The sequence below is a fragment of the Apteryx mantelli genome, chromosome 4 (assembly GCF_036417845.1).
Source record: "Apteryx mantelli isolate bAptMan1 chromosome 4, bAptMan1.hap1, whole genome shotgun sequence".
In the NCBI taxonomy this organism is placed as follows: Eukaryota; Metazoa; Chordata; class Aves; order Apterygiformes; family Apterygidae; genus Apteryx; species Apteryx mantelli.
In genome coordinates, this window is record NC_089981.1 from 80,907,471 (window position 1) to 81,048,493 (window position 141,023).

The 141,023-nt window shown below is 42.3% G+C and overlaps 1 protein-coding gene across 1 annotated transcript; it reads right to left on the bottom strand.

Moving 5' to 3' along the window:
- Nucleotides 1–19,166: 19,166 nt before the first annotated feature.
- JAG2 (jagged canonical Notch ligand 2) lies at nucleotides 19,167–91,295 on the bottom strand. The gene is made up of 26 exons (XM_067295690.1): nucleotides 91,242–91,295; nucleotides 90,512–90,835; nucleotides 64,071–64,125; nucleotides 57,506–57,760; nucleotides 56,301–56,361; nucleotides 45,450–45,580; nucleotides 44,942–45,061; nucleotides 42,692–42,805; nucleotides 41,715–41,828; nucleotides 41,014–41,127; nucleotides 40,473–40,519; nucleotides 40,011–40,184; nucleotides 37,497–37,647; nucleotides 37,020–37,184; nucleotides 36,307–36,420; nucleotides 34,749–34,862; nucleotides 34,210–34,323; nucleotides 33,074–33,190; nucleotides 31,980–32,007; nucleotides 30,827–30,912; nucleotides 28,554–28,667; nucleotides 28,264–28,379; nucleotides 26,259–26,504; nucleotides 25,661–25,792; nucleotides 24,468–24,624; nucleotides 19,167–21,494 (listed from the first exon to the last, which is right to left on the bottom strand). Exons 1-26 carry the CDS (start codon nucleotides 91,293–91,295, stop codon nucleotides 21,022–21,024), a joined length of 3,690 nt encoding a protein of 1,229 aa, XP_067151791.1. The 3' UTR covers nucleotides 19,167–21,021.
- Between the last annotated feature and the right edge of the window lie 49,728 nt (nucleotides 91,296–141,023).

The window sequence follows — 141,023 nt, forward strand, 5'->3', positions numbered from 1 at the left end:
ATCTTGGGAAGGTGGCTACTTTCCCGCATCGATTTTTCAAAATGTTAAAAAAATAAGCAGCTGGGATGCTCTTACTCACCACAGAGGGCAAACTGCAGGGGAAAGAAAGGGATACGCTCATCTGCTGTCTCTTCACCGAGGCTCTTTTGCATAAAAGATAGCAGTAGCAGATGCAATGCAGGATTGAGGCATCTCAGTGGGGATGTAGGGGCGTAAGATTTGCCGGGGCCTTCAATGCCCCCTGCAGAGCTGCGAGCCCTGGAGCGGTCATGTGGGTGAGAGCAGGCATCCAAGACACCCAGGCTGCCAAAAACAGGGCCCACAGCAAGGCTGGTGCACGGTTCTCACGCCTGAGACCTGGCTCCTCCGCTCCCACCACAGCCATGAAGCGAAACCGCAGGGCGAAATTCCCCAGCCCGAGCAGTACCCAGCAGCAGCCTGCAGATGAGGAAGGGCTCTCTAGCTTTGAGGAACACGCCTGAAAAACAGTAGGGGAAAAATGGGTGATATCAAGTATGTTCATTTCAGTGACCAAAATACTTTTGCTCATTCTTCACTGTCACCAGAAGACATTTTTGACATAGCTTATTTAGACAGCTGCTTGCGAATATTCGGGTTGAATCCTTTCCTGGCAGAAAAAAAAAAAGCGCCGTTTCTTCAAAAAATGGAAACTTTCTGTGGGAACAGAGAGCTTTCAACACAAAGTCACTTTGCAAGAGGTTCCACTGGCACTTTCCTGCCAAGGTCAAGATATTCTCTTGACCTTTTCCAAAACCCTCTTTCCTTTTCTATTTTTTTGTTTCAAAACAACTTTTCATTAATTTTTAATGCATATTCTATTACAGACAACAGTGCAGTTTAGAGAAGCCTGAAACTGGAATGCAAAGCATGATCAATGATGAATTTTTTTCTGACATCTGAAGTATTAATTTTTCCTTTGGAAGTGTATTTTAAACATTTTTGATTTCAGCTCTGTTTGAAACTCATATTTCAAATTCAGTTAAGTTTCAAAATCACATAATCCCCCCCCCCCGAAGAAATTCTCTTCCTATGTAGCTTTACTCATTTCCCTCACAGACCTAAGAAATGTCTCATCATCAGTGATTCTGATAGGTAAAGGCGAGAGGGAACTGCATAGCTGACAGAAATATGTTTAAGGGCTGTGGAAAATGAGTCTGCAGGAAAAGTCGTCAAACACCTCAAAATATGGACTTCTTAAATCAAAATGTGGCTGGTATCCAAATACGGAACACAGGGATCCTCTTCCTAGTGCAAATATAGCAATATCTCCACTTAGCCACAAAACAGTTGTGGAGATTTACCAGAACACATCTGTCAGGAGCATGCAAGGAAGGAGGTTGCAGCAACCCAGTTAACTCCATCCCATGAGGAAGGGCTGCTCCAGAGAACACGGCAAGGGTCTTCTGCGTCTGCCCAAATACTGCCCAATACCAGTTATGACCTGGGCTCTTATTCAGGAGGGCTGAGTTGCAGATTTGTGGCTCTGTTAACCATACCTCTTCCTGGCCTTGAAAGGCGAGAACATAGAGCGACCATGATGTGGGCTGGCCGGCCGGCCAGGCTGCAGTCCCTAAGGGTGTGCAGGGAAATGTAAACCCAAAACACTGAAATAGGAGAGGGATGGAGACAGAGCCCAGGAGATATTCAGCTTCTTGACACACTGTGGTGGGAAAAACAATGCTGAAAAGGAGAATATTCAGAATTGCTTCTCTTCAGCTGCTCTTGGGCTGACTCCACTCCCACAGATGTCAAAGGGAGAGAGAGGCCAGAGCTAAACATGTCCGGAAATGCCATTGCAGACTGCCCAGCACACACACACATGTAGTGACACAGTTGCAAGGAAAGAGACTCTGCAGAGGGGTTAGCAGTCAGAGGACCAGTGGAGGCATGCAGTGAAGATCAGATTAGAGGGGACCTAAATTCCTGTGCCTTGGAGCACTTGTCAAACAGGTTCTCGCACCTGCACCACCAAAATCTAAGGGCCAGCTACCAGCTGCTGAGATGTCACTTGCCCAGAGTGATGTCTCTCCAGGGACCTCATTACTGTTTTGACCCGCTGGTCCTGGCTTCTGTGGATGTGGTGACGGCACAGATTCATGGACACCACAATGCTTCTGGAAAATGATGCTGCTTTCTAAAGGAAATCCTAAAAATAATCCTAATGTCTCACTTTCACTACGGGTTATCAGCCAACCCACAAGCACAGCTGATGGCTCAGCATGGCTCAGCACGGCTCATCTACTGCTTGAGTCCAGTGCCAGGGCCAGTCCCACACCAGCAGCCCTGAGCTGGGCAGCTGGGCATGCTCTGGTATCAAAGGCAGGCTGGGTGTCCATCACCCAGGGCTGGCTCCCAGCCCAAACTGGAGCTCACACCCAAGGAGTCAGCTTGAGAGCATCCCTGTGTATGAAGGACAACCAAGCAGGTGCAGCCAGAAGGTCTCACTGACTTTCTAGCAAGTAATTTAGCTTCTGGATACACAGGAGAAAAAGCCAGAAGGAGGAAGTTGCACTAAAGCATGGCCTCATGTAACATTTTTTTTGTAAATTTTCCTCTCCTATAAAATGCTCCTTCTCACGTGAGATCCTGCACAAAGAGCCCTTACTCTGTGGTGGCTTACTCTATTGTGGATTCACAGATGGGTAGTGGTTCATTCCTATTGCAGATGTGTGGGCTCCAAACACTCCGCATTTGACACCCCATTTTGGAAACCACCTTGAGGTCACTTGGGAAATTTGGCACCTCAGGGTTTCAAATTTGCGGTTGACTCAGAGGTGTGCAGAAGCTGCTGTCATTGCATTCCTTTCCCTTGCAGACAGTAACAAACTTGGCTTGTAAGACAACCGCACAAATCATCTCAGACACAAGAGCTGATTAATTTCACCTAGGCCGTTGCTGGAGCATTTGCTGAATCACTGCACTCCCCTGGCTTCTTTTATTATTTATTCATCGTAAGGAGGGCAAGTTTCTCATGTCTGCAAGCCATGAACTGCTCTGTGGTATTCAATTAGCTTTGCAGGAGAAGACTGCATCACATGGTCTCCTGTCCAGGTTAAGAGCCACAAATATTAAATATTCGTTCTTCTGAGGATTGAATGATTTATGGCAGGTTAGTAGAAAGTGTGAGTAGTCCAGGCGAGTGCAAAGGCTTTATGTTTTTAAAGGAAGAATGAGTTGATGACCAAACAGACCCCTTTTTGTGACCCCTCTAAGTGACATTCCCACTGCTGTGTAGATAGGTGGATGAAATGGTAGATTGCTCATCTCTGCAGTCAGCCAGCTGTGGGCAAATGATTCTTAAATTGTCATGTGAGATGCAACACTGCACAGAGGGCAAGGAAACACTTACTTCCAACTGAGCTAGTAATTCACTTGGGTGAATGGCCTATGAATTCCTTGAAATTATTGACCAAGGTTTAGGGGGTTTTTTTGGTTTGTTGCAGTTCTTTTTTCTTTCTTTTTTCCTTTTTTTTTTTTTTGCTTATTGTCAGGATTTCAGGTGAATTTTGATAGGAAATGTCAGCTGTGGCGTATGTTTCTGTCCCCTGATGAACTGAATAAAACTCTGGAAAGGCTCTGCATTTGGACAGGACTTTCTGTAGAAGGAAGGACAATTCAGTGGGGCTCAATAACTGGGTCTAGGCGGTAGAAAAAATTTTATTCTTTCTGGCTGAACCGAGCTGCTTGGGGACCCATGTGAAAGAATAAAAAAACCAGTAATTTCTCAGATAATCCCGTGTGTTTATATGAAGTCACTCTGTCAAGTGCCAAAAGCGACAAGCTGTGAGTTTGATCTGCCTCATGGTCCTCTGGTAAAATAAACATTACCATGGCTCAAGTCAGGATTTGGTCCTTACTTCTGGCTCCAGGACATTAACAAGTCATTGCTCCAGGATACTAACATGTCATTTTTCCAACTCACAACCACTCAGGACTCCGAGGGAACACAATGCTGTGCCGTTAGCTTGTTTGGAGGTTAAGGAAAAAAGCAGACTAAAAAAGCATAACAGGCTCTTGTTTGAATGCCATGAAGTGAGCAAAGCCCAGCAGGCTAAAGTCAAGTGAGTCTTAACAGGATAGGCAGACTGCGGGGTATGTTTCTGTCCCGTGATGAACTAAACGTGACTCTGGGAAGGAGCTGTGGAGGGACAGTGGTTTCTGTAGAAGAAAAGACAGTTCCAGAAGTGTGGCTCACAGTACAGATCCACTGTGATATTTTCCTGGTTTCTTATATCCAAAACCTGAGGCGAGACCTACTTTGTATGTTTGGTCAAGACTTGAGCTCCGACTGGGGCTGAAGTCCCTTTCAACTTCTTGATTTTTCTGTCCTAACTGGTACCTGGCCTGGCACTACCTAGCCAGGGGGCTAGTGGGCTTTTCTGCCTTGCCCCGGTGTAAACCACAGGTGCTCCTGGCTCTTCTCCAACCCAGGGCAAAGTCAAGGGCCAGCACGGTGGGATTAAGGCAGCTCTTGGGCTTTGACCTGGGAAGAGGGCTGGCCATCCACACTGCACATCATGGGCCGCACAGAGAGAGAGGGGTGCATGGGAGACTTTCTTTGGTCTTTGAGCTCCCTCCAGCTAAAAAATGCACTGTTGAAAGGAGACCTCTTTCTCCAGTGAGCAGCTCTGGCAGGCAAGGTCCTACCTCCCTGAGCTTCCTCACTCTGGACCTTGGCCTTTGGGGGCAACTCCAGTGTACATTGTTTTGCTGTGATTTGGGCCTGGGTTCGGTGGTTTGACCCTAGCCAGCAAAGCACTGTAAAGCTCATTTTCAGCTTTAGCTCTCCCACATGCTCACAGCTTGGCATGGGCTTATGGGCACTGTGGACTAAGGATGGACTGAGCACTTCTCTAAATGCTTTGGGGCCCTGCGGTCTAAAAGAATTGCTAAAACCTGGCATGAATAATCCAGATTTTGCACAGTGCCTCATTTTCCTCCGGCATTCGGGTGCTATTGGTGGGTTTTTCCTTTTCTTTCCAAGGACATTAGAACTGCTCGTATTCTAATCAGTTGAATCTGCTCTTCTTTCAGCTGTTGAGTTGATACCTCTCCGTCAAAATACCAGTGACCACCTCCTTGGAGTATTCCTCCCAGCATTATCATCAGACATGTCCCATCTAGCCTGGCTGGCCGGGGATCCCAGCTGGAATGCTGACCGGCGTGTCCAGTGCTGTACTGGGCCCTGAGCTGCCTCTCTGCCCTCATATTGTGTTTTCATCACCTTTATCATGCTGTGCCATCTCTAAACAGCATTTGGATTTTTTGTCAGGCTTCACATTGATAGGAGGTTGTTATTCTTTCTTTTAAAATCTGTTGTTTATCCTTTATTCACTTCCTTTTGCTGATTTAATCTTCTGCAGGAACAGGCTTTTGAACAGGACCATGGATCTAAGCTTCTTAAACAGCCATGCGCTTGTGCAAGCTCCAGCCCTGGATCTTTCCACTTGTCCCCTGGAAACAATCGACCGCTTGTTCTGCGGCAGCTGCCGTCAGTGGAGGTGATTTCCCAGTACCTGTTGGCGAGAGGATCTCAGCCACAGAGGGGTCTTTAATTAAACTCATCCCACAGCACCTGGTTTTGTCACAAGGCCAAAGAAAAATGAAACATCCTCAACTTTGGAAACTGTTTGTGGAAGACCAGATTTTCCATGCTGAATGACAGGGATATAAATTATCTGTGATGGGTGTAAGAGGCGCAGGAGCAATACAAGGATGGAGAGGAGGGCATACATTATGGGCAGTCTCTTTAGAAGCTCGGTTTCTCCTTAGTTTTAGAAAAGAGGACTGAGAGACAACTTTATTATACTATATACATGCTTTCAGGGCATGAAAATATTCAGTACTAATGGGATCTTTAACATTACCAAAGATATAAGTAGCAGTGGTGTTAGAGAGTTAGGTTCAAACATATTTAAACAGAAGGAAAGCACACAACTGAACAATGATAGTGATAAATTACTAGGAGAAACTCCTAAGAGAAATAGGTAGTCCATTTCTTGGTGTCTTCAGAGCAATGTAGACTTTAGCGAAACAAGCTACTGAGTTTGAGTTATTGAGCTCAGTGATCCGGTATCTGGGTTAATCCAGATTTAGAAATTCCTTCTGGTCATAAAAGCTACGGACCTTCTGGTTCTCACAGCTTACCAGTGGGAAAGGGCTGAATTTGGTAAACTCAGACAAAAATGTAACGTGCTATATTTATTCAAATCAATGGAGCTTTCTCCTTGTACGGGAGCAGCTCTGTCCCCGTGTGTGGCAGCAGTCACTCATCAAAGGGTAGCAGCACATCCCCGGGGACCGGCGGCTGCCTCCGGGAGCGCTGGGAGAGCCGTCCATGGCTGTGTCCCACAGCAAAGGCAACGTTAGCTCCCTTGGTCTCCCTACAGACCGAGGGGTAGGCCCTGCTCCTCTTCCCGCACTGCAGCTGGCGCAGGGGCCTGGCCTCCTGTGATAACCATCGAGCATCTCCAAGGTGTAGAAACCGCCTGGGGGAGACTTTGCTGCCGAGAGTGGGAGAGAGACCCCCCAACTTCTGAAAGGTCTACTGAGGACACCTGAGGAACAGCAGTGCAGGAGAGACTGCCACGTCCCAGACCGGCCTCTCTCCTCTCAGAGAAACTCGGAGGCGGGGAGGAAGGATTTTGTGCGCTCGCAGAGGCATCGCCGAGCCCTGAGAGGCAACACGTCAGCAGGCAGCTTGTGGGGCCCAGGCAGGAGCCTAACGCTGAGGAGGCATGTTGTTTCTGAACGTGTCAAATAAACAACGTCCACGTTGCTGTGACTGGATCTGATGAAGGTCTGCTTCATCCCACGCTCATGTAAATGCAATTCTGTGTAAGCTCAGACACCTGTAAACTGTACCAGCCAACCACACTAGCCACAACCCTCTGATCACCATGATACCAAAAAAAACCCAGGTTAAAACACTACAAGCAATAGGAGCTTTGTAACTCATGGAACCCAGTTCAGTTCCAGGATTTTGTTACTGCAAGACAGAACAATTTCTATCTTTGGCATCGTTTGAATGGAAGACAACTTCATCTCCCGTGCAGAAAGTCCCTGGCACCAGCCCTCCATTTCCTCCCGCACAACACACAGATGTAACCAGGACTGCTAACCCAGGCCCAAAGCTAAGCCTGCCTGCTAGTTTTTTGCAGGACTCATGGTCTAAACCAGGCCTCCTTTGAAAGGATATCAAGGAAAGTTACCTAGCCTGCATGGCCTGTAACATGGGGAGCAGCGTAAAACCCATCGGGGAGAGTAACCAGAGCAGCAGCAGCACTATGGCAATGGCGATAAGGTGCAGCCCTCACATCAGAGCTGATGAGTGAAATGTTTTCTAGTCCTTTCAATGCCTTGAAGTGTTTTCCTTCTAGACTCAAATTAGAAGTAGCACAACTTAAAAACAATTAATGTCCCCTTGGAAAAAAAAAAGCAATTTTTCCTTCTATTTTTAAGTCTCACTTCATCACAATAGCATCAATATTTCACTCTTTACTCAAAGGCAAACTCAGAGCGAGCAGGATATGCTGTAGGGTATCTCTCTTGCCACACTATTCGTGTTATTTTTCAGTTCCTCTCTCCCGGGTTGATCTTGGCAGCAGATCATAGAGCCTGTAAAGCACAATGTAAACTGGAGCCATTGTTACTCCATCTCACACTCCTCATCTCTGGAACAACATTTCCCCCAACGCCTCAGAGTGAATTGTTACTGCGTCCCGTCCCGTTTCCCCCCCCCTCAAAATCCATTAGGCTATTGCAGTTCAGCTATTCATCCAGCCCCCTTGGAGGCACCAAAATAAAATGGTTTCCCTTTGTCGGCTGACATTACACAGGGCTTTGACAAATGGTCTAAGTGACAGCAGTAAGTGACCATGCTGCAGGGCTGTTGAATGTTTAATGTCATATGGTCCAAGCAAGCAGAAAAGGATGGTATGAAAACAGGCAGCTATTGGAACAGCCTTAAATTGCTTTGTCTCCTTCTGTCACCTGGCGAACCCATAGATGCAGATCAGGTTATAGTCCCACAGAGGTGAACAGTTAGTTTGGACTTGGACTGTTGTGTCGTCTGAGGAACATGCCGGAGCCTGGACAAAGTCAGGTGTGTTTTTTGCTGTCAGTGCTATTGTTTTTTGTAGATGGAGACAGAATTGGGGATCAGTTTTGATATTAACAGAGCTAATGGCCTCAGTCTTCATTAATGGGTACAAGTAAACAGCAGCAGATGCTGTCCAGTGGGTTTTTTGCAACCTTACAAACTGGGGGCTAATTTGGCCCTGACATACATAAATATATATATGTACATATATGGACTCACTTCAACTACACGGAGACAAAAAGACTCTGCATAATATTAGCACGATGCTGAACCTCAGCTAATCCACCTTGCTTCTCATCGGTACTTATCTACCTGGCCTGAACAACACGCAGCTGCAGTATAAGGACTTCCAGCTTGGCACTGACATGCGCCCACCTGGTTTGGGGTGCAAGCTGAGCATGTCTTGCCTCCTGACAGAAACAGCCATGGCCGTGCTCTGCCCAGGCTCTGTCAGGCTGGGTTTTTGGCACTGTGGTGGTGGAAGGTCCCCCAGATGGGTTGGGAGAAATGATAAGGCAAAGTGATGTCCGTGGGAGTTTACCACTGACTTCAGTGAAACAGGATTAAGCCTTTTGTCACTTGGCAACCCACTTTATCAACGTGAACTCCTATCTTTTTCTGGTGCTGTTTTTCCAAGGGCTATTCATGGTTCAAAGCTGTAGACAATGCCGTTCCTTTCTTCACTCACTGCCACCTAGTTATCTCTGGCAGAGTGTGACTCTGGAGAGAAGCAATATGAGAGAAAGGAAATACACTGGAGATGGAAATAGTATGGAAGATACAACAAGGACTCAACTTTATTGTTTTTGTCTTACTAAAGATTATGTTTCCTGACTGCATCCCCAAAGTCATTAGAGTTGTTCTAAAAATTACAAAGGAACAAAAAAATTTCTTATGGACACTGTAGAAAATCCAGAATGATTCTGCTGACTTCCACAGGATAGCAGTAAGTAGTGGAGGACAGCATTTGAGTCTTGGCTGTGACATAAAGTATAGGGGACATCCATGGGCATGGAAGAAAGAAATGCCATGATCCAGTCAAACATCTACAGGGGAAGATTTCTATCAGGATCCCAGTTTTTAGCTCAGTGGAATATCCATCTTGGTCTATGCAAACATTCAGTGTCATAAAAATTCAGTAGATGAACAGAAAAATATTAAAAGGGAAAAGGTCACAAACAAGACTGTGGCAGAATGAGTTTAGTTAGAAGAACTGACTGACAAAATTCAAAGCCTAGTTGTCAGACCTGAGTGTTTTGTTCATACAGCCAGACTTTCAGCTGACAGAGCGCCATGTAGCAGAACTGACCAGCAATAGCGTGACCACCAACACAGCATGCTGGCTGTGCTCCTCCTCTCTGGAGTCTGTTAGATCAATTCACTTTTACAGCAAGTCAGCTTGTCTTGTCATCCTGGGCTTACTCGGAGTTTCCTAAGTTTAAACTGGAAATTGGCTAAGAAGGTCTCACAAGGCTCATGCACAGGAAGGCTAAACAAAATAAATACACACAAACACATGATGATTTTTATGGCAAGCGCTTTGGAATCTCCTCAATATCTTTTTTAAAAGACTAAAATAATCCTCCTATGGGTACATCTGATCTTCTGAGTGAGCTGATCTTCTAAGAAATATACACACTGACATCAAGTGATTAGTTTGTAACAAATTAGCAAAAAAGCATAATGAAGGAAAAACAGAATGGAAAGAACATGACAGGAAAGTTGTAAAAACCCTAACTTGAGAAACTAGCAAAAAAACTCAATTCAGGTTTTTTTCCTAACTTAGCTGACCTGCAACAATTGAGACTAAAAGGCTACCTAAACCACGGATCGCCTGCAGCACGGGCATTTTGCTGTGCCGCGGCTGAGGACAGGGGAGCACAGCTCAATGCGGCGCATGTGGACTTTTTGCCCTCCGTGCACACAGCAACGTATGCAATACTCCCCCAGCTCCTGGGAGAAATGTCCAACAAGCAGAATTGCACCAAACTGACAAATTCTGACAAAACGAGAGGTGGAGGCAGAGAGGGCACGCGTCTGGCTGTACGTCTGCCAGAAGGGAGCTGCGACCTAGCTCTGCCCCTGCTGACACCAGCCTGCACAGCCACACCGGGACGCGAGCTTCTCCCTCCTGCGGGTCTGGGGCATGGTGTGCTGCATGCTGGAAAGTCACATTAGGAGAGGAGCGCTGAAGGGAGTGGAGACCCCAGGCTGCCGAAATACCAGAACTGAAAGTTTCGAACTATTTTTGTCAAACCCAGCTTGACCACAAAGCATTTTCCCGGGTGATCCCCAATGGATTTGCAGACAGGGAAATTCATGAGAAATAAACAGCTACAGTTTAAATAAACACTTACAGGCCTCTGGCCATCCTGGCAAAACAAGACAAAAAAAAACTTGACTGCAAATATTAGTAACAGATTTTTAGCAGGTGGAGGAGTTATCATATATATCTGGGAAAGAAACAAAACAGGCACTCCTAAATCACCAGCTCTAATTTAAACACGAGCTTTTAAATATAGTGTGTGAGCAGCAAATGAGTTCTAATTGATGAAAGCTTGTAAACAAACAATATCTTTCATCTGCAACATCACGCAGAACATACAGCTTGCACTGGGGGCTGGACCACGCTGTTGAAGCACCAGCCTGGGAATGGAGACGGGTACGGGCTCTAACCTCTTTAATGAATTTCAAGGCAGAAGCATCCTGGAGCAATGAGGAACCACAAACTTGAACCACACTTCTTAATGGCTGGATTAGAAAAACTAGAACCAGCATCAGATCAGCCAACCAAGCATGCAAGGACACTCGGTCTAACCCGGTCTTTGCTCTATCTCACCCAGGTGCTGAAGCAAAACAGAGGAATATCTTCTGGAGGCAGCTTTGAAGCAAGCAACCAGTGAGAGTCACTTGTTAAAACCACCTTTGAGATGTCATTGGCCTTGAAGCAAGAGATTTTAGGACCCTTTCCAGCTCTTGTTTTTGCGTGGGCATTCAATCCTTGCCACATTCAATGTGCATCTCCTGCTCTGGGTGAAGACCTGTCTCAATATCCAGTGTCTATCAAGCACCACGAGAAAGTATCTGAGGAGCAATCTGGGTAAGTGGGAGTAGCAGAAAGGAGGGAACATGGCTGGAAACAAGCCTCTGAAAGATAATCAAGGCCATGGTCAGGAAAGAAAGGTCTGTTGCAGTAAAGCATGCAAAGTTAATGCTCATGCTGTGATGCAAGAGCAGGGGAGACAGAGCATGTCAGGAAATGTCTAAGTAGTGCAGATACAATCAGGCTGAAAACACACAGACCATGCCAAGGAAGTAACCTTGAATGTCTGCTGGTATTTTTCTCTGAAAAGCAACAACAGGATATGACAAAGGGACAGAAATATGGACAGGGTTGCCAGTGCTCACCTACATACATAAATTACCTGCACCGGAAAGGAGCATGAAAGGCAGAACTGTTTATGCCCTGTTCCAGACTGGGATTCCTTAAAAAGCAAGTGCTGTCTCTGCTGGTAGCTGTACCCCACGGAGGTGTCACCATCAGCTGCATTTTCTGACAGTGGGATGGTTGCATTCAGATTTAGAGCTCAGCACTTTCACTGCTCCCCCAGTGTGTCTCGGGTCCGCAGGGGACAGACTGTGAATAACATTCCCACTGCAAGAGAGATTGGCCTAAGTGGTGGAGCTGCGCATGCATCAAGCACCTGCTGCTGGGAAAAAGTAGTCCGTCTTCTTTCAGTTTTTATTTCCAGAAGTTTTAATCATTCGCTGCTCTAATAAATAATTAATAATGGCCACAGATAAGCCTGAATGAGAACTGGCTGATCAAAGCAGCCCATGTTTTGAAAACACTTTGCCCACAAACCCCAGTTTAGCACTATACCCCACAGGAGAAACACAAACCCAAGCAGAATATAGCACCCGCAGCTCCCAACCCAAGTACCCAAATTTAGGCATGTAGATAGAGCAGCTTAACTCTGAGAATTGCTGGGACCCATATAGACCACCAGAGCCAATGGAAGCAGCAGGTGCTTGGAAACACTGCAAATCAAAGCACTCATTTAGGGAACTAAATATAGAGCAAAATTTAAACACGCAGGCTGGAAAATGTTGGCCATGTAGTCGCTCCGCTGCATTTCACTACGGGACCCATCCACTCAAGCTGTGCAGCCTGCTCCAGCTTGATGCCCGTAGAAGGTGTTGGGCCTCTGATCCCACCACCGCCAGCACTGCTGCTCATTGACAGGTTTTTATCCATGGTGACACAGTGCAAAGTAGGTTCTCCTCCTCACTTTTTTGGAGGATATTGCTGCACTTGAGATAACCTCGCCGGTTTATCTGTATTGAAAGCAATGTCAGCGGGCTGTCAGAACACCTCCGCGCAGATCAGGCACGTTGGTGGCGTCTTGTGGGCTGTGTGCGAGGAATGCCTGGATGTGCGAGGGTCGTCCCTGCGCAGCTGCGCCGGGGGCCCCGACAGGGCTGAGCTTTGCTTCCAGATGCCCCGCAGGAGCCCACTGGAGTCCGAGGAGGACCGGGCAGTGCTGCTGTGCTTCACAACGCATGCTCTAGGCAGCATCAAGAGAGCTGAGCTGTTTGCTGCAGCTACAGCTGTTCTTTTTGGCTGTTATTTCCTTAAAAAAGGGGGAGGGGGGAGAGAGGAACAGAGAAAGGAGAGACTGCTGATCTGCAGTCACCGTTTAACTTGCCCAAACGTTCAGTCCCAGCAGTGCTTTATTTTGGCTCCTGTCAAAAAAGCTGTTGCCCTTACCCTTTTCATTCACTTTTTGGAATGGGAGATAGAAAATGCTGTAGCATTTGAACTCTTCAGCGCCCTGAAGCGGTGCCAGCCCTGGCCGGGGAGAACGCGGTGGGAGTTTCATCCCTGAAGCCCTGGGGGAGAAGGCGGGCCAGGCCAGGCACGCGAACCTTGGCCAGAGCAAGGGGAGGCTTGGAAGTCTCCTTCGCAACCTGACTTGGGTTCAGCTCCATAAAGCCCTTTCTCATGCCCATTAACACCTCTTCGTAAGTAATGCATGGAAGACTAGAGTATAGCTCAGCCACAGAGACATACATCACCAAAGTGAGCCCCAAAGAAGAAAACTAGTTAAACCACGTGGCAAAAAGAGAAACAGGTACAAACTGACCCTGAATTTGCTAATCTGTAGTTAGGCCAGGTTCTGGGGAGGACTGCATCTAACAAGGGAAGAAAAGGGGAAACACTCACCCTCTACCCCATAACAGCTATAACATTTATAAACTATATAATGTTCATAATATTATATAAAACAACCACTAAATATATGAAATTATAATTTTGAGCTTGAGCCATTTCTGAACAGAGTTGTGAATGTTGCTGCCTTTGACAGCACTGGCAGGTACTAGGACCTAGGAGAGCCCTGTTGGAGTATATCCTTTGTTCCTAAAATAACGAGCTGTCTGTAGCAGTTCTTAGAAGCAGGCAAACTTTTAATAACAGACAGCACAGTCATTAACAGGAGCCACTGCACTCTGCCTGAAAATGGGGTAGAGAAATTGCTCAGAATCTTCTCTTCCCTCTTCGAACAACCTTATTTTTGCTGGGGCGGGCACACAGGCAACCCTTCTTTTTTCTCACTGAAATCATGCATATCCTCTCCTCCTCCAATGGCAAGCCATGAATGCTGGTGGTGCAGCGCGTCTCCACACAAACATGTTTTTTTATGCTTGAAGGCACCTGTGCTGAACTTGGAGAGCATGGGGACTGTGGACACAACATCTTTGAAGGAGACTGTCAGCTGTGACTTCTTGCACAGCACTTGGGCAGCAGAGCTGGAGGAGGCTCTGAGGAGCTGGGAGAGGGCTGTGAAGGGCTGGAGAACAGGGACACCAGGTCAGGGGTGCAGCATGCCAAAGTGAGCTTTGCCTTTCCAACATGGAGATTTTCCTCTACCTCTGCTGTCTCATTTCCCCACGGATCCTGCAAGTACAAAGGGTTATAGTGAACGACCTCCTGCCCCAGCTATTTTCTGGTCCCTGAAATAGCCTTTTCTGAAGCTCTTAGGGTTGCTGAGGCCTTGCACTAGTACCTTGTCTTTGTTCTGCTGCTGGGGATGTTCTACTCCTTCTCACCCCAACACTTGCACAGAGGTTGAGGAAACTTGGCCAGATGTAGTATGCAGATAGGAGACAAACAAAGGCAGATTGGTTAGTACCACCCAAGAAACAGATCTGGGAGTCAGTGAGGAGCAGAGCTCTGTAAAAATCATCTGAAAGGCCACAGAGGGTCACAAGGTAAACATCCTACCAGGGATTATTAAGAAAAAGTCCAAATAAAGTGGAGAACAGTGCTGGTCTGTGTGGGGTGCCCACATATCGGATACTGCTCAATTCTGGGCATCTTGTCTCTAAAGAGGTAGAGCAGAGTTTGAAAAGGCATGGGGCGTTTACAAGAAAAATGGCTGGAGGTAGAGAGCAGCATCTCTACAAACGGAGACTGAACAGACTGGGACTCTGAACCCTGCGAAAGACCTGGGGAGGGAGGGCTGACTGTGCTGTAAATCCCAAATGTTGTGGAGAAGGTGGGCAGAGAACAACTGCTCGCTATATTCACAACACATTATCAGGGAACAGGTTCATAATAAATTGAAGGAAGTATTTTTTCCACACCACTCATTTTTCAATTGTGGAACTCATTGCCACAGGATGTTGTGGAGGCCTAAAACATAAAAGAGATGAGATGACGCCATGGAGAAGATGTGGCTATTAAGCACAACCTCTGGCTTAGGAAGCCCCTAAACCACCGATTGCCAGAAGCTGGAAGGGGATGAGAAGGGCTCAGGCTGAATTTGCTGTGTTCTTGTTCTTTCCCTAAGCATCTTCTACTGGCCGCTGCGGGAGACAGGATACTAAACTAGATGGACCTTTGATCTGAGCCAGTACAGTTGTTCTTATAACTAATTTCAACCAACAGGTAGGGCTCTGTTAACTAGTAGGTGGGGTTATGCCCAGAGCTATGCCTGCAGACGCATGGCTTGGCCTTCAAAGGGCCTTACGCATGCCGCTGCCACAGCAGTTTCCAAACCTGCTCCACAGCTCCCAGCTTCTTTAATACGCAGCCTATCGACATAGCAAATCTGCCACATGGAGAAGTCCCCTTCAACCCAAGCCTCCTTCAGATGGGTGGGAGAAGAGATAGGATAGCAGCTGAGAAAGATCAGCAAGTTAACAAGTCTTTCCCTACCCAACAGGGCAGAAGGATTTGCATTTTTTTTTTTTTTTTTATAGAACATTTGAAAGAGACAGTCTCTCTTGGGAACCCAAGGTAAGAAAACTGAGCATGGCTCCCTAGTCATGGCCTTGCATGTTTACAGGATTGTCATATTTACACCTGTGAAGCAATGGTTCTGCCTTGCCCAGCACTGGAAAGCTTAGTTTGGTTTTCAGAAAAGCAAATGTCATTTTTCATGTCTCTCTGTGGTTACAAAGAGTAATATGGAGAGGATATAAGGCCTCCTAAACTCAGCCTACTTAAGGTTTCCATGATTTTTTTCCTCACCAAGAAAACTTTGAAGCAATTATTTTAAGATCACTCTAGAGAAAAAAAGCTGAAAAGTTTGCCACTTGATCTCATAAAAGACCAGATCATTTTTCACTCAAGACAGCTGACTTACATACTTCTTTCATAAAGGTATTGCAAAGTACCTTTTGAGAAGGATGTGCTCCACTCTTCACAGTTGTAGGAACCGGTTGTCAGTACGAACTGTGGGACTTGTTATTGGCTTCAGGAGGCATCAGAGAGCATTGTTCAATCATTTGGGAAACCGCATGCCTTGTGCAAATTCTGCCGAGTTTCCTCAAATATCCTGGGTTGTTCCTTTGAGGCCTCCTCCCCTCACCCCTCCACCATATTGCAAGCAACAGGAGAACTGGACCACTGTTCAGTCTGACTAAAATTATTTGTAAAACAGACTCGGTGCTATGAATACATCCAGATTGTACTAAACTCGTTCTTCACCAGGCAGAAACTGACCTATTGGGCCATGAAACTTAATGACACTTGCAGAAAAAGACATCCTATTCAAGATAATTACCTATGACGCTTTCATTTATAAACTTATGATTGTAATCAAAACAAGTGAATTTGAAGGGCAAGAGAGGGAAACAACAGATTTTTGTGCTTTAAGTCCCTGTTATATTGAAAGAAATCACTTGTAAAAAGCAAAAAAAAAATACATTCTTTATAACACCCATTCTTATCCACACAGTATTTCTATAAAAGGGATGAACGTGGAAGGATTAAGTCACTTCTCATTCCCAAGGTGACCCTTTGTTCCTTTGCTGTTTTACAAGCCCTTTCTGTATTTCTAGATCTGTGATAAAATAAGGACGAGGCTAGTTAGAACAGGACTAGGTTGCAGCACTACACAAAGCAAGTCTGAGATTCCTACCAAGAATGAATGATTCACTCCCATTGCACTGCTGCTGAGAAGGGAGAAAAGGAAAAAGCAAAGCAAACCACTACCCTCCTCCCCCCCAAATAAGTCTAATAGAAAGGTCATAACTAGCTTCCCTTCCAGTAGGAGGCCTAGCTCCCTAAAAAGATTCACAGGCTACTGTCAGATCACCATGCCTGAAAGCTCTTCAGGCTCATCTGTTCTCTGGTAGCACACCAAGGACCATTATAATCCACCAGCAATCCAGAGCAATGACTGTGCATACACGTTTGGGGAACCAAACTAGAACAATCCAAATTCCTGTGCAAGTTAACGCCATGCTACCCATAATCTCTCGTTGTCCAAACAGCCTCACAACCAGTGTTACAATGTCCTCTGCAGCTTTCAAGGCAGTTTATTGAAATGCCTTTCAACTTCCAGGTTGAGTTATTTTGCTGTATGAACTTTCCATCCAAGCACATCTTGATCTCAAGAGGACTAATTACCTGGTCTACTGGAGAACAAAACAGACAACGGCAAATGGCCAAAAGAATCAAGCTCACCACGTGTTTCAGGTTAGCACAGAACCTTAAAAAGTGCACTGGAGCAGAAAAATGAACTCAGAACTATTTACTTACGTTTCTCAGAAAATCCCAAAGAAGAGCCCCACTTATTAAGATCTCCTTCCAAGAACCCTTAGGAAAGTAAGTTAAGCTTGGCAATACAAGATTTCCTCATGACAGTTCTTTTAACAGCTACACTTCAGAAAGTAATGTTATGCTTAGCACATATGCAAATATCTGCACCAGCAAGAACTTGGATGTGTATGAATTCAACATTTTATGTAAAAGTCAGAAGAAAATAAAACTACAGAATAAGGCGCAGAGAAAGGGGGATAGATGCAAGTGTAAAAGCAGCATAGAAATAAGATCTGTATAAAAGAGATCATAGATAACTGTGTAAGTCAAAGAAAAATTTATTTTCTGTTCATCCTGCTCTTCTCCCTTCTGATCATCTTATTACACATCTTGGTTTACGTAACTTGGCCTGGTCACCACATGAAGGTAGGATGGAATAATTCTTTTGTTTTTGGTGGGTGAACAGCACTATCAAGTGCAACACTTACTCAGGCTGGTTAGCCAGAGGAATTCTGTCATCAGTCCGCACAGGAACAGGTCTTTGACAGGGCTGATTATGCTCTGCTCGAAGTATTTGGCCACACAGTTTTGTGAGGGCCGTATCAGCCATCTGAGAACACCACATGGAGTAACATGCTGAGCCTTTTTGTTTAGAACATTGGGTGACGAGCTAACTACAGGTATTAACATCAAATTATTACCCACTGACTTTGCATATTATTTCAGTTATTTGAAGCAGAACTAATGTCTTCAAGCCTAGTGAGCCAGTCTCATAAACAAACAAACAAAAACCAAAAAACACACCTTTTTCATACAGCAGTAACACCCACTACATTATTTGTATTTATGCAAAACCTCCACCAAGAGGCATCCTCTCCCAGATATTTTGAAGTATGTAGCAAGTATCAGAAATTCCTTTCTGCAGCAGGTACTCACAAACACTCCAGGCTGGGAGACCAATCTTATAGAAAGTATATATATTTTTATCCTACTCTTGCTGAGGAGCTAATAACAGCCAGTAGGTTTTTCCAAGGCACCATGGAGTTAATTTTGGGAAGTTATCTTTTTAAAAGTGCTGGTTCCTTGTCTTAGCTTTGGATTTTCCCACCCCCATCAGCCTTTCTTCAAGGGCAGAAGCAGACAGATATTTGAAATACAAATCAAAGACAGCAATAGAATTTGATTTTGGGAACTGACTTAGAAAAAGCTCTTACTTATCAAGATAAAGACAAGCTAATACCCCAAGGAAAATGATAATGCACTAACTGTATGAGGACTAGAATAAAAATTCTGGCTGACAGGCTCTAGGATTCAGCTTTAGTAGTTGGCAGCTACCAGAAAAATTAAACTCTCACATTCTGCATTAAATTATAGAAGAGCTCACCTTTTACTACAGAAAACATTCCATAAAAGTCATATAAATCACCATAAGAGAAAGGTATAGACACACCAAACTGAAATTGGAGCATGTCAAGTGACAAGTATAAGGCCCAAATAGCTGCAGAAAGGAGGAGAGATTATTTTAAAAAAGCAAAATCCAACTCTATTTAGCAAGAGTACTTACAGTCCCTTTATGCTTGACACCACCCTCTTACCACCCAAGAAGCAAAATGACACTGCTAGACAAGTCACTGCTCAACAGCTGGGATGAATGTGATTTCAAAAACAGCACATACTACACACAGTCAATAACCGCCAGCTAAAAACAGCCCTTGTACTTCACAAGAGAGGTGGGGCAGAGAGCCTCCCAGTTTAAGTACTAAAGGTGCCAATGCCTCTAGACTATGTGGGATGCTGCCTTCCCTCAGTCACTAGTGCAGTAAGTGGGCAAAGGACAATGCTGCTAAGTTGGCTCAAGAAGTATTGACACTTAGATGAAGGCCATGGGCTATGGTTACAGGAAGCACTGGGTATTTAAATCAGGACTTTCACTCCTTGTTCATCTTGTCTCATCAGATCTTCAGGTACTTAGAAAACAGACACAATCTGAAGTATCTTACACACAATGAGGGAATCATTTTATTAGATTATGGAAGACAGCAGCATTACAGTACAAAAAGTTACAAGAGTAGCAGAAAAAAAGTGTTTTTGGTTTAAATACTTAGGATTATACTGGGGAACATGAGAAGGATAGTACCCTTTTCTAAACTAACTCCTAACCAGGTTATCAAAATAAGTTTTGAATATTTAGCACAAGTAAAAAAGTTACAAACAAACATCATTATAAAATGCTTTAATAAATAGTTTTTTCTGAAAGTTTTTTTTAAGAACATGTCAAACAAAAATGTACTAAAACAGAAGATCCTGCAAAGCAATTCCTGTGTTCATGTATAAAATAACTGGTTTCAAAACATTCATGTTTACATTGTTCATGGGCCAGAGTTTATGCTCTCAAACATCCTCTCTTCTCACTGGTAGGGTTAACTAGGTGTATGTAGTGTTATGCTTCTTCAGTAATTAAAATAAACTTAGTTTGCCCAGTTAATAGCAGTAATAAAGCCTTAAAAAAAAAAAAATCCCCAAAACACAAAAACCCTTAAGTCTTCCATCTTCCATTACAAATAATCATTTCTAATGAGGTACTCCCATCTTCTCAGCTTGCCAGCCCTTTTTTTTTTTTTTTTCCTCCTTTAGAATGAAAGATGAATAAAGCACAACAGAAACGAGATTGAGGAAAATATTGTTCCCTTCATTAGGCCTGTATTTAAACGCAAAAAAGTAATACCACATGTAATTAACATATTCACAAAAGAAAAAACAATGCCTCGCTATGTTGGTACTGTACAGTAGATGCACCCATTAGTGTTCTTGAGATGGGCTGAACATTGGGGATAAACAAACATTTCTGATCTATTTACATGTAAGTGGTTATGTTCCTATGTAAATACAAGTGACCAACAGATTCCTAACATTGATTGTATTAACATCATTTTCTAATCTGGACATAATACCAAAAAAAGTCTTATAAACTGCCATAAAACCTCCTTTTCTGCAACATAAATTAAAAGGAATGACATGTAAAAAAAAAAGACCAAAATATTTAAGTTATTAAATCAAATATACAGAGTGATTCATTTAATATGTACATATTTACAGAAAAGCACTTTCACTATTAGAAAATAAACTGTGTCAGTTGGGGAACCTAGAGTTCTCACAATTTAACTATATTGATATGGCAGTCTTTGACAGTTGCTATAGAAAAAGTTTAATCTCAAGGCACTTGTCACATGCTTCAATACTGCAATTCTAAAGTAATTAAAACAGAAATAAAAAGGCCACTTTTAAACCACAGTTGAAAGATCTCTATAATTTTTTTGTTCCTATTACAAAGTGTGTAAGGCAAATTTGGAAAAAAATCTTACAGAAGCTACTAACGTAACAAGTGCAGTGAGCTGCCATTAATAGATTTAAAGTCAAGAAAACAGCTTAAAGTTCACACAATTTCCTCAACCAGGAGGTTTTAAAGCCACCATTAAATTAGAGCAAGTAATAAAAAGAAATACATTCTGTAAACAGTGTACAGTCTTTTGTAATAAACTTTACACATATTGAAAATACAACCTCTCCTCTGCCACACAGCGAGTGTATAAGTAAACTTTACAAAAATAGCAACTATCAAAGATTACTCATTTTTTTCATCTGACAGTCATTGAATAATTTATACAAGGCTAAAGAAACAAAATAAATTTTATTTATTATTATTTTTATTTAATTTTTTTTTACGCAAAATAAAGAAACTATGAACATTTGACTCCAGATATTTTTAGTCCTTGATGCAAAGTGGAGATGTCAATTTTTCCCCTCCCCAGTAACGGTAGGCGCAGTGTGCCTACATTCCAAATATGGATTAGTCTCTACTGCCTTCAAAGTTTGATGCATTCACATTTTTTACAGATCTGTTGTCCATTTTGCCTGTTTGATGGGATTTCTTTACTGGACTGCTCTCTGATGTGTCAGATGCCTTTGTTGGCAAAGGCTTTGTGAGTTTGTGAGAGAGGAATTTGTCCATTTCCTCATCTCTTTCCTCATCTTCATCCTCCTCTTCCTCATACTCTACATACTCCTCTACTGCATCACAAGTTCTTTTTTGAGGAGATATGAAGTTTTTGCATTCATAACGAATGTCTTTGTTACTATAAGATCTGTCTATAGGATTTCTTATGGGATTTAAAGGTGCCCACTGGTTATTGGCACCCTCTTCTCTAGGAGGACGACTTCTTTCTCTCTCTTTTCTTCTCTTCCGAGTCCACCACACACAGATGATTATACAAGTCAGCCACACAATGCTGAACACTGCACAAAGAATTGGAACCAAATAATCTAGAGGGCAAATGAAAAAAACAATTCTTGTGTTAATGGAACTAGATATATAGACTGGACAGCTGCGAGAAAAGTATCCATGTGTAAGTCTAGGTTAACCCTGAAAGGATTTTTAGAAGAAAAGAAAATAAAGCATCATTGCTACACTGTTATCACAGTGCACTAATCTGTCTAGAAATGCTTTTTACTATTTTAAGCTAAGTTAGCATTTTTCCCCCTATCATTAAGCAGGGAAAACACTACATCTGCAATGATTTCTTTTTTTCCCCCCCAATGGAGAAAATGATTAAATAAACAGCATCTCCTTTTGAAGCATTTAAGCCAAGCTGATCCACAAAACCTCAGTAATGACTCTTCAAAACACAAACACACTTGTCCTTTTAGGAGGCAGGCTAGAAGGACTACTGTCCCTCTGGAATAAGTACTGGTATCTGCACCAGAAACACATGCTGCATTTACTATCACACAGAAAAATCCTCTTCTGTCAAGTCCGGACATGTATGCATCACCTACCTCTTACCTTAATTGTTTTTAGTATCAATATTGTGACACTTAACCGAATCCAACAGGCACTCCTTAGGGCTTTCCAGTTTTACTTCAGAGTAAAATTGTTAGTTTAATGTCTTGCGCTAAATTATTTGGTAAAACAAAATTCTGTCACTATATACACTACTCTTCACTGCTAAATGAAAAAACAAATGGAGTTGAGGCAATTGCTTTTCTCCATGTTTCTCTATCACACAAGCCCCACTAGTGCTTTCTCAGCCACACCAGCCTAGATTTCTAACCAATAATTCCTGGGAAGTTATGCACACTGGACATTTGCTTCTACTTCTTTTGCAATGGCTCTACTGCTAGGACAGAAAAACAGCCTGTTTTCCCACTCTTTGAAGTTGCACATGGTAAGAGGAAATAAAACACAAGATGCTTTGCTTTTTTGCAGGGTCAAAAGGATTGCTCTAAGTTCCACAGACAAATGCTGTCAACCTAGCATTCTAGCCTCTAATCCAAATGTAAATTCCCTCTGTAGTTTTAAGTCAACTGCTTGCAGAATAACCTGCTGTACAAAAATGACTGTAACTGCTTCAGTACCTTGGTGATTCATTCCAACTTTAAAGTGCCTCTGAACATATTCTTGTGTGAGTTTTGTGTACGCAGTATCTAACATTCTCAAACACTTCCTTCTGAGTAAAGAAGGGTGAATCAACTGGGAACATGGTTGGTCTTAAGGGATCTAAAATTGTATTTTAGCAGATTGAGGAAGGACAGTATTCCTAGAAATAACTGCTAGCCTCTCCTCATTTTTCAGGAACAGTTTGATATTAAACTATGAATTTGGGGGAAAAAAAATGCTTTAAGGAAAGAGCAGCTTTTCATAGCAGCCTCTCCAAGATTAGGATGCACAACTTGCATTCTCATGGCAACCATACCCACTATTTAATCAAATGACTGTGGATCCAAATTTGCAAGATTCTTCTACAAGGAGTTGGTTCTACAAGGAGCTGGCCATGTAGACACTTCTTTAGTTTGGGACCTATACGAAGTGATCTCTCTAGGGACTTGACCATCCCAGAAAAATCAGATTCAGATTCTCATCACAGACACAGGGGTTGCACCAACATTGTGTTATATTTGAGAGCTAATTAAAGGCTAAAAATAAAAGAAACCAATCAAAGACCATGAAAATCCAGATCATAGTTTACTTCTTCATAATGACTCCAGTTAAAAAAACAGGAGCATCTGCTCAATACTGGTCATCCCTATTGAAAGGAGTCTTGAAACCTAACATTTTCTGGCATTAGCTATGAGATTAATAAGTCTTTTCACTTCCTTAGAGTGTCTTTTGGAGTCTTACTGAGGTGGGAAGCAAAGTAATCTCATTCCTCTTCTCCCAGGATTTAATGCAGAGCCAGAAAAAAGAGAGGTTGAAGTATATCAAAACATTGGCTCAATTCTATCATCTGTGCAATTTTTGTTCAATACAAGAACAAAGCTGGTGCATTCCTTTCTCAGGGGGGCTGAGGAAACAGTATATTTGCCAAGGCTGTAGCAGATTAAAGGCATTCCCTAGAAGTGAAAGGCAAGGGAAGTAGAACCAGGCAATCTGCTCATTGTTTGGACTATGGGTGAAAGACCTTCCAAAAGGTTATGTTGGGAAGGTCCAGGAAAAAAAAAATTGGAAAGTCTCCTACCATTGTAAGGCTTCCACTGTAGGGCTTCTTATTTGAGCAGGAGCCTACCAGGGGTCATCCACAAGACCTTCTCCTGCCTCCCCCAGGCAAGACAATGAGCAAGGAATACAAGTATGCAAAATCTTCAACTGTTCATTCTGGCATATGTCTTAGAGAGACAGTATTTAGAGATAAAAGTCTCCCCAATCACACCATACCCTCATTAAGGGGAATACACATTATAGTTAAGCCAGCTGTGCACTAGTGAGAAACTCATGGTAAGAGGAGAGAAAAGTGATTTCACCCTGGCCAAATATTAGAAGATACCAGACACCTTTAACTCTTATTAAGGTAGATAATACATGAGCACTTTTAAAGAGACTAGGTGTCACGCTATGTGCCTGCCTCCTCCCCTATCATATTTTCAGCAGCATCAAGGACTGGGGCTTGCATAAAGTTAATTTGGGAGAATCAGAAAGGATGTGAGCAATGCATTAATGATAGGAACTCCTTAACCTGTTAAAGGTATGCTTAGACTAGAGAATGTGGTTGGAAATCAGAGTCAAAATAGTGTAGGAGGGTAGGTAGGGATGTTATGATGTTTAAATTCAGACTAGCACACAAGTACAGGTTCTTGCTTTTAAGCCACTTTCTGTTCAGTTAGAGATAGCAATTAAAGAGTTAAAATTAACAACCTGATCTACCACTTACCCAGCAAGACATATTAAGACAGACAAGAAACTGACAGTAGGAGCACAGTACATGCTTAAAAAACAGAGAATGAATGTATTGGGAATCTTACCTGATGATGAATTCCCAACAACTATGGTCTCTACTTTGACTTCAGTTACTGCCAACATAACAGTGCTGTTTTGCCGCTTGGTGATCGCATTTACTATTGTATTAGCAGCATTCTGTATGAGACTATTATCTTGCTCATCTTGATGTGGGACAAAAGACTAAAGGGAGTGGAGGGAAGGGGAAAAAAAGAATTATTGCCATCACCTCACTGTGGAATTCTACTTTTTAAATCCAGTTACATCTTAACTGAGCTCTGTAGGTTGAGTTTACCTGACAGTTAGTTACAAATAGTACCCTAAAAGTTTACTGTAGTAATAGCATACTGGTTCAATCTGCACTGCACATAGTGTCAGACTTAGTGGGCAACACGCCTACTTGCTAATGTAGCATACCTCAAATAAAAGGCAGCTGACTTCCATGTTACTTACACTACTGAGCTAAACTTAGTCATAGTTTGAAGCACTTCAAGACATGCAGATTATCTAGATACAAGCTTGGACTATTAACAGTCTGCTATATTTAAATCATACACTCTGCTCCTTGCATCATGGCTCAGCATGTTCTTTATGGTACTGGTAAGCAAAGACAGTCCAGCTTCTGCCTAGATAGACATTTTACCATGCAAATTAACTCCTTGCTTGAAAATTAAGCAATTCACAAGCATTGACTGACTGGGCTATAAATGCCTCTAAAGCAAGTCTTTAGCTTTGTAGGGCAATGGTTACTGCCATCTGACTTGCATCCTCTTCAACTTCCCACTTAGGCTTTTGTGTGTTTACTGAATGTCCTAAAGCAGCCGTAGTGGATGCACAGCAGCCAAACTTCTTTATGCTGACAAGATTCGATCCGACCACCCGCAGCCTTATCTCTATACAGAGAAGGCCAATAGCCCAAGATTTCTGACAGAACAGATAGGCACCTGTTCACTAATTTGGATGGAATTAGTTTCTGAAGTGATTTATCAGTAAGATGATGGTAGCCTTCAGTCATCAGTAAAACTCATAGTTCACAAAGCTATCTAGCAACTTAGGAAATTCCATGAGATCAAAAAAAAAAAAAAATCACTTCACAGTCAGAATGAAGGACAGATTACAGTATCTACATTAAAGTGAAACAGTTTTAAACAACCTCTTCCCATGCTCAAAGTAATGGGAAACATTTTCCTGTATATATTAGTACAAATTTCATACTTACAATAGCAACTTCCACTGCATTCTCTGTGGAGTATGATAGATCACATAATATTATCAAAGTTCTGTCCCTAGAAACAATTCTAGTAGCTGGTAAATAGCGAATTTCAGAGCAAATATTTTCAGTTGTAGTGCCCTGTTAGAAGCAAGGGAAATTGCATGACTTTAATTTAAGTCAAAAATAGTATCTAAAAGCACACAGCTTTAGAATTTTTGCAGCTACTGAGACCTGATGAAGAGCGCAAAGAGGGCAGGAAGAGGGCAAAAAAAATGAGAAACAAGGTTTTGGAATCAAGTGGGAGGGAGTGGGTTTGAACAACTATACTAGCACAGTTCAAGAGCATCTTGACCTGATCTTGAACAGTTAGAAATAATTCAGTTAATAAATACAAGATTTGAAAAAAACATAATATTCAACACAAATCTTAATTTTGCCTTGCCTTTTAGACATAGGGCAACTTATAGCAGCAGAAATTTAATTACTGGACTTTCAAGTTGCTGACACAACAAAGTCACTGTTAGAAGTATTAATCTTCCATGCCCTGACATGGAATATAGCCCTACATATATTGCCATACTTCATTATTAATTTCTGTTCTCACCTGGGGAACTTTGTCTCCATTAAAAATTAAAGTAATTCTAGCACAATCATTGTCCAAGTATCCAGAATTAGGCAGACACTTGATATTGGCAGGCAGAGGTTCAGAGGCACTGCATTCTCCCCAGTCAGTGCATGGTGGCTGAAAACATTTCATATACTTCTCCTGGCATTCTTGACCCATGGGACACCGGTTATTTGCATTATCCCAGTGTTTTTGTAACAGACAAGGTTTCTTCCCACACCACACCTAGAAATTAAAGAACAGAATATTGTTACAGTTAATTGTTTTTATGCATCAAATCAAAACAAGCAATTCACATAAGAGATTCATGATCAACTTACTGCAAAAAAACACACATTTCTGCAGTGCTGTCACTTTAGTAGCAGGAGTTGCTCTTTTACAAAATGAGGACATTTGCGTTGACAGAAAAGTAAACTGAGCACAGATTACTCGAGACACTGGTGACAGGAGATACCGCCTGAAGGGCTTACAGATTTCATCCCACCTAACTTTGAGCTATAAAGTTCAAACATCTATTTTAAGATAGTCATTTAGGCTTCTTTTATAAGCTAAAAAGAGAAACACCTCCACAATGATTCACATCGCTTAGATATTTATACTGAGATGTGCTAAAGCTCCTTGCCACAGAGTGCCAAGGATGTTAAGAGCGACACATAGGTGATAAGCACTGTCACCTCAACCACACTTGCTTCCAAAAGAAAACAGTATACCAATACCCCCAGGTTACTGAGGTACCGCAGGCTTCCAAACACAGCTCCATTTTATGATGCACCTCTGTAGATTCTATATACAGACATTAAAGTTTAGGAAAATATGGATTTCTTAAAGCACCATTGCCAGTAAGAAACCATATTTTTTCTGTTATGTACCAAGCCAAACACCATACACTCTAATAAGCTATATTTACAGCACCGCTTCTGATGACCTCAGAGCTGCATGTTGCCCTCCTGCACACATCCCTAGTCCCCCCCCCTTTACAATCAAAAGTTCTAAATTTCTGAGAATCTAGCTACCATCACGTTCTGTTTGAAAAAAACATGAAGGCATCTCAAACTTCAAATTCATGACACTATAAAGAACCTAAAAATAGCGTATCTAAGTGCAAGATTTAGTTCTTTCTTTGCCTACAGGACACACCTAGGTAAACAAAGTGCCACGAAGGTTGGCTGGACAGTGAGATCCAGAGGTTTTTAAATTCGTGCTTCCAATGAGGCATGTAGCAGACTACAGGGTGGGACAATGTTGTAAGTTATTAGTGCTCATCTGGAACCACTCACACCCCTACAACTTGTGAGCAGAAGTGATTTTGTCTCTTTCCAGCTGTGACATTAAGCTGCACAGGTGCCACAAATACACTAAGAAATGCTACATACAAAAGCCTCATCACAGCAGGGACTGAAAGGCTTCAAATACAATACACTAGCTTATTCAAGTTGCACTTACACTAGTCTTATGTTTTATAAATCACAACCACCAGTACATATTCCATATTGCACATACAGAGGTTGTAATTTGTCAATTCATAAACCTACTGAAAGACAATACAAAAAGGCATGTATTATCAACTGAATAAAAAGTATTTTCTTCCTACATGTCCTTTTCCTTGGAATTAGTGTTCCACAGAATTAGAAGCCCTAAAACTGTTCGTAAAATTGTTAGAATGATTTATTTATCCTTTCAAGAATTATTCCTCCATTCCAATTCATATTTACTTTTCTGCCAAAAGTGCCTCTCTGCCTCTAGACAGCTTGTTCTAGAAGGTAGAGAGAGGAACATTAGCTTACAATTATAAAGACAATTCTGCAAGCATTTTTGCAGGAAGTCACTGGATTTTTTTTTTTTTTTTTTTTTAATCAAACAAAGGCAGTTCAGGGGTGACCTATGCAAAAACAGAGAAGGAGCAGAAACAAAGAAACTTGTGCATGAAGAACCGCTAGTACATTTCAGATAGAAGCATTTAAGAAAAATTGGTCAAAATGCCTACCCTGGTGCAGTCAATACGGCCATCCAAACAGTGGCAGTTGTTGCATTCTTGATCCCACCTGCTGCCATGAGGAAAGGTTATTCCCTTAAGCCAGCAAGGCTTTCCAATTCCAATCACTAAGGAAAAAAAACACATGCAGACACTTCACCTTCTGGAGTTACTGAAGCTACACAAACTTAGAAGACTACAGCTTACTGCTCCTTACACAGACTACTGTATATCAGCTCTATACTGGCTACACCGTACCCAATTGTTTTTTGGGTAAAGGTTGATAGGAAATACAGAAATACCTTCTTGGCACCTAGGACCAGCTCTTCCAGGGGGACAAGTGCAGCGGTATCCATTTATTTCATCTATACAAGTGGCACCATATCCACAAGGGGAAGACTGGCATTCATCAATATCTAGACAGGAAATAGGTTAAACTCAATGGCAAAGATATAGAACATTGTTTGTACTTAGACATTTACTGAGATGTAATCTGGCAATACTTGCTTTCCTGACATGCAAGAGTTTGGCTTCAGTATTAATCTCCATATTAGATGGTACTACCACTGCAGGAGTAACCTCTAACAGATTTCTCATAATTGCACCCCTAACTGAAGTTCTGTTGATCAAAGAAGCAGTTATGTTGACTCACAGAGCAGAGGTATTGAATAGCTTAAGGTGCTAATGTCTTCTCCACATTCAGCCAGTGCTAAAACAGGATGTGGGACTTCAGTCCTAATCTCAGCTGTTTAGGCTTCCCAGAAAAGCATATTCCTTAGGGAAGTTATCATGGTGCAAGTACTGAGCAATGAATTGACTTAGCATTACTCAAAAAAAGATTTCTACTGCAATAAAAGCCACCATAAGGAACAGGAAGAGTATGGTTTAATCTCTGTTACAAATATTTGATGCAACTTCTCTTAATGAGTTTCAAATAGTGAGTAGATTTCATTTAGTACATACGGACTTAGCACAAAAGCCTCTTAAAAATCAACCTTAAGAAAAAGTTCAGAAGCTTAGCCAGAGAAATTCACCAAAAAAGGCAAGAAAGCAATGTGCATTGAGATTACAGAATGGCTGAGGTTGGAAGGGACCTCTGGAGATCATCTAGTCTATGATGATCATCTAGTCCAGATGCATAGTGAAGCATTACTTGTTATCTTGGGGAAGTGGTCAACGCTAATATATGTAACAGTCTACCAATACATGCAACAGAAACCAGCCTGCCAAGCTGTGAGCCACAGGCACTGTTTCCTTTTCAACCATAACTGTCCTCTCCCAAAACATCTTTTAAAAGGTTCCCCTGCACTGAAAACCAACACCCACCTCAGGCCTTCAGAAAGGCCTTTAAATGCAGATTCTTGGCTGATACACAAAATCAGCTCATCTTCTGTGTTGCACAGTTGTTTTTTTTTGTTTGTTTTTTTGAAAATAAACATGCAAGTAGTAATAGTGTGATCATTATCTGAGTAGCCAATGGAAACCAAATGGTTGTGGAAGAGCTTTTGGTTCTGTTCTATCGTCCTTCAAAATCACTTTCAGATGAAGTTTTAAGCAAACAGAGAAGTATCTAAGCTACTACAGGGTTTAATCACTCCTTCCTCCTCTCTTCAAGCTATGTTGGTTTAACATACATTATTATCTGCAATCCCTGGTTCAACACCCAGAGATGACTAAACCAAAGCTACTGCTGTAAGTACTATGGACAACATCTGACTAGATGTGTCAGCTCATTTACTGTCTGTCAGAATGAGCATGGAATCTCAACCTAAAAGCACTACACTATTGCTGGAGTTGAAGGCCCAGGCCCAACAGCCTTGAGGCCACAAAATCTCAGTCTGATCTACCAAAGAAGTAGACAAGCTGTGTAAAAATGGAGTACATCATATTCAAACATATAGGGTAATGTTCCATTGTAAACAGGGGGAGGGAGGGGGAATCCCCTCCAAACAGAACAAAACCCCAAACCCACCACCCAATATAAACCACCCAAACTTCTCCACAACATTCAAATGCAATCTTATGGTCCTTTTCCTTCTTTTCAGTTTCTCTGTCTTTCAAGCTACTTGAAGTGTAAATAGGTTGGTTTTATAGCTTTGAAAGACTTGCAAAACGTGGTGAGCCACTAAATAACATGCCAGCACTACACTCCTCATGTTCGTTTTCATTAATGTCTCAGTGGATTTCTATTTCTAATGTTACGAAAAAAGTCTAACAAAACAAGTCATCTTTAACACACAAAAAGTTGCTTACCGAGAAAATACCTAAAACATAATGAGCTGTTATGAAGCTAGTAGCCCAGAACCTTCAGAAGTGTCTGACAAAATCCAGCAACTGAGACTTTGAGTACAATTTAAGCCAAATCATTCTGGTTGCATTTAATGAAATGAAGAAAGGAACAAACAAAGGTCCCATTATTTACAAGGTGAGAATCAGCGCCTGAATATTCAGTTGGATTCTGCTTCATTATTTGGAATTCAGCTGACCTAATGCATAAAGGGTCAAAGGGTGTTCTTTGTGATTTTTGCGTCAGAATGGTACAGCCTTTTAGTTCTTTACCCATACAGGTACTTACTAATTCTGCAGTCAGGACCAGCAAACCCAGGCGCACATTCACATCGAAACCAATTCACACCATCAACACAGATGCCTCCATTGTAACTGTAAAAATAATAAACCTATCATTACAACAAGCTTTCTCAGGGTAGATTCACAAGTCTAAAGATGAGCAAAAACCATAGGTCTCTCACACAGCCTGTTCAAATGCAAATTTCTATTGTCCCTATTCAGGGTACTTTCTCACTATTCAACAATACAGAATTAAAAAGTCCCTGATAATTCATAATACAAGTCTACTTAATAAGCCATCTGCATTGTTTCATTGATCTCCCTAATTAAAGCTTTGTTAATTAAACCTTCTGCTGCTGTTTAGAGGGATGATCTATTCCTACCAACAGGGAAAGCATACTGTTAGATAAATAATATTGCTTAGTAAATCACCTGTTAAAACAGCAACATCCTACAAAAATGCGTGTGTGTGGGGAGGGTGGGAAGTATGTTAACAGAACTCGGGGAAATAAAGCAGCACTGTGCAGCATATACAAAGAAAAGATGAGGTTTTGCAAATTTTTTTGAAATCATGAGGTACAGGTTATTGCATCAGAAGTCAGCAACAGGGAAAGATAAGGCAGATGTTTACTTAATCCATATATCAGTATTTTTCCTCTTCAGTCATAAATATAAACTTTTATTTAACATAGTATTTATTGCATCTTTCAAAAAATTTATTTTAAAACATATTTACTTAGAGTATTTGATCTGAGTGTTTTCATATTCATCTAAATTTATCTATTGTAAAGTAAGTTTTCAATTATTTCTCACATTTTTCATTCTAAAACTCAGTTGTAGGTATTTGAAATGTTATCCTGAGTTTAATTGCATACTATAATAATTCAGCAGACAGTTCTGGCATTACAACTACACTCTAAAATAATACTTTATCTGTACATGTATTCATCAACTCAGGACTGTGTTTTGTGATCTTCTTCGCTGTCAAAGAACAAATAAGGCATACCTAAAAACTAAAACAACTGTTTAAAGTTATTTTTACAAAGGCTGGCTTCAGTTGCTTCCAGGGTAGAATCAGTTCTAATTTGTAATGGAAATTGCTTTTACTATGCTCATTTTTGTTTTCACAATAGTTAGAGAACTGAGGTTCTCATACTTACCACGGATGAGGATTGCAGTCATTGGTATCTGTAAAAAGAGGAAGAATACAAACTACTGCAACTTGTTTGGCATATTTGTTTTCTACTGTATATCATGTCAAACCCATCTCTCACATTATAAATGAAAGCAAAGAACATTAATACAAAATAGACTGTTCTTTTGCCCCCACATACACTTGCAGCAAAAATTCAGTTAGACTTAACAGACCACAGAGATACCTTAAATGTTATGAACAAAGTGACAAACGCAGAATTTTATTTTAACAGCTTCTGTATGTTTTGAGATATCAACAAGACAGACTGAAATGTGGCATGATGGCAACACAACAGAGAAATAAAACAAGATATCAGCGGCATTGCTGGTGGCCAATTCAACCAGGCTCTAAAAGCTTTTTAAAGGATCACCATCTCTTTGGTATTTCACATGTATGTGAACGGCTACACAGCCAGATTTCTTAAGCAAATCTTTCCCATTATAAAAACATCTGAATTATTTGTTAGCATTTACACTAGTATAGTCAGTTTTAAAAGGCTTTAAAAGCTAGTTACGGCATACAACAATACAAGAGTAATTTCAGAGTAGATTTAAAGTAAAAATGGAGCTAAGATGTAGATTTTCTACATGTTATTCCTTGGAAAAAAAAACACAAATGCAGGCTTTACTCCACCTAATCAATTCATTGCGATGGTATGTCAAAGTAGTTAACTGCTATCCTCAGAGAAAACAGCTGTAAGTGACAGAATACAAACTACTGCCTTCCTTTCCACATACTTTTCATTACCAAAATTAATATGCCGAGCAAAACAATCCTCACAAAAATGCGTTCCCAAAGATTGTTTTTCTATAGGAAGCTGAAGGCTTATTTTGGCAGTGACTGGGCAAAAAAAAAAGAAAAGAAAAGAAAAAAGAGAGACAGACACACAATTTCTTCATTCATTAGACAAGCGTCATCTTCTTTACCTACCTCCCACCCTGATTCAGATATTTTTGGCACGTGAACTCTATAAACTTGCTTTGTTTCAGTTAACTGCTCTGAGCCAGACACTCCTAATATCCCAGGGGAATGCAGGGGAAGAAAGGAGAAAAGGCTTACTCTGTGTGCATGTGCGTCCTTCCCATCCTTCTTTGCAGATACAAGAAAAGGAATCTCCACTGCCAACACATGTTCCACCATTCATGCAAGGGTTTGGAATACAGCTGCTGTTTTTAGCTTTGTTTTAAAACAAAGAAAACAAAAAGATTTCCAGTTTCATCTGGATAGGCCAATATTGCTATCCTGAACAGTTTTATTCAGCACCTTATGATTTACAGGAAAGTTGAAAGATTCTAAAAGAATCTTATGTACGATAATCTCTTTCCTATTCCTACCTTCACTATCATCTTCTCCCCCACACTTTTTTTAAATAAGCCTTCATGGTTCAATCATTACCCATTTTCCCCCCATCTGTATAAACATCCTTCAAGTATTTCTCATTTCCTACTCTGGTAGCAAGTCACACAGGTCATGAGGCACATCGCACAATAAGATGCTGGCATTTAAAAACGCAGATTTTAATTAAAAGCTGTAATTATATCTAACAAGTAGAAAACCTATACTGAGTTACCTTCATCCAACTTCTTGGTCCTAATGTAAGTTTAATATTCATAAAAAATGTATCACGGAGATTGAAGTCTTCAATTCATTCAATCTCCAGAATATCAAGAGTAGTTCCCTACAGTAGCATGCAATCACTTAGAAAGAACAACTTCTTCCTCTTCATTTCATTTTTCCTGGGTATGTCTGCACATATTGCTCCCTTGGTCACAAAATTACTCATATTATGACCTTTAAAGCAAAGCTGAGGACTAACTTCCCTGAAAACCTTCATACAGGGTGTCTACAGACTAGTACACAAGTCAGTGCAGGAGCGTAAGCATTCCAAACCAGCCTTCAGAGGAGCTATAGAAAAGACTATGTAAGCAGCCTAAGGAGAACAGCTTTCTAAGAATCACTGTCTAGTCTTAGGTGACAAACCACCCGCCCAGGATATGAATGCTGTTGGTGGCTGATTACTCAGACATTTTTCTAGACAGTGGAAGAACATACTCAAAACTTCAGTCACCAGCCAACGGGAATGGCTTTGAACTAGCCAGAGGAGACAGGCTTGCCCATCAACCAAATGGTTAAGTATTATCTTAACTCTTCTCTGCTTGGTCCTGTTTTTTTCTGTGGGCAACTCAGAAGCTTACCAATGTTGCAAGTACTTCCTATCCATTCTGGAAGACACGAACAGCGGAATGTATCTCCATCATCATAGCAAGTTCCACCATTGCTGCAAGTATTTGCATCACACTGGTATTCACCTACACATCACAATACAGTAATAATTAAAATACAGCAAGTCTGGACCAATAGAAATAAAAGAATAAAATAAAAAGTAAGAATAAAGAATAAAAATACTTTGTCACAAAATTACTTTTAACTGAAAGAAGACTTTATACTTAAATGCAACAGCACTAGAAACACAGTTCCATGTGCTCTGTTACTGTAAACAAACCAAAACAGCTGAAGTTAAGAGCATCTCTTAAGACATTATCCCACTCTAATTTGTCCAAGAATATTTATTTTAAAATGTTTAATTTTGTTGCTGGGAAACTCAGAGGTAATGAAAGTATGCCTATTTTTTCACTGCAATTGTTTAATTTTAAATTTCAGGAACTCCAGTCTCATGAGGAGAAAGAAAACAAATCCTTGGGTAAACTAAAGATCAAAGTAAAAGAACACTTACGTGAATGGCAAGTTTTGCCTTTCCAGTCATTCTTACACTCACAATAGAAGTCATTCACCAAATCAATGCATCGGCCACCATTGTGACATGGGTTAGGAGAACAGTCATTGAAATCTAGAAAAAGGATTATTTGATTAAATGATCTAGCCTTGCCAAGACCATGAAAGAGTATAAAATATTTCTTTATACTAAAGAGGAAAGAAAAATTGCATTGTGTTTAGAAAGAGTGAGTTCCAAATTGTTAAGAGGTTACTACCTTCATACAAGCAATGAAAAAGAAAAACTGATTTTTGAACAGGGGGAATTATGAAAGCTTTTCTAATAGCTTAAGAGAAAAATATCATTCAGAAATTAGCAGTATAAGTACTTAAGTGAGCCAAAGTAGTTTAATCTTTCCTAATAAAGAACTACATTAGGAACTTCAGAGAAAGCTTTTTAGTATTTGCTTTGAAGTAGGACCCACAATGTCCTTGAAAGGAGCCTCAATCTAGGATATCCGCATGAGATAGTTAAGGTTCCCTTTCCTGCTTTATGTCTCAAAATACAAAGAATTAACGCCTTTAGATAGCTTTACCTATGTATACACATGAATTTTAGAACAGAGGCAGAAAATTCTTTTCACTTATGACAGAAGTTTTAATAGACAGAACGTAAGTATTTCAGACTAAACTTCATCCAGACCACACAGAAACCTCTTTTGACAGTGAAGCCTACCAAAGGTTTCTTAGCCTTTATTTCACATCTCATTTGGTATAAATCCTGTAATAAATCTCAGTAAGACCTTGCCCTCATGGTTTAGAAGCAGCTTCATTCAGAGTAGAAAGTCACATTTAGTAAAGCATTAACTACAGTTCCCTTTGAGGTAACCTGACTGTAAACTGGCCTAGCACACTACTTTGTCTTAACCAAGGCCTAAAAAGTCTCAAGCCAGGGTAGCAAGAGTAAAAGCCTGCTCCCACTGAACCCAGAATACAAGCTGCTCTAAGTCCCCATGATATTTATTAAATAAAACTTCAAACTTGCAGTTTTTTACCATTGAATTAGACATTAGATTTATAATTTCTTTGATAAGGTGGAAGCACATTATAGCTTGAACTAGTTTTAAGAAAAAAAAAAGAAGAAAGAAAAAGAAAAAACAACCCACCACACACACTGGCAAAAAAAAAAGCAGCTACTGGTATTGGTATTACTGGACCAGGCAAAGAACAAGCTTTTATGTACATTAAGTGCTAAAAGGTACCTACGCTTATAGTGATAAAAGGAGTATAACGAATCTTTCTAACAGAATCTGTCACTTTCACCTCTCCTCAGGAGAAAGTTTTCTTCCCCCGAGAAATATCCTGTACTATTGCAAACAATCAGGTTTTCCTCCTTTTAAAGTAATTGAACCCTTTGGAGCTGCTGTCCAAAACCCTTGAAAATACTTGGCACACAACACTGGATAAAAGGTTCCTATGGAACAGAGAAACTCTACGCCATTATTAACCTTGTATCAACCATCGTCAACTGCTGCTGCAAAGCTGTAACATTCAGCATGGAAATGCTTAGCAGTACTCACTTGTATCACACAACTCTCCTTCCCAGCCACTTGAGCAGAAACACCTAAATGAATCAACCTCATCAATGCATGTTCCACCATTCTTGCAAGGCTTCCCAAGACAATCATTGATATCTACAACAATAAAAAAGTCAATACAATTGCTCGAGGCTGTCTTCATCCATGCATATGAGTGTTTTAGATTTAAGTCTCTAGGACCAACACCATAAAGCTATACTCCACTTGCACATACATAAGAACAGCTCATAACATCTGTTTTCAACATTGGTAAGGGTTCTAGATGTATTCTCTCACATATCAAAACAAACCAGAACATTAAGTTTGTCTGAGAAAAATAGCCAATGTTCAAAAAACACCTGAAGCAGCAATGCATATGCTCCTAAGTTGTGCTGTCAACATGTCTGTCCCTTGTTTACCATTCTCATGTTGGAGGAATCCATGGCTTCTTGTGAGAAGACTGCCCACAGAGGTGGTGGGTATAAGACACATTTCCACTTAAGTTTGGACTGAAGTCTTTCACAGAGAAAAGCGAACTACTACAAAGACACAACTGTTACCAGAAGAAACTGGACTTGAACCATTAAGCTGCAAACAGTGCTCTATGCACCTTCATTAAAATCCTAATGTCATATTTTATGTTTTAACATTTCAAAACAAAGTTTCTTAAGGAAGGCTTAGATTAGCAAAATCATTTGAAAGAAATTCCCACTTACTTTCATGACAGTATATTCCAGTAAAACCTCTTTCACAGGCACAGGTAAAATTCCCTCCTGGTTGACTAATACACTGTCCATGAGGCCCACAAACGTTAGATGAAATGAAACGGATTCCTCCTTGGGTAGCATTAGTGAAGACTTCTATTGTACAGCTGTCTATTACTAAGAATGAGAAGTATACCATCAATTGTACTAACGATCTGCATCACCAATCAGTTTACAGTTTTAAAAGAAGTTACACAAAGATTAAGACTGCTTACAACCTGAAAGTTTTTATATTAACTATAATTCACCGTCTCCCCCTTTATAAATAAGGAGTATTACAAGCATATTTTCCCACTGCCCCACGCTACTTCACAAGGTTTAAGCAAATAAAGTGTTTCTACATTATGCTATTACCAAATATACTATTGTGCTCTCATTTTTAAGGTACCGCCAATACATTAAGACAACTTTGTGGACAAGAGCAGGTACCTTTACAAGAATTGTTCTTGCAGTGGTCCTTGAGATGCGAACAATTCTTTCCATCATAGTCATCAGGGCAGGCACAGTAATAATCTCCTCCCAGATCATAGCATTTAGCCCCATTCTGGCAAGGGTTAGGTTCACAGAAATCAATATCCATCTGTAAGAAAGACCACAGTTAGCAGCAGCTGCTTGATTTCCCAGGAGTAATCAGCTTTATCTATGTTGCCATAGACAAAGATGAAACTAATTTACAAGGAAACCCAAGTTTAAAGTACTTTTATGAATTGTCTGTATTGCATTCCATTTTGCAATGCAGATATAAACATCAAGCTACTTTAGTCAATCCTAATACAAAGCATTTCTGATACCATTATAGAGATATCCCTTTTTTGCAGAAGGCTGAATAAGCACATTTGCAATAACTTTTCAAAAAACATGAGAAGATACTGTACTGTGACTATTTGGGATCATTCCTCTTTCCTTCACACCTACATACAAAGTGCTATGAGGTGAGTTAGTTACTGGTGCACTTGCCAATGTCACACCTGCAAGATTCTGACATACATACAACCTTAAAAAGCTATTCTCTAGGGCAATTTATTTCTCCTCCCATCCTAACAAACACACAGGATTTATCACAGAACCACACAATTTGGAAGGGACCTCCAGAAGTCAGCTAGTCCCACTTCCTGCTCAAAGCAGGTCTGGTTAGACCAAATAGGTCAGGGCCTTAACCCTTACCAGTACCACTGGTATGCCAGTTTACACTTATGCACACACGCACACATCCCCACCCCCCAATACAGATGTCATTTGAACACTTCTTGCCCTCCAATTCAAAAGCAAAACTTAAACCTAGTTTTCATAATACAACCTTTAATACAGACACATCCTTGCAAGAAAGCAATGCAGCTTCTTCTATGTCTTAAACTGACATAGAAATCTAAGCCATAGAAGATCACTGACTGGTGATGCCCTAAATCAGCTTCAAAATCCTCAAAGCAGCCTCAAAAGTTATATTTATTACATCACAGTACCTTTTCTACAAATTATTATTCTTAAGGACTGTTTCCCTCCCAGCCTGCTAAGTGAATCTTTTCCACTATCCTCCTTGTGAGGAAGGAGGACCTTCTCAACCTTACAGAGTATTATAAAATAAAGTCCAACAGTGAATTTGATGAGGATGTTTAATAGCTCTATAGATAAAAAGGATAAAAAAATTAAAAACTAACCAAAACAGAAGGCACACAAATAAACTTTTGTCTGAATTCAGTGCAGCAAGTACAATTCCACCTGCAGAGAGATTTTCTGCAAACTATATTGCTCTGTCATACGGAACATTTAAAGTAGATTACAAAAAATAATTAAAGTCTGAAAAAGATTCTCAGATCTCCTCTATCAGATGTCTCCATTTGTTTCCTTCCATTAGTGTAAATTTTCCCTTCCCAGTGCAAGTCCAGTAGCTGGTATTTTAGCATCTGGAATCAATGGTAGATATTTCCTGCAATACAAAAGGCAAGCAGCCAACTCCTCCTTCCCCCCTCCTCCTCTTTCAAACAGATTAGCTAAAACTTTAATTATACAGTATGGTAGGTTCCAGACAGGAGTAAAGCTTTCAAGCTATGATCCTTATGTAGAAATGGCATATGATCTATGAGCTACTGTACCAGCTTATTAACTGGTCATTATCTGCAAACTTTTTTAGTTTTAAATAAAAGTAGATCATTGTTTCTTTAACAATACAGATGCTTTACAACTGAATTACGCCATGAAAAATTCTGGAGGAAATCCAACACAAAATTCTAATTCAATGTTCCCAGATGATGTTGTCTTGCTAGTTATAACACTTAGGTGAATTTGGCTGTCACAAAAATAAAAGCTGCAAACTGCGTATTTAAGGCAATATCATCTTACACTGAATAGAAAAGTCTAATGTCCTCCTTAGATAGGGGCAGATCTTCATTACCTTGAAGTATTTTAAATACAAATTATCACCAGCACTTCAGTATTTCAGATCCGAATTCTTAGTTAAGTAACAACACTACACGCTTCTGCGGTGATCTCAAATTGAAAGTTCTGAGAGTCAATACTTACACATCCACCTGTCTTTAATTATGTGGATGTTCCTACCAAGAGCAGTGCTATTACTTGAAAGTTAATTCAATTATATACTTCAGAGTTAGTAGGATGAAGGCCTAACACATTTTGGTGTAACAAAAGGACACAGGTCCTAAAAATTTCAAAGGAAAATGTTTCAAGCTTAAGAGATACTTGCAGCTTTAAAACATTTAGGAGATCCAACACCTATGCACAATAATTTACAGTACATTAGGCTGCAGCTTTAAATGTTACAGGTGCTATGACACCACTGTATAACAAATTTGCTTATTCAGAGTGTCAAGTAACAGCTATGGTAGCCAGCTTTAGCTTTGGGTTACTCTAATTTAAACCAGAGACATGTTTCTTTCCAGAACTCCATCCACGAAAGCTATTGTAGTAATGTCACACCACTGCCCTCACCTCACAGAAGACTCCTGAGAAGCCCTGTGAACAGAGGCAAGTGAATCCATTCACCAGGTCTTTGCAACGTCCTCCATTTTGGCATGGATTGCTTTCACACTCATTTGTTTCCCTCTCACAGTTTTTTCCTGTGAAACCACGAGGGCATAAGCAATGGTAACCATTCACTTCATCCTGCACAGGAGGGAAAGAAAAAGCAAAAGTGGGAAGACATGTTTATTATATAAAACATGTACACAAGAATTTGAAGTATTTCCATGTTCTGCATTTATGAATGAACAGCAGTAGCACTACATAAAGTTATTTTTAAGAAAGGTAGCAAGAGCCTAGAAGTGCAGCACTAGACTTAACATATTTTACTTTGTTCTGACTAGTTATGAATTCTATAATTTGCAATTACAGGTTGGTTAAATGAGGTTGCAAAGTTTAACTTCCACACAAAATATAATTGAAAAGAGTTACCTTACAAGTCCCTCCATGCTGACATTGTCCATGACAGTCATTAATATCTATGGATAAAATACAGAAGGCATTAGAATTTATAGCAAAAGATTAATGCCTGCAGAATAAAAGGCAGAACAAATGATTTTCAGAAAGGATTTTTATAGAAAGTTCAGTGGAAAACAAGGAAATTTGATTTCTTAAGCAATTCTCATTTTAAAGAATTTGGAACTCAGTGGAATAGAAGTTACATCAAATAGTATCAGCTACTTTCACATCTAATGTTTTAGGTAAAAAGATAGAGTCTGGGATGAGTAGTTCTGCTCCAGGGAAAGAATTACAAGTGTTACCAGAGTAAGTCCATTTTAACACCAATTGCACCTCTAAATAAATCTTCACACAGTATTTTATATTTACTTTGCTGAAAGTTAAGAAAATCCTGACAGTAAGTATTTTTTCCTTGTGCAAGAATCTATATTATCATTCATCATACTTGGGTTTTTTTTTTTAAAAGAAAAAAAACATATCCTATGATTAGCATACATACTAAAGAAATACTAACTGATATGACAATTTACTCCTGTCCATCCTGGAATGCAGTCACAGTAATATCCACCAATGAGATTTTTGCAAGAGTAAGCATTAACACAGGGTTTCCCCTCACACTCATTAGCATCTGTGAAAGAAGATAAAAGAAAGAAGAGAATAAAGAACAAACCCAGAAACAGATTACCCCAGCACCACGCAAAGTTTCCATGCAATCCAAGCATCAGAAGCTCATATTATGTTTTGGTAGGCCACTAAAACCCTTACATACCATTGGTTTTCAATGCACAGTTGTCTATTAGCTGCACATGCATGTTATCTTACTTTTCCCCTTTGCCAAAACCCAAAAGGTAATGTTAGTCAGGACAAATCCCTCCCTTGCTTCCATAAGCTGATGGTTATTCCAAGTATAAAGTCAGTTACTGTACTGCCACCATTAAGTAGGAGCTACCATCACCAATGCTGTATGTTGGAATAGAAAAAGTTATCAAGCACTCTAGAAGAACTATTATAAATAAGTTTAAGTTGGCACTTTTATGGTTACAGATACACTTCAGTTTTTAAGCTCTATTAAAGATGACGTAAGACACCAATAGCAACACACACCTTAGATGTTTACTTCAATAACTGTCATGACCGAGATACACTAAGTAGAATTATTCATTACTTTGGAATAAGTCTCCAATGGTTTTCAAACTACAGAAAGCAATTACTTACCAAGCTGACACGTTGCTCCAATCCACTGCTGTGGACATATACACTCAAATGCATTAATACCGTCAATACAGGTCCCTCCTCGAGCACAAGGGTTAGATGCGCATTCATCAATATCTGTGAAGTCAGAATGTGCCTTCCATAACATGGTCCAAAATTTGGCTTAAGTCATTTTGAGATGGAGGGGGAGGTTCTAATAAGCTTATTAACAGAATAAAATTTCTGACCTAATTTTTAGACTCTTCTCACATCTTTAAAATATAATTAGGGAGAAAGAAAAATTTTGCAATTTTCTATTTGCAAATAAGCAAGAAGATTCAATAAATCTTCCAACAATTAACACATTCATTGAAAGCCATGTTCCTAGATGATAATGCAAATAACTTTAAGCAATAATTTTCTGGAGATAGTTGCTGTGGAAAAAAGAATAAGAGTCCTCTGTTCTAAATCACAGACAAGATGCAAACCCAACCCAGGTACCTACTAGCAGTTGAAATATTATATCCATCCATACAGATGTTTGGACTGTTCTCCTGTCTTCCTAACCAGAGACTTTAAACATATAACTGAAAAATACTCTTCAACTACTTTGAGAAGCAGAGAACCTTTCATGTTTACATTTCTTAAAATGAATCCACAATGTACTTTGCTTTAGTCCAGCTAAGTAGTTAAAAATTGTACTATAAGCTTTGGCAACATAGGGAATATTTCTTTATATAGGTCTAACAAAAGCTTGAAGTAGGTAACATGATCTAATTAGGCTTTTGCTAACCTTTAGATCTAAACCGCATCAAATAGATGCTGCTTTTAATACCACAGGCCGCACAGTACCATTAATCTTTTCAGTCTCCCAACACAACTGTTAAAATCCAGATAGTGCAGAAGATTACCAATTCCATAACCACAGAGCATGATTAAAAGCAAGCTGTATCAGCCCTCCCAACCCAAGTGGTCAGAGTCATCAGTCAATGCATACCCACCAATTGCACATGTTGGTCCACTCCACCCTGGTGGGCAATGACACTTGAAGCCTGATGAAATTTCATGACAAATTCCACCATTAGCACAGGGATTAGATACACAAGCGTGCTCCGCTGGAGAAAGAAAAGAGGGAAAGAAATTCTTGGTAAATATTCTTCCAACATCAAATAAGGGGAACTTACATGGTAAGGAAATGAGTTCTGATAAAAAGTGACCACAAGCATGAGGAGTGAAGAGGTGCCTGCACAGAAGTTCGGATGCCAGCACTTTTTCCCCCCTGCCTCTCTCTTCTTCCCCTCCTCCTCCTCTCTTCAGCCAGAGGAAAGAGATTTGCCGTACGAAAGGTCTTGAATAGCAGTAGCAATTTAAGTAACAAAGGTCTGTTTAGCTGAATTCTAATACTGTTCCTTGGAAACAGCAAATAGAGTTGCTTGCATTTTATAAGCTATACTGCCCAGGGACACTCCATGTAGGGCTGTAAGACCTGCAGAAGTTCGAGGCTTTAAGTTTTACTATGTAAAACTTCAATTGTTGCTAGAATTTTTATTTTGGAACCTTTCTTTCAGGGATGTTATCTAGCCTGTAAATTGAATTTACATTGTCTTGAATGTTAGATAATAGTGATGAAAACTGATCATAAAGCAATCTTTGGCTAACATTCATAATAGAACTTGTCAAATGTGTGGCTCACTTTATCCCCGCCTCCTCATCTAGAGAGACAAGTTGTTTCATCACAACTTTATGGGCAAGCTAGGACAATGTTTCATCCATTTTAGCCAGAAGTTTGCAGCATATTATACCAACTGAAGCAGAATTCAAACTTTGATAGTATCATCAATATCATACAGCACTTTATAGAAGTTCAAATAAGATCTACACCCTGACAAACGTGAAATGCTCTACAGATAATGCAGTTTAGTGAACTTAGAGCCCAAACAGATAAGTAGAAGAAAAAAAAAAGGGGGTCTTCCATCCACACTTATGATTATTAAGTAAAATTCAGAGTAAGACTAGAAATACTACATTTAAAAAAAAAAGTAACAAGGAGCAAGATTGCAGAATACCCAACTGAATACTATGGGTGGGGAAAAAAAAAAAAACTGAAAGATATCCTAAGGTGAACAAGGACATTCAAAGTTTCCATTCCCCTCCAAACATCACATCCTTTTCTAAAGGAAATGGAAAAGATGGATTATTATACACTTGCCCCTTTATCTCTAATTAGGGGCAGAAGGGTCAAGAAAAGTCTTCAAATACAAAAAAAATCTCAATTACATAAAGACTTGGATCTTATATATAACACAACTACATAGGTATACATTAAAAAAGCCATACACTATTTTTATAATGGTGAGACAGGAAGCAGTTCTCCCATGCTGCTGTGTTGGATAGACACGCATCTGTTAGACTGTAGTCAGGAAGGCATACTTCAACAGAAGTATAGTTTAAATGCTTTCCTCCATTTTGGCAACACAAGCAGAGAGGCCACATTTTCAGTTGACTGTTTAAACTATGCTCAAGGTGACTCTATAAGAGAGCTTGAGCACATTTCCATGACTGTTAACATTTGCATCATTAATTCAAATGTATCACAAGTCCCATATTAAAAGCTGACTTTAAAATGAAGTTTGTAAATCAAAAAGGAAAAGTTAACACATATGCAGCTAAAAATTAGGCGAAAATGCCTGTAGGGTCTATTACAATTACCTTCCTTAGTCTTCAGCTAATATAAGAGGATGCTACAAGTGCACGTTTACATGCAAGTCAGCAGAAGATAAGGAAACAGGTAGCAGTCAGAAAGGTATCACAGAAAGGTGCAGCTGTGTCCCATTTCCAGGAGACTATCTCAATTGCACATTTGGGTTAGAGAACTGAAGAAACTGAAGGAAAAACATTCCTGGCCCAATTTAAATACAAGGGAGACAGTGGTAGCATTTCTGTTGTCATCAGCGGCTTTTTGACTAGACAACTTAAGATAGCAAACAGGAGAAGCAGGAAACAGAGCTGGCATAGCTCCACTCACACACAAAAATAAAGATCAATTTGTGAAGAGAATGGATACATTGCATGCCATCATTTTTGACATCTCAATTCTCAGAAGCCAAGAGAGCTTTAGGAAAGAAGAAAACAATCCTCTCCACTCCACAAAAGTGCAACAACAAGCATATAAAAAAAGCCACCAGTCTAGAGCAAAGCCCAGCCTGAAATAGTTTCCCATTTCACAAGATACATGCAACATCCAGAAGTACCAATTTCACAGTTCTTTCCAGAATAGCCATCAGGGCAAGCACAGCGATATTCATCTGGTTCAGTATTCATACAGGTTCCTCCATTTAGGCAGGGATGGTGATTCCCACAGTAATTCAGATCTGGGCAGAGAAAAGAAATGTCAATTGACAGGGAAAAAAATCTCAGTGTTATCACTTCAATTCTTAGTCAGACATACAAATGCTCTTCTGCCTTTAACATCATTCACCCATAACATCCCCATATTCCGTTAGCTAGCTTGCCCTCTTGTTATCGTCCACAGAACAGGCAAGAATGAACAAGAGACAACTGCTTGAGTTAGAAGGGTCAGGATCATTCCAAGCCTCGTCTTAAACTTCTTATACTTACGATGTTTAAGCACCAGCTGCCATAAGAGAATTAGGGACAGAGATACTCAAGTAATTGCACACTAGCAGGAAAAAATGGTTAATGAATTATCAGTTAATCATGCGACTTTATTCATTTTTCCTGTAAATTAATGTTAAGTACCTTTGTTACAGAGCAGGCCACCCCAGTTGGTTTCGCAATTACACTGCCATGGTTCATTACAGCTCCCATGAGCACAGCCTGGGTAGCGGACACACTCATCACAGAACTGTCCTTGCCAACCATAATGACACCTAAGATGTAAGTTCACATGTTAAAAGTTAGCAACATGATGCTTAATTATCAGCATTACAGGTATTTAGAATGCTATACTTACCATTCTTAAGAACAAGGTCAACCGTTCAATGTGCAACAGATACCAAACTCTTATTTTATTTCTCCCATTTAGAAGGGACATACTAGTCCTGTTGAATATTCTTACTGGAACTCATCTTGCTTAACTGTGTTACACACCATGGCAACAAAACCACACCAAGCACTACATGTTACAAGAACTCTACATATATAAGTCATCCTTTCACAAAAGTTCAATCCTCACATAAACAATCACCTCGCACTAGGACAAGAAAGGTGATTGGCATTAAACACACACACAAAAAAAACAACCCTACTTTTCAAAAGGAAATTAGAGACTTACTGAATCAAGCACCTTAGCTTTTTTCTATGAGCTTTCAAGAGATTAGCCAATTTGTTCTAGAGTACTAGAATTCTTGGAAGACCAGGATAGCCAAAGATGCAGCTGTCTTGTCAATTTTCTCAAGAGTAGTTTTAAGAATCCTTTTTAGAGATTGTCTATTATATTCTCAGTGTTCTTTAGTGACATTTGTGGGGGGGGGGAAAAAGTTCTTTGGATGAAAGGAGGAGAGAACAGAAACAAAAGCCATTAATAATTCACTTGTTTTAAACAGAGTTGATATTGTGTCACAAGATTTCTTCAGAGACCAGTATCTTTAGATTACATTATCTGCAACAGCCCCCAGAATCTGCTGACAAAAGCATCTGTGTATGCTACAGGAAAAGCATTAAAGTCTGTGAAGTTAACAGAAAAATAAAAGGACTATATGTTTCATACACACATTTTAACCAAAAATAGTAAACGAGCTTGCTTTGTTAGGCTACCATCAGATCAAAGAAAAAAAAAGAGGTTCTGTTTGTTCTTTTAAGAGCATCTCTTATTAAGAATTTAAGAGTGATACTAGCAGAGATGCATGAAAATGCATTGAATAGGGGCTGGACGCACGCATGCTAAGGAGATATGAGCCCAAATGCCTTGAAAAGAAGCATTAGAAAGGAAACTGTACTTGTTAAAAGAATGTTGATATTATATAACTAGCATACCTTGAATACAGTTAAAAAGACAAGACACTAAATTCTGAAGTCTGTGGGGAGAGAAGAAAGGAAAAAACAGAATATAAACTAGGAATCCTGATTCCTTGTGAATTAATCCATTTCCACTCTTTTGGTAAGCAGCATCAATTCCCAGAAAAGAAGAGCTTATGCTGACAGCACAATATCAAAATTGAAAAATCCCTTATTTAAATTTCTGCTCTTCACTTAGGCAGAAGGAATCTAGACACAGGGCTTGCAACAAGATTTTCTACATAAGCTACTCTGAATTCTTAGTCCCCCTATCTCCCCCTTATTCAAAATCTCAGAGCTGGGATCCAGATAGCACAGCCTCAACTGTGTACATAGTTCAGGGGCCTATGACTGCTTATATAAGTGACGTTGTCAGGAGCCTGCAGAACATGTCTACTCTAGCAGCAGCCTTCTCTTGCTCTATTTAGCAGTAAGGGGAAACAAATACTGCTCCTGCTAAATGTGATCTCTTCCTTCCTTCTCAGGGACAGAGAATCTTTTCAGGGGCTGGTATTAAACATTAAAAAGCACTGTAACTCACTGTTACTGGCCCCAGCCCAAATCTCCATCCATGCCAAGCTTCACACTAATGCCAGTGATTCACCATGACTATTCTAGCCAAAGCTAATTCCCCACCCACATATAACAAGCATTTTCAAGGGCTGAAAAGCTTGCATCACAAAGCAGTTAATCACAATAACTCGATTTGTTTTCCATATCAAATGGTAACAAGTTTCTTTAAAACTGCATTGTTGATTAAGAGTGTAAAGAAAGCAATGCAGATATCTGCTCAAAACTTAAAGGCATTTTAGCACCTACTTGAATGCTTGAACATGTGTTAAAATTAGTTTAGCAGGAAGGGGTTACTGTGTTTTCATGATATTCAATGGAAACAAAGTTTACACTTAAAGTAAAGTTACCAATAGCCCTAGGGAAATCATTTCTAGAGACTAAAAGCAGTCCAACCAGAGGAACACAGTGTTTACAAGTCAAAAGGTTACTATGTGGTAAGCTGATCAGCCTTCAGTTTACAAGGAAGAGTAAATTAGGATTTCCTCCTGAACAGGAAGTCTGGTCGCATCCTACATTAGCAGGTGCTAGAACAGCTTTAATTCCACTTCCTTCTTGAAAGATAATGTTTACATGGATCTCAGCTCACTCCTAAGAGTAAGATGTGATCAAAGTGAAACCAATTTAGAAATATGCATTTTATAGCTTATAAGAAAAATCACGTCAAAATGCAAGAGGAAAAAAGGGTTAATGATCCAATATGAGAAGCTCAGAAGGTGCAGGCACAAAGGGAACATTTAGAAAAAACAGAATGCCTTTTCAAGTAATGACTGCTTGCATAAAAGCCAAAAGGAAACTGCTATTGCAGCTAATGGTGAACTACAGTTACTTCCCCCTCCCCCTCGCTGGGAATAATTTGTTGGAAGTTTCTACAATCCCAGATTTTTCAGATCTGAAAAATAAGAAAGCCAAATTTAGAGCATTCATATGAAGGATTCCCATTGTTCACGAACAAAGAAAATTCTTATAGGAATCAAGATTCTACTTCCTTTGTCCTTCCCCTCTACCGACTTCATTGCCTCTAACTCATCTTTAGAACCACAAATGCAAAACAAAATCAGAGATGGCTTAATCTTAGCCTTTACTGGGTTATTAGCAGTACAAAAGAAGCTACCATAAATAGGTTATTACAGTTAGTAACTTCCTGACAAAGTCAAAGTTTAGGCAGGCATCTGCTCTCAGACCAAAGTGTCCCTTCAGGTCAGGATTAAAATAAAGGGAGTGCAGTAGGAATAGAGGAACAATTACTAGTCATTTTCAGCTGAAGAACTTGAAGAAAAGATCCTAATAATTCTACAGACATGCTTCATAGCTTTCCATTCTCTTTGAAGGAGAGAATCTGATGGCAATAAAAACCTAGAATTTCAATACAAGGCTGGGTGCAGAGGAGATGGCATAGAATTAACATTAGCAAAGCTTCTAGATAACATTTCAGTTTTGAGATTACAGAAACTGAAACTGTGCAGGAAGAGACCACTGTTTACATCAACAATTAGATAAACTGCAATAATTCATAGTGTGTACTTGGTTGCAATAAGCAAGTGTAGCTTGAAACAGCTAAATGCCAAGAGAAGGAAGAAGCTTCTATAGCTATGGAAGTGAACATCAATGTGTTTATAAAGAAGTAAATCCAATATCAAGAAATCCTACAGAAGCCCCTGTCATTATGGACAGTCCAATAATACATAGGTATTCAGAGGCAGGAGTGTCAGGGAGCAAAAAGGGAAGAAAAAATATCAGAAGGCTTCTTTTTCTTGCTTTTCCTAGGGCATTGATAGTTGAATACTATTAAAGTGGAACTGGTATAGTTCTACATGAACAAAATTATTTTAAAGGACTTCGCATTCTCTATGCTCTTCTAGAACAGGTATAAATTAAGGAAAGACAACATTGATTCTTGCTTTCCTAAAAGGATGTTTGTGTTAAGTTATATAGTGAAAGCTAGGCTTAAATTTGGCTTTTAAAATCAGATAGCCAAAGAATTCAAAGGTTCCTACGCTGCTGTGCATAAACTGGTACGTTATTAGTGTATATAAGCATAAGGCCCCAAGCAATCTGGTCTAACTAGACCTACTTTGGGTAGGAGGTGGGACTAAATGACCTCTGTAGGTCCTTTTCAATCTCCATGATTGTATGATAAATCCTACAATGACAGTTATGGAAGTGATCTGGAAAGGAGAAGAAGTGTACTCAGTTCCTGATGGTGTGAAAATTAGGGTCCCTCAACACTTTTCATGATTAACTCCTTATTATCCAAAAGGAAGACACCAGTTACATACCAAGAAATTATAGTGCTCTTAATGGACAACTTTTATTAATTCAGCTGTTTTACACAGCCTTCACACATGGTGTATTCTTCCAGTTCAATCACTTCCTGTTATTTTGGAATACTGAACTTTCTGTGCAGAAAGTTCATCTGAGGCACTATGTATCATAGGTCTCTTCTAACCACTCATCTAATCAGGCTAACCTTAACAAAATGCTCATAGTATGCAAAAGTGCTAGAGGATACCTAAATAAATTCTGTTCTAGATACAAAGTTTTGCTGGCAATTAATGCACAAGTAGACACCTAAACCACCAAAAGTCTGAAGGAAATCAAAACTACTCCTGAAGTCTGAGTCAAAACATTAAGCCTAAGAATAATAAAAAAAAAATCCTAGGAAGGAAATAGGCAAGGTGGTACTGGTCTTTAACTACCACAGCCTATGCCTTACTGCAGATCTTGTACATCCTAAGGCAGAAGTAAATATCATTGTGCTATGCTATTTACCCATCTAATTTTTAAGCAGGCTTTCTTGGAGGGAGCTTCTTCTGCTTAGACTTCAATTACAAGCTGTAGCCAAAACACTCAACACAGGAAAATGAAGCAATACAGTGACATTAAGAACAGAAGCAAAATGCATCATTCAGGGGTGGGGGAGAAATAGCTGTCTTAAATGGAAAACCACTAAATTTTCTGATGACGTGCACAGGATGGTGTTGCATAGGCCAGAACAATAGCTTTATATTAACCATTTACTTAAAATAGCTATAAGAAAGTCTGTTTAATCTTTTAAGAGTTTAATTGTTGCATAGCAGGCAGCAAGAGGGTCCAACTGTTAGAAGGCGATCCAAGGATTCCAAGCATCCAAATTCAATATTATAGCTATATAAGGTCACAGAAACGCTTTCTCCACTTTCCTACCTTTGAAATAGCCATTTGGTGAATAGGAAGAAAAAAAGATGCTCATTAATGAACTCAAATCATTCAATTACCTGAAAGCTTGTCTGCTTTCTCCCACTGCCCAAAATTCTTGCTAGACACAAACCTCTCCCTACAAACTTGTTTCTGCTCTAATAAAGGAAGCCACTGAAAGCTACAATTCTTGCTCCAGTACTCACCCTATTTTGAGTTTTGTGGAGGAGATGATTTGGAGGGATGGTTCAACATTGTTTACCTAGAACATGTGGGTAAAGGTTGCTTGTTAACTTGCAGCTCTAGGGTGTGTCTACATTGCGTTAGTTCAGAACAGGAGCATGCTTTTGAAGTAAACTGCCTGATTATTCCTGTTTATGGTGCACTGGTTGACTTCACAGAGCTGTTCTGGAGCACAGGAACTGGATTCCTTTTAGGTTAAGCTAAGCTAACCTAAGATGATGCAATGCCAAGAGCACACCTAATGTCTTCCAGCTACAAACAGGCATTCATTCCACTGGATCAGACTAGAGCTAGTCTAAAACTAAAAAATCCTGAAGTGTTTTTAGTGTGGACATCAGGTTGTCAACACCAACCGTTTTTGATCTACAGTTCTTATCTGTCTGCACTACTCTCTTGTATAAACACAGGTTAAGATACTACTTGTTTTTATTTTCTATGCAGCAATTCACATTCTCCTGAAAGAAGCGTCTGTTAGGATACGTTCTCTGCCTTTTTGCCCACTACTCATCCACATTCTGTGCCTCAGTTCCTTGACCAATAAGGAAATAAAATGTTGGATTCATTTTTGTTCAACTTGTCTACTAGCAAAATATTTGTCAATAATCTCAGGTGGCTTTCCACCAAGACAAGAGAGGGATAAGATGATCATACTGGGCATGATAATAGGCAATAGACAGTTTATATGCTGAGGCACACAACAAATACAGTTGTTTTGCAAACTCTTTGAAACTGGAAGCTGTGATAAGATTATTTTGTGCAAAAGAGGACATGGGAGAAGATGTGCAGATACTGGTATCAAGTATACTCCTGAAGGGCCAAACAATAGCCCTAAGCTCTTTAAGGATCACAGCTAGTCCAAGATAGCAAGAATTGAAATGACCAGATGTGACAGGAGATAGTATACTGCTCAGACAAAAGCCTCTTCCCGTTCACTGTTCAGATCAGCTTATGCAGCTTCTCACCAATGACTATCCATTCTGGAGCAACTGTGAAAGGAAGCCATGTCATTTTAGATCTGCTCTTGACAAGTCCTGGTTAGTCAGTAATTCATCTGTGAGCATCTTCTAGATGTTTAGAAATGGAATATTTGTTTCAAAATTCTTCTGGGATTTGATTCTGAACTAGCTAGTATGGTAGTTCCCTGTTTTTTTACCTTATCCCCTACTCTATTTTTAGAAGCAAGCATTACATTTCCTCCTTTTTTCAGTTCTCTAAAATCTTTTGTTAGTCCCATACAGTCTTCCAAAGGCAATACACCTACTTACACTTTGAGAGCCCTCACCAGATCTCCCTCTACACCTAAATGAGTTTACAAGAATCCTCTTTCCTCTCTCTCCCTTTTTTTTGAACTTTAAACAGAGTTCCCTGATACTGGTGTTAACAGTGTTATCCACCCAACTGTCATGAAGACAGAAGCACAAGGTATACTGGTTGATCTCCTACTCAAAGGGAAAACTATGAAAGTTTTCTCTTTAACAGTAGAAGAATATGAAAAATTTCTGGAACACTATTACTCCTAACCAACCCAGATAGTTGTAAGCGCATTTTGCGACAGACTTTTGTCCTTGCAACTCTGTTAGAAAGTACTGAAAAATAGTTGAGCCTGTTCCTGCCCTTAGATTGACAGATAAGTGTAAGAACATCTGGGATGAGGCCTACAGCACTTGCAGACACTACCAGATAAAAGAATTCAGCCTTGCAAGCAGGGTTGAACTGGAATACAAGAACTACACAAGAAATACTGAATAGGGAGTTTAAGAAGCCTGGTTCAGAGCAGGAGGAAAAAAACTATTTTTAAGGTTTAAGCATTAGCCTAAGATAAGCAATAAAATGAAAGTTACAAAATTGTCAACACTGTAAAACCAAAATTTTGTCCCCAGTAGTTCAAAAGTGATTCTAGAGTAAGGTGGTTCAAAACAGAACAGAGATTAAATAATCGATTTATTTCAGAAGTCTAAAAACTGCATGATGGCTTTGTTTAGTTTGCACAAATTCACATTAGAAGACTGTTAACAATCCTATTTCTAACCCACTTCAGTTAGTCTACACATTCTCGAGAAATTGCATCACACTTGTGTGAAACAAATCTTGCATTTCCCAGGAGGTAACCTAGATCTTACCATAGGTCCATAGAGATGTAGATGAACAAGTTGAGCAGCGTTAGGAATTTGGCCCCTTTATTTCATTTTGGGAGAAATTCAAGCAAAGACAAAATGAAAAGTAGACAGACTTTTCAAAACACCACCATCCTGGAAAGAATGCAACAGTGTACCACAGATACAAGGCATATGTGCACTTCTGCCATACCCATCCCACTGTGGATCATACCGAAGCAAAAGATCAAGTGATTAAGCCTACTGACAACTTAAGAGTGGTACCAAACATACCCAGTCCGCAGTTTTAATCAAGGAAGGAGATGGTCACTTGTGGCCTTCTCTATGCTCACTGTGATAATTTCATAAGATGACTGAGCCTAAGCCATTTATATAAGACATCAGATCAACCTTCATCCTGCTCTTTATAGCCCAATGGAGTTTAATGAAGTAGCTCAAAAGACGCCAAAACATACCAAAAAGCACCACTCAGTACAGCTTAGTAGCGCTTCTTTGACTATCTTTCTGGGCTGAAGTTAATCAACAAGACCACTGCGTGTGCCACTTCTGGCTAAAAAGACTACAGGGATTCAAGCCTGGATTTGGATATAGGGTTTTTTTTTTAAATTAAAAAAAATATTTTAAGCACCACACAGACATCAATTTCCCATCTTTGCAAGATTCATCCAGGCTGCTTCTTCCCTCTCAGGATGTAATTTTGTTTATTATTAGAATTTTATTATTCCTTCTTCTGACCTTCTTCCACCATAATAAAAAAATTCTATCACCTAGATGCAGCAATACCACAAAAATAATTTCCTAAATCAGGTTGTCTTGAAATCCCCTATTTATTTTTCATTTCTACCATAAAAACTCAACAACAAAAAAAAAAAACAGCACAAGTTTCACACTACCATAGCTTCCTCAAAACAAGAGGCACATGAGTTTGCCCAACAGATGAGGTTCCAGTTACAGCTAATGGCATATCAGTTATTAGCAGTCTGCAGTCATTTAGTTAAGGTTACGCTCTGCTTCTGGTAGAGCATTTAATCCCAAAACAGCTCTAAATTAGTCTGAAACGTCAGTGCATAGAGGGTAGATCCTGGCTACCAGAGTCAGGCTGCAGCCTCAGAACCACTGCTTATCTGCATGTTCATACAAGTTAAAGATGGAAACAGTTTTCCAACTTTTCTATGTATAAATGCAATTGCAGAGTTGGGCAATCGAGTAGGCTACTGGCACCAGTAGATTTCCATACATCTCACACCCATATTTTTCCTCATATTTTCATTTTCCTTCTGAATTAAAAAGGGGGCATTGCTTCCACTTGTCAAATGACAGCAGCAACTGTCCAAAAACCAGGGTGAAGGGATCTGGATTATAATTCAGTAGCACCAAACAGCAGTTATTCTAAATAAAAGCTTCCCTCATACTGCTGAGAATAAAGGTCATGCCTGTAAGCCTTGCTTAATTTTAGTTCCGCATCATTTTTCTTCAGAAAATATTGGCCATTTGGGCTAAAAGCTCCATTTCTAATATAACCTAATATCTGTTACAGGATGCAACCTAAAGATATCTGTACCATCACCATCCAAGCTCAAGCTAACAAGCCACATTTAAAGAGATAGCTGAGAGCCTTTGGAATAGTGGAATCCAGAATATCTCATACAAAAAGACCAGTCTTTTCCTTAGACTTGCTGACTGCTGAACTATGACTTCAGGACTCAGCTGTTCAAGAGATAAGGCATGCAGCATAAAATCCATCTGGAACATTAAGCCACTTATTCTTTCCTCCAATTCAAAACCTCCTTGAATTCCAAAAGCACACATCCATGGGCATCTAGGACAATCCTTTGATATCAACAGGACTCCAGAAACCCCTACATGAACCAAAATTTAGCAGAGTAGATTCTCAAGGGGAAAAATGTATTACTGGAAGACTCAAAGAAAGGAATACTTGTCCAGCTCTCAATCACAATCTCTACTTGCAACCTAAAAATCACTGTCAGCAATACGTGCATACAGTACTTAAAACCATAAGCAAGTATTTAATGATCTGAAAAGTTCCCCAAAAAAATCATTAAAAAAATTTCTATCTCTTAGAAAAGGGAAGTCAAGGTTTAGATAAGAATCTCCCTTTAAAAGATTTTAAGGGAGGTTTTACAGCTCTTTAGACATGAAACTGCACATGCTTTACCAGTTATTCATATACTGAAATTAACAGAAGAGTTTTCAGTCAGATTTGAGCGCTACAAAATACTACATCTTCTACAGGTTAGCAACATCTGAAGTTTCAGGGCCATTAAAAAAAACCAAAACACTCTGATGTAATGATTTAAGATTTCCTTTCCATTATTTGCCATTGGAAACTTCTGACTCTCCAGCAGAACAGGACTTGTTTGCATCCCAGCCGCCACAGCTCACAAATCAGTGTTTCAAACGAAACTGAGCTTCTTCAGCTGGGCTCTGAGCTAAGTGACCTGCATACCACTTCTGCCATTCCTGTGATGGCAGTAGTAGTATCCAGTAAAAAGATGATGTAGAACTGCTTTAAACTGTCACAACTTGACTTGTCAAAGGATATTTGTCAACTCTTAGGGGTTCTGACAGCCAGACAAGTTTCACAAGGAGAGTAGATTCAATACAACTTATTAAGAAACCACTGTACAAATCCACTCTTATGTTGATGCTTAAAATTAACAAAAAAACCCACACAAACAAAAAAGGACTTCCACAAGGGTCAAACTTGCACATATTTGCAAGTAGACCTGTCCCATTTCTTCAAGAGCCAGCACAGAAATAACATCATTTCCCCTAGACCTGATGTGTTAGAAACCAGAACTTCTACAAGGAAGTCTCTGCTACCACAGAGACTACTTCAACTTCAGAGTTAAAGGAACATTTCATTCTGTCTCTCATACTTAGGGACTGGAAGAAAGTCCCCAAAACATTCACTTGGAGGAACGTTTAGGCTGGGGTTACTACTGTTACCTCCATTGCTATTGGGAAGGCTACTCCATGAAAACATTTTCAAGTTTACTTTATTATATTTTGATATTATGCATATTGGATGCCCTATAACAGTAAGTATTTCCTATTCACAACAGCCCACTCCTGAAATAAAAAAAAGTTCCCTTTTTTAAGGTAGACAAATAGAATATAGAGAAAACATAAGCAAGATTTTAAAAAACACTATTCTCAGCACTTCAGGATTTTGAAAAAAGGTGATTGTTCTCATTTGGTAAAGGCTTAATTTTGGATTACATGAAGCAAATCTGTTCCATTATATAAAGCAAGAAAGTAGAAGAGGATTATGAAACAGTATGAAGTATACGCAATTGTCTCACATGTGAAATATACTTTATATCTACTTCCATACATGTTTTATGTAGATTACTTTCTTCCATTTTAAAGGAGACCTTTTAAAAGTAGCAACACATATGGAAAACACTAGAAAGATCAGCACTCATTTAAAAAGAAAGTAAAAAAAAATTAAAGCATGCAGACTTACTTGCATTCCCCAGGTGTACTGCAACCCCCATGGAGCAAATTACATCCTTGTTTACATACAGCTGTAAATAGAAACAGGATTAGACTTCAGTTGGTTTAGGCAGCTAGGTATCCGTTAGTACAGCAAACATCTGAAACTCTTCAAAACTAGGACTTTTGTGGAGTAATCTATACATTGCTTGTGCATAGCTAACTGTCTTTCAGCATGCTCTAATAGTCATAGCTTCTTACTTGCTATTTTGCAAACCCCCCCCATTACGCTGCTTATAAAAATAACTTAAGGTAACTTCTCATTGAAAAGAGGTGCTACCAAGTAAGTTACTGCAGCAAGACTGTCAATGAAGTATTTCTCAGGTGTAGTTTTTTAACTGATTAGACTGATATTAAGACAGAAATCTCAAGCTTCAAAAGATACAAAAGCTTGACTAAGCCCTAAAATGTTTTCCCTTGTCATTAACAGGCTTTTTATTGAAGAGGAAAAGAAACGAAACAAAAACAAGAAACCCTCAATACAGAGAAGAGTATATCAAGTAATTTTAGCGTTAATTACTCACAGGGAGACTGAAGACAAAATATAAAGAGATTTGATTGGAGATTACTGGTACATTAAAAGAACACTGCACTTGAACTTCTGTTTGCATTAATAGTTATCAAAAAGCTTTCAGCGTTGCATACATTAAACAACTTTTCATTTTTAAGTAGTGTTACAAGGGCATTTCTACAGGATTAAAAAAATATCTAGGGAATTACTGATATTGTAATTGCTCAATAAAATCTTACACCAGTAGCCACAATACATCATTTTGATTTGAAGCAACAACAGCCTTGAATAAAGTTAATTAGTAGAAGGACGTTTCACTATTTCAGTTCCCAAATTTGTTGCTTATTACCAATTGTGTTCATCAGGAAGAATATTGTGTTCTGCCCTGGGTTTCACTCTTAACAGAGGATGAATTTGTTCTGTGTTGGTGGAACATTTAGCTGTTTAAACATCACTTTCCAGACTTACTATAAGATGACGTAACAATATAAAAAAGGTTCAGCTATAACTATGCTTTGACAAAGTCTTGTGTTTAAAGCAAGATATCTGTATGTGTTAAAATTAAATTTGGTGCCACAGCACCAACACTACAGAAATACTGACAGCAGTGCTATACCTATTATATTAATACCAGAGCTAATCTAAAATGAAGCAAACAATACTACCTTGTTTACATTCTTCTCCCATCCATCCTTCCATGCAGGCTTTGTTTCCATTTTGGTCACACGTATAGTGACCAACAAAATCATCTCGAGGGCCACAAAATTTATTGCACAGAGAACTGTAGTAATTTTCATCACATTTCACTCTTATTTGTACTTCAAAATGGGCAACAGGGCCATTAAACTGTAGTGTCTTCCATCGATCTTCTGGATTGATCATGCCAGCATATGCCACTCGTTCAATTAACAAGTCTTCACCTTTAAAAAAAGAAAAAGAAAAAAGTAATTTCAACAGGTTTTGATACTAAGTTTGACACCATGCAAGAACATGTCAATTCAAATCAAAAGCACTCAACTGGTTAAGAGGAAAACATAGTAAAGAAAATGTTAAGATGATAAAGATCTACTGTATAACTGAATTTTCCTCTGCCTTGCAAAGTTCATTACAGGAAGGCCAATTTAAAAGTGTCCCAAAGGAAATATGAAAAAAACCCTGGAACATAATCCATAGGAAATAGTTTATTTTTCAAGGCAGCCAAATGTACCACACCCATATGCTGACAACCAACAGATTTATCTTGATCTGAGGCTCTTTTTGCCTCCTTTTTGTTCCCATAAAATTGCAAAATCTGCAAAATCTAGTAGTTAAAATATTAGTATAGGAGTTCTCTGGTGCAAGTATGCTTTAGAAAAAGCAAAAAGCACATAGTTAAACTCAATTAATTTGTTGCAAAATTACTATGCAATAGTAAATGCTTAAATAGGCTTAATTATGTACATAAACCATCTTATTCACCATTTTCTTACTGTCTCCAAAGTTAAAGGCAAGACATCTTCAGACAAAGTAGTTGATCAAAGGCTTGTTATTTAGTATATTTCTTCTCAGACAAAATACCAAATACAAGTGAGCACAGGATTGTCCAGGGCTCATTCCCAGCTCTGTATTCTGCTTATCCTTACCCCCAGTGGAACTACTGCTAACTACAATCACTGTTGCAGTATACTCTAAGGACCTTCCTGCCTTGCCCTCACAGAAGGCAGCAGCACAGCTACTGGCAGACTCAGTTGAAACCCAATGTACACAGAGCATTTACTTAGCAGTCACAAGAGACTAAAGGATTCCAGGATACAAGATTACAGAAGTGACAACATAAAACACTGCCGTTTTTGTGACTATCCAATTGTGTTCATATGTATTTTATTCTTGATATAGAAGGTTCAGTACTAGGAGATCAGAGACAATTATAGTCATCACAATGGGATTATACAAGTACTTGAATAAGCGTTAAGAATAAGCAAAGCACAGTAAATGTAAGGGTAGACAGTGAGTGATCTCAGTGATGAGAATTCTCAAACAAGAATTCTCAAGCCACTATTCAAACATTGTAACATCCTACCAAAAGTGCTCTTCCAGGTGACTCTGCAGCTGGAACTCCAAGTGCTATTTAGGGCAACAAAAGGGTACAGAAACTCCAACTGCATGCATTGATCTCATACCCATTTAAGAAATAGCTATCATATTGCCAGCTAACAGCTTCAGCATCCATTTTCTTTAGATACTAACCACTCTTAAAAATGCCTGTTGAAAGAAACAAAGCACCAAAGACTTGCACACAGCAAGGGGCTGCAATGGCAGTGAGATAAAGTCTCAACTTCAGATTATTAATGATATAACATAGGCCAAACTGGTAGGAAGTGATACTAGATTATCATAACAGATTTCAGCAAGTACATTGTATGTGTTTACTTTCTAGATCTCATTAACCTAACAGTTTTGGAAGATAAAACTGAAAACTGACTGTTTCATATCTAGAAAAGTTAGAGACAGCACAGAGGTATCCTGTGCATCTGCTACCAAAGCTGCATCTCCTTCAGTACATAAGAGTATTCAAGTGTCCATTTTCAGTTATTCCAACAAAGGAAAGTGAGAGCTACAGAAATATTGTGGGCTCTACAATGCATTTCATTTCTTAACATCATATTTCAAGCTTGCTGCTACTGTGTTTTCCTCTCAAAATTAAAGAATATTGAACAAAAGGCTGAGTTTTCATTTAGCATTGAAAAGTTCTCCGCTTACTAATATTAAAGAACTCAGAGCATTTCTCTGCTTTACTATTAAGTGGTAATATCTATGCAGAGGCTGCAATTTATGCTTGCCTAGTTTGCATAACACAATTTATGGCTAGACATACACATTAAAGTCTCTACTCCTGTTCTTTAACCCATAACTCTTATATGTTAACTTTTCTGTCATCCAGCAGCACATGGTCAGTAGCAGAGTAGACAAGAAGTCTGAAAGCTAGAGAAATCTGCCTGCATTTCATTTTTAACTGAACAGGATACCGATTGTATCACCAGACACCTTTAAGAGCTTCATGATTAGATTCAACATCCTTTTGTAATCTGATTCTACTCTACTGATTATTGACCTGAAAATCTTGGTGAAAAACTAATGGAAAAATGCTGAATCATGGGATGGTCAAGGAATTTGAACAAATGTGCATTGTAGAACCATTTTCCAGATACAAGCAACACAGGCTTATGAAAAAGGCTGTGACAGTCGCTGCTAAACACCCCAGAGGGTTTCCTCAAAGTGCATCAGGTGGACTGAAGAACAAGTCCTGAGATTAAAGGAGTGGCTTATATAATAAAAGTCTTATCAAACATCTCAAGGCTAATGCAGATTCATCAGACCCAGTTAAACAATAGAAATAAGCATTACAGCTATTGCAAATATACTTATGCAGAACAGTCATCCTGATACCTGAGGTGGAGAAGGGAGGAAATAACCCAACAGTTATTGCTCAAACTTTATCTTGACAAACTCCTCTGGAAAGAATGTATTCCAATTCTTCAGAACTCTTCCTCTAGCTTGTGTCAGTAAAAGGAGGAGTTAATAGCCTATATAAGCAAGACAAATTTACCCTGAACCACAAAAGGCACCAGGAATATCAAGTCTCAGCCATCTAGTTTCTAATACTAGATTCTTAACACCAGAATTAGTATTAGAATAAAAGATTCTGCTTTACTTCAAGTTTAATCCCAAATACAAGGTTCATCCTCCATAGATATCTGTAATTGTAGCGAGGAACATGTTTGTCAAGGTTCCTCCTTCATCCCCCACAATGTCAAAGTGTTAAAGATAATCACTCTCTCTTGCACTCAACTCTCCATGAAACAAGTTTGCTCCCTGCATCTGGTTTACCATCAAAATTCACCTTTGCAACTCACACAATGCTACTTTTAGCACTCAAAGGCAATGAGCAAGACGACTGAATTCATCTAATAATTGGTAATAAATAAAAAAGGCAGCACACAGTACCTTTTTTCTTTCCTTCCTTCAGAAGCTATAAGGCTTCTTTGCCCTGATTATTAAAAATTTTTCTATAAGCCTCTCCAGAAAAGCAGAAAGCAGATGATGGCTAAGCATTTCTTAAGTTAAACTTCCCAGCACATCTCATCTTTGGGAGAGGAATTTGCATCTGAAGCATTTTAATAGCTCCTGGATGCAGCCTTCAGGTTATTTATTTGAATAAGTACACCGTTCATCAGCTCAGTAAGTTTTTGTACAGGTCAGACATTCATAAAAAGCTTTTTACAGGGCAATACAAAAGGCAATGCTGATAGCTATTTGCAAGGTGACACACACAGTAGCATATGAACTTCACGTCCAAGTAGATAGCAGGTGCTTATCTCAGGAAGTACACTGTATTTAACATCTTTCAAGAAACCATCTTAAGGCCAGAGATTAGCCTCCTACAGACTAACATGAAAGGTGGCAATGATCACAGCATCCCTGCAGCAGACAAATAGCCAAAGGGAAAGTTACTTTATACATGAAAATACCAGCTTGCTTCCTAATGGCAGCACTGGGTGAGACAGTGCCAAGACCTCTGCTATATGACTAAAAGTCTGCCAAGTCAAATGACTTACCTGGAAAGTAGTATGAACTATTGTGACAGATGACAGAGAACAGGCCCTTTACAGTGATTTTGTATCTAAGCCAGTCTCCTTCCCCCTCCTCCACCCTCACAAAACAAACAACTGGTAACATTATACTGCCACAAGCTTCCCTTCAAGCTGATGGCTCAGTTGTGTGTCCTGCCAACTCTGCTGCGGAGGAGGGAGAAAGCACAGGAGGAGTTTAGAAATCAGTCTTAAACCCCCCTCTTACTTTTTGTACTTGGAGACAAATACAGGAGAAAATTGACACTGTTCTTAAGAGATAGGTACTTCACAGATCTGATCTGAGAACTATTACCTTGCTTTCGATAGATGCAAGGAAGAAAATAGGATGCTAGTACACATACAGAGATGGAGGTTTCAGAACAGTCTTACTCTCAAGTTGGTCACAACACCCCCCCCCCTTTTTTTTAATGCTTACTAGCAAGTCCAAAAGCAACCAGAGAACTTGCACGTATTTTGTACCACACTGATCCCCATTAAAGGAAAGCAAAACCTGACTTTGGAACCAGTTAATGAGTTTATAAACAGACTGGCAATTACTTTGATTAAACTTTCTTACAGTGGCAACAGAAGCAAGACAAATTGGGGAGTTCAGCTTTCCACAGCTATTCTCTTCACCCCTCCAAGACACAGATAGTGCCTTCTCCTCTGAAAAGGATGCCATATAGTCCCTTTTCTACTCTGACATACTCATTTCTCCTGTTTGGCACAGGACTGAGTTCAGCACTCCTTGAAGAAGCACAACAAAGTGTCCTTGCATCCTGTCAAAGATTCACTTGGGAAAAACCTATTGCAGGCCTCCCTGTCAAGAGTGCTCTTAAAAAAAAGAAAACAAAAAAACCCCACCACCCACATAACAGATTGTAATCCGAGACTGATAGAGACTTCTTTAGTTCATGGAAACTGTTAATTGAAGGACACAGCCCACTGGGCTTCCAAAAAGCATTATTTTTTTTTATCATGTTGTTCTAAAGTTCAGGAAAAAAAGCCCTACGTCAATGCAAGTAAGATTATTCTAACAAAACTGATTTTAAAAAACTTAAAAAGCACAGGAGAAAGCTTCACACAAACCTAAAGTGATCCTTCCCTTGTCAAGCTTATTTAAAAAGAAATTCGGATTTTAAAGCTATAAATTTGCAAGAGGATTCTGCAGATTCTAGGATGTAAGCATAGCAAATTAGAAGAGCATTGTTTATCAAGTATTTTATTAAAAACAAAATTGAGCAGCTAAATACACAGACATCTCCTTTTTTGCAGGATAAGCTCTTCAGGTTCAGCCCTTTCTACTCCATGCCACTGCAGGAAGTCTCCAATCTACTGCTATGTAGTATAGCTAAACTTATTCAGGCTTACTCACTCAGCACAAAAGATCTTATTTTGAATACTATGTCCGGGTTTGGGAACTACCACTCAAGAAGGCTGTGGACCAGCTAGGTTTGCAGCAATATGAATTACCAGAGATGTGAAGAAAACATATCTATCAGAAAAGACTTAACTGTTGAGCAACAAGACAAGAGAAGCTTAATTCTAACAGAGGGAGGGCTGAGGGGCATAAACTACAAATGCATCGCTGCTTTGTCTATTACTGGAAGCAAGAGTATGTTAGGCAAATCTGTCAGGAAAGATGCAAGTAAGACTGATCCCAATTTTCAAAGGACCTTGAAGCTCTAATACAGCCTTAATGTTCTGTGAAATATTTTAGCATTGCCATTTTTTTCCTGCTTGATGCATCTTGATAAAGATGGTCAACGAGGTAGTGAAGGAGCAGGAAATGGAAGTTAAAAAAAAAAAAAGGATGATTTGGGGCATAAATCTTCACTACCTTAATGCCCAGTTATCATCCTCTAAATTGATCCCAGGTGAAATTAAATAATCCTTCATTAGCAACAACCAAAGGTTGAATTTTACTTAAAGCCAAGCACTGATTATGTTGAGAAACCAGTTTGTAAACCATTACCAAAGAGTATGTTCAAGTCCTATATTACCAACAATATGGCAACCAACACCTTCATATGATTTTAAAGTATTTATACTGTATTCTTGCTTTTCCTTCAGAACATCGATAGCCCTGCTCTGATACAGAGCATTAGTATCTACACAAAAGCATGAGATAATTTTCAATACTAGAGAAGAAACAATTGAAGAAGGAATCTTACCATTGTTTACAATACTTTCATGATAAAAACAAACACAGTTTCTTTATGGGGAGTAAGAATGCTTATTACAATTATCCCAGAAGCCAGCTATAGGTAAACTAAAGAAAATTTCAAGGGCAATTCTACAGCATAGACAACATCCCCTTAGCAAAAGCATAGTGCTCAAGATAGGTTTAAACATTGTTTAGAACTTAATTATTAGAAGTCACATATTAAAATCTTCACTTGCTATTGTCCATTCTTTCACCTATCAATAATAATTTATCACATTTCCTAATCCAATACTCCCTGTTTGGATTTGTACATGCCCTTTACTTTGCTAGCACACTTGCATCTAGACTGATTTGGTAGGCTGTCCAATTTCAGTAAGATATCATTGCTCTTCCTAAACCGTGGACATACAACACAGAAAAAGTAAAATCTGCAAGTTCTACATAAATACTCACCAGCTTTTGTATCGTTATCCCAATCCCATGCTTCTATTATTAATGTGAATGATCTCTGAAAAGAAACAAGACACCAATTAACGTTACAGACACTTGAAACAAGCAGATATTGCTGGTATGAGAAAGCCAACTCAAAGCAGTTTAAGACTTCACTGCTTTGCTGTCATGTGAAAGCCCTTGAAGGCATCTTCTCAAAAGTATAAAGCATTAAAAATTGTGGGGCAAAGCAGACTAACAGCAAACGAAAAACATGTTGCCCCCACCCCTCCCTCTCAAAGGACTGAATTATTATTATTATTCTCCCACACATATTTCTCAGCTTTACTTAACCACAGAAGTTTTTTATTCAAAACTGTTACTGTTATTTCTGAAGTGAAAGTCTCTGAACTATGAGAAATAGCTAGGGTATTTAAGACTTAAACAACCAAAGAATGATAAAAAATAAAAAACATAAAGCCACCTTTTAGGAAATGTACACAACAGATCAGTTTAGATATAAGATTTTCTAGTAAACAACAAATCCCCCCTGTATCTAGTAACAGTTTAGACTTTTCTCACAAAAGGAGAAATGTCAAGAACAGACCCGAAAAAGTTAAGGCAGAAACAGATACTTTTTAAAGAACTCAGGCTTGGTTGTATCCTTTACCTGAAGGAAAACAAAAAGCATGACTTCATGTTTTCTCCAAATCATTTCAAAACTGTCTGAAGTCTTTACTTCACTAAAGCCTATGAAAAACCTTGCATCAGGCAGCTTTGTTGGCTTTATGACAATATGTAGGATAGATGTTGACATTCAAATAGAAAGCTTCTTCAGAAAAAAGTTACCTTATGCATAGATGTGATGTTTAGCTATTTTAAGTTCAACAGAAGTAGCTGTCAAGCACTTCAGCTTCAATATTTTCCAACTTGTCCAAGTCAAAATTGAGATTCTCACATACATTTAAAACCAAGAACAAAAACAACCAAGAACCAAAACAGTTATTGTAGCACTATCCTCAAACCCTATGTACATCCTAATGCTTAGAGGCAAGCCACACCAAAAACTGAAGCTCATTAAATAATGCAGAACCAAGCCTTAGTGTGTGCAGAATTCACAGGCTAGCAAGCTACAGAGTCACAGGGACCTGGGGAAGTCCAGTGAAGAAATGGAGAGCACCCTCTTAGGAACAGCATTCTGTAGAAATTCAGCTATTTCTGGTAGGGTATTTAGGACTATTTCACCATCATGTCAAGAGATGCACATTTTTATTTTGTGATAGCTCGCAAGTGCTTTGTACACACCCTTCCAACACAGGAGAGTTCATAACACCAAAATCCCCCTACTTTACAACCGGGGGGGGGGGGGGGAGCAGCCTGTCTGAGGTCCTTCATGACTACAGCAAAGCATCAGAATCTATTCAGAAATGCACTTGTGTACATGCACTTATTTTTCCATTGCATACTTACATTAGTATATAAACCATAAACTATAGCATTGAAACATGTGTTTCTTGTGTACTTTCAGCTTAAGACACTTGGATTAAGAAAGGCTATTTCCCGCCATTGAAAAATGGGTAAAGATTTAGTGGTAGTTATGTCACACTCAAGCTAAAGGGTGAGGAGAGGAAAAAAAAAAAAAAAAAAAGATCAATAGTGACTACACTGGGCAGAGGCATACTTAAGCCAGAACTGCCTTTGGAAAAGGCCAGCTAACAAGAAAGATCAGCTGAGAAGACAGAGTCCTCTACTTTGGAGGTATGTCAACATAGCACAATTCACATTACACATTTGTTTAAACAAATGGTATAGGAGCATTTCAGTAGCTTCACATTCCACTCCCCTCTTCCCCCCAGATTTGAGCATCTTGGGAAGCTGGACAGGATCCTACTGTATTGTGAAAACACTACCTGGTACCTCTTTTCAACTGCTACTTGAATAATAAAGTGAATAGTATCAGAAAAGTAGTACAACCGTATGGTATTACCCCAATGTTGTCTTCTGGCAATTGCAAATCTATTGTTTTGGGGGCTAAATTAAAGATAATATTCTATGCAGAATTCTGCGAATTGGTGCATGATCGAAGTTCTATTAATTCACCTCCCTGCTTTTTACAACTAATCTTGTAACATCTCCCTCAGAATTTTTCCTGTGTTCCACTCATTTGTATTAGAAGTACAAAAGAGTGATCAAATGCTTCCAGATGTCCACTTACTCATTTTATAAAAGTGTTAGTCTTTCTGACTGCAAATTGGCCATTGTATCCAATTGTCTACAAATTCTAAGGCAGTAAAAATGAAGGTGGACTCACCGTCTCAAGCAACAGACTAGACAACTGTGCCTTCTCTTCAATCAACTAGAAAGCAGATTTGTATCTTTGCCTAGAATGGTAGGAAGTTTTTGTGGGTAAAGGGAGCTCCACACAACAATGTTTCAGCATGTATGCACTTTAAGCTGTGAGTGGAGATAGGAGGCATTCTATTGGTTTTAAGATGCTAAAAATAAGGAATCTTAAAGCTCAAGTGGCAAATCTGAACACCTAAACTGGCATACTCTATGAAGTTGAATAAAATATTCTACCACCACCTTACAGAAACTTAATACTACATTACAAACAACTATGATTCTGGCACACAACTCTTCTTCCAATATGCAGAACAACTGAATTTCTGGCATATACAGCAAATTACGCAGCCAAATAATTGACCTCTGCATTCCCCACAGCTTGTGCTGCCTCCTGGTGGCTGGCAAGGCAGGGACGCGGCTCTACAAGATGCATGTTGTGCAAGCCTGTTTTCAAATATTTGCTTTTAGCCTTCCACTGGTGACAGTTAGCAGCTACCCGTCTGTGTATAAAGCACAGAGAGAGCATACATGATAAAGACAAGACCCAGACTATTAAATTCTTTCACTTGCTAGCATCCCATATTCTCAGTTTCCCCATATCCAGCTCCGGACTAACAGGCTCATAATGCAGGCACCTGGCTATTTATACATGAAGTGTTACATTTTGTGAGGGTTTCTTGTTACATTGTAAGACATTGGTGATGTTATTCAAGTTGTAATAAAACCGTATTGATAGTCAAATGCACATTTACTTGAAAAAAATGATTTCAGCTAGGACAGTTCTCACTTACATGACTTCCTGCTTTCTACTGAGAGTTACACAAGTCACCCTTTAAAGACCCTGAATGAACATAAGCATGTTCAGAATGCATCCAGAAAGTTAACTGACCCAAATGGCTATTCTATCTGTAGAGGAGACAGACCAAAAAGAATTACCAACCCAGCTTGTGTTCTCTTCCTCACTACCAGCTAGTCAGTAACTTTAAAGAGAATTCCTTTCTGCGGTAGGGCAAGGGATTGTCGTGTTACAATTATTACACCTCAAAACAGGAAGCAGCTCCCTATCTTCCAGTTCAAAAAGCTTTTGCTTCTCGAAGTAAGAAGTTTCATATTAGACCTGTTTTAAAATGAAATATAAGAATCAAAAGAACTAAAACAAGCTGAAAATGTTCAAAGACGCATCCACCTGAACATGTTTATGATATACTACACTGAGACCTTTACAGCTGTGACTCAACTATCAACATTTGTTAGTGGAAATTTCAATAACCATATAGTGATCCATACTGTAACTCTGCTTATCAGGCATGAGGGTAAGAGCTATAGGCTGAATAAGACCCAGGGATAAGTTTTTCAGAGTACTTTTAGTTTAAACAATGACATGCCATTTTATAAAAGTTCTACCTTGGTTTGCATTAGTGATATCTGTACTCTTCCGTAAGAATTTGAGCATGGACTGTCTAACAGAACTTCAGTTACCACCAGCTGCAAGAAATTCTTCCATAGCATAAGCTGCTTATACCAGACAATGCCTTTCTTTCCTAAATTGTGCTTCCAGAAAAGAATTACAGAACTTGTAGTAACGTTGCTCTTTCCAGAGTCCAAGCTCTATTTAGAGTTAGATTCTTTAAACTCATGTCATCCAGCAGGGTAAACTTGGCTCTTCAGAACATAATCAATAGGCATAGGTTAGCTTAAGAGATATTTAAGATGAAAAAAGTTTCCACAAAGGCTATTGATCTAGTCATATAAATGTTCGGGTTCTTGCATAAATTTGGCAAAGAGATCTAGCTTTCTAATAAGGATGCTAAAAATAATTCAAACTCATAAGTATTTTAGGTATAATATACACAAACCACCACCCCTGCTTCTTTTCCAACTTGCATACAGTTCGCATTAGAGACCAATACATGACTAGCACTTCACTTACTATAGTAGGACAAACATTTCAGTTGTTTTTTATATATTAAAAACAAAAGCTTTGCCAAGAAGTATTTATTGTTCATTTCAACCAGAACTAGCTGTTTGAAGACATTTTAAAAGTGGCCATGGATTTGGGGAGGGCAGAGAGGGGGAAGACACGCAACACTGAAAATAACTTGCTTCTATTGACTTTGATGTCGAGTAATTCTTTCTGGAAGATGAATCTAAACACAAGACAATATTTGCACTTATCAAACCAAAAATTGACAGAAGTTGTTAAGGTTACCAGCTGGAAAAGAAACTCCAGCACACTTCTACAAGAACACATAGCTTTAAGAACCACTTCACAGAGTTAACTAAACAGACTAAGCAGTTTGGAAAGATACAAATTAAGCCTATTAAACTATGCTGGTTATGCTGCTTCAGTTGTGTTATTCTCAGGATAGGTGTTCACAAAGGCAACTTCAAAGCATTATCGCATTGTTTACACTAAACAAAACACTCCTGTACTAATCCCAAAGACCTACTCTCTGGGGAGGGGGGAAAACACAATACCAAAGCAATATTACTGGATTGTCTTTTCATGAACTATTATCTTGATATTTGCAAATCAGCATTCAAAAACATGTTTTTGGAAGAGTTAGACACACATTATGTCAGGTTTTTCATCCCAAGAAAGATGACCACTTTGCTGACAGCACTTTCAGTAGGTTACAGAATTTGTATTCTCCAGCTCAAAGCTTAAAAAACTCCAAAACATTAAGACTGAGCTGAAAGCAACAGTTGACATGTCATTTCCTGCAATTTCCATAAAAAGCTATTGTATATTAAAATACTTGTGTTCTAACAGATGAGAAATTTTTAATCTGAAATTTTCCAAAAAGTGTTTTGACTGGAGTTTCAACAGATAGGCAAAAAACACACCCCGGAGGAAATCGGGAATTAACTATGAATTAGAAAAAAAGTGTAGCTCCTAAATAAATCCAGAGCCCACATTATCCTCCTGTTCCATGAACTATTACATAGTCACACCAGCATTCAGTAAACGCAAAGTCTCATCACCAGTCAGTACCATTTCCTTTAAAAGTTCAAGGATATACAACATTTGTATTTGAACATTTTAACTGTAAAAATAAGAGGTCAAATAATAACAGCATATCATTATTCTTACCCCAGAAGTTCAAAAAAAATTAGTAGACTAGTATTAAGCCATCAGTGTTTCTTGCACACCAAATCCCTCAAGTCTAGACCAGCATGGCCAACTTCCAAATTTGCTTTTTTAAGAACCTCCTAGACAAGTGAGGCAAATACAGCTCTAGGTCTTGTTTTATTCCTATGCACCCTGCTCACCATGCAAAAAGCTGACTTAAAGGCAACTTCCTTCCCCAGAAGCTCTACAACTATGAAAGCTCTTACATCTTCATTCTGAAGAAGCCAAAATTGCAAACAGAGTAAGGAAGAAGTGAAGAAAGATTCTGAAGAGATCCAAGGCTTAACTTCAAAATAAGTTTAAGAGCCAACAGATGGAACAACCCTGCAAGTTGATCTTTGAGAAGCAAACAAAGACATAGCAGAGACTTTCTCTAAAAGAATACATGTTCCTTACTCATACAAAACCTTGTTTCTTAGGTGCGTTGGGGGAGGGGGGGTGGCTTTTGAAACATCCTTGAAGTTTCAGCCACACTCTCAGGCAAGAACTGGTCTGCTCAAGACAAATGCCATTCCAACACACAAAGCTGTAAGAGCACCCACCCTCTAAACCTCCACTTTTCATTTCAGAAGTACCATTAGCATGATGAGTCCTAAACAAAAGCCTTCCCTTTGGAAACCAGAGCCAAACAATCATATTTTATTAAGTGTGTTGTGGAAGGCCAAGTTGAAGTACTGCAAACATCAGCAGCTGATAGCAGAAGCAGTTGAGCAAGTTTAAGTCTTGTAGGTAAGAGCAATTACTGTAGTTACACTCCTCTTGGCCAAGTCACAAAACCAGGATGATGTTCACAAAATTTGGGACTCACTGTTATTTGAGGGGAACTGTTTATGGATTAGTCCCACCTGACAGTCTTTAGGAAGTCTGCAATACCTTCTTGGGGGGAGCAGGGGTATTTTTTGCCACCACAAACAGCCAGCCTGACATCTCCACCTACAGGAGCTCTAACACCTCATTCCACTCCTCCCCCATACTAAGCAAGCAAAGTCAAAACTGGAGGGGTGGGTGGGGGTGGTGGGCAGGGAGAACAAGATGCCTGGACTGTTAAGATTCATTTCAGTGGACTAAATGAACAAAGGAAGACAACAGGTGAATATAAGTTACAGTCAGTCTTGGAGTTAATATATTGAATTTAGCATCCAGGTAGAGACTCAGTTAAAGAAAGAAATTACCCAGCTAATGGGTAGAAGAATCCTACCAATGACCAGATAACCAGCTGCACACATCCCAAAGATGAAATGACTTCAAGGAGGAACTCAGAAGGGTATTACATCTATTTGGCAGTGCCCAGTGCTTTGTAATAGGAACATAGCATACTTCTCTCTAAGGTGATCTAACTACTTAATTGTGACATGTTACCAGATGAAATATCAGGAGGAAGATCTTCAAGTGAAGATTTCAAGATACTCTGGTTCTGCTGGAGATGGTGAAGGAGGCAGAATGCAACAGGGATCTCTCTCTAGAAGGTGGTCTTGATACATCATGGGGCAGAAAACTTTTTAGTTGCAGAGTTCTAAAAGCATCTCAAGTCATATATTAGCTTCACCTAAGGCCTGTAGAAAAAGTGACCCATTTTCAGCTAGTTCACAAGAGGTCAAAATGCCATACATCTCTGATTAGAGTTCCCAGAAGGATAACACTAATGCAGTCACTCTAGATCATATACATGGCAAAGAGAAAGCTCTCTGTAAATGCATCTATATACGAGAAGCTAAACCATCAGAAGAAAAAAAAAAAAAGAAAATCCACATGCTTCTGGTAACTTAGGTCCCTAGATACAAACTCAAAGCAAATCTCAGCTAATTAAGACTTGTCATCTGTCACAAGGTTAAAAGCCATAGTATTTTTTCATAATACCTCAGTATTGGCCCTGAACTTTGACAGCACCTTCTGCCTGAAGGCTGCTGCAGACAGTAGCATACTTCTCTAGTAAAGAGGAAGCATGTGCCTTGCTAACAGTTTTCACAGTGCCAGAAGCCAGTCACTAGCTCCTTGTTTGGAAAAGTGGCAAGAGATGTGTTCACAGGACTTTTCTGAAGAAAAGCTGATCTGCTACTCTTTAGCTCACAATGCACTCTAAAGATTCTAAAAGAGGAGCCAGTCCCAATTTTAAAGCAGTGCCTTTCACAGTTACGTGCATAGCAGTAATGCTAGTCTTGTGGAACAGAACTAATTCTTGCCTCTGCTTTTTATAGCCACCTGATAAATACCAGATCTGTAGGAAATAGCACCACCCTATTCCATTCCCCTTCCCCCCTATTCCAGCATATACAAATCTCCTGTACTTGAAGAGACCAAGTTCAAACTCTGAAGTCCAAACTATCATCCATGGACACTTGAATTTGAACATCCATAGAAATGGCTTCCAAAGCATGTATTTTCCTTAGACTTACAGAACCATGCCAGAACCAGAAAAAAATGCATCAGTGTATACTTAGCTACTCAAGTATGATGGGCCCTGTGATAACTTGCCACTGTAGAGGTTTTCCAGCAAGAAATGAGAGAAGATATTTATGTTTAATACCAGTCTAAGCTATCATCTAACCACATTTATCTATTTTGTTGAAATACTTCAATTTTACTGCAGATTAAGGCAAATGCCTTCCACCCATAACACCTTTATGTACCTCCTGTGTACCACAATTCACAAAAGCGTTGGTTTGTAAAACCCCAATTAATGTATTAACAGTGACAAGGAAGAAAACCTTATTTTGCTAACTGGCTGAGCAAGCGTGATGCTCATTAAAAACATACAATATAACCTTAGGTGAATTAGTAGTGAAACTATAATGTCATTCTAGTGACTGACTTTCCAGGCAATCTTAAAAACAGTTCTCAGACCATCACATATACAGTTTATCTTCCCCACAATTTCTTTCCATGGTAACTTAAAAAAAAAAAGTACTCTAAACCAAAGTATCAAAATGAGTATTTTGAACCTTGTCATTTAAGCTTCCAACCTTGCTGAATGTAAACTTCCACAGAGCCTCATAATCACACCTGTGATTTGTTCTTCCTTCTGAGCAAGTTTTATGACTTATCAATACAAACATGTCTTGACTTGTCAATTCCATTAACAGTTGTTCATACAACCCACCAAAGCCAACCTGTTTCTAGATAAATGAGTTGTGTTCACAAGCTCAAAACAAATTTGTTGATCACATCATAGCAAGAGATCTGCTTCCCACTCTCATCCAAGTCATGACTGCTTAATACTCAGGAAGTAATTAGGAAATTTCACTTTGGCTAGAAGGGGAGGCTGAGAGAACAAAAGACATTCAGTATTATGCCATTAGATGATTCTGTAAACTCAAGGTGCAGGAAAACATCGCACAGTTCTAGTCCCCCCCACCCCCAAAGGAGGGGATATTACAAGTCTAAAAGGTTCAGAGAAAAGTAAGAAGAAGGAACAAAGAACAGAAAAGGTTTTCAGATGAGGAATGAAAGTGTAGGTCAGAACTCCTGAGCCTGGAAGAGAGAAAACAAGAGTATATAACAGAAGTCTACAAAGTCATAAGAGGTCCAGGTGATGGTTAGGAGCAGATGGTCCATTCTCCTGTCCTTAACAAAAAAAGGCATGACAAATTAAGCTAATAGGAACCAATGCTTAAACAAGAGAAGATGGCACTTCATGCAAAGCATGGCAAGATGCTACACAGGCTGCCTAAGGATGATGCAGTTGTGAAAACTTTGTGGGTTCAAGGGGAGACTAGCACAAATACTTGGAAGAGACCAGCCACATCTAGTTTAGGAAGTTCCCAATTTGAAAACAGAGCCTGGGAGAATTGCCCTGTCTTAATCTTCCATACCTGTTTCCTTCTGGATTTTAACCAGTAAGGATGTTCTTCTCAGGCAAAGTATTTCTCTTTTTTTGATGGCTGGCATTAAAACAGACTACTGAATAGAAATGTGTAGAATCCTGCAGGCCTGCCCAAGCCATTAGTATTTATCCTGTTGTAATTAGTCACAACCAAGGAATGTTTGAGGAAAAACAAAGGGAAAACAGGAGAAGCAGTTTTGAATTAGATTTATAACTACTACCTCAACACTCCTCTTTGAAAGCTGTGACATTTGAAAAAGTCATAAAATAAAAACTAAGCAAGATTACTCACTTCTGAGATATTAAAATGTCACATGAAACAATAATTAAAAAACTAATTGCAGACTCACCAAGACATGTATGCAACAGATGCAACAAAACTGAAATCTATCTACAAAATGCACTGCAATTTGGAAAAGGCCACAAAGGGGTCAGGATGACCTCCCAAAAAAATGATCTATTATCATTAACAAGGCAAACAGACATACCAAATCACACCTTAAAAAATGTTGTTAGTTGGGAGATCTTGCTGTTTGGAATAAATATTTTTCTTTTGAAAAATGTTGTCTTGAAAAAAGTTGGAAGAGGCTTCTTGAAAGAGTTGCGAAAAAGGCTTCTGAAAGTTCTTCTGGGGAAAAAGGACTTTTAAGCATGATTAAAGCCTAGGCTTGGTGATACAAAGCAGAATATACTGTTGTCCAAGGGAAGATAAAAGAAATACAAATACCACACAAACTTATAATTTATTAACCAGCAGAAGATTGAGAAGTGTCAGGTGAAATATTACACTGATTTTATAGCAACTTTTCACACAAAAAAATCTGTTTTAACTATGAAAAAACAATATTTGTCTCAAGGAAGATTAAACTGAGATTTACACAGAAAGGTAACTGAAGTATTCAGCCAATTCATCTTCAAAATTTCAGCTATTCAACTCAGGGTGGCGGAGGAGAATCATTACTGGCCTCTGCTGAACAGAGATGAAGGCTGGTGCCTTTTTAGTCACTTGCCCACTAAGAAAGTGATTCTACACTGTCTATATATTTTGCTCAGCTAAATACCACAGTTCCAGACAAACATGGTTTTTCATGCTAGCTAAAGAGCAAGAAATACCTCCCCTGTTAAAAAAAGGACCTCTTAGTCACTCAGGAACCAAACTCTAAGAAAAAACAAAACTGCTTTTAACACACCTGTATTCCAGATGCATGGGAGAATTATGAGGAAAAATACCAATGAAGAAGATTAGAGTAGCAAGATGGGCAAGTTAGCTGTGAAAGCACGAGCATCTGTGACAGTCTGCCAATACCAACTAATAATACAGAAGAATGGTAGTAATTTAATGCTGTAAGAAAATGAAAATAAGAACAGACTTACTACAGAAAATTTCCTAACTTGACTTAAATACCTCAAATGTGGCATTGTTATCCATAAATTCTATCTTCAAGTATTTTAAGGTATCCCTATCAAGATCCTTGACACACAAAGTACAGGAAAAACATCCAGTCTCTTCAGAGCAAGCCAGATTAATTGCCTAGATTTCTAACAGGTGCTCCTACATATTCTGCCTGGCTACCCTGAATACTCCTGATAAAGGGAAACAGTAGATAGATCTACATAGCCCTTTGGATCTGCTTCAAATAGCACCTGACAGAAGTTAAGCTTAGTCCAGGACTCAGACAACACCCAGCTTCAGAATTTGAGCCGACAGAGTTTTCAGTGACCTCAAACAAATACATTTTAGGTCCAAAAGGAAAAGAGGTGGGGAAGCAAGGATTAAAATATCGCAGGCCTTTTGGAGCCATACCTATAGAGGTAAGCCTATTTTAGATAGCCATGACTTTGTGATTTAAACTTTCACACAGTGTCCAGCAGGAAAAAAAAAAAAAAAACTGCTGGAAATTTTCTTCAGTACCCACAAAAGACCTTCCCCTTCTGCAAACAAATCATGGAAAAAGTCTTCCAGAAAGTCAGTATCATTGAGCAATGCAGTAGTACCATCTTTTCTTCCACAGAAAGAAAGCCTACCCTATCACAGACATTCCCATCTGCAGCAGAAAATATTTGATAGATTTTGCCTGTATCTTGAAGGTGATCCTTGGATCAAGTAGATGGGACTAGCATCCCACAAGAAGCTTTAGGCATGAGGAAGACAAGCCTCATGCAAAAGACAACTTCTCGCTACTGCCATCTCTTCCACAGATGCCAGAGCAGTGCAATGTTCTGTTCATACTTATAAAAACGTTGTTCTTCCACAGCTGTTTAAACAAAGACAACACCTACACAAAGTAAAATCCACCCTAAAATGGAGTCTTAGCAAACCATCATGCTCTTGCCTGGTTTTGTTTCAATAGCTGATAAGAATTAACCTGATGAGCACAGAATAGGAAGGAGCTAATGATAATAATTAATAATAATAAGCAATAAATATCTATGTTCAGATGAAACATTAGCCATCCTTACTGCCGTCACCCCTTCCCTGTGCTAGTTAATTTAGCTAACGCTATTTGTATGTTATATTAGACCTTTAGGCAGTCTGATTAAAAGTCAACCTGTTTTTAAATATTCCTTGATGAGTATTAACATATTTGTTCCAATGAGGTTTTCTGGGAAGAAAATTAGGATAAAATAGAATCAGAAAGCTTTCTTTCTTACTTTACCTTAGAAGAAATCAAATGGTAGAAATGCCAGCAGGCTACCAAAACAATTCAGTTTGATATGCTGTAGTGCAATCATACCAAAAAAAGTGACATCCTAATCGTTTACTTGAGGGTAGTCACAGAAGTGTACAATTTGCATTGCACCCATCTCTCACAAATGGGAAAATGTAGTGAAACCTCCCCGGATTTCATTTTTGTGACAGTTCTAGAGCAGAAGAGTGGGAAGAAAAATGAAACTAATCCTATGTAGATCAACCTTGTAAAAAATGCCAGAGGCTTCAGTAATACCTTTCCCTTCCATCTTATTTACGGAGAATGCTGATTTTAAATTGAGATTAGAAATTAATTGAAATTAAAGGAGAAATTAAATAAAAGAGGAAAAAGTAGGAATTACAGCAGATGTTTCTCTGCTAGTATCCAGTTACTTCAGTGGACAAGTGAGAAGCCTTTAAGCTGTCAGAAAATACTGTTTTAGAAGGAAAGTCACAGGAATAAGTTACAATAGACATATTTTGCCTGGTTGTCACATAAAAGGAAGTAACTAAGCTATTTGCATCTTAGATACTTTCATAGACACTTTCATGACTTCACAGTTATTAAGATATAGTCCTCTCCACCACAGCTGGAACAAGCACTGGGAGTTTCCAAGAATCCACTGAACTAATCCAATACCAAAGTACAGATTGAGACATTGATGAAATTAGAGAAAGGAGAAAAAGCCTTTTAGAAAAAGGCATGTCTAAATCCAGTACATTGCAGATGATTTGGTACCATGTTAAAGTCATCTTATTAGATTTAAGCCGAAGCTTTCAGCCTTGCTACCAGCCTTTAACTGTTTCAGACAAATTTGATATTAACCAAGTATCCAAGTCCTACTCCTTTCCTAAAGTTCTGGAAGGAGTCCAAGATAAATTAAGCCCATTATGTGTACTCTTTCTTGTTGCATTAATGAAAATGCAGCTAGATTGTCACTTTTGAAGTGCACGTAACAATCACGAAGACCCATTAATGGTTAGCGCAAGACTTGTTTTATGCTAATATTTAGAATTCAAAGATGAACTAGTAATTAATACTGTTCCTTCCCTCCTGCCTAAGCTCCATGTGGCACGGATATTAGTGTCCTCTGGGCACTTCAAGCCATGCATCATTATAATTTCAACTTGAAGTCAAGAGGGAATTAAACTAACTATGTAATAACATACTTTAATTATTGTTCTAAACAAAGAACACCTGCATGCATTCTCTTTTGTATTGGAAATATGCATACTAAGAAGGCATGCAAATATAGAAAAAAAATAGATATGCCCTCAAGTTCTATATATGCAAAGTTCCAAAGAACGAAGAGTAGTATTTTAATCTGAACCCTTTTAAATAGTGTCAGTTGTTGGTAGCACTGCTATCTATGGGGTAGCAGGAGAGGCAAATGCCCACATCATCAATTCAAGCTAAGGAGCCTGGATGTCTTGCCTGAGAGGCCAGGACAGATAAGGGCAGTTTTTCTAAATCCTCTCCAACTCTCCCAAGCAATCCTACTCAACTAAGTCCCAATAACTTTTGGGCTACTTGGGCAATATCAATCGCATTTGGAGGAGGACACGAGAGGCAAAGGCTTACTTATTCCACACTCCTGGCAGCAGCTGACTGGCCAGACAACATTCATATAGCTTCAAGTCAGCTACAAGACATATCACTTTTCTCCCATGGCACTCCCCTCGAGCAGCAGAGAGATTGTCATAGGCCTCTTCACTGCAGAGAACACAAATCTCTAAGGTTTTACGGTCCATGAGCTACAGAAGAGACTTAAGTCAACTCAAGCTTCATATTTGCAGGTAAGTCCAATCAAAAGACATGGACTTTCTCACAGCCAGCAATGAACATGTCATGAATCCAGAAAAAGGGACAATGCACCTATGCTGTCCTTCATTTAAGCCCCAAATTGAACACCAGCTCAGGTTTGATCTCTCTGCTTACTGAAGAGGCTGGCAGAGAAACAAAATGAAAGAAAAAGCCTTACTTCAGCTATATAAGTAGCTGCTCACTTTCCCTTGCAAGTTTCTCAGCTATATGAACCAGGACACAGCAGACAATTAAAGCTATATCCACCCCTCACTCTTCTCCATAAACTTACAGAAATAAGTTGAGGTGAAAAACAGGAGGAACACAAGGAACTTGAAAAAAGGACTGAGTCAGCCACTCCACACACAAACATGTACTCTCCCGACCTACTTTTTTCCCACAACAGAACTCTTGCATCTCCACATATATTTAACAAAGTTTAAAAGCATGTTGCTGAAAAAAAATGCTTGGTTCATATTCCAGCAGCAAGACCGAATTTTCTGAACAGTACTCTGTGGCTACAGTAAGTCTTTGTCACATGTTTTTTGCACCCAGCACTGTGCTGTATTTAATTAGTAGTAAAAACTTACTGCTCAGAGCAGCCAATAAACAGAGCATATCACAGTAAACAGAGTATATCACAGTATACAAAGTATACAGTTCCCGAGATACCTATCTGAACACTGGGCAACTAGCATGAGTCAATCAGTCCCACTGTAATAATTAAGGCAGCATCTATAAATGAACTTGATATCAAATCCTATGTTTCAGATTTAAGTAAACTGGAGCGGATTTGGTACAGCTTTATGTAATTATAAGTCAGACAAAAACATGAATTGACATGCATTTGGAAGAAAAACTTTCCAACAGGCATAGCAAAGTACACCTTGAAGAAAATATGAAAGTTGGGCACTTGTGCTGCAAATTTACTTTAAGCAAGTGAATTAAGAGTGCTTCTCTATTTTTTTTGTCCCCTCCCCCCAAATATGAATCTGGAAATTACAGAACGTATAGATTAGCTCAGCAACTCCTCAAGTTCATTTCAATGTTGACCCCTAGTTACTTTAAGTGTGCCAATGTTACTGCTTTTCTTGTAAGGATGAGTATCCATGGAGAACAGAACGAAGCCATGTAAAGACAACTTGAACAACTTTTCATAAAAACAATTTAAAACCTAACTTTGCTAGTCCAAAGCTGGATTCATAACTCAAGAATAGCCCAGGTACAAGTGGGTATTTTTCAGTCTGTTGTGTTTTTTTTTTTTTTTTTGGGGGGGGGGGGGAAGAGAAGAGGGCACACACTTTTTTTGTTGGTAGTATTTCATTTGTCACTGACTCCTTAGCTGTCCAATCTTCTCCAGGTTCCTTTACAAGCTGAAGTGCAGACTACCAAATCTTTTGAAGATCCAACCTAAGGGCTTAGGGACAAACAAGTTCTCACTGACAGCAAGCTGTCACAAGTCAGATGATCTTTTCCTGCCAGCTAAAACTAATTTGATTTATCCTGCATTTGCTGTGATCTAGATGTGAACCGTTAGCGCAGATCAGCTGATCTGCAATAGCTTGTTCTCCTAAGCCCTATGACAATTATGTTCTGACAGTGTAGTTAAGTCAGTGACACTAAGTGTTAGAAAAAAAGGGATCTGAATTTTGGAAATTAGTCTCTCTTGAGAACTGCTACCAACGACATTTGAGCAATCACTTCACAGTAAAAGATAAAAGGTAAAGAGACTACACAATTTGTCTACAAGCAACAAACCACACAACCCAGAAGTTCTCAAAGCTGAATGGCAAACATCAAAAGGCAATATAGGAGCACAAAGTATTTAACAACTAGTGTATTAAATGTGTATACAAGTCCAAAACACTTAAGTTTCTCTACTTCCTTCCTTTCCCCATCTTCTAACAGAAGAAAGCAGTGGTCTGTGTAGATCAACCAGGGAAACAAAATTTAGTTCTACAAAGTTCTCTAACAACCAAATACAACACTACCACACTTTGGGCCTGTATATAAGCAATGGTTTAAACAACAATTTATAACCAGAGAAGGTGCTGTCATTGGGAGATGCTGAAAAACAATCATCAAGGGATGGCAGATGGCTATATTTGCTCTTAACAGTTTAAGTAAACACTGTCCGACTTCTAGACTTCACTGATTACATACAGCTACTCACAGTAAAAACTCCCTGTCTTGATATGAAGCAAATCATGTTATTATAAAAGAAGCTAGGACTACCAAGCACAACAATAAACCTTTCTGCACATTGTGCAAGCTGAAGGAACTATCACCAAAATCTATTAAGCAGCAGCAAAGGTTACCAGACCAGAAGTATTAAAATCTTCTTCAACCAATAGGAAAACTAGCAAAAATTGCACACCTCTCAAAGGTTCTATTTCGGTCTCTATTAGATTAGATCAATCATTGAGCTATTTCTGTATCTCTGAACTCGCTGCTTAAAGCACATCAGTTGAACCTTGGAAGTATGAAGCTCCCTCATTAGAAATTAAGTTCTCCAGCTGGAATCCTGAACCTTTTCTCTAATGTTAAGAAAAAATGTAGACTGTTTTAAGGTAGAAGTTTCAACTTTATACTACTATAAACAGAATTATACACATTTATTGACAAAAAACTGAAAAAAACCATTTGACATTTTAGGTAACAGCTCATAGGACATTTCACTACAATTTGCATATACAGATTTGTTTTAGGAGAAAGGAAAGCTAGTTCCACCAGAAACTGACATTTTCTACCAATTGCATAAGTTTGCATCAATATTAATATTACCCACTCACCGAAAATAGGGAAATGTAAAATTTATTCAAATCAAGTATTAGATGCTTAAAGTTATTTTAGCAGGCATGTTCAGAGTCCTAGAAAGCCAAGAAAAAGCTAAAGGACTAGAGGACTATCTGGAGGTAGAAGAGACATTGCAAGAAAAATTTAAGTGTAATATTAATCAAATGGTAATACACTGAACAAAATATACCAGAATACATCCTGCTGGAAACAAGATATACATAATCAGGACTTTAAAGCTTGAAGCAGGATGTAAACAGATTGCAGTTTATGTACTAATGCTCCAATCTTATCTCAGATTTAAAAAAAAAAAAACTTCAGAGAATGAGCACCTGTGCATCTGTCCAAGGGGCATATAATTGGTTACTCAAGGACTATTAGGCTGTTTCTTAGCAACCTCTGCAAGCTCTAATCAAGTAAGACTAAGATTGTCATTTAGCCTTGAAATGCCATGCCCCTTCCATCTAATACAGCATTCTAACCACTATTAAGGAACAAACAGTAATTTCAAGCACAGATAAAATCCATGCTTACTGTGTTTCAGCTGAGAGGTCCTCCTAATGCTTAGCTACCAGAAGACATCTTCATGAAAAATATGCTTTTTAAACTTCATTTGATCACTGTTTCAGACACTGACTAATGATATACACCGTTTTTCTCCCTTCTATACAAAATAAAGGCAAATTACAATGCTAAAAAGCTGACCTCAGGAATCAAGTTGACTAAATGAGCACAAGCTATACCCAACTTCTAAAAAACACCAATGTTTCATAATGGTAAAACATCCTCTGAATGTAATTATAAGAAAAATGGCTGAATACCAAAAGCAACAGTAAAGACATTTCACATAAACAGCAAGCATTTATCTCAATGCTAGATGGGATTTAAGTCTTGGGAGAAGCTGAAATGCATCTACTAATGTTGAACACAGGGGATTTCTATTATTGAATGTCATTATGAGCAAAACTCTGGTCACCAGATCCAATTTAAAAAAAAAATGCCAAAAGAATCTGGGTAATTAAAAAGGAAACTTAACTTTCAGTTCTAGTCCAGCCTCATTGCTGTTCCGTAACATCACTGGATATACAGTCTCTACCTAAGACTGCTACAGAACAAAGTTTCGTATACAGCATTTTTCTTCATATAGTAAGTGAAGTCTACTGATTAAAGCAGGGACAGCCGCTCTCTGACACAAGACTACATGCAGGACAGTCATCACACAACCTGGAGTCACACATGCTCTTCCAGCAGCAGTCTCCCTCCCTGCAGGTCTCTCTGGGCATACAGCAAGGGATGACAGCAGCTCTGAGAGGGTTCCACCACCCCACTGGGGGTAGAAGCTCAGAAGGAGTCAGACCACAGCTGGTCCCACTCACCCATACTGGTTCATTCCCCAACCTGGGGGGCTGGGGCAAGGGGGCTCATATTACATGCCAGTCTCCATTCTACTTGCATGACAGTCCCAGCACAAAAGCTAAACATGCAGTTCAAAAGCCACCAACTGGATATGGCAGACAGCACTGCCACTGGTCACTGCTGGCCAAAGACCAACCAAATTTAGACACCCACTAACCGGGAGCCAGAGCAGTTTTCTGGCAAGAGGCCCAACAAAGGCATATCAGAAGAGGAAGAGGAAGGTAGGATTACTGCCAAGAAACAATAGCAATCATCTTTTGGATAAGTATTTGGCTAAGCACTAAGGAGGCAGAAGCAATGTCCATATACCCTCATTCTTCACTCCTTGAAGTAGCTTTTCCTCTCAAATCACCACTCATTCTTCCAGATCAGAGAATTATTAGCAACTAGAAGTGGAGCGGACCAAAGGAAAGTAAACTGGTGCACTTGCAGGAAAGTGACCCTCCCTTTTTAGTCTCCTCAGTAGGCTAACTGAAAAGCAAGCAATGCAAATAGGACCCATGTAGAGTTGACACAAAACATTGGCTTTGTTTTCAGAAAAGAAGGGAGGGAAGCTTTTAGAGCTTCTGCAGATGGCTGGGTATATGATGTGATCATGGTTGCTTTATGAACATAAGAATGCAGTAGTTTCTCAAGTATGTTCATAACATACATTTCAGAGTCCAAACCCACACAAAAACACCACTTAAGGGGAAACAAGTAAAGGAATCAGACTACACAAAAAGGGTAAGTTTCTCTTGCATCACCTACACATGGTGAATCTGCACTGTTGCTCAACAGAGGGGGACATACAGCCATTATCTCACAGGGGTAGCATTGAGAGAGAACCACTCATTTAACAGGTCAAAAATCATCATTTACCTCGCAGGACTCCTGCCCTAAGTACAATCCACTTCACCGAAGAAAGAAAGATTTTGTGACAACTCAATCATGACAAAAAAAATTAAGAGGTGCACTAAACTTTTTCAAGTGTTCTTTACATCCAAAAAATGCAGTAGTTTCGCATCACATATGGTTTCACAAAAACTTAATTTTTTGCAGTTTTTGTTTCACAGACAGTGAATTCTAACAGTAACTCAAAGTGAGATGGGCTAGCACAAGGAACACAAGCAGTAGTATGAAACCCAGAAGACAGCTTTTATAACATAAGGCTTTTCAATACCTAAATGGGATATATTTCATTCTGGTTTTGATATTCTTGATTTTCACAGGATCTCTCCGAAAGCCTACACTACAACAGGAACATGCCTCCAAGGAACTGGGCCAACTGTTGCAAGTCTGATATAAACGCAACCAGTTACAGTTTTAGCCCAACCAAATTAAAGATAAACCTGATCGAGATTAAAGCCACAAGTACTCATGCCTAGACCAGATCTTTTATATGCAGGCTATTTTCTTGGAAAAGCAGTATTTGGAATGTTTTCAAACAGCCCAAAGAGTGCTACAGTAAATGGGAACTTACACTGTTTCTACCTCACCCTCTTTTCCAACTCACAGCCTTTCATATAAAGGTAAGCCTGACTATTTTAATACCTGTTGCATTTTCAATCAAAGATTTAATGCCTGTACGAGCTGTGTGGCTAAGAATGCAGCACCTCACTGACAGGCTGCCTGGAGTACCTTCTGGAATAAAGATGAGAAAGCTTACAAAAGGTGTATAACCATATCCTTCTCAGTGTCTGGGAGGGAAGGCTATTTGTCTGCAAGTTTGAGTTCAGCCTCAGTATTTCTAATAAAAAAGCAAGGGTTTATTTAAGGAAGCTTTCAAGGAGTATAAATAGAAGGGTTCTTTACTTTCTGACCATATATATATATGACATTCAAAACCCCACAGAACTTGAAGGCATGAAAGCTTAAATAATTAGCAGAATATTGTCCTCTGAAGCATATTTATTTCAAAAAGACATAAGAAGTTCCAGATTCAGTGACATGAATGTATGAAAGATTAAGAGTGCAAAGAACATTTCTGCTTAAAATTAGAAGACAGTTTTTGTACAGTTACATGAAACTTAAGTCTTTAGGCTTTCTATTCCGGGCAAGCCGCAAATAGTTGTTGGCACATACAGCACGCCAATAATAAATCCCTTTTTCAAAGAGTGGTTCTGAAGTGCTCACCATTAAGGCCTTGATTCTTTTTTAGAGGTGACACCTGCAGCTGCTATTGAAGTCAAGCAGAGTTGTCACTATCCAGCACTGCTGAAGTCAGTCCCTAAAACATCACCTGATTATCTTTGCTTAAAAAAGGAGCAAAACAAAACCTGCAAGCTACTCTTTGCATCTGTGTAACCTGAAACTAAAGGGAATATTGCGTATATAATAAAACATCCCGCAAAATCATACACATTTCTAATCAAAAAATGAGTTTGAAGGCAAATACAGTACACAGCAGGTGAAAGCATACAATTCTCTGGACTGCTTCTCAAAAATTGAGGAAGGAGTCATGTTTTCTGATCCACAGTATGTCTGTCCCTGAATCATAACAGGCAAGGGAAGGCTTTGTTGCAGGATTACTGCAGGTGTTTTGTTAAAATAAGAAACAATTTGCTATGACAGTTACCACATCAGTCCTAGACTCTACTGACAAGCCAATCTGGCAGAGTCAGTAAGAAAAAAGTAAGATGGGGGGGGGGGGGTGTTAAAGTATTAAAAAGGAAGCTTTGTGCTATCAACACAGACTTCCATTTGGGAAGAGTTCGGCTGCTGGCTAACTAGATATTAAACATTTAAGTAGTTCATCAATATACAGTTATCAGCTATATTATTTTTCCACACTGACTTCCCTTTCTAATGAGGGGTTATAATGCACTTATTTCACACATCACTATACCAGATGAATTTTACATTTTGGCGTGAGATGATGTTCTCGCTTCTTATTCCCTGCCTTCAGGTCTTCCTTTGGATCATGTGTCTGCATGCACTTTTAAAGGGAGTTTCAATGGAGCAAAGAATGAGTCAGAGGTAAAGCTCACTGTTCATCACTTAAAAGATACTCCATTTGTGAAATTCCGATCTTTTGAAAAAGAAAGGTATATACAACATTTATTGGATACAGCTGTATCCAATAAAAGTACTGCTTTGAGTGCTATGTGGTCTAACTTGCCCAGTTTAAGGGCAACTGTCATGATGGATCATCATTCAAAGTGACAGATGGCATATTTACTCTATCAGGTTGCATGGAGGAATCTAATCCATGATGTTTTCATTACAAAGCATCAAGATCCTGATCAGAGAGTAGTAATGTTTTTGTGTCAAGACAGGGGGGAGACCAACTGTGGATCTTCCAACCAAACAGGAGACAACACTTTCCACAAACTGTCTAGCTCCCTAAAGAAACCAAGGATCCCAAATAACATTCTTCAATGCTAAATGCCTTCCAGGACCTAACTTTGCCTTGGTAACACATACAGTTCTTTCAGTTAGAAGGATCAGAGTTAGATGGAGAGGATTATATTGAAATAGGCAACATCTAAAAATCCCAAACAAAACACCCCACCTATTACTTAATAAAAGCTATAAGGTCAAGTATTGCTGCCTAGGCTTTGGCAGGGGGAAGAGTTGTTTGCTTTCTAAGAAATTCAACATTTACTGCTGCAGCCAAGTCATCCTTTCAACAGCTTTATGTATTTGATAGTTCATACTCTGGTTTATCTTTTAGATCAAGATTGAATATTTCCAGGCATCTGGATGAGACGCACATGTGAATGGCACATGAATGAAATCCACTGAGCCTGGATATTAAATTCATATACATTCACACATTTTTAACTACCTGAAAGTTGACAGCACTTCAGAAATTTAGAGATACATGCTATACTCACACTCTAAAAAGGAAAAACTTGAGATCAGTGCTTACAAAAGCAATAAATGAGTTGCATTCTGGTGGGGATGGGATCCTTTACTGCAACAACTTGTGAGGTCTGCCTGCACCCCTAGTACCCCTTCTTAGGTAGGTACACAGAGTCCTAAATAAACACCAGATGATCAGCAAGGAGAAAGTGAAGTGAAATCACTGGAGTTCAACTACTTATCTCCAAAGCCCAGCACCCTCAGCTTCATCTGCAGAGTTCAGCGTATATTGTACTAACACACTCCACATTGTCCGTCACACTAGAATCTCAAAAACAAAGGGGAGATGGTTGAGGCGAGATAATCATGCATACTGTAATAAATGATTTCAACATCCACAACTAGTCAGAACAATTCCTTTATATGACTAATTAACTGAAGTAATGGATGCCATACTAGTATTTACAGTGCGGGAAAAGCTGTGAATTCCCCGAGGGAAAGAACAGGGTGTAGGGAAAAAAACACACACACACATGCATACACACGATAACTCCATTTCATGCCATCTTGCAAAGTAGTATGAAAAATGGTTCCACACAATACATCCAACAGAATGCATTTATCTTTAAAACACTGTCTTCAGAAGCAGCCTTCAAAGTAATCACTTTTTTACTAAACCAGAATCTAAAATACTGCTAATAACCTAACTGCTATTGATAAATGCTGCTGTGTGAAGTATTCCTAACTTGGTCAGGAGTAGGCACTTGAAGCTTTAGCGTCTGAATAAAAAGCTTATGGTCAGAAAAAATGCTCAAGACTTACAAACCTAAATTGTATGAATGACCAGAATTCATCCTTCAAAGATATTGCCATTCTTCTACTTTTTTGTTTTGAAGTTGCATAAACTTTAATTGCAACATTTGCTTGTTAACAATCTCTTAAACTAGTGCTAGGTTTTGCAATTTTTACAGCAGGAGGCAAAGGAAAAATTTGAGGTAGGTGGGTGAAGAAGACAGCTGTATTGTTCTAGCTGTTCCTCAACTTCTCCCCCTGCCAGATTTCTGTGGCTGATTTATCCCAAGGTAGTAATTTTAAGAACTTTTTGGCAATATCCCAACCTCCTCTTGCATATTGGAAATCAGACTAATGATATTAAAAAAACAAAACAGGAAATAGGAATAAGCTGTATAACTGACACTCCAGATTAAACTACAGAAGTCACTGAAGTCAGGTACTGTAGCTTTATAGAACAGATGCTTGTCTTACTTTCAGAGTATCTATCATGTAAAATTAAAAAGACAACTGAGTACATAACTTACTGTGCTTTCAGTAAGTGTTTTAAAGCATTATAAAAAAAATCGAGGCAAATAAACACCTTTTGAAGTAATGCTTGCATTACAGCTATTGTCAGCTTAGGACACTGCAATAACAAAAGAATATAAAGAAAATCTTAAGTGGTTTATACATTACAATAAGTTAGTCTCCTTAAGTTAAGGAGTCAATGTTCAGATAAGGTTCAGGAAGAAGTCCATGTATGCCAATGATGGCTTTCATTAAGGTTGGATTTTCAGCATTGAGAAATTCAAATTTAAATCTGCTGCAGTTCTCTGCTCACTGTCAGCATCAAGGCAAATTTGTTTCATGAGTAAAGGACACACTTTGACTCTTTCTTTTCATCTCTTCCAGCACATTCAATAAGCAATGTTAATCTCACTACTGTTTTATAGATTTAAAAAAAAAAAAAAGCCTTATGAAAAGACTATGTCTGTATTGTTGCTTCTTGCTTACAAATTTGGGTAGAGTGATCTATTTGAGAATAACTTTAAAATTGCCTCAAGAAGTTGAAAGTTGACCCTGAAACACAATCCACGAAAAAGCAAGCTATGTTAAACTAGCATTACAGTTAAGCCTCTACTTGCATAGTTCGTGTGTCTTACATGCAGTTGTGGCAATAATGCCGTGTTCCCCATCAATACACTGAACATCCAGAGTTCAAGATGAAGCTACAACATACAAGAGGGACTTCTTTCCATGAGTTCATCTGCAGACTGCAATACATGGACTGTTTTTAAAGTCACAGTACAACTGCACTATAATTTATTTTTAGAATCAAGGGTGGGCAGGGATAGTATTCAGTAAACCTTCCAAAAAATCAACCAGCCACCCACTAAACTGCAGTTGCACTGTTTAAATAAATTACAGGTTGCTTTGCAACAGTTGCAAAAAAACAGTGAAAAGACAGACACCAAAGACTTAAACTATCCTTTAAAATGCTGGGGACAACGATACAAGGAACAGCAGCAGACACAGTATTGTATGCTAGAGACACTGTGGTAATTTACCTGCAAAAGGTAGGTCAAACAGGCCTTTCTTAGGACTTGATGAGCACAGAACAACAATATCCGGCAGCTGCAAGGCAGGAATGTGCTTATTCCAACACAGAAAACTAAACGCGGCTGCTCTTAAGGACCTGCATTGTAAGGATTATCAAACTCTCCTCTTGCTTCAAGTAACAATACTAGAAACTGGCAAAGTAAAAGTGTGACTTAAGTTACCTCTACTTCCTCATGCAGATAAGGTATAAAGTTTGAAATGCTAATGTTACCGAAATCTCTTGCTTAAAAAGAGAAGTTTATGATTTCACCAAGCCTATACTACACAGTCAACAAAGGGGAGAAAGAACCGTAATTTTCCCTTTGATCTTTTAACTTAAGAGCAGAGTTCTAAACACCATGTTTTTACGGTATTGACTATACCTGTTAACAGGAACCTTTGCAAGTTCAACAGGCCACAGGACAAACAAAGGCAATCAAATATGCTCCAACTTGGCAGTCAGATGCAAGCAGAAATTTATCTTTTATACAAATTTATTAACCATCTAACTAACAAAAATACCTTCAAATGATAGGTCAGTTCTTAATTTGAGGTGCATGAACATCAGTATGGAGGGTCTCTGGCAGCGCAGGAAGTTTGTTTTATGAGAGGGGTTTCCTTTAAGCGTGAAATACAAGTGAAAAGTGTTGTTCCTTAGCCATCCCCAGCAGCGATTTTCAAAATAACAAAGATCCTGCAAGCTATGTATTTTATTTTGAGACATAGGTGAGGACCAACTCATTTGTTCCTCGTGAGGTGCCAAACGTGATCCCCTGGTAGCAGGGAGCTCCAGTACTCTGCTCCCTCCTTAACTAGGGCATTGCACCATCCTCATTCCTCAGCGCCTCCGAACTTGCCAGTTTCCACCCCGTGGCCCACTTGGAAGGGCTGATAGCAACAGCTGTTAAACTGCCTGCAGGCTCCTACCTGCCTGCGGCAGGGCAGGAAACCTGGCCTTGCCTCCTGCCCGCCACTCCCTAGCTCACCCCGGGACGGCCTCCCGTCTCCGCAGGACACCCCCAAAGCAGCGGCAAACGTCCCCGCCCTCCGGAAAGGTTTACGAAGCTCTGTCCGCACTCCCTTTGGATCTGCCCGCTCAGTTAGAGAGCGCGCAGGGAGACAGAAGCTGAGCTTACGGCTGCAGGGTTGCAGAACCCCCAAAATCCTGGGGCGGGAGGGAGGGGAGAGCGCGGCGGAGGCAGGATGAGTATCGCAGACGCACAGGCAGAGAGCTCCTGCCACTCTCCCTCTCCCCCCGCCCCGCGCACAGCCCTAGATCAGGTTTCTGCCAGGATCAGAGCAGGGCTTTGGACACTTTCTTCCTCCCCTCCTTATATGCGCGCGATTGGGGACGGGGGGGGGGGGGGGGAGGAAGGCAGCTTCCAGCCTCCCTCTAAGGAGTCGAGGGCAGGAGAAAGCCTCTCTTAGCGCACGCAGGTGCGGGCGCTCCGTTTGGGTTGGGGGGGAGGAAGGAGGGAGGCAGGCCCCCACCTGGAGGCTGGCACAGCCCCCGCCCGAGCCCACACGCCTGGCGGCGGCGGCAGCAGCGGCTCCCGCCCCTCCCACCCCCGCTCCAACGGTCGCCGCGGGCGCGCGCGCGCCGCGCCACACCGCGCCGGGCGGCCCCGCCCGCGCCCCGCGAGGCGGGCGGCAGCTCGCGCCCTTCGCGAGCCGCGGCACGCGCCCCGCGCCCCACCTGCAGCGCGCGCCGCCCCGCGCCGCGGCGCCCCCTGCCGGGACGGCCACGCCGGGCACCGCGCCTCCGGCCCCGCTTCCTTTGGGCATCGCCGCTTTTTCATTTTCATCTATTTTTTGCACAGCCCCCTCTTGCCCGCACCTGGAGCCTTATGAGCGAACCTGTCACGCAGCCTCCTCCCCAGCTGCGGTCTCTCCCCCTCCGCTGCTCCCGCAAGCGCCGACACGCCCCGAGCCCCCTTCCCAGCGGGATTAGTGCCGCCTCCCCGGCCAGGCGGCGCGGCTCTGCCCTGCCTCCGCACCGGCTCCTGCTCGCCAGACCCCGCGAGCGCCCGGCGCCCGCAGGCTGCAACCTGTTGCAAGGCGACCTCGCCGTCCGCGCCCCGTTTGCAAGACGCGAGCTCGGGGGGGGGGGGGGGGGGGCGGCGGCGGCCCCGGCGGACGGGGCGGGCAGCGCTCCGCTCCGCTCCCGGCCGGCCGTGCCCCGCCGCCGCGGGAGCCCCGCCGGGCAGGGCAGCCGGAGCGCTGCTCGCTTTCTATGCGGGCAAGGGCGGGAGGGAGAGGGGAGGCACTGCAAAACGAACAAAATAATAATAATTCAACCTACCGGCCATGCAAACTGAAAAGGTATAACAATCCTGCCCGTCTCGGGGGTTTTGCCTTGATGGGAATATTTGTTGCTGTTCAAATAAAAGATATTTCCACCAAGAACGGGGGTAGATCCGAATCCGTAGTTGCAGGGTCCAATCGGAGTGATCTTGGCCTGATATTCCTTTAGGCAGACTTTCACGTAAGTATCGCACTCGTCCCGGGTACAGTCCAGGTTCTGGGGGCTTTTCATGCCATCACAACATTCCCCATTGAACAATTCTCCGTTTACATTCCTCACCGAGTTAAGCTGCAGCTCGAAATAGCCCGTGGATTGGGACACCTAAAAATAAAAATCAAAGGGGAGACAACCTCATTACTACAGCGTCTCGGGAAAGCGCACGGCGGCTCGCAACCCCTCGGCCGCGGCAGCGGTCCGGCAGGGCGGCTCGCCACGGGAAGCACGCGGGGGGGGTTTTGCCGTGGGAACTTCAACCCGCTACGAATTTAATCGCGCCAGTCGCATAAAGGTGAGTGGCAAAAAAAAATTATTATAATAATAATTAAAAAAAAATACGCGTTGGAGGGATTCTCGGGGGAAAAGGGGAAAAAAAAAAAAAAAAAAAAGCAAGGTGCCCACAAGGGCTCCGCTGGCAGCGGGCGACCGCGCGGCAGCCCCCGCCGAGGGGGCAGCGCCCAAGCCCGCTCGCGGCGGCCCCGCGCCCGCGCCGCTCCGCGCCCGCCCCTACCTGCACGCAGGCGGCCAGCAGCAGCGCCAGGCTGAGCGCGGCGGCGCCCCGCATGCCTGCGGCTCCGCGCGGCCGCCTCACAGGAGCCCGCCGAGCCCTCCGGCCACGGACCGGCGGCCGCTCGCGGCATGGGCGGCGGGGGAGCCGCCCGCAGCGCGCCGGGGGGCGCAGGGCATGGGCTGCCGGCGCGGCCGCCCGGAGCGCTCCGCCGCTGCCCTGCCTGCCGCCGGCTCCGCTCGCCCTCTGCGCGCCGCGGCTCCGCGGACACCCAACAAGTAGGTGCCGGAGTGACAGCTTCATTACCCATTAGTCACCGCCGCCGCCGCCTTCATATTAATGAGGGGGGCGGCCCGGCCCCGCGGCCGGCGGGTGGGGCCGCCCGCCGCTCCCGCTCCGGCTCTTAAAGGGCGGCGGCGGCGGCGGCGGCGCCTCCCCGGGCCGCCGCGAGCGGGGCGCGCGCGGAGCGGGGGGGGGGGGGGCGCGCACCCGCAGCCGCGCAAGAGTGCGCGGGGAGCGTGCACCCGCGGCCGTGGAGGAGCTCGTGGGGTGAGATCCTCCACGGCCGTGGGTGCTCCCGTGCGGTGGCAGCACCCGCAGCTGCAGAGGAGCGCGTGGGGTGGGAGCACCCGCGGCTGTGCGGCAGTGCACGGGGAGCGTGCACCCACAGCCGTGGAGGAAGCACGTGGGGTCGGAGCACCCACAGCTGCAGAGGAGCACTTGGGGTGGGAGCACTCGCAGCTGTGAGGGAGCACGTGGGGTGGAAGCACCCACACCTGTGCAGCAGCACACAGCATGCACCCACAGCTGTGGAGTGGGAGCACCCATAGCCTTGGAGCAGCACAGGAGGAGCATGTAGTCACAGCCATGGAGGAGCGGGTGGGGTGGGAGCACCCACTAGCAGTGCGGCAGCACACGGGAAACATGCACCCACGGCCCTGGAGGAAGCAGGTGGGGTGGGAGCACCCACAGCCATGGAGGGACGCACAGGGTGTGTGCACTCACAGCAGTGGAGGAGTGCACGGATTGGGAGCACTCACTCCATGTAGGCGCACACTCACAGACATGTGGGAGCGCACATGGTCCTGGCACCCACAGCCATGCAGGACACAGCATGGGGGCATCTACAGCTATGCAGGAGTGTGTGTGGTGCATGCATACACAGCTGTGGAGGAGCACATGGGTTAGGAGCACCCACAGCCATGTAGGAGCACAGAGGGTGCATGCACACACAGCTGTGGAGAAATGCATGGTGTGGGAGCACTCACAACCATGCAGGCATGCACTCAGCCGTGTAGCAGCATGGTGCATGCACCCACAGCAACAGAGGTGCATGCGGGGCAGGAGAACCCACAACCATGTACATATGCACCCGCAGGAGCGCATGAGATGGGTGTACCCACTGCTATGGAGGAGCATGCACGGTGCATGCCGTGGAGGAGCGCACAGGGTGCATGCACCCACACTTACGTAGCAGTGCCCAGGGTGCGTGCACGCACAGCCACGGAGTACACGCAGGATCGCTTATAGAGCGTTCTCAGTTACATTTGCAATACACAGAGCAGATGGCCAAGTGGTAGGATCATGTCCTCCTCCAGTGGTGGTTCAAGCAACTATGAGAGTAACGGAGCAGAGATTTTTCCCTTAGTTTAAGCACCCTGTGATTTTGATCCTTGCTGACAACTATGAAAGCTATACATCTAGACAACTGCATGCTATGGATACGCTATCAAAGCCCAGATCAGTGCTTAGGACCTAAGTTTTTCTTCTCTTTCTCTCCCCCCTCCCACCCCTTCCCCCATTTTAACTCTTTAGTACTGCTCATCCAGCGGAGTGGACAATTGGAGAACAAACAGCTCGGAAATCAAAGGGCTGTCATGTTCTCCTGCGCCGAAAAACCTTTCAGCGAGCCTCCCCCTTGCCTTTCAGCGCCCGGCTGCCTCCCGTCCCTCCAGCAGCCAGCCGGCACGCTGCTCCTCTGCTATTCATGGCCAGCGTGCAGCTGCAGCTACTCTCCTAGGCTGACACAGCAGCAGCTGCTATATATGTGCCAGCTGGCTAGCTGCGCTCCGAAATCCTCTTGTCTGCCCTGCTCCCCTTGCTGTTGCTTTCCTGCTTCCCCACCTACAGACCTGCTTCTCCCTTTCCACCCACGTTTCCCACTTGCCGCAATCTGCTCCAGTTTCCTATCTCCTGACTGTCCCGAGCCTACCCCTTTGGCGTCCTTATTCGCCTCGCTTGCTCTTTAGGAAGCATCCTCTACTTTCCCTGCTATCCCTCCTCAGCTCAGACAGGAGCTCTCTGAAGTGGAGCCATGAATATTGCTTTTAACTGTGTCCTCCCTTTGAAACATGTGCCTCCCAACTGCATTCAAGCATTTTTTTTGGTCGAGATAACCTGTGGTATAACAGCCTTTAGAAAAAGGCAGAGGGCAGGCGGGGGGGGGCTGAAGGAGAGCCAGTAGGTTGGTCTGATGTGATATTTTAAAGTTGCTACATTTTGCTAATCAGTCTCTACTAGGCCCATACGCTTACCCAGCTGCACCTCTTTCTGGCTTCCAAATGGACAGTCAAATGCTATTTAGTTTTTAATTACTTTTTTTTGGTGGCTGAAGGGAAGGAGTTCCTTAGACTGGCTGCCTAATGATTATTTTGCAATGGAGAGCAGCCAAAATATTTTGCAAGACAGGTATTTTGTTTGCATGTATCATCATAAACAAACATAAAACCTCATAATCTGCATTCAGCGTTATGCGGTCAATATGCCCGTGGAGGAAGACATGCATTTTTATCACCAAGCTAAGCAAATGTAATACAGAAGAAAGATGATCCAGTAGTTACAGCATATGCTAGGTCTCTGCAGAGCCAAGCTCGGTTACCTGCTGTATCACAGAATTTCTTTGTTATCTTGAGCAAGCTGCATACTCCTTTTGTGCTTTGGTTTCTCCTTTGCAAATATTCTACAGTACTCAAAAATTCTGGTGCCAATTTTAATACGTCTTTTTTCACTGTAGCAGGAGCAGGGAGAGGGAAGGTGCAGCTATTTCCAGGTGCCCTCTCTCATTCTGCTTAGGCAAATTTTCATTTTATTCCTCTTGGTATTGTGACCCTGTTTTCAGCCTGAACTCATTAGTTCCCTTGCTGTGTTTTGCTGTAGTTAATATTATTTCTCAAGTGCCATGGAATCTCGCTCTTTTCTTCTGCAGATATGCAAAGTTGTTTCATTATAGTTATGCACAGATAGTGACAGTTTTCAGGAAATGTAGCAAAAATATTTCTTAACATATGAACTTACAGCTTTTAAACAAGCCTGGTTGCCAGATCTAGAGCTGAATTCTGAGCAAGCCTAAGAGGAGCCTTCCCTCGAAGCTCGAACAACGTGCGTCAGACCCATCCCTGGGGGACCCGCTCGAAAGGGAGACTGTCCAACCCGGACGTAGTCCTGGCCTTCCTACCGGGGCTGCGTCTTCTGCTAGCATTTTGGGGGAGGTGAAGTTAGAAGAAAGCAAAAGGTGTTGCACAGCTCTTGGGTTGCCTTGGACACTTAAAACAAGTCGCTGAGCTGTTTTGCTTCCAGGGTGCAATTGCAGGATTTGCCCCCCTCTTGGTCGTGTTTTTTCCAGGGCTCCGGACTCGGACGCTGCTCCTGTGGGTTGCTACTGGGCAGCCGCCGGCTTCCCCCCGGCGCCGACTGCACGCGTTAGCGGCCAAAGGCTCCATAACTCATTAGCGATCAGCTGCGCTCTCCAAGGCCTGCTCGAGGCGCAGGGCTGCCAAGTGTAACGTGTCTCCTGTTACACCCACACCTGCAGCCCAGCCTGCCTGTCACCCAACCCCGCCGCCCTGCCCGGCCCTGCCGCATCTGGCCGGGGCAGGCGGCAAGCGCGCTCCCGGCCGAGACCTGCCGCAGCCCCCTTGCTTGCTTCCTCCCGCCGACTCCTTCCCCTGCCTCAGGCCACCCCTGCTGACAGCAGCGAGTGGGAACGAGGGGCTGCGCGAGGGAAATAAGGCTGGGAAAAGTCCTGCTTCGCTTGCAACGGGGTTTAAGCTTGCAGTCAGCACTTACTCATTCTGCACAAGGGACACGACTGGAGAACGTTGGTCCCTCTGGCAGGGGAGGACCTCGCTCACGGCCATTCATGAGGCAGGGTGGAGTGCCTGCATCCCACACCTCCTTATTCCCAGCCCTCTGGGCTGGGATTTTTGCTTTAGAGCTCTGCCTGTGCACTTGTGTAAGGTTTATGCCTGTAGGCAAATCCTTTGGAAGTATGCTCGTTAAACCCTTTGCATAAAATATCCCTGGAGGAGCTTAGCAGCTAGGAAGAGACCAGGTTTATCCACTTGCCTTAGAGACTTCAGAGGTATATGGATGCAGTTTGTCTGTGTGTGTGTGTGTGTGTGTGTGTGTATGTATGTATGTATGTATAAATACATATCTATGTATATGTGTATCTGATTTACCCAGGCCAGAATGTGTCTGCTTGGGAAAGTTAAAGGCAAAGGGATCATTTTGGATGTTCTCCATCTGAAACTTGGCAGGGTAGGAGTTAACCCTCCCTTTCTGGCTAGAAAGGCTACAGCTGCCTGTCCTGAGTGCAAGGCTTTGCAGGACAGAACCAGCTGTGAAGAATTAATTTTTCTCCTGCCTCCTCCATGAGAAGCCTGTTGTGGGCTGGGGCTAATAATATGAATGGAGAAGTCTCCTCAGGAAGAGAGCTAGAGGGTAACCAGTGAAGGATTTTCTTTCTCTCTTCTTCTTTGTGGAACTTGGTTGGAGAAAGGTATTTTGAACTTTGCTATGGATTTTGCAGGACAGGCTGTGTCTTCTCCATTGATTTTGACTAAAGAGAATCCTATTGGATTTGTATGGCCTATGCAATCTGTTTAATGAGCATGTACATGCATATGTGGACTCCTCATGGAAGCAAAGGACTTGGACTTGAACTGCAAGGATGTTGTTTTAAAATGTATTCTAATGCAAGACCTGGGAATGATTTCACTTAGGGTTAACTGCTGGTATAGTCTAAGACAAGACGAGATGGAGAAGGTATAGGGTGGTGCTTGTATCTATCTTCTGTCTGGAAAGGAAGGAAAGTAAAGTTATGCTTGATGGAGGCTGTGCTAGTAAATGAGTTGGATACTTGGCATTGCCCTTTCCTATGGTATGGTTGCCCAGCTCTGAGCTGGCCTTGGATTTCTGCAGCCTCCAGAGCAGAAATATGGTTTTCTATCATTTCAGCTTCTCCAGCTGGCATGCTTTCTGCTTCTGGGGCTTGGGGCCTTGTCTTCTGCCAGCAGAAGCATATACTGAGTCTGGCCTGAGAAGTCAATTGGTTTCAATTTGTAGAGCTTGGTACTAAAGGCTGAAAATGTTAATAAAATGAGGGAAATCTAGTGAACACAGTCCTTGAGAGTTTCTCCCAACCGTTCACCTGCCACATCTCAAACCCCTGCTTAAAAAGTTTACTTTTCTTGAAGACTTTGGAGGGAAGGTTAACTGACACTTAGAAAAACCTACCAAATTTAGAAAACCAGCTCAGCTGATCTGACTTATGAGGCTAAATACACTCCCTTAGAAGTGATGTTCCTGCCCTCCTAGTGGCTTGTCTTTATTGTGGATTTTCTGAAAATAGTCAATTTTGAGAAGGCGTCTTAGACTGTGTGGACCATGCTGTAGGCACTGTTGACCACCTGCCTTCACTCCTTAAGTTCATTGCAGTCATTGTCAAAAAAATCTCTATCTATGACTTTGCTGGCACCTGAATCATAGAAAATAAGGTTAGGAGGGATGTGTAGACATCATCTAGTTTATCCCATTCCACAAGGCAGGAGAAACAGTACCTGCCTTTCTCTTGAGAGATGGGTATCCAACATCTTCTTAAAAGCATCCACAGATAGAAATTTCCTAGCCAAAGTAACCTGTTTTAGTGGTTTACCATCAGAAAATATATGCTACTGTCCACCTTGTATTGTCACCCTTTGATCCCACTTTTTCTTATGTGCAATGGATTTGGAGCACAGCATATTCCCTTACTCTTCATGGCTACCCTTTATGTATTTGAAGATTATTACTATGTCTCCCTCTGTTGTCTCTTCTTTACACTGGAAAAAAAGCTGCTTCTTTGGTCTTTCTTGGTAGATTGTGTTTTCTAGATCCTTGATCATTCTTGTGGTCCTACTGCAGTCTCTGCAATTGTTCTACAACTTTTTTAAGATGTAGTGCCCAAAATTGGACACAGAGTTCCAGTGAGATCTTAGCAGTGCTGGGTGAGGTGAGAGGAATACATCACAGACCAGACAGAAGTCACTCTTGGCTATACAGCCAAGCATAACGCTTGCTTTCTTTTTCTTTTTTTCTTGTCACAAGCATGATACTGTTGACTTCGGTTTCATTTGCCATCCATTGAGGTGCACCCAAGCATGCAATTTCCTGTCCTGCATGTTGAACTTTTTTCTAAATTAATTTTGCATTTATGCCTAATGGTTAGCATCCTCCCCCCCCCCCCCCAATCTTTTCTGAGGTTGTGAAGATCAGTCTGAATTCTGGTTCAGTCACTCTGAATTCTGGTTCAGTCGCCCAGCATGCCTGCGGCCTCTTCCAGAACTGGACAACCAGTTGAATCAATAGGCATGGACCATACTCCATCAGCCAAAATGGTAAAGAAAACATTGAGTAGTTCTGGACTGGAGACAGACCTCACAGATCCTACTTCATACCTCCTTGCAGTCTGACAGTTTTTCAGGCATTTTTTTTGACCTTTTAGGCCATGTTTTTTAGTTTAGCTATGAAAATGTCGTGTGAATGTCAGAACCCCTAATAAAAGATAGGCATATTGCATCTCCTGCTTCTTGCCTACCCTGCTACCCTAGTGATAAAAAAATATCTGGGTCATTTAACAAATCTGTGTTAGCTGTTTCTTGCTTCCTTGTTATTTTCCAGATGCTTACAGAACATTTCTTTATTTGTTCCAGTTCTCTCTGGGAATTCAAATTAAGTTGGCTTGTGTATTATTCTTCAGCTCCTCCCTTTTCAAAAAATACATTGTATCTCCCTTTTCCTGTCTTCTGACACCTTGCTGGTACGCTGTGAGCTCTCAGAGAGCTGCTAACAGTCATGAGATTGCTTCAACAAGCAGTCTAAGCACATAATATTTAATCCAACTAAATACTCCTTACTTGTTCTTTCTCTTCTCTAGACTCAGTTCTTTCTCTGTCATCTGTGGTACTAATTGTATTAACCATTTGGGTGCAAGTGATCTTTTTACTGAATGCTGAAGCAAAAAAGACTGTAAATACTTTCATTATCTTCACTTCATTTGTTCATAGCTTTCCTTCCCTTTTGGGTAGTTCTTCCCATGGTTTTCAAGTCACTACTAATTTATTTAAGTTTTTGCCCTGATGATCTTGTTAGTTGTATCTCTTGTTATATCTCAACTTTTCTGATTTTTGTCCCTATATCTTCAGGCTATTCTTTCACATTCACATACAAGTGAATGTGATTTCCATTTTCTGAAGATACTTTCTTGTGTTAGAGGTCAGTGAAGTGATCATGATTTAAGGAAATTGTTTCTTATGACAGTTGCTTTCCCTCCTCTGCTGGAATTGTTTGAATGGTGTCCTTACCATTGTTTCTTTAAGGTGCTGCCAACTTTCCTGAATTCCCTTTTCTCTGAGGCTTGTTTCTCATGATTATCAGTTCTATGAGTTTTTTTAAATATGCTTTCTGGAAGTCCATTGTATTTATTTTGCTGTTCTCCTTCCTTCCTTTCCTACGACTCATGAACTCTGTTGTTTCATGGTCATTCTCACCCAAGCTGCATTCCACTTGTGTGTTATAAGCAGTTCCTTCTCTTTGGTTAGAATCAAAGTCAGTTCTCATTTTGATTATGTATTAAGATGTTAATCTCTTCTTATATATTCCTTATGCTGTTTTGCATGATTTCATCAGGAGATCCATTATCCTCTTCACATCCCTACTATGATTTTCTTATTAATAATGGTATTTCCCCTAGTTTATAGGCCTCTGTCCAAGTATTTGATGCTTGTATTTACCTGCTTGCTTTTGAAACCAGTCCTTGTGGATCCTAGCTGCGTTAATTCAGCAGGTCAGGGCACGGAGATGCTCTTCCTGTTTTATGAGTTGGATGTTAGCTCTGATCACCAGCCCTTTATCTTGGAACATCCACCCAAGGTCAAGCAAGTCAAAACCTTCCTGGTGATACCACCTACACAGACATGTAATCATTTGCAGAAAAAGTGGTATAAGTAACTGATGCCACACATGACCAAAATAGCCAATACTTTATGCATGGGAGGAATTTTCTCTTCCTCCTTTCAGATATGAAATCATCTGTCCAATGCTAAGAAAACCCACTCTGGATATATTGATTCTAGCCAACTCATAATGAATCTCCAATCCCCATGGAAAATTCATAGGGAAATTATCCAAGATGCAGTTAGAAGTTTATCTAATTGAAATTCAGTCTGGATTCACACTAAGCCACTGATACTTCTTTAATGTCATCTTGGAGAGTCTGCTGTCAGAGGATGGAGGCCTGACATCTCTCTCATGCATCTGGACCTCTTGGCAGAACAGACTGTGTTGACCATGAAATACTGTTGTACTGCCAAAGGGAGATGGCAGAATTCAGGAAAATGCAATAAAATATGCAAGTCTTGAGAATGGATATATTCAATGAGTAGGGATGAAGATAGACATGTACATATTCATTGAATAGATGCAACAGATTCACTTATGGGATGTATGTGCATAAATAGAATGATATATTTCTCTACACACAAAGATACTCCTTTCACCACGTTAGCCATGTGGGGTTGGCCACGATCAGCTCACAGCTTGTTAAACTTAAATGTGAGTAAGTTGGAAAGTACAATAGCTGGCAGAAGAAAAATAGGAGACATTTAAAGTTACAGCTCAGTCTTGTTTGGTTGAAAGCATCATGCCCACTGTCACTCTGTTCAGTGGAGTAGCAGTCACGCGTTCCTCACTGATATGAGGCTCTCGCACAGCAGTGTCCTCAGCTGATGCTATCCACTGGAAGATCTACCCCATGTTGGGGCAGGAGGGCTTGTTCTTTGTTATGCTACTGTGTCACTTAGGGAACACTGTGACACAATATTCTTGAAAATAAAGCAATTGGACCTAAGGAGATGCAGATTTGCACGTGGCACTGCTGAAGGTACTTGCAACAGACTGAGGCCTAGCAAGGATCTTAACCTTAGCCTCTGCTCTCTGTATTGACTTCTAGGAAGACACTGAGTCTGAATGTCCAGTCTAGAGATCCAGGTTGTCCAGAGGATAGTGGAAAGGACTGTGGCTTGCAGCTCTACGCTTCAGGCCCAACAGAGCCTCCTGCTGCGAGGGTGATGTCACCTGGGGCTCATACAAGGCCACAGGACAGTTCTCCAAACTACCACCTTTAGCGTACGCAAGGCAACATGGACGTGAAAAAACCCAAATGCATCTTAAGATGCTCTGTCAAAACCTAATGCCCTTCTGCATGGGCAGGTATCGGAGAAAGTGAGAGAACAAGCAGTGTTGAGAGAAGTGTTTGTCATGGCACTGAAGGCGCTATGGGGAGCTGCTCCCATGCTGTTTTGGGGCAGGTAGAGCTGTGGACAGCAGTGGTGCGGTCACAGCTGGGATGCATTCAGCCAGCACTGGGAGCCTGGGGGGACCTCACTGGTGGGGTCCAAGGATGTGCATCAGGCAGGTCCAGCTGCCAGTGGAGGAGCTGCACAGGAGAAGCTCTTCCAGAGCAAAGGCCCCATAATGTGCATACACAGTGACAGTGGTAAAACTGATGACCAACAGCTACAACATTCCTATAGATTTTTTCCGGTTACTAATGCATTTATCTGAATTGCTCTTTGGTGCATAATTTGATCTGATGTGCACATTTATGTGGTCTATCTCCTCCCTCACTGACACCTCCAGCCTCTTTATTTTAATAAATAAAATTTCCATCCTGCCTGTTCATTGTGTGTAGGTGATTTCTGCATGAAATGTGCTCAGTTTACAAGAAAAAAGACTTACAAACTGCCAGGTCTGCCACTGGTGCTCTTTTTATCTTGTGCATTGGTACTGACACAAGTTTCCCATGGACCACACTATTCCTTGTGGGCCTAAGCTCTTGGGTTAGGCAGACCAGTGTCATGAGAGGCTTCAGACTGATGAGAATGGAATAAAATTCTGTAGCTGATGCACAAGAAAGGGGAGAAAGTAGTTCATGTGGGTGTGAAGAGCCAGTTGAAGTGAACGCTTACTTCTGTCAGCAAAGACCTGCAGCTACGGCCCCACTCCCTTTTCAGAACATATGGATTGGGAGGCCTGGAGTGCTGGTGAGAGTGAGGTACCACTTCTACATAGTTACGTTATGGGGCAAAACCACACTTCTAAAAGTGACCGGGTACAGAAATGGCCATAAGTGAAAGTCTCAGTTTTGGGGCTTTTGTATAGCCAAGGTTATCAGAGAAGTGACTGTCCGCAACAGAGCTCTAGAATTAAAATACTTATGCCCTCTGTCTCCATTAACACTTGTACCTGGATCGGTCTTTGACCTTTCTTTTGGCCGGTGACATCCAGTGCTTTTTGTGTGAAGGTGATAGGCAGGAGCAGATCTCTAGCTTGCAGAAGACAGCTCAATTCATTTGAAATAAGTGACTCAGAGCCAGAATCGTGCAATCCATTGTCCTGGATAAGAAATACATTCACAATTCATCTGTTTATGCCCTGATTAACCATTCAAATAAAATTTTTATCACTCCTAGTTAAAAGCAAACATCTTCTGAACAGGAGACCTTGTGCCCAAACAGAATTTTTTCTTCCTGGAGCCAGGCAAAATAACCAGGAGGAGTGACAGATGATTCATCTGCCAGTGCTCTCCCATCAAAACCTGTAGCTAAAACAAGATTACCAAGAAGAAGAGTGCTATTAAAGGAGGAAACTGCTTCTGTAATTTTGTTAAGGGACAAGAGATTATTTAAAAGCCTTTTAAAAAGTGTGTATGTTCCAGGAGAGGAGGGGTGAGGGAGGATTTTAGAGGAAGGGAGAAGGGAAAGAGATTATTGGTCTTTCATGCCTATAGAGATTCACGCAGCTTTCTTTGCCCTAGCTAGCAAGGGTAGTGATTTCAGGAGCCATCATAAGTCATTACTCCAGCTGTAATGAATATTAGCACCTTCGTTTTGTGGAGGCTGATAGCATGGAACAAAGATTGCAGGCGGTGGAGGATTCAGTGCACTGCACTGCACATAACTGCAGGTTAAGATTTTTCCACCCTGCATTTTTGTTTCTGGCCACAATAATCCCTAGCATGTTCATGCAGCAGCAGGCTCATGTTGTTAAAAAACACTTTGTAGGCTTGCAAAGCCATGAACTTGCAAGCCTCAAAGCATGCACCTCACTTCACTCGCCAATAGTTATCTCAGCACCCAATTGCTCAGCGCTTGAAATAGTGATGAAGCAGGTAGTGAAACACGGTAACACCATTTCCAGCAGGCTCCACTGCATCATGTTCACTGCGTGCAGGGGAGCTAAGAAGGTCGGGTGAATTATAAAGCAAATATATGTTAGTGCAGCAACCCTGTAGGAAGTAGCGCAGGGACCTATGGGGCAGGATCGCAGAGCTGGGAGGAGAGAGGATTTGGGTAAATCTGCCGGGAGGGATCTGGCGCTGGCTGCAGGCGTTAGCCCGGGAATGCTGCTGGGTTTCACGTGCCCCCAGTGCGATGGGGTCCCCCGCGGAGCCGGGCTAGCACAGCTGCTCCCTGAGATCAAGGGCAGAGCGTTCGCCTGGAAAGTTGGAGATCCCATTCTGCTTCTGAAAGTGGCTTCCTCACATACCAGCTGGATGTATTGTGCATATACTGAGAGAGACATAAAGAGGATTTGTGCCCTGCAGACACAGATCACTGGCCAAGAGTGACATGTAGCAGCTCCAAATGAGATTCTGCATAGAAAAAGCAAAGGGACCAAAGGGATCCATTAAATCAGATGCTTATCATACAAGAAACATTCGTGCACAGTGCCAGCTCGCAGTTAGAGCTGTGCATTTTGAAGAGATTCACAGATTTTCAAGGTCAGAGGGAACACTGACGGCAATCCCATCTGACCTCAAATGGTTTTCAGGCTTTCTCTCATTCTGGTGTTTTTAAAAGAGAGGTTATGAAGCAGGGCTTCAGAAAAAAAAAAAAGAGCTGCGGAAAAAAAGCAGTGGGAATCAGTACAAGTTGTGTCCATACATTTCTCCCTGACAAAAAGCGAGCTTTCTGGAGTTGAGTGACTACCTGGTTGTTAATGGCATGTTGAAGTCGCGCTGCTGCCTTTATAAGTGAATGGTGGGTTTTGAATGAAAAGCTCCGCTGAGCAAAATGTTGCAAAACTTTGGCTCTTTGATGTGGCTGAATTTGGGGATTCTGAGAGCTCTTGCAGTTTTGGACTTCAAAAAAAAAAAAAAAAGTTACATGATGAGCTTGGAAGTTGAGGGAGTTACCATTAATGAAAAATTCCAAATAAAATGAGTGAATTCAAGTTGAAAAAAGTTCAGGATGTAGCTTGTGTTTTGCACTTAATCCTCTCTATATATTTTAAGAGGAAAAAAAGAAAAAAAATGGAAATAGTGCTTTAACAATAGGATCAGAAGTTTTACTAAACACATGAAAAAAAATCCCAGTTTTCTGTACACATCAGCCCCTTCCCTCACACAGACTTGTCCTACTCAATTCAGTCCTGGAAAAGCAAAAAAAGGAGTTTTTATTTTAAAAATTTACAGCTAGGATTTGGTGGCCTCAGAACATCCTTCAATTCTAGTCCTCTAAGTAATGTGTGACAAAAAACATTTTGCATCTATGTGTAGAAAGAGGAAATTGGACCTGCTGTTACTTTAATGTGCAAATTGAGCCTCAGTCTAGAAGGACACCCCCAACCAGGGCGCAGTAGCTCCTGTGTCAGAGTCGCTGTACATCTAGCAGAGTCCCCTCTCACAGCTAACCCACATGAGGGGTCTCCCACCTCCCCGCAGACAAGCGGCGTGCCCAGGGCCTCCGAAACCCTGGGATCCATCCTACATGGACCAAAACACATACAGCCATGCCCAAATGCAGCATTTTGTGGGCGTACTGTGTCCTTGCATATATTTCCAGGCAAAACATCTTACACCTAGCTTTGGATGCCAAACTTTCCCAATTATGGAAGAACGGGAATTCACAAAGAAGGAAGTATTCCTTCAGTTCCCTTTGCTTGGAAATATTGAGAATCTGTTCTGAATGGAGGCAGACTAAAAATGCTAAATGTTAATGCACATTCTGGGTTAGCTGTCTTTGTTAAATTAGAATGAATGCTGCTCATTTCCCATCTGGTCCTCTTTGACATTACTTCCAGAATATATTCACAGCTCTTATTTGTACAGTACAAATGGCTGGCTGTAGTACCAACTTTACCTTTTATAGGCTGCTAAAGTGTTGGTGCCAGATCACAAAATAACCTTCTACTTCTAGGAAGCATCTGTGGACATTACTTGCTCCAACAGCTTTTTTTTTTTTAATCTCTTATTTTCTTTAAATGTAACCATATATGTTAAGCAAGTTTGTTGTCAAACCGAGTGCAAGTTGATGGTTTGACAGCCCTGGAGCCTGAAATCTTCCTTGTGTGGAGAGGATGCAGCAGGCAGAGCGAGCGCCTTGCCTCGGTATCAGCCTTCGCATCTCTGCCGTACCTCCTTCCCCCCGGGCTGGAAGAGCAGATATTGCTCCGTCTGCAGCTGGCCTTTGGTCCCTTTGCTGGCTCCTGTGCTGAGAGGTTTTGTGCTCTGGATCCCAGTTGGTTGCCGATTGCCCTGAAAACACCCATACAAGGGAAAGGCCACCAAAAAGCTATCAGTGATGAACCTGGCACTGCCAACCTGAGCTATTTTTCTGATTATTCCTAAATCTTGCAGTGACCACGTCCTGTCTGCGCGTGTTTGTTTCTGACAGTTTCCTTAGCAGGCTCTGCGTCCCAGCAATCTCCGCTCCTGCCCTCCGATGCATTTCGAACCTACCTTGGTAAATAGAGTGTTGTGATCCGAGACGCTCACATTTGTCTGTCTATAGTGACCACGGCGCACAGCGCAGCGCCGGGAATTCTCACCATAGCAACTACCAGTATTGACAGAATTTTGCTACTTATTAAATAGGCTGTTTGTTTACCTCCTGGGATAAAAGAGTTGAATAAAAACCTGCAGTGAAACACCGTGAACTGAACAGTGCCAGGCTCCCTCTGGTATCTTCACATGCAAAACATATAATTATTGTGCTCTGCAAATGAAAGATACAGAAAGTCTACATGGGGTAGGAGTGTTGAAGATGTTCGGTGACACTCTGTTATTGCAATAAGATCAGTAAGCATGCTCTTCAGATGCTACTGAGAGCTCCTGCCAGAAGTGAGGAGCTCTACAGGTCACATCTCCTCAACAGACCTCTCAGTGAACCAGTTCGCAAAGGTCAGTTCATGGGCCTAGGAAGCGCTAAATGCTTGGGTGAAAAAAAAGAAATTGTTGGTACCCCAGCACACCACAAGCAGGCATGCATGTAGAAGCTCAGCTCTCCACCTCCCAGGAGTCAATCATATGGAAATGGTTTTAAGATGTTTGTCAAAGCCCAAAATGCAGACTCTTGCAATAGCGTGAAAGCCATTTGCACAAAGCAGCTCCCATCGTTGGAACAACTGTGTCAGTAAGAGGCATCTGGCAGCCTCTACGCAGCCACACTTTCTACAGGTCGTAACCTAGTGCAGGACTGCTGCAAGCGCCTCCTGCTGCTACATTCAGCAAAGGATATAGGTACTAAAAATCGGATATAGGAGGAAGCACCCAAGGTCAAATTTGCAATCCCAAAAAAAACCCCTCCTCCACACAACCCCAGAGCTACCAGACCTCCTTCCCCCTCCATCAGTATGATGGGTTTCAAGGCCATGCGGTTGCGGTGCTGGGCACGCCACCACTGCCCAGGCAGGAGCAGTTGGGTGCCTGGCCTCGGCGCAAGTGCTCGGAGCTGCGGCCATCCCACAGGGAAGGACAGAGCCGCTGCGTGCAAGCTCCTGTCCAGGTGTCCTGGCAGTGCTGCAGGAGAGCCCCAGGGCAGCCCTCCAGGTGCACTGCAAAACAGGCACAGCCAGAGCACACTGAGAGCATCGAGGCTCTCGTAAAATACAGCTGTGTTTTCTGCCAGGCGCCCAGATGGGTTGCCTGCTCCTACATGTCCCCTGCAAGCCCACAGCCCTGTTGGGGGTTTCTGCTTGTTTTTAAGCACTCCAGGCCGCTCTTGCCTACCTACTGCCTAAGCCCCGCTGGTGTTTAGGATGTTGTCAGCAGCAAGGGGCCCGATGCAAGCAGCAGCTCCAGCACACATCCAGCACGCATGCTGAAAAGGCTAAAAGGAATGAAAAGCTGTGCTACCCAACCACCTCTAACTGCCTCATTAAAAGGTACCAAGGCTGCTGCTGCTCAGCTTCTTACACTAGGTAGAGAAAAGAAATGAGGTGAGGTGGAGCCAGTTTTTATATCGTCACCTAATTAGAGCATTTCTATGAGGAGGCAGTTCAGGGCCTCTTCCCCTTGCCTTTTGGGAGGGGGTACTATAGCTATTTGCTCATAGACCAGATGCTTAGGACTGTGTGCAGGAAGGCAGGTGTTTGCAAGACAGGAGGACAAAGGAGAGAAATACCTTTGTGACAAAGATGAGCCTGGAAACTAAAATTCATAACTCTGCTGAATGCAAAAAGCCATGGACTCAATAGGCTTTTATTAACATTTTACCTCAGGCCTTTACCTTGAACTAACTACTTTCCATTCCTTAGGCAGTAATTCTTGCTCCTTCTCTTCTAATCTTATCAGTCTGCTAATAGTCCTCTCCACTGCAGGTGCTAACCCTTTTCACTTACCTTGTTTAAGTAATTAACCTAATTAAACTCAAGCAATTGTTCTCAAATATACTTAGCCTGAAACTGCTGCTTCTCTTTCAGACCCAAAGAAGGGCTTTTAGGCCTGAAAACCTGCCTGTTTTCATTAGCCATGTGAGCTTGTCTAATGAGAGTCATTATTTCTTCATACAAACCTGGCCTTGCTTAATGGCTGAAGCACTCACCTAGGAGAGGAAAGCCCTGTGCTCTTCTCCCTGTTCCCTGAACCCTCTTAGCAGCTGTTTAATTCCATATGCAATGTGCTTTTCTTATGGCTGCCCTAACCACCAGGCAGCCGTTTCTGCTCTTATCTCCTACCCGCCACAGGAGCCTCAGTTATTTTTGGTTCAACATCAGTTGGAGAAGGGATGAAGAACATCTTTCCCTCAGTCCCAGGCTGCTCTGTCATTTAATGGCTGGGCCTTACCCTACGAAATGGGAGCCCTCAACTTGACAGCGGATGTGATGGCAGGTGCGTCAGAGTGTGCGTTCCTCAAGTTGGTGTGCTCACCGCTCTGCCCTGGGACTGTGCGGTGGAAGGGGGCTGATTTCCATCCCTCTGGCTCCTTGTCTTGGTGCAACCACAGGGGAAATCAGAGTCTGACACCCCCAACTGGGCTCCTCTCTGCTCACAGCAGCAAGGAGATATTCAAGAAAGCTACTGGGAATAAATTCCTATAAGAGTGAAGCTACATCAGCAACAGATTCAGCTACCAAGAGCTTGGCTGGGCTGCCCCAGCTTTGCTACCATCACCAAGGTAAGGGGTTAAACAGGCTGCGATATGCTTGCAGATGGTGTCATCACAGCTCTGAACACAGCTGACCCCACTCAGGTCCACGTTTTGATATATGGGGTAACATGTTTTGGTGCATTTGAACAGCATGGTCCCTTATGCTTTTGCTATCCTGCAGTTCTGGGTGCTTGAGCTTAGATGGCAAAGAGATTTCAGAGGTGCTGAACTCTGCTAGTTCTTGCTGAAATGCAGGCAAAGCACAACAGAAGCATCAAATTAGAGACTTCAGTTCAGTTTGGTTGGAAAATGGGGATAGCAGCAGCATACCTGGAGGGAAGAGATTCTTGCTCTGCCTTTGAAGGGGCAGTGATGAAGCTGAGTGAAGATATGAGGATTAAGCAAATGCTAATGGTGAACATATAAATGGGCGATCAGATTAGAAGGAGAGCTGCAGGCCCTGTTATATGTGAGGACAAGCAGAATTACCCAGGGCAGTTACAGGCTGTGGCGTTCCTGCCTTGTGCCGCTTGTGCTTCTCACAGAAGGTGCTGCTGTGTCTTGTTTCAAGGTTGGTTATGGCAGCTTAGTATGTTGCTCTTGTCCCACCCTTCCCAGTTGTTGCTATGACCAGGCATATTTCACATTTTGAGGTATTCTTCCATTGGCTGCTATGCGAGCAGGAATATGATCCAAAAAGTGGCCTTAAGTATTTCAGGGTGACCATATGAAAGACCATCACAGCTAAGCCTTCTTCAGTGTTAGGTGTGTGGTTATGTTTAAAGATATGGAGACATTTAAAGATGTTTTCCTGCCATTTAATTGCACAAGGAGACCAATGATGGCACATGTAGGACTCCTCAGCCTTCTGATGTGGTGGCAATTCCCCACTGACTGTAAGGACCTTTCAGTCAGCTTCGTATGGGACTTTCTGAATACAGGATAAAATCACAGTCCTTTAGAAATTCACTGTGAGTTCCCACAGCCAAAAAGACACTTACTTCTTGAGCAAAGATACGATTTCTGAGTAATGTGATCAGTTATGTATAACAGAAATCATTATTTTGTATGTGAATTTTGTGCATGAATTAGGTAGGAGGGAATACATTTTTCATGGTAAAAAGTTTATTTCCATCTGTCTTTCTACTTCCATGATTTCTGTTGAACTGCAGTTCCCTCAAATCACTGATATATGACTCCTTTTTTAACTGCACTTCAAAACATTAAGAAAAGCAATTGCAGAAAGTATAGTGTTGACTTGAATCCTGAACGCAAGAAAACTGACCCGTTTTTCTCAGTCCATACGGGGATGTCAACTTGAAGTCTTTTGCTGAACTCAAACCATCTCTGAACATCAGTAATTATTTCTGGTTACTAGTTTAGCATAACACTTGGACTGAAAACTGGAGACCTGTTCAAAGCGGAGACTTGACACCCTGCCTGGAGGGCTCTCTGCTGGAAGAGCTCCTCACAGGAGGAAAAGCCACGTCTCTGATTCCTGCTCTCCCATGCTGGAAAACTAGATGTTCTTTCTGTCGTCAGTCCCCTCTAAGTACCTGCCTAGCTCCACCATCCAGAGTTTCCTCCTAGCAATCCCGCGGGTGTATCTTGTTGCATGGACTTCTGTGCATTTGTAAGTGCAGGATTTACTTATGGTGCAGGAAGGACCTAACTTAGTGCATATTAACCCTGGTCTCTCTCAGCTACACCCTTCCTTCCTCTTGTGTGACCTGGGCATCCAGCCCCTCTCTGCCCCGGGCCAGATGCACACTGTGGGGCCAGGCTGTGGAAAGAGAGAGACAGAAGGCAGGAGTCAAACCTCTCCCCTTCTGGAGCCCTGAGCCTGCCTATGCATCGCCCTTCCCATTTTTAAATACGTTCTTTCCCAGTGTGAAGTTGTAAAGGAACAATTTGGGGCAGAATCAAAACTAAGCTTTAGTCACAGCTGAGCCCAAACAAGACCTGAACCCCCAAATTCACCCTGGCGCAAATACCTGGGAGAAAATTACTATGAATCAGACAATAAGTTCCTTTGTTTCCAGTTTCCAAATAGTCCCCTTTTACTGCCTCACGTTTCCCGCAATGAACAAGTCCAACTGCCAGTTTGGAGAATTATTTTTGTGGCAGAGCGTGCCTGATGGAAGAGACACCCATTGCTATCCATTTCCATTAGCAGCCTGTCAATAGAAATTAAATTACATGAATAAGGCACTATCAGTGCCAACATCACTGCAGGAAAACATTAATTAATCCTCATTTACATTAGTCAGTGCTACCATCAAATAGACTCTTCTGTTGCTACAAAAGACATTTCCACAAATGATTGTTGCTGTCTGGTAAACAGATTCACAGAACCTCACTGACTCACTTATTGGTAACTCGCCATCACATTCAGGGTCTGAACGAAGCAAATGCTCTGTGGGAACCTTTTCAAAGCACAGGTTGAACATCAGGCCCCCAAATCCTATTCAAACCAACCCAGACACCAAATAGGTGGGGCTTCAGGCTTTAAAGAAAATAAATCAGCTCCCCGATTAATTTACCACAGTCAAAATGAATTTATTTTTCTAAGGACTTTGTGATGTGCCCATCACCATTATATCTAAACATCAAGAGGTGCCTAGTGATCTTTCAGAGTGTGCTATACAATAGGAGGAAAGGAGAGGGGACTGATCCTGGCCCTTCTTGCTCATGGAGGAACGATTAAGAGCTAAACTCTTTCCAGAATGAAAACATAAAACACAGAATGTCTTAACCTTGGGATTTTTCAGTCCAGATTTGCAAACAGGCTGTGTCTTCATAAGAGACTGAAGTAGGTCCCAAGATCCAAACACCACTGACCTTTGAGGTGCTTCAAAGCCCAGTTCTGCAGAGCAGCTGACTTCATCAGGGCCCCATCCTCTATTGCCCCCTTCTAACTAGTCACAGCCAAGCACGGGAAGTGAAAACCAAGGAGCAGTGCAATTTCCTCAGGAGAGTGTTTTTTCGCACCCAGCTTTTGTGGGGGTAAAAGAGATGCGGTGCATGGCTGGGTCTGCAGCTGGAGCTTATCCAGCGCAGTGGAGTGACAACACTATCGCCTTAAAGAGTCCACCTTTCCCCTGAGGCTCCTGCGCCCTGAACATCCCATCCATCAGCTGAGCTGACACGACTGACTTTGCGGCCAAACAAAATGGATGTGGATCTGCAGCCTAAGAAATGCAATCTTGTTGCCAGCAGGCCTGAATTTGCCTCCTGGGAAGGGATGGTCTGCAAACTGGAACAGGTCAGAAAACAGTTGGGAGGGGTAGGTGCCCAATTTGGCGTGGTAAATTATGATTCTGGAAGAAGGGGTCTGATTATTGGACGCAGTAAAATTTAAGGTGTTTCCAGGTCTTTCTGTAGATCTGAAGGGTGCTCTGTGACCATCAAATCAATCACAAACGGTGCACATTGTCCCAGGAGCTGCACAGGCATTGACTCAGGGCTTAGCAACAAGCCAGGCACAGCTGGGAGGAGGGACAGGGGGCACGAATGAGGGATAAAGGAGGAGTGAGGAAAAAGCCAAGAAAACACAAAAATATCTGTAAATCATAACACTGGGTTTCTAATCACCTTTTTTTGCCTTTCTCTGCAGAGCTGCCTCTGATAAATAGCACTGTGCAACTGACCCAGCTGGGCCACCGAGGTGACTGAGTGTACCAGCACTGCAAATATCTTATTTGTCTACTTTGCTGCAGGAGGCAGACTGGTCTAATGGGAGGTGGGAATTGGTGGAAATGGAAATCGTGATCACCAGCAGCTTTTGCCAAGAGATAAGGAAGCCCATTAGCAATTCGCCTCTGCAGCAGACTGCTGTGTCACAGACGCTGCTCTTCCTCCGTGAGTATTTAGGAGAGTGTGTTGTCCGGATCTAGATGAGCCTGGTATCCGAGAGCTAGCTGTTTTGATGTACAGAGCTGCAAATTCTTATCTCGGCTAGAGATTCTGCTGGCTTGTGCTCTGGGTCTTTTACTCGTGTAGAGAACTAGTACTAGTATTGTCTGTGAGAGGAGTGCTATTTTGAGCCAGTAATGAGGGACAGAGAAACATCAGAAAAATCAGCCTAGGCTCTCTGGGTTTTGGTACATTTTGAAATCTTTTTCGATGCCTTGGCTGTATAGGGTCTAGCATGAGCTGCTGGTTATAAGTGTCCAAGTCTCTCAGGGTGGGAGATGTGACCACAGCCCAGAACATCTTTCCATTTCTTTACTGTCTTCATTTCACGAGCCATGTGTTCAGCTGCCAAATGACTGTGTGGGGATGCTATTAAGCAATATGCACTAGAGTCCAGATAAAAAAGCTTGGTTGGGATAAAGATAAGGCAATATCCACATAATTGGTACATAAAAGGGTAAAACCATGAGGGCAGTAAGTGAGGGAATGCACCTCACAAACACAGCACACAAAAGCAAAATAGACCTCAAAACTCCCCTGATGTTTAGAGGAGGTGGAAATGTAAGCAGCATTTATTCATTCATAGTGTCCCAGGATGAACTCTCCTGGGAGCACAGAGATAGGCAGTGGTTTCCACCCTTGGCAGGAGATGCTGCACAGGGATGTTGAAGCTCTGCTGGTCCATGTAGGAGCTGTTTTCTCCAGTGCCCAGCTTGACCTTGCTGGACATGGGTTATCTGTCTCCTTCTCCTTCTCTCTCTACATCCATCCGTCTACAGGGAGAGATCATTTCAGTACACTCTCTCCTGAAGCCAACGCATGAGAAGATCTCTGTAGATGATAATGGTGAGCAGCCCTCAATGAGAGTGCGAGCTAAATCTAATTCACAGTCATCATTTGAAATGTGTTACTCAGTCATCTGGTATATCATGCTGCGTGCCAACACTAATATAATGAACTGCTGATCATTCACTTAATAGCTACACTGTGGCTGAAAAGCTGAGGACTCCTACATCATGTAAATTTGCCTAGATTTCATACACCTACTGGTGACCTCTGATCCCTTTTAAAATGGTTTAATTCCTCTGAATAGAATGAATTTATTTTGTTTTTTTTTCAATGAGGTGAATGAAACTGGAGTCAGGTCCCTAATGTTAAATTGTGTTGAATCACCTGTGGCAGAAAATCTCACCTCAGGAAGGTAAAATGGCAGATATTTAAGATTTTTAAGTCCTTATCATTACTTTTTCTTGCATGAACTCTTTTTTTTCTCCCAGAAAGTAAGTTTTTTACTCACCGTACCGGATCTTGAACCTTTCTGCTGCAAAGCTGAGGGTGAGCATGTGTGTGCTGTTACTCCAGGGGATTCTGATCAGGCTGGGGCAGGTAAAACAAGCAGTAATCAGATAAAAGTAACATAGTGCCGTGAAAGAGTGATAGTGCTGAAAGCAGAGAAGAAATAGTGTGGATAGTCTTACTTCAGCAGTTTTAAAAATATAGTCATTTAAACAAACTAACTGCACTATGTGCTAAGACATGTGCAAAGGTTGTCACCAACCTTTAAAGCACTTGAGTGCCTTCCACATGAAGTGGAGAGCAGAGGTGAAGTCCCCTGACGTCGAGGCTTGATGGGATCATTGCATTAGTTACTCTCTCCTTGGGACAGCCATGTCACTTCTTGGTGTTGCTGAGTGTGCGTGTACGTGTGCACCAGGGCCAGGAGGGGAAAAGGGATTGAGAGGTGCCGATTAATTTGGCTTTGGTTCAGTAGGAACGTCAGGGCACAGGGAGGGGATGAGCAATCACAGCTGGCACAAAGTCTTCATGTTCAAACCACAACTTCTGCTTAATGCTATAAAACACAAAGCATTCAGAAACATCTCGAACTGAGCACTCCTAGTTACCGGGCAGTTTGCAATTTTGACCTTAATCTCCTAGTGTCTCCTTTTTTCAGCTTTCTTCATTACCTCTTCAGAGGTAATGCATTGTGTGTCTCAGGAGGCTGTGACGGTGGACTCCTCAGTGCTGGTAAGCAGCTCAGCTCCGACAAAGTGCAAGTGTTAGAAATGGGGCAAAAACATTGAGGTGATGATGTAGTAGCAGACTGGATCACACCAGATTCACAAGAAGGCTGAGGCAATATGGCACAGGCAATCTTAATCCTGATTTCTTAACTGTAGAATACTTGGTTTTCCAGTTTCAGTGTTCTTTTAACATAGCTGGACATATTCAAAGGTCCTATTTAAAGTTGCAAAGATATGAATGATTTTTTACCAGTCCATAAGAAAAAAAGAGAAAATAAAGAGGTCATCCAAAGATATTGCAGTTTCATGGCCTGATCCTAAGTTTTTGTTCAGTAAGTCAGTTAAAGTAAAGATTTGTTGACTTGAAAGATTTGTTAGCTTTAATATGAGTTACATCTTAAAAAGGACACAGCAACATGGCAGAATGTAAAATAGAGATGGAAAATTGCCAGGATGGTAAGATATCAGGTGAGTTTGGCTATGCACACTTATTTGTATTGCTGTAATGACTGGAGGCCTGGTTGTGATTCAGCACCCCATTTTGCAAAGTTCTTGTTGGTTCTCCACCTTTGTTTTACATTTGCTTTGAGATAACAGGTAATTGCATGGGAGATAGAAGTTGGGCAAGAGACCAGGAGTGGGGTTTTGCTCTCAAAGGCTCCCCAGAAAAAGCGAGGCATTTCTGTGGATAAGTATGCACCAGACATCCCATCAGGATTGTTTTTAATCAGTCAACAATGATGACCCCCCTAAAAATGGCCATTTGCCTTAGATAAGACATATCTGCTCAGATAAGCTCAGTATTTGCCTTATTCAAGATATTTCCTATAATGAGTACAATGAGCTAGATGCTGTTTGTTTAAGCAAAATTATTTATGTAGGGAATGGCCAACACCCTGACTCAAATACTAGCAGGCACTATTCAGATAATGGGTAATCACAGCGCTGTCATGTTTAATGTAGGACGTTTCCTGTAAGGCCACAGTGAGGTGGCCTGGTGTCCCTCTCGCAGGGCAGCGCCACCGGCCTTGGGTGGCCGGCAAGCACCAGTGTCTGGCAAGCGATCAGTGGCTCTTCAAGCACAAGGCCCCGCTGAAGCTCGCACCAGTGTCCGTGATATCCTACGTTGCCATGGAGAGACTGAGCAAAGCTGCGGATATGGTTTTCTTCAGTGTTTTCAGCATCTTTTTTTTTTTTAGTTTTTTTTTTAGTTTTTTTTTAGTTTTTTTTAGGGTGTTTTTTTTTTTTTTTTAGTTTTCAACCAAGATCTTCCCCAGTTATACAGGCACTGAGTCTTTTCAACTTCTCTGCCGGCAAAAGCTGTTTTGTTGCTCTCAGCCCCTATTGGCAAGCTCTCAGGAGGCGCAAAGAGGGCAACAGGCCAGGCCAGGGTCTTCAGATCCCACCATCGTTGATGGGAGAGATGGACACTTCTAGGGTGTCTGCGACCTTCCTGCTCCCAGCAGGCAAAGCAGTGGGAGCAGCAGCAGTTGACACGAGAGGAGGAGGGCTGATGTTCATTAGAAGGTCAGGTGAAAGAGCACTGGATGAAAGAGACTGCAGCATGGCAGGAGTACGGAGTGTGGGGGGGAATGGGGAGAGCTGGGAGAGATGAAAAGAAGGAGAAAATGGGAGAAAACTCATGAGAAGATGCAGCAATGTGAGATGCTTGAGGAGGGCTGTGGTTCAAGGCCAGGGCTTGTGCAGAGCATCTGCTGGGGAAATCACTGTTCCTGCAATGTTGCTAGCATGATTCCCCCTGTTGGGGTGATGGGCTGTGTGGTTGGGGGGGGCGGGCAGTGAGCCCAAGAAGGAAAGGCAGCCTTCCTAGCTTCATAGCCTTCAAATATTTGCCATTCTTCAGTTCCTCCTTCCCCAGAGCCTGGGCAGCTAGATTGCTATGCGCTAGGAGAAGGTGGTGGGCGGGGGACGACAGCAGGGGAGGATGGGACGAGCTCTTTGGTGTGAGGGACACAGAAGGGAAAGGAGCATGCGTGGCTGGGAGGACAAGGGACCTGTGTCCAGCCAGGAAGCTGGTGCTCCACTTGGTCATTGTTGCCTGGTAAAGCAAGAGATTGAACGTAGACAAAGTTTCTATACAAGCTAGGAGTTGGACAAAATGCTACGGAAGAGAAATGGAAGAGGGAATCTCCTACCAAAAGCAAGGTGAATTTTCTTCCTCAAGATGATTTCTGCAAAAGAATCAGCAGAGAGTTTAACCTTTTCGATGCAGCTTATAAATATATATATATATCTGCATGGATATGTGTGCGTGTGTGTCTATGTCAGATCTCCCAGCCCAGGCATGGCTGTGGTATGCTGACCACTCAATTGAATCTGTGAAGAACATTATACAGACCTACAGACCCAGGAATGACAGGGATTTTACAAGGGGCATATACACACACAGGACCCTGAAGCCTAATAAGGAAACTCTTTACCATTTGTTTAAAGACTACATAATTTATGTTTTTCATCATCTCACAGAGAAGAGAAGGTTGTTTACTTTGATTTGTTGATGCAGCAATTTTCAACGTACTTTATGGTACGTGGAGTCTATCTGGAAAAAAACACACACCTTATTGATTGTGGTGTAACCAACCCAAAACCCATAGCAAGTAAGGAAGAAAACTGCCTATTAAAGGATAGACAATATAGCATTCCCTGCTCACGTTACGCACCAGCACCTTTTATGCAACGTTTGTGATGAAAGTCACCTTGGAGAAGAATAAAATGACAATTAAAAACAAAGGTTAAAAATGCCAGATTTGAGGGGTGTCTTGGAGGCAGAAGAAAGGAGAGGTACTCACTAAACCACCACAGGCTACATAGCTCCCCAAAGCAGTGGCTTGAGGTTTGCGATCTCAGAAGCAGGTAGCTGTGAAACCAGAGGAACACAGGGAGGCGAGTCCACGGAAAATCTGCAGTGATAAATTGTTTGCTCTTAATATAAGCAGGTTCATAAACCAATCTGATCCCTGAAGCTTGAGAGAGACCAGATACCAGAAAGCACATTTTCGACTGCAGAGTTGGCAGAAATCATACCTGGGATCCTGACCCAGGTATAGCGTTACATGGGGCTTCAAACAGGTTTGATTACTCATGATGTCCTCGCTAGGTTATCTGGCACCGTCATGTACGGAGAAGCTCTCAGAGCTAAAACGAGCTTTCATTTTGTAATCACAGGCAGCGCGCCGTGTCTTGGACGCACACGGTCTGTCTGACAGTGCTTCCAGGGCTCGGTACAAAGCGCTTGACAATAGTTGTTGGGCTGCCAAGAAAAATGATGTCAGCCTTGGGGCTGCGCGTAGCCCGTTAAACCACAACCTGGGGCGCGCAGGTGGGAGCCGCCACAAAACGCCCCTGGACGCGGCTCTCGTTGGAGCTGCCCTCGTCCGGGCAGAGCCGGCCCCAAATTCCCTCTCGTTTGCAGTTACAACCAAGGAGCCCTGCCCCACGCGGCCGAAGGCGCCGGGGCTGCGGTGGCGTGGTGATGCTCGCCCAGCGTGGCTCCTGGAGCGGGTGACCACACGTTTTACCGCGTACATCTTGTCACCGGGTGTTTCACCGCATACGCCTCTCAGTCCTGACAGCAAAGAGTTTAAAGTCCCTGCTTTTGCGCCGGTATCCTCGCATCGTCTCTTGTTTTCATTTGCAATACACAAGTGTGCTGACAGTTGTAAGTGGGGACAGCAGACCTTCAATTCTTCAAACTTTTTACAAGAAAAGCGTGCACTTTGCCTAATATGGGCTGCTCCCTGAGCTCTTTGCTTACATCTATAATTTTAAACAAGAAGGAGTGGGTTTTGCTGGTGGCTTTTATTCCCTCCTTGTTCTCATTTATTTTACTGTAAGGAAAATGTGGCCACATAGTCTTCTTTCTTCGTGCAAAGAGTTCGCCTTTAGGGAACTGACAAGAAGTAACAATTTAAGTTTGATACTACATTTTCATACAGCTAATATGCAAATGGCAGCTCTACACAGAAAAAGCCGGATTCTGCTCTCAGTTACTGAGGCAAAGTGAAGTAGGTGGGCTGACCAAAAGCAGGATCTAATTCAAACCTCTTTCTTTGTTTATAGCAACTGCATTTTCCATCCTGAATGCTCTTAACATAAACCGTTGCTTCTTTTTTTTTTTTTTTTTGGAATGTTTGTCTTTTATGTTTACAACCTAATGCATCTGGGAATTTATTGGCAATATCGCTTATCAGAACTTTTTGCATTGTGCCAAACATTTATTGAGGCATTTTGTAGAGAAAGAAAAAGAATAACTTCATAGTGCAGGCTTTATTCCCTGTCCTGTAGCTTAACTTTTTATTAGAGGTCATGAAATCAAGGCATATCAACCAATAAAGTGGCTAATAGCTGGAGTGGACTAGAAAAAGCCTCTTCTTATCTCTTCCCTCCTCCCCCCCCTCCTTTTCCTACTGAGGTATTTTTTGACAAAATGAAGTTTTACTTGCACTGAAGCATTTTGGCTTTCCTCAGGAAAACCTGAATTGGTTTTACAAAACAGAGAAAGGCTTTTTTGTGTGAAAATTAGTTTCCACTAGCAAAAATGTCTCAGCAGAAATGTTTCAAGTAAATTTATTAACAGCAGTGTGCTCTCTGTTCTTGTCTATTAATAGGCTATATTCCAGTCAGTACTTGAAATTAAATAGACAACTATTAATACAAAGTAGTTTCAGCTTCTGAATTTTTATGTTCAGATCATTTAGCTTGAATTTTCTATGGAATAATCCTTATTTTTCTGTTTGGGATATATACTTGGTTTACCTTCAATGTCCATTTTCCACTGAAGACCTAATCAGTCTTCAAATGCAAACAGTATAAATATGCAAATATGCTTCAGCATCTTAACTCTCTGTTCCCCTGGTTTGTATTGTAGCAGCATCTAACTTCTCATTATAAATACATATAAGACCTGCTGTGACTCAACAGTGTGTTGAGCCACCAGCTCTTCTTTGGGCTCATTAGCTCAAGCCAAGCGCTGCCTCGTTGGCTGTGGTTTCAGCTCAAACCAACCCTTCGCACCCTTCCTTCTGGCTACTTGTTCCTGCCCCTGCTCCGTCCCCATGGCCATGCCTGTAGGACTGTATCTGAGGCTCCTGTGAGGACACCCTCAGAGATCAGACTTGGCTGTGGGGAAGAAAAACAACAGCAATTTTTCCTTTTTATTCTTCTCTGTGTTATTTTCCAGCTGGATCAGCTTCCTGGTCTGGTTCACGGAGATGCCGCACAAGCAAGTGTGTCAGAGCAGGTGTGTGTGGCGGGGAGGGGATATTCCCCGCACTGGCTGGGAAAAGGGGGGGAGAGGTGCAGAGACGCTCAGCCAGAGTTGCTGTTAATATGAAACTTTACCCTTTGTATCTCGCCCCAGGTGACCTGAGGAATTCATGGTACAACAGAGACCAACTGTCTCCAATAGGCTCTTGATTAAGCCATTATGTTTGTGACTAATTTCTTAAATATCTGCTTTCCTTGTTATGTTCTTTCAAGAGCCTCCTGCTCTGGAGTTGACTCATGTGCGAACAGGTGTTGCTCACAGAGACAACGCTTGTTCATTTTTTTCCACTCCTTCCTAGGTATTAAGCCCCTATGCAACACTTTTGGCTCTAATACTGGAGCACACTGTGGGCATTTGCATTGGGTCTTCACAAAGATCACCATTAGGTCCTGGAGGGAAGCATGACCCCTTTCCTATTTCAAATCCAAGCAACATGTTAAGTTCCATCTCCCTAGTATTTTCCTTTGGATGTCCACCATCCCACCATCTCTTCAGCGGTCAGTACAGGTTCTTTGCAGAGCTCTAGAGCGTGACGGGTAAAATGAGATGCATTCATATCAGATCTAACCTCTGATCCCAAGGAAGTGCTGAGCCAGAGGGACTTCATAGCATCAAGTCTACAGTGAAGATAAAGGACAAATTCTGTGTAGATTTGTCCTGCTGCCAGTGCAACCAAAGAAATGACTGTATGAAGTAACTCACAACACATCCAGGCCAATCTAGGTTAAAAAAAAAAAATAATAATAATTCTTTGCTATTCCTGTCAATGAGGAAGAAAGGATTCTGCAGTACACAAGGGAAGTCTGTCATCAAAGGGAATGCATTTTCCACCCAGATACTGTTTCATCATTTCTGTGTTAAGAGTATTTCTAAAGAAATGACCATTTTCAGTGTTGAGTACTGCATACTGTGGGATATGGTATCAAGGCTGGGTGGTCATTGTAGGCCTGTGAACAAGTTTATGTCAGCTGCATGAAGGGGAAGAGAACTGAATTTAACTGCAGCTGTTACACTACTGACAAATGAATCTACCCTCTTAACCAAGTCACTCTTAAAGAAATGACAGAAGGGGCCAAACTCACACAATGCTATAATGGAACAATCGCTAGAGCATCTGTTTTAAAATTGCAGGTCTTACATTATCTGAGAGTAAAGTAATTCAGCAGCCTCAACCCTACATATACAGCTCACTATATATGGTACAGACAAGGCATGAACTCCAGTGTTGAACCTGGCTTTGTATCTAGGGAGAAGACAAGGAGAAAATCAGGGGAAGGTGTCAGGAGCAGGCAAGGGGTCTTTGGCTGTGGCACTGTTGCAGGGTCTATCCTGCATCTTCTGGCAAAGCCCTGCCGTGATCCTGATGTGTCCTGCTTTGTTACCTTTCAATCCTGGTGGTCTAAACCCAGCATCCCTGTGGAGCAGGAATCTGGGTTTTAGGATTCTCTTTTCAAGCCTACCCCCATCACAGAGCCTGGGTTTCAATGCAGGGAGGTGGAGGCTTGGTGCTGTCCAGGTGTGATGGTGTGCTCCTTCCCTGCCCTGATATGCTCTCTCCCCATCAACCTGACCTCCCCGTAAACAGCATGTAGGCAGGGGCTAATTGAGCATGCGCCAATTAAGACCCATCTAGCATGCAAATATCACTACGAGTCAATCATCTCCCCCCCTCAAAAAAAATAGGGGGCAGCCCAGAACCCATTGAGCTCTCCTGCATGGCAGCGGGCTGCACTGCAGAATCTCCTCTTGAGCAGGGACACCTCTCAGGTTTACTCCTTGAGGTTGAGAGATTCCTTACCCACGACAGATCCTCGGTAAGTGATTAATAGCATGCTGAAACTTTGCAAAACTTTGCGAAACTTTGCTAAGTTATATCTCTGATTGATTGTGCACATAATCTCTTAGACATAAACTGTTGACCAAGTCTGGGACTAGGATCGGATCCAGCTGCACCCAGACTCCTCTGAAGAGGAGTTTGGAAAGGAAGGGCATCCTTTCCGAACTTCATGACTCAACGGAAGGGTTTCCTTCGCACACACTCCTTGTAGACATAAACTGTTGACCAAGTCTGGGACTAAGACTGGATCCAGCCGCACCCAGACTCCTCTCAGGAGGAGTTTGGAAAGCAAGGGGGTCCATTCTGAACCTCGTGACTCAACAGGAGGGTCTCCTTGACACTATTATCTGACCCTGTCCTCTATGCAGTAAATAACTGAGTGAACCTTACCATCGAACCTCGTTAAATCATTGTCTTATTTATGATTGAACTTTGTTAAATCACTGTCTTACCACAGTAAAACATAGTGCTGCTTCTCTCTTATGAGTGAAGTGCGTTAATCTCCACTCGCCCACGACACCAGGCCATCAAGCAGGTGTTGGACTAGGTGCTAGACTCTTTTGAACAACTCTTCCTTGTCTTCTCCAGAAATGGATGGAGCTACCACACAGAGATGCAATGTGTGGGTCACCAAAGGAACACCACCAAAAAGAGCATGCGTGACATGCAGTTGCTCCTCTCCACATCCTGTGGTGCCCCAAAGGATCCTAGCAAACTGCTCCACATGGGTGCTGGGCTTAGACCACTGGGATTGAAAGGTAACAAAGCAACTTTTTCATGTCCAGTGCTCCAGCTGCTCCCAAGCTCCTGCAAGTGATTCCCCAGCCTTGCTCTGCTCCTTGCAGAGGCCAGCTCCCCTCCTCCAGATGCCAGGAGGCCCTGCATGGAAGAAGTGAGCGATGTGCAAGCATCAGGGTCTCTCTTCAGGCACCAGTTACCCCTGCGCCAGTGAAAAGCATCACCACGGTGAGTTCTGCAGCTAGGGAAGAAAAAGCAGCAATTGCCTGATTATAAAGACCCCACATTGCATTACTAACATTTTATGGTAAGAAAAACATCACTCTGGGAAAGGCTTTCCTTCCCAGCACGGAGGCATGGCTGCAATCTGCATCGGGGCTGTACATAGGCAGCCGGTGGATCTATACAATTTCCAGATCCGTCCTTTGCTCATCCGTAGCCTCTGAGAGCAGATGCAGCACCACTGAGCTCATTCCTGCTTTTCCTTCCATATTAGGCAAACCCCTAAGTGTCATGCCCTTCACAGCACTAACATGATCTCAAGATAGCAGCAGATGGCACTCGACGGCTTGTGTTCTGTCCGCCACCCCTAGCGCATATTTCACCCTTCTCCAGGCTTCAGTTCCCTCCCATAATATTGCGCCCCATCATGTAATCTCTTGAGGGTGCAAACACTAGAGCATGTTCTTTCTCATGTTTAAAGATATCTGGCTGTCGCCTGTCTACGTGGATTCCTAATGTGTGGGTACCATTTGGACCAGAGCTACTGATGCTGTAGAGAAGCATTTCCTGGATGGGCTGCAGAGATGTCTCTTCCACTTGACTAGTGATGGGAGTGTTTCCTTCATCTCCCTCTGACCTGTGCCAAATTGTTAAAAAAGAAAGCAGAATAACTGAAAAATTGCAAATATTCTTTGTTCGCCTTGGCCTATGCTGAAGACTCCTCCCCTCCCGTGCAGTCAGGCTGCCATGGAGTGAGATCATTCATCCTCTTACGGCGGGTTAGCCCTCACTGGCCCACCTGGTGCTCATGTTGCTAAATATAACAGGGATGAGTGGCACCAGCAAGCACATCTAATTGTCATGCAGCAGATTTTTACAGTAGATGTCTCGTGCTGATTTACCACAGTAGTCATTTGAAAGATAAAGCATGCATAGGATAAAAGCCTAGGAGATGCCTTACAGACACTTGTCTGTAACAAGTGAAACTCGTACAGAAATGTGTCCTGGAAACAGTTGGATTTCAAGCCATTGTGAATGTTTGAAATATCTACACACCGTATTTATCTTAGCTTGTGGCTTCAGCACTTAGCGTGTTCTGCACTCTGTAACCACAGAGCAAGGGGGTTTTGCCTCTGCCTGGTAGAAAAAAATGGCCTAGTGATCGCTTTTGTGTGATTAATGTAATAAAACTTTATGAGCAAGTATGAAAGCGAAGAAGGCATTGCTCGTGCAACCCCACCAACTTGGTGATCAATTTTTGTCAAGAGTCATGAATTTGTCCTCCGGTGGGCATATAGATAAAATGTATTTTAATGCACAGAGAAGTGACTTAATGCCAGCTATGCAAAAACAAAGGTTTGATTTCAAATGTCTGATTCCTCCATATGAATCTATCATTTTGGCACTTGGTATAAACCAAAAGATTGGAAACAATGGGCTTGCTTGATAACAAAGAATGAATTACATGGGTCACCTTCTTGGGTTGAAATATACTCTACATCTACGTGTAATATCTTTATTCCCCAGCTGCGCAGGGACACATTTCTCAAATAGGCCCAAGGGAAAGCCCAGCTGGTGTAGCTCTCCATGCCTCCTTTGCAGACACCACCAGCCCCACACCATGCTCTGGCTTTGCTCTCCCATCTCTGTGTGTTTGGCCTGAGCACCCATTTCTTCAGAGCCTGGGCAGAGAGCTTCACTGCCACCTGCAGAAACTCTCTGTCCTCCCAAACTATCAGGGTATGGCAGTGGCACCCTGAGGTCTATCAGGGCCTTCCAGCCTAGTGAAAAGATCATTTCACATCTCTGACCACCCAGTCGTTAGTGCCTGCAAGGTTAACTTCAGCATGGATGCTGTGCAACGAGGAATGAACTCAGACTTGGGACAGTGTTTGGCTGTTCATGCTTTTCCTTCCCATCACAGAGCAGCCTTTACAGCTAAGGGAGAAGGTGTGCACTTAGCTCATAAAAATAAACAGTGTTCTCTGCTGCATTCCTGGACGTAATGTTTGCAGATCTGATATTCACTTGTGCCGCTCCGGCAAGCATTAGTTGGCTCAAATACTAAATATTTACATAGCCTGGGTCACATGCAAACTGTGAGGAGGGAAAGCATCATCACTCCCACTTACACAGAGTTAAATGACTTGTCCATGGCTGCTCTGGAAAGACCCTAGCAGAACCTAGAAGAGAGCAAAGCCCCAGGGCACAGTGCAGCTCCCTTTCCCAGGGACCTTGGGAGCCATCGTTTTGGGGGAAGGTATCCCTTGCCAATGGGAAAGCAGCAATAAGAAATTCAGCGCAGAAGTCTGGATAAAGCTTTGGGCACCCTGTGAAAAATCAGGCCTCTGTGTACGCAGTGCGATGGCATCACCGAAACTGGGCAGCTGGACCTGGTGCACAGCTTAATTTCATGCAGGATACAATGCCAGAGGGTTTAAAGAAGCAGCTGCCCACTAACTCCAGAAATGACCTGGACTTCTGAGAAAGCTCATCTCTTATCAGCCTGCATGGCAAACAAATGGTTGCTTTTTCTGATGACAACAAGCCGTAAATTATCCTGTTATACAAAAAGGAATGCCAGCAACCCTAAGGAGCTGTGCTCAGGCCAGTCAGCAGAGGTTTTGCTTTGGCAGCCCCCTTGTGTTTAAGTGTGATGCCCCCAGTTTAACCAAGTTGTCATACGGCAGCCTGCATTTCTATAGGTTTCCACAGTAAAGGTCGCATAGATGGCTTGAGAATAACACTCCCCTTACTGCATGTCATGCGGATGGAGCTGAAAGTCTCTCAGGACTGGTTGTCTCCTGCATGTTTATTTTATTCAGTGGTATCATGTCAGTGTGTCTGCCTAAATATAGCTTCTGTGAAGAACATTTCCAAGTTTCCTGTTACAGTTTCACTTGCAGTTACCTTACAGTAAATGGAGGAAAATCAATGTAAACTCCATTACTCGCCGCATCTAAATGCACCTTGCTGGAAATTCTGCCCGGATTGCTTCTCTTCTCATGGAAACCAGTTGTTCTCTCTGCCTCTCTCCCTCTCTCTCCCTTCTTTTTTTTGTTGGAATAAACCACAATTTGATCATTTAAAAACACTCACTCTCTTTTGTCTGATATGTCCTGCAGATAAGTCTCTCATAGGAACTGATAATGCAGAAACACTGGGTCCCTGGACAGAGTTGCAATGGCAAAGCCTGGATTAATTGACTCTATGTGACATTTGGACACGACCATTTCAGCAGCTTCTACAAAGTAAATTGAGCAGAAGGGTCAAATTCAAGGTAAACTTTGAATAGCAAACATTAGCCTAGAGCTTGCTTCTTTTGTCTTTTACAGACTAGAACATCCTACAAGTAGCAAGAAAATGATTGCTTTAAAAATGTATTCCCTTTGCCATGGTGTTTAAGTACAGCTCTTTTACTAGTCCTTCTTGCCTTCCAGTAATATGTATTTACAGACACACAGAAAAATACTATTATCGTATCCCTGCAATGTCGGTGTCAGTCACCAGTAAACAATCACAGCTCTAAAATGATCCAACAGATGTTATGCTAGAGATGAGCAGTCTAAAATAGAAAGTCTAAAAATACATCTGCAGGGCCAAATCACACCCTCTTTTTATGCTCTGCTCTGCCATTTTTGGACCACAATTGGCTCCTCAGTCTCAAATGCAGGTAGTGCCATGGCCACCAGCACACAGCGTGGTAGGGGCTGTTTCCATGTGGAGCCCAGCCTGCAGTGAACATTTAAAGGATCGTGTTATCCCAAATCAGTTTGTCTGAGGTTTATTATTATTATTATTATTATTATTATTATTATTACTTGCACCTCAAATTTCTTTGTAATCCAACACCAGGGGCTCTGCCAATTCTAACAGGCTTTCAAAAATAGTGCATATTGATTTTTTTAAGACTTGGACTTGAGGTAGAATTACTACCCAGAGAGGCTGTGTTGGTATGTGCAAAAAGCTAATAACCATCAAAGTTGCAGCAGCTGTAGGAAAATGGAATCAGTTATGGCAGAGAAAGATCAGGTCATGAACAGGATCACATCACCATGTTGCTTGTGGTAACCTGGGGTTGGCCCTGATGACCCAGCAGTCCCATCACTGGTGCCCAGTCCCTGAGTCCAGCAGAGCTGTTTCGTCAACGAGATCGTGGTTCCTCCTTGCTTCCACAGCCTTAGACTCTGAGCCAAAAAGAGAGCACAGACCCTTCAGGGGGTAAGCAGTGATTTATGTGATGATACCCATCGAAATCTAGAGACAAATATAGTGCTATTTTGTACTTCTATAAAAGGAGAGGCCTAAAACGTGTATCAGGAACATTCCCTGGGCAGAGAAGGGTACTGTTGACAGGAGGACCCCAAAGAGGGACGCTACCGACCTGTGACAGTGACCCTCAAGTAGATCTTTGGAAGCTCATTCCTACAACCAATGAGGATCAGATTACATCCAGTCATTTTGGCCTCTGGTTGTACTATCTCCAGCTCTGATCTTATCAGACCTCTGAGCCAAGCAGGACCTGGCCACAGCAGCAGCTGGCTTGGAAATTTCCAGGAGAAAGCCAATGGCCATAGCATACAGCATTTACAAACCTTATGCCCTGCTCAGTTCAGGGCCTGTGGGCAGAGACGGGGTTATAGAGCAGGATGGGGCATTAAAGATCGAAATCTTTCAGTTCGAAGACTAAGGTCCCAGCCCTGTGCCCGTTTTGTGACATGGTCTGGGCTAAACATAGCATTTCTTGGCTGTCCTGGACAGTTGCTAGAGTTTCTCTGGCCATTTAAAGGTTGTGTCTTCTGCTTGGACTACCATCAAACAGAGATGGATGGACCTGACACAGTCCCTGAGCAGAAACAGGACCTGCACACCCAGAAATGAGAGACTAGATGAGAGAAGGGGAGAGAAACTGAAAAGTCCTAGGAGAGTCAAAACTGTAATACATTCAGCTTAGATCTCCGAGGGTAAGCAACCAGCCACCTTGAGAAGAAAAAATGACTGGAAAAGCCCTGACAGCTTCCCTGATCCCCAGGGACGGGAGAGATGACTCAGAGGATACAGACAATTTGCACAGGGGATATCCTGGTACCCGGGGATGGGGCCAACTGCCTGTACAGCCGGCTTGGCAGGGCTGATGTGCGATGGACCTGATGCTCCAGGCATGTCAGTCTGTGCCAGTGCGGCACATCTGTCAGCCGTCTGTCTGCCTGCAGAGCACCTGCCGTGCGCGGCACAGGTTTCTTGCCCATGCACCACAGGCACTTCCCTTGAAGACGTCTCTGCTGGAGGAGGTCTGGGCAGACACGACCTCGTCTCTTAGGCTGCAAATGCTCCCCAGTCTCTGTGAATTTGAGCAATGCAAATTCAGGCCTGTATTTTGAAGGCTCTGCTGAAATTTGTCCACAGGAGATCATCACAGTTGTTCCTCCCAGTCTGACCTGGGGCTAAGACAACGCCAGGTCCCCAGCGCTGGAGTGAGGCCAGGGCCAGAGCCTTAGCAGCGCCCTGTAGGCTTTGGCCCAGGGGCTGCTGATGTCTTGTTTCACCCTTTCATAGACAATTTGAGGTGATCACACAGTCCTCCCTTCTCCGCCTCCATTGCCTGCTTGCAAATTGTGTCGGTTCATTTGTCGGCAGAGAGACTGAACAGTGGGACACTCTTTCTATGTGCTACCGAAGACATCTAGGTGTTCTTGTAACAGAAAATGCCTATGATTGTCTTCTAAGTGACATTGCCCAAAAGGGTCCTGTCTCAAGACCCAGCGCCATGAGAGGCCACTGGATGATGACCTTGTGGTGTTGCCCCAATACAGCTATAAAGGAGCAGGATGAGCAGGGTGAGCGGCTCACCCCAGCCAGGAGGAGGGCAGCGTGTATTTTGACTGTCTGCATCCTTGATCCAACGCCTTCTCAAAGTATAAGCACATTGCCCTAGCTAGGATGCTCATCTTCCTCTGTGAAAGAAGAAGATACAACTAGACCAAGGTTTGAAGGATGCTCTAGCCTTTCTTTGGAGATGATGCCCACCTCTCTAATTTTTCGCAGAATAATTCTTGCTCTCTCTGCTATTTTTTTTTAATTTTATGGAGACTTTAAACTGAACTAATTTGCTCTGGCAAGAATGCTCATTGCTTCAGTTTCCCGACATGGGTTAAAATCAATAACATTAAAGTTTATTTTAAACACTTAATTTATCAGAGTGATTTTCTCAACATTCCAGCCTGCAGTTAGTTTTTCACTGTTATTTGCAGTGCATTAGGTGTAGTAAAAGAATGTTTCACAATCATCTCATTTACTTTCAAAGACTTTTCTAACAAACCATGCAATCAGGATATAATTCATTTGATGACCTTGGTCAAAACCAAACATATGCCCCAAGGTGCAGCATGTGCAAAAAGGAGTTGAGACACCCATAGGTTTTGTAAAAAAAAAAAAAAAAAAGTTTTTGTGTGTCACTGGCTTGCAGAAACTGGCTGTCCTCACAGACACCCAGAAGCACAGTCAAACTAGCTATTTCTTTGGCTCATTTTAAAACCGTGAAATGTATTTATGCTCTTAAATAAGCCCCTGGCAAATTTCTGTGTCCGTGAATTAATGTTTGTAAGTGCATTATGTCATTATCTCATCAATTGAATACATGCACAAGTGAAGCTGCTCAGCTGCAGAGCTTCAAAGTGACAGACAGACATTTTGCAGGTGAGAGGAGTTTGGAGGAGGCAAGGTGGGCTAAGAAATTTTCCACAAATAACTGTCTAGTGAGAATTAAGGAAAACTGTCAATATTTTTGAAAATAACATTCCTAATGAGAGGGCAGTTTGGTTTCACATTCATGGTGTCCTTCCATGTTGCAGACTTGCCTGAGCAGCCTAAAACAGGGTTTAAAAACCAGGCCCTCCTTGGTCTGGCTTCAGAGCTGCTGCAGACTCAGCTGTTTCCTTGGCTTTCAAGCCATGGACCAGGTTTTGAAATTTCCACCCACTTCTGCAAATCAGGTCACCCCCTTGGGTGCTGAGTGTAGCATTAAAAGTCTAATTTTAGGCTCTTAGCTTCAGAAATCATCCCTGCAAATTCCCGGTTCCCTGCCAAGCCTCCATAGGCTGGAGTGGAAATTTGTATCAGTGAGGCTTTACAGTCTGCACTCAGAGTTGGGAATAAGAAAATAAAATGCAGAAGGATAATCTGGATAGAACTACTTTTGAAGAGGCAGCACATGCAAAAGAGGCAGAATTAGTTCTTTTGTGTTTCAGCAGGGGACTGGGGACAAACTTGTGACTTCCTCGCTGCCTTCCTGCCCTCCTGCCTGCAGCTCCCGGCGGCGGTGGCTGCTAGCTGGCACTGCGACGACTGTCTGCAGGAGCATGCAGAGCAGACCCTGCTTGCTGGCTGCACCAGGAGCCATTTCGGATAAAGAAGGTGTGCAGCGGCTGCATGCAGGTCTGGGTGGAAAAGGTTTGCAGTATGATGCATAGACTGTGTTCAACACCTGTAGTTTCACAAGGGCTCTATGTAAAAACAAAACTGAACACAAACCTGGAGGCAAGGGTAGATGTGAACTCCACGAGATAATGTTTGCCTTATTGTCCCACTGCTCCCATCTGCTCCCATCTGCTGCACGGTGGGACGGAGATGGGGACTGCAGAGAAAACTTTTTTTGTGGGAAGAAGGGTGGGGGCAGAAAAGGATGGCAAAGACTGAAAAGGGAGGAGGGAACTGCTGCTTGCCACCTTACACCCGTTGTTTCACTTACATCACTGATACTCTGAGATGACCCTCAGGTTATCTGAGGATGCAGATTAGCTAAGTACTTGTTTGCAAAGGACAGTACTTTTAGAGTGGTGTGAGTTATCTGAGATGCAGGCTATATGCATGAAAATACAATACTTTGAGCTCCTCAATTCAAAGCACTGTGATGTGGTAGGGAGATACATATTATAGGGTCTTAAATCATATCTACAGCATTGATTACAGATTCCCCTAGTCCTGCCTCAGCATGCGCCAGGAACAGAGGCAGACCTGTAAAAGATTCCTTCGGGATGGACTATTGAAGTGCTCCAAATTCCTGCCCAGACCCTGGGAGTGGATATTGCTTAGGTGCTACCTTTATTTTTCCTTTGCAAGCCTTTCAGCTCAGAGAAAAACCGTGCCATTTGCAGAGAAGACCTGAAGACACAGACTCTGGAGATGTCTGGGACGTGTCAGTTATACGTAGTCACTGCCACACTCCTTACACAGGTTTATACCCACAGACCAAGCAGCAGAGAGTAAAATCCTGGACTTACAAAAACTAATAGATCAGCTTGATCAGGCCAGGGTTTCACCAGAGAAATTCCTACTATATTTCTTTTTTTCTTTCATTGTTTGTTGGATCTTAAAATCCAGCTGAACATCCCAGCCATGTACAGCTCAGAGATGCAGAAGTTTTCCAGCATTTGGAGGGGAAGGACAGGCTATAAAGTACCTTCTTCCTAGGTCTCTTGCGCCCATTTGCCAAGTAGCATCTCAATAGCTGAATGCAGCACTAACTTTACTTCAGTTGTTTATTCTACATTTTTACAGGGAACATCTGGACTGTTGCTGCATTTCCCTTCATTAGGGCACTTCTGCAACATCAGTGAGTCTGGAGAATAAGCCTGGAACTGAGCCACCTTCTGTGAATGTGCAGACTGATTATTGTTTGCAATTTTTTTTGTTTAATGTTGTGTCTATATTTAAATGGCAGTATTAAACTTTTGCCATAAGTTCTGCTCCTATTAATTCCCATCCAGGAGCAAACTTCATGGCATGTTCAAGGTAACTGCTCTTTTAGAGGATCCAAAGACAAGAGCTAAGGAAGATGCTGTAGGCAAACCACAGTCCTTTTATCAGTGCATGGAGAGAAGTTAAACGAATTTCCCAAGCCCTGTCATGTGTATGCCAACACAGACCAACACACAGCGATTGCTTTCAGCATCTGTGCTTTCCAGGACGTATTTCTAATGGAGAGAAAGGAGCTCAGATCTGAAGATTATGACTTAGGGGCAAAAACTCTTTATCTCTCCAAGCCTCTCTCAGAAAACCCTAGATGTATGAGGCTCAATATTGTTAAAGAGATGTTCTTTCTTAAATGAGCCTTACTTAAAAAAGACCCAGCTCGTGTGCCGAAGATGGCTTTAGATAGGGGAGTTAATTAGTTTGCAACCCACAGCTGCGAATATCAAACATTTGGAAAAGCTTGTTATTGCACCCATCTCTGCAACTCAAAAGAGGAAATAATGGCCAAGCATTGAAACCTCAAAAAGAGCTATGGGGGTAGCCTCAAGCCAGGGCTGCTGATAAGCTGCAGCAGCAGCAGGGTTATAAGGAAGGAAGACAACATGGTGAGGAACCACAGGGCAGGTCCTGCAAAGCATGGGGTGAGCCGTGGGCAGTCCCTGACGAATGCTGGAGACACTTTCCTGAACAGAAGGTGGCAAAAGAAAGACTCCTGAGAAGAGCCCGAAATGGTGTTGAGGTCAAGACTATTGCAAATACTGTTTCTGCCTCCAGAATAGAGAGCCAGGAAGGAAAGAGCAATTTCTCTGTATGTTTTCCTCCCTGTGTCCTTTTTCTAGTCAGTTCTGTGATAGGATATTCTGGAAACACTGCACGTGCCCCATTTCCTCAACAGCAGGCCTGGAGTTCAATGCTGACAGCTCCCTGTAAGGCAGACACATAGCTACAGGATCTGCGCCAAAATAATTAAAGCAAAGAAAAGTTATGCTATCTTCCTCTGTAGTGCAGGTCAACACAGACCCTTGTCTGACAACAAAAGAGCCGTATTTATTTGCATCCAAGCAGGTTTTGGCCCAACGGGTGCAAATAAAGCCATGTCATTTTTACTATGAGAATGACCAGCTGAAAATTTCCCATAAGCTTTCCTACTTTCAGAGGAGATCTCTTGGGTGGTGGATACCTCAGATTGACAAGAAAATGAATGAAACCTTAACATGTTAAACCACAGTCCTTTTGTCAAAACAGGGTGGAGACCAGGACTTCTCTTGGGGGCGGAAGGAAACGGATATCATTCAAGGTGATCAGACATGTGAACTAATTCAGCTATCAGAAAAGGAACATGCCTACCCCGTGGTTGTCCCGGCCTGGGGACCACCATACAAGGACTGAGGAAGGACTTTCCCGCTGGATATTTCTGGAGTTACTTGCCTTTCCAGGGCTCTCTGTGGCGAGGGGCTGTCTTCACTTGTGCCAGGTCACAAGTCCAACACTCACAGGCTCTGCGGACTGGAGGGGACAGAGCTCTGGGTGCCACCACACGCTTTCCTCCCACCTCTACCCAAGCCTACCTGAGCCTCTGGGGCTTAGTGTCGCCTTTAGTGACAATTTACATCCATGCTGAAAAGAAGCTGTACAATGAATTCAGTGCAGAAACATCATCTTAGCTGAGTACCAACATGCAACTTACTGGGGAAGACACAATCCTGAAAAAAAGGAGGTTAAATACAACTTGGTTTAGCCCCGATCACCATGAGCGCAGCAGCAAAGCTGCCACTGATGACTGTGAGCAGAAGTGGAGCCTTTGGCTTGAAAGCGTATAATTAGACTGAGCAGAAGGCAAAATATTCCATTATGACAACTTCAGAGTCGAAAGAAATAGGCCTTAGCAGATGTTGATTTGAAGGATAAACAAATTAATTCAATTCACTTTAGTCCTCTCTACTGTTTTAGTCCTTTGTTCTTGATTTAAAGTGTCAAATGCAGCACTTCTGCTGCATACATGACAAAAAGCACATGCCGGGACAGACACACAAATCTGCAAATAGAAAACATGCCCAGTTGTCTTGTAGGTCTGTTGTATTTGTCTACGATCCCTTAACCTTTCGAACCTTGGCTTTTACCCAGGGGCTGCTGTTCGACAAAAAAAAAGCTCCATTTTCAAAGCTTTAACAGCCTGTAAGTGAAATGATTGCCTCTGAGGCGGAGATCTCCCAGGATTACTGTGCTGTATTGGGTTGTGCCAAATAAGCAGATTTGGCTTTGTTAGTTTAAAATCCCAGTCTCCACGTTTTAGGGGGGAGCAGGAGGTGAAAGGGGGAGGAAGATGCCTTTCCTTTTGCATTTAAAAACTACCTTTTCCTGTTTCAGGTTCAGTGCGATTTCTGCCAACCCACTACGGGGCTGTTCGGGACCCAGCCGCTCCCTCCCAACCGCACGTGCTTACCGGCAGGCCGAAAAAATAGATCTTGGCTATCGATACGTTAAAGGCGCTGCTTGCCGCATTAAGATAAATGTCCGGACCAGATTGCCGAGCGGCATAAACCACAGCGAGGCCGCCGCAGCCAGCCGTGCGGCGCTGCACAGCTGCGGTCCGGCACCGGCACCGGCACCGGCACCGGCACCGGCAGGGAGGGTCGTTGCTAACCAAGACTGCGGTTCTGCAGCGGTGCAAATCCCCCTTTCCCGCTGGACGCTGTTGCAATCCCTGTTAGGGCAGGGCCGGGGCGCGGGGGGCTCCCGCTGGGCGCCGTAGCTGTCAGCAGTGCGGATGCTCGGCAGCCCTGGCCCCGCTCCAGCCCCAGCAGCGGGCAGGCTCCCGCCACGGCGAGCGCATCTCATCCCCAAACGCGACGTGTTCGACGTGTTATTTGGGAAAGCTCCCTAGCGTTAGTGGTCGGCGTGCCTGTAGCATCGAGGCGGGCATGCACCGAAATGCCACGGGCACGAGCCCCCGTCCCGCTCGAAGCAGCATTCCCGAGAAAAGACTCGTTCATGTCACGGTGTCGGCGGGGAATCAAACCAACCTGCACACGCACGGGGCCGATCGCCGCGTCCCTTCCTGCACTTCCGTCTGTTATCGCCCTTGGACGGCAAAGTCCTCGAAGCTGGGACTTTCCTTGAGGGACTGGAAAGCCCAAGCCCATAAAGCGTGTTAATGCGAACCACTTGGAAAGAAGCTCAGTTAAGAAAAATAAATAAATAAGGGAGCTCTCCTGAAGTTACCTGCTCTCTCTGAAAAGCTGAGCTTGGGTTTAAATGACTCTACTGCATTTAGAGGTCTCAGAAAGGTCTGTGGCTTCTCTGCCTTCCAAGTTTAGACTGAGACATAGTTCAGACCTTTTAATAATTAAAAGGCATTTGAGTCTTTTTAGTCCAAATGAACAGATAAGCAGCTTTCTGCGTACTAAAACTCAGACTGGTTTTATAAAGGGCATTAGTGCAATCGTCTTTCAGCATTTAATAACGTGTTTAATACTTTTGTAGCCTAACAGGAATACTAGTGTACACACAGCCTTAGAGGAATCATCTAGTATTTTTCTTGAAGACATTTAAATTTCTTTAAATGTGACTGTTGAACCATTATGAGCCAAGATCATGTATTACGAGCCAAGATGCTTGATCTTTGTTGTGAGTACGTGAATATACTGATACACTAAACAGCAACAGCTAAATGTTTTCATGTCGTAAACAGGTTGTGAACACATTCAGTAAGTCAAACACACATCCCATTGCAGAGTATGAATGGTTGGATCAAAGAAATGGGTAGATATAAAAGGAATTCCTGCCTTTTTAATGCAACACAGTTTCTGAAGTCCTGGTGCTTCACTGACAGTTTTTTAATAGTTGGACTTATATACGTAGGTACATAAGTACAATTGAAAATTACAGGAATTTTAGAAGAATAAATTTAATCTAGAGCATTTGTAACCCGCATGCAAATGGCTGGCTGGTGTGCTGAGCGCTGCGTCCGTGTGCTGCTGTGGAGCAGCATCGCGCCAGTCCGTATCGGATGCTGCCGCGACAGCTCCTCACATCCCTGGGTTGCATGAAGGGGCAGTTACACTTCTGTGCCCTGCAACAACACGGCTGCCCCAAAATGGGTTAGAGGGAAGGAAATACTTTATTCCTAACCTGCAGAGATGGCTCCCATCAACTCCACAGTATCGATCCTATAACCTGGCGTCGTGTTTCACAGCAGAGACCCTGTTCCTTTGCCGGGGAAATGAGAGGAGCTCCGAAATGGACAACGTGGTTGTTGCCTTTTGCTGCTTTCCTGCAAATGAGCAGTTCGCTCTCACTTTGAACAACATGTATGAAGGATATTTGGAGCTGGAAAATGTGCATAATGGCAGGACATGTTCCAAGAGCCACCAGATCGCTGTCCCTGTGGCCTGGCAGGCCTTTCCGAGCGCCCGGGGCTTCATCCTGCCCCTTGCAGCTCAACCAGATGCCTGGGTCCCAAGTGCCTCCAAGTGTGCGGAGCAGTCCTGCCTGGCTCGAAACCCCACTTCCAGACCTAACACCTTCCTGGGACTCAGCATAAGTTTTCTACTTTTCTTCAAAGAAGCAACAAAAAAAATTCTTATTCTGCATAAAGTATCTAACCATACTACCTAACCCCCCCCCCCACCACCACCACCAAGTTCTCATATCAAGAATAAGTGTTCCAGGTTAATTCTGCACTGCTATATGAAGCTAGTCAGGAAGCAATAGCACTGTAAATGCAAGTCCTGCAAAGAGTAATCGCCACGCTAAACTTCAAGCCTGTGACCAGGCCCACTGAGATCACCTCTGATCTTCTGCAGAAACAGGATCTTAGAGCACAACATGTTTTACAAGGAAACAACGTTACTAAGTAAAACCGAGTTACTTTGTTTAATGTTAAAACAGTTTCATTACGTATTTCCCTCCTCTCTGTCTCTGCCGAGTGATGCTCACGAGGTGCCTCTGCACGGACGGTGGGAGCAGCAGAGCTTACTTTGGGTGATGCTCACCGCTCACATCTCTCCCCCTTGGGTTCACCACTATTTAACAATACCATCAAGTGTGTCCTGGAGTTCCTGCATCAGCCCGTTTCTGGCAGGAGCCGTCCCTCTGCAGCCAAACCCGGCAGCGGGACAGCGCGGCTCCGAGCTGCGGTGGGGCAGCAGGTACTGAGGAGCCCCCGCACACAAAGGGTGGTTGCATCAGCCTCGTTTCTCTGGAAAAGCAGGCTAAAAATAGCCAGGGGAGATGTGCCACAGGCCGCGCGCTCCTGGTGCCAGCTTTGTGTTATATCGCAGCGAGCTGGGACTCCAGCCATGCGCCGAACACCCGGGGACCGGGATGGGACCATGCAGCTGCTTTCCGCTGCTTTTTGCCCACCGACCCCTTGACAAGAAGGTTTGTGCTATAAGACAATACCTTACTCCAGAGTCATCTGGTCAAGTGGAAATCAGCACTAGCTAAGTAAACTCTGATCATCCAGCTTAGAGACCTGAATTAAAAAGCTTTGCCAATCAGTCTTGATTCATAGAAAAAGGACAGAGAATTAGGATCAGTCATGCAGTGCTAGAAGACAAGGCCTTTACCTGAACTTTTTTGCTTCTTTTCGCATTTGCAGACACCCCCTACCTCCATTATTTTTTATTTAGCTAGGAACAGACCTGCAGCAGTAACCACAGAATATTTACACATCACTTTTGCCAGTGAGAAAGACTAATCTACATATTAGCGTCCATCAAGGAGCTAAACTCTGTGCTAGAGAAAGCTGTCGCTCTGCTGTGATCAATAAAACTGTTAACGTTTGCTCAGTGCCTTGAATATGTAAGAGCCCCTGGCATGAGATCTTAAAATTTTGATGTATTGGTAGTATTTTGACTGTGCTCATCTGAGAGACTAGGATCAGATTGCACAGAAAAGTGATAGTGGCAGAAGAAAAAAGCAGAACAAAGAAAACACAGTAGAAGTGAAGAAAACCATTTAAAGAGATGAGGGCAGCAGCACAGCCAAGAAGATGGAGCTCAGCTTTGCTTCCCCATGCAAACGTGCCGGCTGTTGCTGTCGCTGTCGCCCTGCAGGTGCTCAGAGGGATACCCATGTCGTGCCTGCCTGGGAGGGCCGATGAGAGGCCGTTGCAAGTGCAGCTTTCATAAGTGCCCTGCATCGGCCTAGCTCTACCCCCTTCTTGCTTTGGTGGCCCACCAGGAGCCCATTGCAAGCCCACCTTCACCATTTGCACCAGACGTGTCCCAGAAGCACAGCACAGGCACTTTGCATGGGGCAATCCCTTCTTGGAAATCTGCTCCTCAAAGTTAGTTAAGAAAGCAAAAAAAGTATTGGTGTTGGAGGCTGCTTAGAACAGCAGATGGGATTTTCCGAAGGACTTACATATCTGAGAAGCCCAAATCTTCCTGAATACCACCTCAGTGGCTTTATCCATTCCTGGGTTAGACTGAAGCCTCTGAGCTCCCTGACCATCTTGGGGAGGGACAGGACAAGCCCTGCTGCCCCAGCTGGAGGGATGGCGAGAGCGAGTGCGCCGCAAGCCTGCACTGGCGCACCAAGCGTGATTGATAGCGGTGCCGTGGCTGGGCTGGCGGCGAGGATTAGCAGCGGATGACTTGCCGTAACTCAAGCCCTTGCACCCCCGCTGCATTGCGAGCGCGAGGGTCACCAGCATTCAAGCCGCAGCCTGTGCCCGGCCAGACCAGCCATCCTGAACTGAAGTATCCCGCAGACAGGCTGGAGAGGCCAAATGCCCGCGGGGAAGCTGCGGAGGGACAAAGCCCAAGTTTCAGCTCCGGGGAGGCCAGCGGGGCATGTGCAGGCGCTTAATAAGTCCCTCACCTTCCCGGCATGTACGAAGGCAAGGGAGGTATCTTCGCGTTGGCTTGCAATACCTCCCATTTTGGCTTCCTTATTTGATTGCGAAAGGAGCACCCGGGAGGGGGAAGCAGCCCGTTACAGCGGCCGAAGCCATTGCAAGGAGCCCCGCTCCCGGTTCCCGGCTCCCGGCTCCCGGCTCGCGGCGGGCGCATTCCTGCGGGGTCAGGTGGGCCAGGGCAGCCAGGGCCCCTCGCAGAAGTCCCGGGGAGCTGTTTGCACAGCGCCTGCCATTTGTCCCAAGGACATTTCTTAAATTGTTTCTAGCACTTTCGAGTGCTTGATTGTGACTTGTCCGGTTATTTCGCCGATTACCGCACGAGCAGAAGTGCTAATCAAACACCACATCCGCACAAACAAACGGCCGCGCTAGCGAAGGGCCCAGCGCCGCCTCCTTTGCGCGGCAGGCGGCAGGGCAGGATGGGGGCCGGCGGGATGGTGCCGCCTTCGTTGCATTTTCGGAGGCATTAAGTAACAGGAAAATCTGCTCAGGTTTTCCAAGCTGCTCTTGACAGCTCCAGGAGAACAGGGTTAAACCTGGGCTGCACTTACATTGCGACACCCAGGGGTACACACTGATGGACACCAGCGAGAAAAACAGGGACTTTTGGGGCTATTATCTGGTGCATGCAGAATGGCATTGCTCAGCGCGATCAGGCTCTCACCACGCTGAGCTCAGGCGGGCTCAGCCCCTGGAGGTCTCCATGGCACATATGTGCTGCTCAGTGCCGGCGCAGCACCTCGTCCATCCCCGCGCTGGCGGCGATGGGTCCAAGCCCATTAAAACATCAGCCTTTTAGAGAAGGTGTTTTAATGATATCACTGTTCAGTGACTAATGCCCTCAGACTTGAGAGTAGCTTAGGGCCTCTGGATATTTTACAAATAGGACAATAAACAACAATAATAAGGGAGGTCTATGTACTTGCAAGGTGTTGGTGACCCCTCTTCTGCTATCTAATAGCGAGCCTGACAATTACATGACATTGAAGGTTATCTAATTTCATGCTTTCTTTAAATTTTCATTAGACAATCACTATATCCCAAGGCTGCATCATAAAGACTAGAGCGATGTAAAGGGTGTTTTTTAAAATACGGACTAATCAATGGAACTCAAAAAAAAAAAAAAAAAGACACAGATCTCATGGGGGTGGTTGGATGAGATCAGACAAGAATTTTGTATGCTGGAGTCAGTATTCTTTACAAGCAAAGGGGGACTCTGTTTCATTCTGAAACGTTTGCTCTCCACAGATGTATGTGTGGTAGCATGGGAAAAGGATGCATCTAAAATGCAGATGTGATTGAAAGATTCCAGTAGCAGCACTTTTTCCTGCCTGGATTTGGCAGATGTATATCAGGTTTGTTCTAATTACGATCTTTGAAAAGAGCTCTGATGAGAGAAGTGGTATCTGAATTGCTCAGGTTGTATCTTTATATATATGAATAGGTATCTTTATATATATGGATAGGTATCTTTTTATATATGAATAGGTTTTATTATTTATTAGGTTGTGTATTTATATATGAATCACCTACTGTTTTGAAACAGTCCAAATCCTTCCTCCCACATTTTCAAACCTTCCTAACTACTAATAAAAATCACCATAGGAATTAACAGGTAAGAAGGAAAAGAAAAAGGATGAAGACACTTTTATTTTTAATATTGAAAAGCAAAATGCCAGATACCACATTGTTTTTTGTACCACTTTTATTATATTGCATCATTGTCACTTCTGTGGAAAATTTCCAGATTCTGAAATGAAACCCAAAACCGTTTTGATTCTGTTTGAGAATTACAAATCTCCTGAGCTGAAAATAGTTGGCGCCTGGGGGAGTATTAGGAAACGTATCACTGCTCATTTGCTCAGTTCTTAATCTTCTCTGGGCACCTGCTAATGTCTATGGATGGAGACAGGGTACAGCGCTAGATGGACATTTGGTCTGACCCGGTGTCACTGGTTTTCTGTTCTAAGTAGAAGTGTCAGAACATGGAAATATCTAAAAATCATTTGGAATAAACCATTGTTTATTCAGACAGACTGAGGCAGGGAGATGAGCCACACTGGCACTGAGGGCTTCTTGCTCCTATGGATATGAATATTATCAGGCTTGATGTTAGAGTAGTGGTCCCTGATGCCCTATTTTCAAATCCTGTATCCTTACTCAGAGATCTCAATATGTTGGGAAGTAGAAAGGCTGTGATCAGGGAGTGAACATGAGGGAGACTGGCCTGAACTCCCCCAGTCCCTCCTGCACCCTGAGAACAGAAGACCTGACTTTAGTCGCTCTTATGTGTCACAAACAGACCTAATGACACAAATTCTTATTCTCAGAAGCTTTTCTGCAGGGCTTGTCCACTTGTAGTTGCTGGAGACATGCCTGGCAAGAAGTCTGGAAGGCAGACCTGCGTGTAGTTTCCCCTGGAGTATAAAGGTTTGAGAGCCACCACAGTCCCCTGGGGTTTTCCAGGTGTCTGTCAAATAGACCAGCTTCCTGGGAGGGATGGATTAGGGAGGTGGGGGACAATGCTTCTCAAATTGTCACACGAGGTCTTCTAGATTGTGTAGAAATGCCAAAGATCTGCCCAGCTCACATATTGACCCGATGGTTCAGAAGAGAAGCATAAAATGCATCAAGAATAGTTACTCAGGCCACAGTGCAGGGGTAAAGGCAAAGCCGGAGAAGGAAGAATTAGCTGATGCTAGTGCATAAGACCCACAGAAATGTGTTATGGGGTGGTGGAGGAAACGTTTGAGGGTCATCCATGGTTTGTTAGAAGCTGCAAACAACAGTGTGATGGCAGAGCTGCCTAGGAGAAACCTACAGCTCTGTTGGACCGCTTGAGACACTGAAGCAGTTTGGGCCAGATTTTGGTGAGTGTGGAATTGCCCCTGGCCCTTCTCCCCCAAACACACCCCATCTTGGGAAGGGATGGTATGTTACAGAGGGACAGGCGCAGTGCCTTGGTGTGGGTGACATTTATGTGCATTTTCAAACTGTCCAGCTCAGAAAAAGACATGCAGCCAGGGCAGGACTTGCTGGCACCGAGTGTGTGATTTGCACAGTGATTTTGCAACCATGGGCTGGGTGCGATGATGTGCTCTCCCTGTGACGGCCGGGCAGCCTGCCGTCCAAGACAAAGGCTGCTGGTGTGTGGTGGCACAGCCAATCCAGCACTGGCTGACCTGTCTCCTCTGGTGGTGGTCTGATGAGTCCTAACTAAATGCAGGTGCCAAGATTTGAAGGCACTTCTAGACAGACTAATCTTTGAAAGGCATATTTAGTCAGATGAATCACACCCTGAATACCTGTCGCCCACATAGCTGGGTCAAAGCTTTGTGCTCTCACCAAGGTCATAAATGCAATGTGAATGTATCTTGTGAAGTACTGATTTCAGGTTATGGCTCCAGTAGGGGAGGGAAGGTCTGACTGGGGGAAAACTCTCAGCAACACACAAAGAA

Coding starts and splice junctions, on each gene's coding strand:
- JAG2 (XM_067295690.1), bottom strand. CDS start 91,295: ATGCGGGGCGCCGCCGCGCTCAGCCTGGCGCTGCTGCTGGCCGCCTGC. Junction 42,806..44,941: donor TGGAAAGAACTGTGAAATTG/GTACTTCTGGAT, acceptor TTCTTTCTCCAG/CGGAGCACGCTTGTGTATCT. Junction 28,380..28,553: donor TGGTCCTAGGTGCCAAGAAG/GTATTTCTGTAT, acceptor TTTTTTCCTTAG/TGATTGGAATTGGAAAGCCT.